This window comes from Hyla sarda, chromosome 5 (genome assembly GCF_029499605.1).
Source record: "Hyla sarda isolate aHylSar1 chromosome 5, aHylSar1.hap1, whole genome shotgun sequence".
Classification (NCBI taxonomy): domain Eukaryota; kingdom Metazoa; phylum Chordata; class Amphibia; order Anura; family Hylidae; genus Hyla; species Hyla sarda.
The window spans coordinates 21,431,948-21,569,447 of record NC_079193.1 but is presented as its reverse complement, the minus strand read 5'-3'; the positions used below and the strand labels follow the sequence as shown (position 1 = coordinate 21,569,447).

Genomic DNA, 137,500 nt, shown 5'->3' with positions numbered 1-137,500 from the left:
GCACCAGTCGATTAAAAAAAAAAAAGTTTTCCACCGGAGTACCCCTTTAAGAAACTGATTACAAACTCTGAACCAGATGGTATCGGATACCTGCAGTCTTATATAAGCTATAACCAGACAGTCACCGACCATTGCTGGAAATGTGGTAAAGAACAGGGCACGCCATCACATATTTGGTGGAATAGTCCACCTACCCATGCTTTCTGGAGTATAGGGACTGCTATCAGGACTACATTTTTGGGGATCACTCTTGCAGTCCATTGTTCCCCGCCTCATCTTTACTCTGATTTCTTTTAATAGCAGCCAGGTCAGTCATTTCCAGTCACATCAAGCCACCCACCATTGGTTTAGGAAGGTCTAGTTTTGCAACAGCTGGAGGCACTTTGGTTGGAAAACACCGCCAGGTCATGTGATGGGAGAGCCGGAAGAGTACAAACTGTCCGTGCACCCTACCACCCTACTCACCCTCCGTTGTGCTGATGGAGATATAAAAGAGTACAGTGCTCCGCTTGAATGGAGCAACTTCCACAAGTATTCTTAAAGGGGTACTCCACTGCTGGGAGCTCGTGACCTCATAGCCCCGCTCCCTCATGATGTCAAGACCCGCCCCCTCAATGCAAGTCTATGGGAGGGGGCGTGGCGGCTGTCACGCCCCCTCCCATAGACTTGCATTTAGGGGGCAGGGCTTGGCATCATAATGGGGGCAGGGCTATGACATCACGAGCTCCCGGCGCTGGCTCCGACGTTCGGAAAAGAGTTTGTTCCAAACGCTGGGCGTTTTAACGTTGAAAGAAGCGGATTCTTCACACCAATTACCTGGCATGATTATTTTCAATAGATCCTGTATACTTACTGAGCTGATAAAGGCCAGACCGTTCGGAAGAATCTCAATATCTTCAGAGCCATATTCTGCAAAAGAAGTCGGAATAAAGGGAATCAGTTCTGTATTATTTTAGTACTATACAGTGTTTTACCAGGCATTCCCACGCAATTTAAGGTTAAAGCGGTATTTTTTTTTATGTGACTATGCTACAGGGGCTGTAAAGTTAGTGTCGTTCATAATATAGTGTCTGTACCTGTGTGTGACGCTTTTCTTACAATTCTTCTGGGATTTTCACTTCAATATTTATTTTTACCAGCATACAAAATGACTGTTGTCTCAGATTTTTTCCCAGCTTGCAATGTGGCCGAGACTTGACATCACTAGTCAGCTGATGACAGGGAGCCTGTCTGCTTCAATGGGTGGAGCGATCGCTTGGTGGGAGAGAGATCAATCTGCAACAGCTGTAGGCACCCTGATTTGAATGGATGCAGCTCATTTATGTTTCAGTGGGAGGGGTGGCTGATGTGCGGGAGGGAGGAAAATGGAATTGTGGGATTTGTAGTCAAAAAAAGAAAAGTCAAACAGGAAATACCAGTTCACAAAAAGCTAGCCACAGTGTTATGGTAATCTCACAGCATAGCCATTTATCCCCAAAACAAGCGCAGATCCTTCCTAAGCATGTCCATTACTGCCAGGTACGTACTAAAATCACCTTATGGTGGAGAACCCCTTTAACAGTATATAAAAATAAGTGTCATCTCAGCTTTTCCCAGGTTACAGTGCGGCCGAGACATTACATCACTAGTCAAATGTTGTATTGGACAGTGTCAGCTTCAATGGGTGGAGAAACTGCTGGGGAATTGTAGCTTCAAGCAACACGTTCTCTCTGATCTGCTAATGATCTCACCCTAAAATCTACTATAATCCGAACCTCTCACTCCCGTCTCCAAGACGTCACTCGTGCTGCACCAGTTCTCTGGAATGCTATCCCTCGACCCCTCAGACTCAACCACAGTTTAAAAGAGTTACTCCGCTCCCCAGCATCCAGAACATTGAGTTCCTGAACATTGTGTGCGGGCTTCTGTGTTCACGCCCGCCCCCTTGTGACGTCACGCCCCGTCATGTGATGTCACGTCCCGCCCCCTCAATGCAAGTCTATGGGAGGGGGCGTGACGTCCGTCACGCCCCCTCCCATAGACTTGCATTGAGGGGACGTGACGTCACGAGGGGGCGGGCGTGAACACGGAAGCCCGCACACAACGTTCAGGAACTCAATGTTCTGGACACTGGGGAGCGGTGTAACCCTTTAAACGTGGCCTAAAAACATATCTCTTCAAGTAGGCCTATAACATCCCCTAATTGGCTTCCACTACTATCACTTTGCCCCTTTTCAGACATCTGGGTCCTATAGATATCCAAAGCTTCATATTTGACAGTCTTCCCCTATTCTCTATGCAGTTAGAACTTTAGCGATTGGCTAGCGACCGGTTCACTCTCCTGTATGTTACCCTTATTATTTATATAGTGTGCCTGGACCATTGTATTAACATATCCCTTTTGCCTCCTGTCTCAACCCCATTCCCTCACTCCTCCTGTTTGAATAATTAGTGTGTAATATTGTTATGTCTGATACTTGTCTTTATTTGTATCCCATTATTGTAAAGCGCTGCGGAATCTGTTGGCGCTATATAAAATTATTATTAAAATTATTATTATGGTAGGCAGCCCAGGTGTGCTTCAATGGGTAAGGTGGCTGATGTGCGGGAGGGAGAAAAGTGACCTCACACTTACAAACAAGGGATCATGGGACTTGTAGTTAGAGGGAGGGAACTCCAACAGGAAATAGCCATGTTACAAGAAAATAGAAACAGCTTTATGGGAGACTCAGGACACAGCCATTTAGCCCCAAGACAAGTACTGATTTTTCTTAAAGGGGTACTACCGTGCTGACAACTTTAGATAGGGGATAAGTTGCCTGATCACGTGGGGTCCCGCTGCTGGGGACCCCCGCGATCTCGCATGCAGCACCCCGCTCTCATCAGGCCCCGGGGCGAACATCCGCTCCGGGTCTGATGACGGGGCCGGTGATCGTGACGTCACAGCTCCGCCCCCGTGTGACGTCACGCTCCGCCCCGCAATGCAAGTCTATGGCAGGGGGCGAGACTTACATTGAGGGGCGGAGTGTGACGTCATGCCGTGATCGGCAGTCATCAGACCCGGAGCGGATGTTCCGCTCCGGGGCCAGATGAGAGCGGGGTGCTGCGTGCGAGATCGCGGGGGTCCCCAGCGGCGGGACCCCGTGCGATCATGCAACTTATCCCCTATCCTTTAGATAGAGGATGAGTTGTCAGCACGGTAGTACCCCTTTAAGCATGTCCATTACTGCCTGACAGGTAAGTACTAAAATCACCTTAATGGATAACCCCTTTAATTCTCAAGGTGAACCTCCTGACTAAATAATCAGCAAGTATAAAATCTAGCAGCATCTGTTTAATATATAGTACAACTTATAGGCTTGTTTTTGTGAAAACCGTTAACAAGTAGGTCAGCAGCAGAGAATTCCTACTACGACTTCTGTAACTTGAGGCTGAGACGGTGAACATATTACCATGGGAAAAAAGGCCTAGTATCTAATAATATAAATAGACAATTAGAATGTAAGATCGGTCAACCGCAGCTTGTTGGCAGTTTCTAGCCGGCAAAAATTAATTTTCTTTCATAAAAAAAAAAAAAATATATATATATAGTATATATACTAAAAATGAGTGAAAACTAAAAAAAAAGGCAAAGAAGAAATTTTACAAACATTCTGGATTTTACATGTGTCGATTATATAGACAATATTAAAAAGTGGGAACCTCAATCAATCACATTTTATGACACGTCCCGGTGACTTATAGGGGTATGGTTTATTTGTTTATTAACTTTTTTTTTAATTGTTTTATCATTTTTACTCTACAGATTTCTCCTTTAACTGGGGCTGCAGAATACAATCCTATTGATGTTAAAATCAAGGCTGTTATGGGTCTAGTTAGACCCTTAGACCCAGCAGTTGTTCAGACGCCCATCTAATGACACAGCCCTACTACTGTACACACACAGGGCCGGAGCTAACAGGAGGTCTCTGCCTTAGGGCAACAAGGTGGGATGGGAAAAAAATCTGAATGTCCAGACACCAGACATTTGCAGCATGAGGGTGTCCTTAGGTGCTTTCCTAGCTGGATGTCTAAAACCACCTCCCTCCCTGTCAAGGACACAAAGGCGGGGAGGCTGAAGGAAGGGGAGGGGGTGCTGGCTGGGGAACAGAGCAAAAGAAACGGGGGCAGTCAGAGCAGAAGAGAAACCGGACATGGGGACCACCAGAGCCAACCGGACATGGGGACCACCAGAGCCAACCGGACGTGGGGACCACCAGAGCCAACCGGACGTGGGGACCACCAGAGCCAACCGGACATGGGGACCACCAGAGCCAACCGGACATGGGGACCACCAGAGCCAACCGGACATGGGGACCACCAGAGCCAACCGGACATGGGGACCACCAAAATACACCTTCAACTTTGAAGACAAAAATCCTTGCATCGGCCTTGTATACACATCGCTCATTCATGCACTATATATATATATATATATATATATATATATATATATATATATATACACACACACACACAAAATACAGGACAACCAACCTCAGGGTACCCGATCCTCCAGCCCTGCAGAATGGCGACCATATAAACACGCATGGACAAGCGAGCAAATAATGCAAAACCCAAAGAGTTTAAGGGGAATAAATTCAGCTTTGCTACATCTGTATTTGGCTTTATATATTATTTAACACACATTTCTCGCCTTCATAGGTCAATGTCAGTTTCTCCAGACACTTACCGATCCCTTTCAGGAGCTGGCAATTCGGAAGGTCCACCTGTTCTATCTCTCTGAATATGTTGGTTCGATGGCTATAAAAAAAAATAATAATAATAAGGGAAAATCATTGTAAAACATATTCAGATGTTACTTTACATTCACCTTTATATATTTTTTTTACCCCATTCTGGGAGTTGTAGTTTTGCAACAGCTGGAGGCACACTGGTTGGGAAACACTGCTTTACATACAAGCAGGAAACCCTTGTACAATGTCATCATTTTTATTATTTTGTTTTTTGTCAGGACTTAAAACAACACATTCCAGAAGAAGAAGACAGATAGCGGTGAGAAAACTAAACTCTATGCGCCCTGCAGAACAATGGTGCAGCAGCCAATTAGTGACAACACAGCGGGGTGACCCCTGGTGCTGATCTAGGATCATTTAGTAATTTGTCGCTTTGCGCTCTGTTGATCTGTTGCCAAGACGGAGATTATATAACTGGTATTGAGCCAACACGGAGCCGTTCACACAACAACCTAATAACATCAGTCTAAAGATACACCTTGATGTCAGCAGACAAGTGTATGGGGACAGTGTTTCCCATTAGGGTGCCTCCAGCTGTTGCAAAACTACAACTCTGGGCATGCTGGGAATTTTAGTTTTGCAACAGCTGGAGGCACACTGGTTGGGGAAACACTGATTTACACAGTATATGAGGGCCCCAGACAGTGTTTTCCAATCAGGGTGCCTCCAGCTGTTGCAAAACTACAATTCCCAGCATGCCCGGACAGCCTTAGGCTGTCCGGGCATGCTGGGAGTTGTAGTTTTGCAACAGCTGGAGGCACACTGCTTGGGGAAACACTGGCTTACGCAGTATATGAGGGCCCTAGGCAGTGTTTTCCAATCAGGGTGACTCCAGCTGTTGCAAACCTACAACTCCCGGCATGCCCGGACAGCCTTTGGTTGTCCGGGCATGCTGGTGGTTGTAGTTTTGCAACAGCTGGAGACACACTGGTTGGTGAAAGACTGGTTTATGCAGTATAAAAGGGCCCCAGACAGTGTTTTCCAATCAGGGTGCCTCCAGCTGTTGCAAAACTACAACTCACAGCATGACCGGACAGCCTTTGACTGTCCGGGCATGCTCGGAGTTGTAGTTTTGCAACAGCAGAAAGCACAATGGTTGGGTAAACACTGGTTTACGCAGTATACGAGGGCCCCAGACAGTGTTTTCCAATCAGAGTGCCTGCAGCTGTTGCAAAACTACAATTCCCAGCATGCCCGGACAGACTTTGCTGTCCGGGCATGCTGGGAGTTGTAGTTTTGCAACAGCAGAAGGCACATTGGTTGGGTAAACACTGGTTTACGCAGTATACAAGGGGCCCAGACAGTGTTTTCCAATCAGGGTGCCTCCAGCTGTTGCAAAACTGCAACTCCCAGCATGCCTGGACAGCCTTTGGTTGTCCAGGCATGCTGGTAGTTGTAGTTTTGCATCAGCTGAATGCACACTGGTTGGGGAAACACTTCTCTACACAGTATACGAGGGCCCCATCAATTCTCACTTCCTTTGTTTGCTCTGTTTGGAAGATTTTTTTATACTCTGCACATTCCAGCCTCGAGAAGAAAAAATAATAAATGTCCTGATCTGCGAAAGACATTATGATCCCAGTGCGGATTTCCAGCAGGAACGTTCCATCCTTTGATCGTTGATGCAGAATGGTAACAATAGCCTCCTCCAGAAGAAGTTTCTCCCCCCCCAAAAAATAAAAAAAATATATAAAAAAAACTACAAAAAAAATTATTTAGGGATCAAGACATAGGGCGTCTCCATTGGGCGGGCACCAGGTAATCTTTGGCAAATCGTGACCCTTGAGCTTCCGGAGTCAGATTAAAAATGAAAAAGGTGGGGCAAGTTGCAGGATGACTGTGGAACTACAAGTCTCAGCCTTCCCTGTAAACCAGGATGCAAAGCTCGGACCTCCGAAAAGGCTCATGATCTGGTCTGTGGGTCTTTAACACTTGGTGAACTACAAGCCCCAGCCAGGATATCTAAATCAGCTTGCAGCAAGGATCTACACCGGTGCCTGTCAGAGCATGCTGAGAGTTGTAGTTTTAGCGACATGTAGCAAGCCACAGGTGAAAGACACACTATATGACATTCTGTGGGGAGAGGACTACAATGCCCAGCCTTCCTTGTAAACCAATGCACAGAGGTTGGAAGGCCAATTCTATGCTTTCTGTCCATTGATGAAGTTAGGACAAAATTATACATATAGTGGTACACATCATCCACAGCATGCTGAGACTTGTAGTTATACTATAGAACATGGACCTGGCTGTTGAGAAACTACAACTCCCAGCAACCCTAACCTTGCAAAGTAAACAAAGCCATAGGCTTTGCCTGTAACATTCTAGCAGGAAAGTATAAGACAGGAAGAGTGGTCTTCAAATACGGCCTCCCCAGCTGTTGCCAAACTACAACTAGTGGAAATCCGGCAATATCTGGAGCTACAAAGCCACAATGGAGATAAACAAGGGTGGGGACAGAAGACACAGAACCCATCATCTCAACCATATCCTGAAATGGACATACTAAGGCAATGTTTCCCAACCAGGGTGCCTCCAGCTGTTGCAAAACTACATCTCCCAGCATGCCCGGACAGCCGGCTGTCCGGGCATGCTGGGAAGTGTAGTTTTGCAACAGCTGGAGGCACCCTGGTTGGGAAAACACTGGTTTATGCAGTATACGAAGGCCCCAGACAGTGTTTGATAATCAGGGTGCCTCCAGCTGTTGCAAAACTACAACTCCCAGCATGGCCAGACAGCCTTTGGCTGTCCGGGCATGCTTGGAGTTGTAGTTTTCCAACAACTTCAGACACACTTGTTGGGAAAACACTGGTTTATGCAGTATACGAGGGCCCCAGACAGTTTTACATCTTGCTCCATGCTGGGAGTTGTAGTTTTTTCAACAGCTGGAGACACACTGGTTTATGCAGTATACGAGGGTCCCAGACAGTTTTATATCTTGCCCCATGCTGGGAGTTGTAGTTTTGCAACAGCTGGAGACACACTGGTTGGGGAAACACTGGTTTATGCAGTATACGAGGGTCCCAGACAGTTTTACATCTTGCTCCATGCTGGGAGTTGTAGTTTTTTCAACAGCTGGAGACACACTGGTTTATGCAGTATACGAGGGTCCCAGACAGTTTTATATCTTGCCCCATGCTGGGAGTTGTAGTTTTGCAACAGCTGGTGGCACCCTGGTTGGGAAACACTGTACTAAAGGACTGTTCCAAAAGTCTTCTCTACTATGGGGCATTCCATAAAAAGCTGTAGAGAAACATAGTGGGGTGGGAGATGAACTACAACATCCAGCTTACCCTGCTAAGAAGAGAGTTGGAACTGCTGGTTCGTTAATTGGTTAATGAATTGGTTGTTTGTTGTATTGACAAATAAGATGAGTAAATAACAAACAAAGAACAACACAGAGATACAATGTATCACATCAGGAGCCAACACTTCCCTGTAACTGTAACTAAAGTTTGCAAAGTTATTTCTTCAGCTACAATGAATGCAAAAGTGACTACTTACCTGAACTGCACCAGCCTGTCCCCCAGAGCAGCCAGGACCACCCCAATAATAGTGAGTTTGAGCAGGGCCCCCATGTCTGTAGAGCCCTCTGTTCCAGGTTCCTGTGCTGGACTGTGGAGCAGATGAGGAGGAGCAACAAGTGGTGAACCCTGTGCAAACAGAGACAGACTGGGTGCAGTGGCCAGCTGGCTGTGAACTGCGCATGCGCAACTCAAAACAAACTCTGATGCAGTGTTTCCCCAACCAGTGTGCCTCCAGCTGTTGCAAAACAACAAACCCCAACCCCCCCACCTCCACCCTAGCATGCCCTTATCCAACACTGAGACTATGTGCTTTAAGTTCCCCCCCCCTAATACTCCAAATAAGTGTTTCCCAACCAAGGTGCCTCCAGCTGTTGCAAAACTACAGCTCCCAGCATGCACTTATCCCACACTGAGACTTAACTATGGTGCTGAAGTTTTCTCCTAATACTCTAAAGCAGTGTTTCCCAACCAGGATGTCTCCAGCTGTTGCAAAACTACAACTCCCAGCATGCCTGTCCGAGCATGCTGGGATTTGTAGTTTTGCAACAGCTTTAGGCACCCTGGTTGGGAAACACTGCTCCAGCTGAACTACAACTCCCAGCATGCCTGGACACGGAGACTAAACTGTGGCAGGTGCCTAAAGTTTTCTACCTATACTCTATAGCAGTGTTTCTCAACCAGGGTTCCTCCAGCTGTTGGAAAACTACAAATCCCAGCATGCACTTATGCCACACTGAGAGTTAACCATGGTGCTGAAGTTTTCTCCTAATACTCTAAAGCAGTGTTCTCCAACCAGGGTGCCTCCAGCTGTTGCAAAACTACAACTCCCAGCATGCCTGTCCGAGCATGCTGGGATTTGTAGTTTTGTAACAGCTGGAGGCACCCTGGTTGGGAAACACTGCTCCAGCTAAACTACAACTCCCAGCATGCCCGGACACGGAGACTAAACTGTGGCAGGTGCCTAAAGTTTTCTACCTATACTCTATAGCAGTGTTTCTCAACCAGGGTGCCTCTAGCTGTTGGAAAACTACAAATCCCAGCATGCACTTATGCCACACTGAGAGTTAACCATGGTGCTGAAGTTTTCTCCTAATACTCTAAAGCAGTGTTTTCCAACAAGGGTGCCTCCAGCTGTTGCAAAACTACAACTCCTAGAATGCCCGGACAGCCTTTGGCTGTCCGGGCATGCTGAGAGTTGTAGTTTTCCAACAGCTGGAGGCACCCTGGTTGGGAAACACTGCTTTTAAATAAAACTGGAAAGAGTACCTAAGGTAATACAGTGTGCAAATGATGTGGAAATCCTAAAATGTTATGGAATCCTCTGAATTATGAGATGGTCATAGAACAGTGGTGGGGCATGAGGAGAAGCAGGCCCCCTTATGGGGGATATAAAAAGTGTAAAATAAAAAATATTAAATAGTTTTTGGAATTATATAATCCCCCCCCCCCTACTAATAAAAAAAAAATGAAACCACCCTTCTTTTCCAATTTACACCCACCCCCTCCAAAAAAAAATTACTATAATAAAAAAATTGATATTAAATAGTAAAATATTTGCTCTTTAGAAATAAACACAATAAACATATTTGGTATTGGGTGGAATATTAAAATATAATGTTTATGATCCCGCACCGTGAATGGCGTAAATATATATTAAAAAAAAAAAAAGGCCAAAAATGCTGCTCTGATCATATATCAGATAAAAAAAAATAACAAAAAGCTATCAAAAAGTCCCAACAAAGGTACCGATAAAAAAACGATTAAATCTCTAGAAACAGGGGGAAAAAAAGTTATTGGGGTTAGAAAAGGGCAATTTTAAGCATAATGATTTTGTCACATAAATGTTTGCCTTTTTTTTATTTTATTTTTTTAATAGTACTATAAAAAAAAAAAAAAAATAAATTGGGTGTCATTTTAATCACATTGGCCCAGATTTATCAAACTGTGTGAGAGAAAAAGTGGAGAGATTTTCCCACAACAACCAATCACCCCCCAAAATGAGCAAAATTGCAGTTTTCTTTCAAATTCCCCCCACCCACCAAAATTTTATGGTTAAATGGAAAGTGTCATTACAAAAAAACAAAAACGAAAAAAAAACTAATATGCGTCTGTGGATGGGGAAAAAAAAGCAGCGATGGCTCTTAAAATTGGTGTCCTCAAGGGGTTATTAATAAAAAATAAAAATAATAATAATTATAGATGAGTGAATTTTTGAACAATTTGATTCGGCCGATTCTCCGAATTTTTCAAAAACATTTAATTCGATCAAAATAAATTAGCGGCAAATTTTTATTTGTAATGTATTTTAACAATCTCTATTTTTTATGTAGTACTACTACTCCCAGCATGGAACAGACTGCTCCATGATGTGAGTAGTACTGCCTGTGCTAATAGACAGATCACAGCAGGTATGACTCCTGACACCCGCTGCGATCGTCCTGTATAATGTATAGATGCGGGCGGCTTTTTCACATCTCTGCAACCAGAGAAGAGCTGCATCTATTCATTATACAAGATGAATGCAGCGGGTGTCAGGAGTGACACCCACTGTGATCTTTCCTTACCTGCAGTTACTACTGTTCCCAACATGGAGCACACTCTGCTCCATGCTAGGAGCTGTAGTACCTGCATTAATAAACAGATCATAGAGCAGCGGATGTCAAGAGTGACACCCGCTGTGATCTGTCCTCAACTGCAGGTACTACTGCTCCCAACCTGGAGCACACTCTGCTCCATGCTGGGAGCTGTAGTACCTGCATTAATAGACAGATCGCAGCGGGTGTCACTTCTGACACCTGTTGTGATCTGTCTATTAATGCAGGTACTACAGATCCTAGCAGGGAGCAGAGTGTGCTCCATGTTGGGAACAGTAGTAACTGCAGGTAAGGAAAGATCACAGGGGGTCACTCCTGACACCCGATGCGATCATCTTGTATAATGTATAGATCCGAGGGGGCCGGACGCTCTTCTCTGGTCCCACTGTAGTATGAGTATATGCCGTATATATACCTATTATTCATATTTCCCGCAGAGAGCTGTGATTGGTTGGAACCATCTGGCCAATCACAGCTCTACGGGAAATATGAATAAGTTATGTTAATAGTGCACTTAGTGACACCCACTGCGATTTGTCTATTAATACAGATACTACAGCTCCCAGCATGGAGCAGAGTGTGTCCAGAATGTCCCTGTTTCCATGTTGGAAGTAGTAGTACCTACAGTTAAGGACAGATCACAGTGGGTGTCACTCCTGACATGCACTGCGATCGTCCTATCTATTGCAGAGATGCGAGAAAGCCGCCCGCATCTATACATTATACAGGACAATTGCAGCAAGTGTCACTAATGAAGAAATTAATTATTTTGAATCGATTCGAAGTTCAGATTTGGTCCGAATTTTTCATGAAATTCAGAACAGAGGGCCGTGTTGATTAAAGGGGTACTCCGGAGGACAAAAAAAAAAGTTTTCAAATCACCTGGTGCCAGAAAGTTACACCGATTTGTGAAGTGGTGTAGTTCTTTCCAGTCTGACCAAAATGCTCTCTGCCGACACCTCTGTCCGTGTCAGAAACTGTCCAAAGTAGGAGGAAATCCCCATAGCAAACCTCTCCTGCTCCAGACAGTTTCTGACATGGACAGAGGTGTCAGCAGAGAGCACTGTGGTATGACAGAAAGGAACTACACAACTTCCTCTGGAGCATATAGCAGCTGATAAGTACTGGAAGGATTAAGATTTGTATATAGAAGTAATTTACAAATCTGTATAACTTTCTGGCACCAGTTGATTTGAAAAAAATGTTTTTCCTCCGGAGTACCCCATAAAAAGTCATTGATACTTGAAGCCATGTGAAATGCTGTTGAAAGCCAATGGCTTACTGGTGTAGACTTTTTGAGGTGTTTGAGTCCTAATTTACTTATTTAGAAAAGTCCTGTTTTACGAATTAGATACCACTGCAAAGTGAAAAAAGAAAAAGTGTTCAGGTAAGTCATTTTGTGAAAATTGACTAAAGCTGAAAAGTCTAAAAATTATATATAACAGAGCATCTGGGAACTTTTTACAAAAAAGTTAAATAAAAAAAGTTCTAAATATTTTGATTAATTCTCCCCCAATGTCTGTGTGGATAGTTGGGTTAAAGGGGTACTCCAGGGAGCGAAAACCATAGTCCGTCCCTTCCCTCTCATCAACCTATTTAATTGTCTAAATATCATTCATTAGCTTTATAGTGCAGTTTCTCCTCTTTGGTTGTCACTTACATGTATGAAGTAAGGGAATTACATCATCCAGCCATCCACTTTGTCTCTGTCCAATTTCCTCTCTGAAAGCAGCCCCCACCCTGCTAAAAGACACAGATCATGTGGTTTCTGTCCTGCTCTGATACGTCATGCTCTCTTTAGTGCGGAGAACAGAGAGGTATATGCAGCCTCAGCCAATCAGACACTGAACCTCTCTGCTGCTGCTCAGAGCAGGAGGGTGGGGGCTGGCAGAGCAGAGCTGCAATGATTGCTGGGAGATGTAGGCAAGAGGAGGGAAGTATAGGAATGAATATCAAGCATTCAGAGAAGAGAACAGGGGCCACAGGAGCCATGTATATTAGACAGGATGGCTTACAGGGAACATTTCTAGGTAGCGTGGTGGCTTTGGAGCTTTTTTTTTTTTTAAAACATTTATACTTCTCTGGAGTACTCCTTTAAGTCTGGATTCCCACCAGTGTTTGTCTTCTCCGTCTGCTCTCCATTCATCTGAACAATTCTGGCAACAGAGAAATTAAAACAAACTGATCCCATTGATTTTAATGGTTCAGCTTTTGTATCAGTTTGTATCTGTTTAGTCTGTTGTATGTTTCTTTCTCTTTGTTGTTTGATTATTGGTCTCCAAACTGTGGAACTCCAGATGTTGCCAAACTACAACTCCCAGCATGCCCGGACAGCCAACAGAATGACTGTTGTCTCTGACTTTCCCCAGCTTAATGTGCAGCCCAAGACAATATATCACAAGTCAGGCGCTGAAAGGGGGCTCGGCTGCTTCGTCTGTTGTGTGGGAAGCCAGCCCCCTGATGACGTTACCGGCCCACATTATGTGTCAGATGATGTTGGGAAAGTCATGTGATCAAAAAGAGCTCCATTGAATGGAGCAACTGATGTGTGGGAGGGAAATAAGTCCCCTCCCACCTTGAAAAAAAAGGATCCTGGGGGTTGTAGTCTGAGGGAGGGTACAGAAACAGGAAGTAGCCAGTTCCCAAAAACAAGCCCGAATCATGATGGGGGACACAGGACACAGCCATTTACCACCAACACAAGCACAGATCCTCAGTTTGTCTTACATGCTGTTTTGAGACTTTTCATTGCGACTTTTGCTTTAGAAGGTTTATCTAAAAGAACATACCAAGTCATGATTTCATTTGATATCATGCAATGGTCAGGAATTCATCATAGGCGACTTTTCGGTTTGTCGTGTCTTTTTGTCGCAACTGCGCTAAATTAGGCACAAATCTACACCAACCCTCACTTGGCTGACAAAACTGACTGCAAACAGCATTATCCCACATTTTGTCACACGGGATAAAAAAGTCTCACAAAAAGTTGCAGAGGGGCACCATACAAAGTGGAGTACTGAAGTAAGAAATGTGATCAGCACCAGATTTATCACTTGTCCTGCACCATGTAAAACATCTGGGGGAGATTTATCAAAACCTGTCCAGAGAAAAGTTGCTGAGTTGCTCATAGCAACCAATCAGATCGCTTCTTTCATTTTTAACAAGGCCTCTGAAAAATGAAAGCAGCGATCTGATTGGTTGCTATGGGCAACTCAGCAACTTTTCCTCTGCACAGGTTTTGCTAAATCTCCCCCCACTGCTTCCACCACATGAATTAATGGGGTAAAAAAGACGTTCACCTACACCACTCTTGATGAATACCCCCCCTTTAAGTTGAATAATCCCTTTAAGTTTCCATAGGGGAGACTATAGCTGGAGCAAGGGGCTATGGAGGACTTCAGCCTGGGAAGGATTAGTGACCAGCATATACGGGTGAAACTCGAAAAACTAGAATATCGTGGCAAAGTTCATTTCTTTCAGTAATGCAACTTAAAAGGTGAAACTAATATATCCGAGAGACTCATTACATGCAGAGCAAGATAGATCAAGCCGGGATTTATCATAATTGTGGTGATTATGGATTACAGCTCATGAAAACCCCAAATCCACAGTACAGTGACCCCCCGACCTACGATGGCCCCGACATACGATCATTTCAACATACGATGCTTTTGTATGTCGGGGCCATCGCATAAACGGCTATCCGGCAGCGCAGACTGCTTCAGCTGCCCCCGGATAGCCGTTTACGGTGCCCGTGTGGTCCGCTGACGATCACTTACCTGTCCTCGGGGCTCCGGCGCGTCCTCTTCGGGATCCCCTGCATCGTCGTCATCACGTCGCTGCGCACGCCGTCCCCTCATCCAATAGGAGCGGCGTGCGTAGCGACGTGATGGCGGCGACGGAGAGCGAGGATACTGGGGAAGCAGAGGCCTTGCCGGAGCGTCGGGGACACCCCGGGAACGCGGCGACAGCGATGGAGGGCGACATCCAGGGCAGCGGTGACGAGCGGCGGGGATAGGTGAGTATAACCTCCAATACCAGTGGTCTTCAACCTGCGGACCTCCAGATGTTGCAAAACTACAACTCCCAGCATGCCCAGACAGCCGTTGGCTGTCCAGGCATGCTGGGTGTTGTAGTTCTGCAACATCTGGAGGTCCGCAGGTTGTAGACCACTGTCCTATACTTTACATTGCACGGATCCCTCAACAAACGATGGTCCATTTGGAACGGATTACCATCGTATGTTGAGGCACCACTGTATATTATACGATTTGCGGAGCCATGTCGTCTGCTGGTGTTGGTTCGCTGCGCTTCATTAAAGGGGTACTCCGCTGGAAAACATTTTCAGTTAAATCAACTGGTGTCAGACTTACCTTCCAGTACTTATCAGCTGCTGTATACTACAGAGGAAGTTCTTTTCTTTTTTAATTTCCTTTCTATCCGACCACAGTGCTCTCTGCTGACACCTGCTATCCATTTTAGGAACAGCACCACTGAGCTATTGGGAAGGTTTCACTTTCACTTCAGACGCGGCGGTCAACTTTGATCGCCGCGTCTGAAGGATTAATACCAGGCATCTCCGCGATCGGTCCGGTATTAGCCGCGGGTCCCGGCCGTTGATGGCCGCTGGGACCAACCCGATACGACATGGGAGCCGGTGCACATAAATATACGTCCTGTGTTGTTAAGGAGTTAAAAAAAAATGTTTTCCAGTGGAGTCCCCCTTTAAGTCCCGGGTCAAAGCATCCGTCTACCAGGAGATTTTGGAGCGCTTCATGTTTCCTTTCATTTTAAGTTGCATTAATGAAATTCTATGGACTTTTGCACGATATTAACATTTTAAAAATTTCACCTGTAGTAGGAGGTTGGCCAAGTCCAAAGTGAGATACTTTAATACAGTGTTTCCCAACCAGGGTGCCTCCAGATGTTGCAAAACTACAACTCCCAGCATGCCTGGACAGCCTTTGTTTTCTATCAATACCTATTGATGTTGTGTTCTTAGGATAGGTCATCAATGTATAATCGGTGGAGGTCCAATCCCTGGTACAGATCAGAACTGATCAGAACCATGAGCTCCTAAATGTTCTTCTGGTCCGATGTGCACAAGCAGCTCAGCACCATATACCGTATTTTTCGCCCTATAGGACGCTCCCGCATATAAGATGCACCCAATTTTAAATGAGGAAAATCTAGAATACAATGTAAAGTATAGGTCACAGTAATCTTCAACCAGCGGACCTCCAGATGTTGCAAAACTACAACTCCAAGCATGCCCGGACAGCCGTTGGCTGTCCGGGCATGCTGGAAGTTGTAGTTTTGCAACATCTGGAGGTCCGCAGGTTGAAGACCACTGGTATAGGAGGTAATACTCACGTGTCCACGCCGCTCCGGACCCGTCACCGCTCGTTACCGCTAGAGATGAGCGAACTTACAGTAAATTCGATTCGTCACGAACTTCTCGGCTCGGCAGTTGATGGCTTATCCTGCATAAATTAGTTCAGCTTTCAGGTGCTCTGGTGGGCTGGAAAAGGTGGATACAGTCCTAGGAGACTCTTTCCTAGGAGACTCTTTCCTAGGAATGTATCCACCTTTTCCAGCCCTCCGGAGCACCTGAAGGCTGAACTAATTTACGCAGGATAAGTCATCAACTGCCGAGCCGAGAAGTTTGTGACGAATCGAATTTACTGTAAGTTCGCTCATCTCTAGTTACCGCTGCCCTGGATGTCGCCCTCCATCGCTGTCGCCGCGTCCCCGGGGTGTCCCCGTCACTCCGGAACGTCTCTGCTGCCGGGAATCCTCGCTCTCCGTCACCGCCATCATGACGTGATGGCAACGAAGGAGAGCGCCGGCCATGCAGGGGATCCCGGCACGGAGCAGACACCGAGGAGGCAGGTAAGGTCCCTTTCGTTTCAGAGGCGGCGGTCAGCTTTGATCGCCGCGTCTGAAGGGTTAATACAGGGCATCACCGCGATCGGTGATGTTCTGTATTAGCCGCGGGTCCCGGCCGTTGATGGCAGCAGGGACCGCCGCGATAGGTGTGTATTCGCCGTATAAGATGCACCAACTCCCCCCCCCCCTTGAGGAAGAAAAAGTGCGTCTTATATGGCGAAAAATACGGTATATGTATACTGCTAGAATATACCTATAGGGGTTGGAGAGGTGGCATTTACACCAGAAGGACCCTCTGTCTCATATGAAAACACCAGTACAGTGATCCCTCAAGTTACAATATTAATCGGTTCCAGGACGACCATTGTATGTTGAAACCATTGTATGTTGAGACCATAACTCTATGGAAACCTGGTAATTGGTTCTGAAGCCACAAAATGTCATCCAAAAATAGGAAAAAGTGAAAATTAGAGAAAAATAAGTAGATAACTAATAACTAACAGATAAAGCAAATCCTTCCATATAAAAGTAATAAAGATCTGCTGGGAGCTGTAACTCTTTTTATTATAAAAATGAAAAACAAATCTGATACAAAACATAAAACAAAAACAAGCTCAACCAGCTATAACAAACATAACATAAATAAAATTACAAAAACAAAATCTGCCTAACCGGCCAGCCCAAATTTACTAAAATATACTTTTACTTTTTTCCTCATACCAAAAGACAAAAAACACACACAAACACTCATTCCAAAAAAAAAAAAGAACATAAAAATAGCCCAACTTGGCTTAAAAAAATTATAAAACATAAAATAAAGCACGACTTGGCTATAAAACAAAAGAAAAGGAACATAAAAGTAGCACAACTTGGCTGTAACTCAAAAATTACCCTTACCCAGGGAAAAAAAAAAAAAAAAAAAAAAAAAAAAAAAATTATTTTATAATATTTCGGCACAACTTGCTACTAAATAACACTCTGCCTCCCAGCCAGAGATCCACCGGTGAAAGAAGGGCAGGGAAAAACAGCGCGGAGACGCGGCCGGAGAGAGGGCCCAAAGAGCCCAGCCCCACGCACCGCCCCCGCACGGCCGCAAGGCCCGCGAAGCACGCCCAGCACGGCAAGAAGCCGAGGACGGCCAGAGAGGACCCGCGCACGGCCCAGAAACCGGCGAGCGCCGGACCCAAAAAGAGCAAGCCAGAAGCAAAGAAGAGGACAACACCGCCGAAAAGCGAGACCGCGAAGCCGGAGGCGAGGAGAGCAGAGACACCAGAGGGGAGCAGCCCCCCCAAGGAGGAAAAAATTAAATATAAAATTTTATACACAAACATGTATTTAACATGCATATACGCAAGCATACACATACACACATATATATATATATATATACATACACATGTATATACACATAAACGCACACATATATATACACATAAACACATATGACACCACTTAACTACTGACCCGACTGCCACTATACACTATATAATATAAAATAATATAAAACAATATAAATACAAAACACAATATATACAAAAATCACTGAAAATACACAAAAATATACTACAGAAAATAACGGAAAGCACCTACACTAAAACTGTCCCCTCACCCACACCACCCCTCCTGTACATGGGTCAGAGTCCATACCGTCCATACCGTTCTCAAAGTCCAGTCCTTCACTGACCCATGTCAGGACCCCAAAACACCACAAAACCACCACCCACAAATACACCCTCCCCACCTAACACTCCTCCCAACCAACTTATATACAAACTTATACATTCTGAACCACCACCCCTTTTAGGCCCAAGTTTGGTTGCCTGTAAGCCCTTCATACCATGTCCACTAAAAACAAAACAAAAAGCTAATGTGTACATGCATCAGCCCACCACCAGGGAGAAGGATGGCAGACCTGATACATAAATCATTTTATACTCTTTCCCTAACTCCCCCTACAATTCTCCCTAATTCTATCCCTACAAGAAATCTGACCCTGCCCTCACCCTATCTCTACCCCTATAACAACCCCTAACCAAAAATAAAAGGTACTCTACCCAAAAGGTTTAGTACCTAGGGCACATGAAATGAGAAACCTCTCCACAGGAGAGAAGCCCTACTGGTACCAAGACTGCCATACTCCAAAGACCTGATCTTCCCGAGGTCACCAGTGATGTTCCTACATACCTCCACCTCGGAGAGGATTTTCTGTTGGGTCGACACTAAGCACCGTGCGTTCCACGTGTAGTACCTAACCACTAAACTGACTAAGAATAAAGTGCCCCGATCTCGGCCACCCAGGTTCCTGAATGCCCCATAAGCCCACTCCGGATAGGCAAGGCCGGCAAGTTGACTCCAGCCGATGGAAGCGCCCACCCTGTTATAGACCCCTATGTTAAAGGGACAATGAAGCAGGAAGTGGTCCATGCTTTCCAGCGTGTCCCCGCACTCTTCTCGGGGACATCCCCGGTCATCAGAGTTCCTGTACTTCAGGTTGTCCTTTACACATAGCTTCCCCTGAAAGCAGCGCCAGGCCAAGTCCCAAAACTTCTGGGGGATCCTTTTCATGTTTAAAAGATACAACCCCACCCTCAGATCCCGACCTGGGCAGTCCCTGAGCGCCAGAGGCTTCTGGAAGTGGGTCAACAGAACCCGTTTGTCAAGGAACTGCCTTGACTGGGTCCTGATCTCCCACACTCCCAGACCCCACCGACGTATCGCCTTCAGAGTCGGGGTAGCGTAAGCCGGAAGATATCCATGTGGTGTACGGAGGTCCTTCACTTGCCCTCCTGTCTCCCATTCCTGGAAGAAAGGCCGAAACCACTCCTTGCAGGAGAGTACCCACGGAGGAGCCCTCTCTTTCCAGAGGTTTGCAATGTTGGCTTTCAAGAAGGTGTTCGTTAAGAACACCACGGGGTTTACCATAGATAAACCCCCTAGTCTCCTCGTGCGGTACGTAACCTCCCTCTTGACTAGGTTCAACCTGTTCCCCCATAACAGTTGGAAAAACAGGCTGTAGACCCTAGTGTAGTAAGCCTCTGGTAAGATACATACACTGCCCAGATAGATAAACAAGGGGAGCAGGTACGATTTGATCAGGTGTACCCTTTCCCTGAGGGTCATAGACCAACCCTTCCACTGGTTCACCCTCTGAGTGGCATCCTGGAGCTTACCATCCCAGTTTTTGGTGGGATAATCATCCTGGCCGAATGTGATGCCCAGAATTTTTGCTGACTCTTGGAGCCCTGGAAGGGTGTCAGGGAGATCAAACGTGGGATCTCCCCCTCCCAGCCAGAGACTTTCACACTTATCCCGGTTGATCTTGGACCCGGATGCCTCCGAGTAGCGGTCCACCTCTGACATCACCACATCGACCTCCTCCCGTGAGGAGACGAAAATAGTGACATCATCAGCGTACGCCACCACTCTCTGGGCGAAATCCGGCTCCGCCAGAGTCATCCCGACTCCCGCCAACGGCCCACAATCTACCCTCCGGACGAAGGGATCGATTGCGAACACGTATAACAGCGGGCTCAAAGGACAACCCTGACGGACCCCGGACCCCACCTCAAAAGAGCGGCCAGACCAACCGTTCACCAGCGGGAAACTCTCTGCCCCTGCATATAAGGTGACAAGCCAATTCACAAAAGTACTCGGTAAGCCATATCTCAGGAGGACGGACCAGAGGTACTCGTGGTTCACCCGATCAAATGCTTTGGCCTGATCCAAGGACAGCATGTACCCCTTCCAGAGACCCGCACTACTCCGCTCCACTGCCTCCCTGACACTGAGGACAGCACTTAAGGTGCTTCGGCCCGGAACAGAGCAGTGCTGGGCCCCCGAAAGGAGCCGGGGTGCAAACTTCACCAACCGATTAAACAGTATCTTGGCCAGAAGCTTCCTGTCCGTATTGAGAAGAGCTATGGGCCTCCAATTCTCAATCCGGCTAGGATCTTTACCCTTTGACAGAAGAATCAGGGCTGACCTCCTCATTGACTTTGGTAGAGTGCCCGAGGAGAGACACTCATTGAATACCTCAGTCAAGAGGGGAGCTAAAGACTCCTTAAAGGTCCTGTACCACTCGGATGTTAAGCCATCCGGACCTGGTGACTTCTTGGGGGCAAGCCCCTCGATCGCCAGTCTCACTTCCTCTTCCCTGATTTCTTCTGCCAAAACATCAAGAGAGGGGTCTACCCCTGGCTCAGGAATAGTTTCAGCCAGGAAAGCCGACATCCCGTCTCGATTTAGATCCTTCCTTCCCAAGAGGTGCGAGTAGAAGGATCTGACGACCTCCAGGATCCCTGATCTGGACCGATTCAGAGATCCCGTACTATCAATCAGTCCTGAGACCACTTTACTACTCACTGACATCTTACAGTTCTTGTAAGGGTCGGGCGAGCGGTACCTCCCGTAATCCCTCTCAAAAACCAAAGATGCGTGCCTATCGTACTGACACCTCATCAGCAAGGATTTCACTCTGGAGATATCCTCCCGGCTACCTCCAGTCGAGACAAGGAGCTCGAGTTTCCTCCTCAGACCCCGATACAGGCGGTACCTATTCAGGGACCTGAGGCTCGAGAGCTGGCGGAAAAACCCCGCAACCCGCTTCTTGAATATCTCCCACCACTCTGACTTACTACTACAAAAGTCCAGTAAAGGTACCTGACTCTGAAGAAAGTCCTCAAAGGACTGTCTTATCTCCGCTTCCTCCAGGAGGGACGAATTCAGCTTCCAATAACCTTTACCCATCCGGGGGGTCTCTGAAACATTCAAGGAAAACAAAATCATACAGTGATCGGAGAATTCCACCTCAACCACGGACACTGCGGAAGAGACGGCTTCCTCCTTTAAATAAAACCTGTCTATCCTAGACCTGCAGCTACCTCGATGATAGGTGAAACCCACGTGGCCTGAGGGGCTCCGGATGTGGGCATCCTCTAGGCGAGCTTCCCTAACTATATTATTGAGGGCCACGCTATCGTAAGCCAGCGGACCATTGGAACCTCTCCTATCTTGGGACCTCGTGACATTATTGAAGTCCCCTCCAAAAATCACTTGCCGGCTAGTAAAAAGGAAGGGCTTAATCCTCATAAAGAGATCTTTGCGGCCCCACTTGGTTTGTGGGGCGTAGATGTTAATGAGCCGGAGCTCTTGCCCCTTCATGAGGACATCTAAGATCAGGCACCTCCCCATTTCTAACTCAATAACCCGTCGGCATTCAACCGGAGCGGTAAAAAGGACCGCCACCCCACTATACGGCTCAGCCGCAAGAGACCAGTGGGAGGGCCCGCGCCTCCACTCTCTTCTGGCTTTTACCAGGGAGGCTAGATCTGACAACCTGGTCTCTTGCAGATACAAAATGTCGGCTTCAACACGGCCGAGAAAATCAAAGGCTGCGAATCTAGCCGTATCCGACTTTATGCTGGCACAGTTAATGGATGCCAGCGTCAATGGGGTGAGTGCCGCCATCATGGGTGATTAAGTTAGACGGCCTCACCTTTATTTCTTCTTCCCCTTCTTCTTCGTGCCCTCATCCCCAGAAGAAGAAGAAAGGGCAGGACCACTTTTAACCCTTTTTTTGGATTCGCTCTGATCCATATGGTCCCCGTCTCCGTCCGACCCCGGTCTAGCCCTGCCCTCCGAGGAAGGTGCCTCAACAGGACAGGGCCCAGTTCCCCCCAGAGGCTCTCTCTCCCTAGGCACCCCGCCCTCACCTTCCCCCTCCAAGGAGGGGGAGGAGATGTTATCAAGGACGAGGTACCGGTTTGACAGGTCAACCAGAGGGGGGGCAGTCAGGCTTCCGCTTTGGACCCGGCCCGCAGTACGAGGGAGAGAGGGCTTGGACCTCTTCTTTCTCCCTTTCCTTTTGCCCTTGTCTTTCTTTTTGGCCTTCTCTACACTCTCCTCATCCACACTTTCATAGTGGGAGGAATCGGAAGAGTCGGCCATATTGCCTTCCTCTTCGCCCAGTCTCCTGACCTCCTCATCCAGCACGTCCTCCTCCAGGGCTTCAGTCATTTCAGGGCCAGCTTCAGGAGCAGGGGCCGGAGCTACCCCCGTCACTTGGGCACTCTCCTGCTCCCTACTCCTCCTCCGATTTTCCTCCCGCCTTAGTTTGGCGGGGCCCTTCTTCCTCACTAGCCCTGGTGCGCCCCCATCCCTGCTCGTACCCTCTCCAGCCGAGGCAACCTCACAGCTCTCCCCAGCCGGAGCGGCCGCCGCACGGGCGAAGGCGCTAGGACAACGGCTGAAAGGGTGCCCGAGGGCACCACACAGATGGCAGCGGATCTGCCTACAGGATGCGGCCAGATGACCCACCCCACCACACAAAGCACAGACCTGTACAGTACAGGCTGCGCTAAAATGGGTGGGGCTACCGCACCTGTGACAGACCTTAGGCTGCCCCTGGTAGAAGACCTGGATCCTGTCACGTCCAAGGAAGGCGGCTGACGGAATGTGGGCAACCGTACTCCCTGAACGCCTGAGTTTGACGGAAAACGTCCAGGCCCCGGACCAGATCCCGTGCTCATCAATGTTTTTCTTGGGCATGTCCGTCACATCCCCATACCGACCGAGCCAGGTCATGATGTCGTAACAAGAAAGTGACTCGTTACGGGTCAAAACGGTCACCTTCTTGACCGAGTTCTGACGGGAAATTGCCTTTACGGCAAAATCCCGCCAGCCGGGCTCGTTCTTCGCCACCTCGTAGTTTGACCAGAAGAGTTCGAGACCCTCTGGCCGAACGAAGCTGACGTCAAACTCGGACGTACCGTAGGGGTGGATCAGGGCAAAGATGTCACTCGCCCTGAATTCCATCTGGAGGAGGAGCTCAACCACTTTAGCGCGAGGTGGGCATGCATCCTCACCCCTCCAAATCAGACGGACCACATTCCTGCGGTTATTGTCCTGCCCGGTTGTCGGGAGGGACCAGACCACCTCCCCATTCTGCTCTCGGAAAGCCCCCAAACCGTGCCTCTCTATCCAGAAAGACAGGTCGACCTCACCCCTTCCCTCTACCTGGATCGACCTGTCTCCCCTACGCAGAGCCTCCAGGAGGCGCTGTTGCAAGTAACCCCCGGGGATGGACGGAGACGGGGACCCCCCTGGACCCCCGGCAGCGACATTAGCATAGCTCCTAGGAGCAGTCACTGCCGGGGGGGCAGCCGGGCCAGACCCAGACCCAGAACCACCATTCACACCACCACTCACATCATCCTTTTTTCCATCCATACCACTACTCCCACCAACATTCACTCCACTGACACTCCTCTCATCCACAACACTACTACACTCAGCATTCTCACTCATACCCTGCCTGACTGATTCTGGGCTGGCTGGGAATTGTAGTACCGCTGGCTTAACTACAGACTTTTTTTCTGGCTTGACTGCTGCTGACGATGGCTCCTCCTTCTGAATGGACACCGATCTTGGCACCGGGACACTCCCCCCCCTCACAGGGGAGTGCCCCGCAGTGCCCACAGAACAAACTGTACTCGGGGGACCGCCCCCCGAGCACACGGACTCAACGCTCTCTGGCGCCCGGACACTCCCCCCCCTCACAGGGGAGTGCCCCGCGGCGCCAGTAGTGCCCACAGTACTCGGGGAACCGCCCCCCGAGCACACGGCAGCGTAACTCTCCTCTGGCACTTGGACACGCCCCCTGCCACCCTGGGGCGGTTCTGCAGTGCCAGAGCTGCCCGGCATGAGCCCATCCTGCCCTTCCCTACCGACAGGATGGGTGGGCTTCACAACTATTGCGCCCTTAGCCGTTGCTGACGCCTTACTGTACTCCCCGTGCTGGCCCCGCTCCACCTCAGGAACGGGGTCTGGCAGTTTGGGGGAGCCCGCAGCCTGAACCAGCTTTGCAGCTGGCCCAGACTGCTGGAAGGGGACAAATACATATTGTACCGTCTCCTTTGTCTTCCTTTTCTTGGACCTCTGCTTTACCACCACATCTTCACACTCCTCGTCCCCAAAGGTGAAATTCTGGAGGTGGGCTGGGGACTCCTGCATCACAATTGCCCTCAGCAGACCCCCAGCCTCACCCTCCACGTCATCCTCCTCACTCTCGCTTGGCGGAAGTGCCACCTGTCCAGCCTCAATGTAGCTGTCCTGGGTCTGGGTGTCACCTGGAGTAGCTACAACTCCCACACTTTCCTCCATCTTCTCCTCTTCACCACCATCCTCACTATCTTCACCGCCACTACTCTCCCCATCATCCACCTCCACCTTACCTGGGGATTTCGTGGCGGCAAACCGATCGCTGTTGATCAGCTTCTCCTTGAAGAGACCGCTCCCCTCCAGTATCTCCGCTCTCCTCGCCTCCAGCTTCACAATCTCGCCCTTCAGCGATGTTATCCTCTTCTTCAGTTCTGGCTTGCTCTTTCTGGATCCTGTACTCATCAGACTCTGGGTCGCACGCAGATCCTCTCTGGCCATCCTCAGCTCCTTGCCGCGCTGCTCGTACTCCGCAAACCTTGCGGCCATGCGGGAGCAGTACGTGGAACTGGACTCGCCGGGCCCACTCTCCGACCACATCTCCACACTGCTTTTCCGTGCCTTTCTTCCACCAGTGGATCTCTGGCTGGCACCCGTAGCCTGGGTAGCAGAGCCTGCATTGCTGCAGACTCTGCCCGATCTTCTCCCGGCCGGAACAATGGCTGTCGAAGTTTTCACTCCACTTCCCGCCAGCCTGGAACGGGGAGTGGAGCCACGAGGCTCCATTGCAGGAGCTTCTTCCCCAGGAATCTGCCACAAACCTGGGGAAAGCTTGTTGGAAAACTCTGCTTGGCTCTGCTCTGCTGGAAGTCTCAGGAGACACACCCGCACACACCCTGCTGGGAGCTGTAACTCTTTTATTATAAAAATGCAAAACAAATCAGATACAAAACATTAAACAAAAACAAGCTTAACCAGCTATAACAAACATAACATAAATAAAATTGCAAAAACAAATTCTGCCTAACCGGCCAGCCCAAATTTACTAAAATACACTTTTACTTTTTTCACATACCAAAAAACTAAATATCACACTCAAACACGCATTCCAAAAAGAACATAAAAATAGCCCAACTTGGCTTATAAAAATATATAAAACATAAAATAAGCACGACTTGGCTATAAAACAAAAGAAAAGGAACATAAAGGTAGCACAACTTGGCTGTAACTCAAAAATGACCCTTACCCAGGGAAAAAAAAAAAAAAAAAAAAAAAAAAAAAAAAAAAAATATTTCAGCACAACTTGCTAATAAATAACACTCTGCCTCACAGCCAGAGATCCACCGGTGAAAGAAGGGCAGGGAAAAGCAGCGCGGAGACGCGGCCGGAGAGAGGGCCCAAAGAGCCCAGCCCCACGCACCGCCCCCGCACGGCCGCAAGGCCCGCGAAGCACGCCCAGCACGGCAAGGAGCCGAGGACGGCCAGAGAGGATCTGCGCGCGGCCCAGAAACCGGCGAGAGCCGGACCCAAAAAGAGCAAGCCACAACCGAAGAAAAGGACAACACCGCCGAAAAGCGAGACCGCGAAGCCGGAGGCGAGGAGAACAGAGACACCGGAGGGGAGCAGCCCCCCCAAGGAGGAAAAAATAAAATATAAAATTTTATACACAAACATGTATACATGCATATACGCAAGCATACACATACATACATATATATATATATATACATACACATGTATATACACATAAACGCACACATATACATACTGTCACGATGCCGGCTGGCAGGAGGTGGATCCTCTGTGCCAGAGAGGGATGGCGAGGACCGTGCTAGTGGACCGGTTCTAAGTCACTACTGGAGCGCTCCGGGGAGGACTGTCACGATGCCGGCTGGCAGGAGGTGGATCCTCTGTGCCAGAGAGGGATGGCGAGGACCGTGCTAGTGGACCGGTTCTAAGTTACTACTGGTTTTCACCAGAGCCCGCCGCAAAGCGGGATGGTCTTGCTGCGGCGGTAGTGACCAGGTCGTATCCACTAGCAACGGCTCAACCTCTCTGACTGCTGAAGATAGGCGAGGTACAAGGGAGTAGGCAGAAGCAAGGTCGGACGTAGCAGAAGGTCGGGGGCAGGCGGCAAGGATCGTAGTCAGGGGCAACGGCAGGAGGTCAGGAACACGGGCTAGGAACAAACAAGGGAACGCTTTCACTAGGCACAAGTGCAACAAGATCCGGCAAGGGAGTGCAGGGGAAGTGAGGTGATATAGGGAAGTGCACAGGTGGAAACTAATTAAGCTAATTAGGAAGATTGGACCAGGCACCATCATAGGTGCACTGGCCCTTTAAATCGCAGAGACCCGGCGCGCGCGCGCCCTAGGGAGCGGGGCCGCGCGCGCCGGGACAGGACCGACGGAGAGCGAGTCAGGTACGGGGACCGGGGTGCGCATCGCGAGCGGGCGCCACCCGCATCGCGAATCGCATCCCGGCTGGAGGCGGTACCGCAGTGCACCCGGTCAGGAGATCTGACCGGGGCGCTGCAGCAACGAGGATGAGGCGAGCGCTCCGGGGAGGAACGGGGACCCGGAGCGCTCGGCGTAACAGTACCCCCCCCCTTGGGTCTCCCCCTCTTCTTGGGTCCAAAGAACCTGAGGAACAAAAACTCAACTCTTTCGTGAAGAGGTCCGATGCACATTAGGAGGGGTTCCGTGCGGTAACGCACGGCACAGTCCAAACTTTCATTGTTAACACAATTGCTGTAGAGGGGTCTGGCGAGACTGGTCACAGGGACGTTGAACCTGTTGATAAGAGAGGCCAAAAAAAAATTTCCTGCAGATCCGGAATCCAAGAAGGCCATAGTAGAGAAGGAGAAGGTAGAGGCAGATATCCGCACAGGCACAGTAAGGCGTGGAGAAGCAGAGTTGACATCAAGAACTGTCTCACCTTTGTGCGGAGTCAGCGTACGTCTTTCCAGGCGGGGAGGACGGATAGGACAATCCTTCAGGAAGTGTTCGGTACTGGCATAGTACAGGCAAAGATTCTCCATGCGGCGTCGTGACCTCTCTTGAGGTGTCAAGCGAGACCGGTCAACTTGCATAGCCTCCACGGCGGGAGGCACAGGAACGGTTTGCAGAGGACCAGAGGAGAGAGGAGCCGGGGAGAAAAAACGCCTTGTGCGAACAAAGTCCATATCCAGGCGGAGCTCCAGACGCCATCCGGAAAAACGCATGTCAATGCGAGTGGCAAGATGAATGAGTTCATGTAGGTTAGCAGGAGTTTCTCGTGCGGCCAGAACATCTTTAATGTTGCTGGATAGGCCTTTTTTAAAGGTCGCGCAGAGAGCCTCACTATTCCAGGACAACTCGGAAGCAAGAGCACGGAACTGAATGGCGTATTCGCCAACGGAAGAAACACCCTGGGCCAGGTTCAGCAGGGCAGTCTTGGCAGAAGAGGCTCGGGCAGGCTCCTCGAAGACACCACGGGCCTCAGCGAAGAAGGACTGGACTGTGGCTGTGGCAGGATCATTGCGGTCCCAGAGTGGTGTGGCCCCAGACAAGGCCTTTCCAGAAAGGAGACCACGGCAGAGTCCAGAGTCCTCATCAAATTTGTCCGGCAGGGACAAGCAGGGGTTAGGAGCGGCCGGTTGCTGCGGAGGAGTTGCAGGAGCCGGCGGAGGAGATGGTTGTTGTAGCTGCTGTGTCTGTGGCAGCAGCTGCTGTATCTGTGACTGAAGTTGCAGTGTCACGGTGGTCAAGTATGCCAGCTGGTGATTTCGCTGGGCAATCCGTTGGGCTTGCTGGGCAATCTGTTGGGCTTGCTGGGCAATCACCGTGGTGAGGTCGGCGACAACTGGCAGAGGAACTTCAGCGGGATCCATGGCCGGATCTACTGTCACGATGCCGGCTGGCAGGAGGTGGATCCTCTGTGCCAGAGAGGGATGGCGAGGACCGTGCTAGTGGACCGGTTCTAAGTCACTACTGGAGCGCTCCGGGGAGGACTGTCACGATGCCGGCTGGCAGGAGGTGGATCCTCTGTGCCAGAGAGGGATGGCGAGGACCGTGCTAGTGGACCGGTTCTAAGTTACTACTGGTTTTCACCAGAGCCCGCCGCAAAGCGGGATGGTCTTGCTGCGGCGGTAGTGACCAGGTCGTATCCACTAGCAACGGCTCAACCTCTCTGACTGCTGAAGATAGGCGAGGTACAAGGGAGTAGGCAGAAGCAAGGTCGGACGTAGCAGAAGGTCGGGGGCAGGCGGCAAGGATCGTAGTCAGGGGCAACGGCAGGAGGTCAGGAACACGGGCTAGGAACAAACAAGGGAACGCTTTCACTAGGCACAAGTGCAACAAGATCCGGCAAGGGAGTGCAGGGGAAGTGAGGTGATATAGGGAAGTGCACAGGTGGAAACTAATTAAGCTAATTAGGAAGATTGGACCAGGCACCATCATAGGTGCACTGGCCCTTTAAATCGCAGAGACCCGGCGCGCGCGCGCCCTAGGGAGCGGGGCCGCGCGCGCCGGGACAGGACCGACGGAGAGCGAGTCAGGTACGGGGACCGGGGTGCGCATCGCGAGCGGGCGCCACCCGCATCGCGAATCGCATCCCGGCTGGAGGCGGTACCGCAGTGCACCCGGTCAGGAGATCTGACCGGGGCGCTGCAGCAACGAGGATGAGGCGAGCGCTCCGGGGAGGAACGGGGACCCGGAGCGCTCGGCGTAACACATACACATAAACACATATGACACTACTTAACTACTGGCCCGACTGCACTATACACTATATAATATAAAACAATATAAATACAAAACCCAATATATACAAAACACAATACAAAACTTACTGAAAATACACAAAAATATACTACAGAAAACAACGGAAAACACCTACACTAAAACTGTCCCCTCACCCACACCACCCCTCCTGTACATGGGTCAGAGTCCACTACCGTCCATACAGTTCACAAAGTCCAGTCCTTAACTGACCCATGTCAGGACCCCAAAACACCACAAAACCACCACCCACAAATACACCCTCCCCACCTAACACTCCTCCCAACCAACTTATATACAAACTTATACATTCTGAACCACCACCCCCTTTAGGCCCAAGTTTGGTTGCCTGTAAGCCCTTCATACCATGTCTACTAAACACAAAACAAAAAGCTAATGTGTACATGCATCAGCCCACCACCAGGGAGAAGGATGGCAGACCTGATACATAAATCATTTTATACTCTTTCCCTAACTCCCCCTACAATTCTCCCTTATTCTATCCCTACAATAAATCTGACCCTGCCCTCACCCTATCTCTACCCCTATAACACTGCCCCTAACCAAAAATAAAAGGTACTCTACCCAAAAGGTTTAGTACCTAGGGCACATGAAATGAGAAACCTCTCCACAGGAGAGATGCCCTACTGGTACCAAGACTGCCATACTCCAAAGACCTGATCTTCCCGAGGTCACCGGTGATGTTCCTACAGACCTCCACCTCGGAGAGGATTTTCTGTTGGGTCGACACTAAGCACCGTGCGTTCCACGTGTAGTACCTCACCACTAAACTGACTAAAAATAAAGTGCCCCGATCTCGGCCACCCAGGTTCCTGAATGCCCCATAAGCCCACTCCGGATAGGCAAGGCCGGCAAGTTGACTCCAGCCGATGGAAGCGCCCACCCTGTTATAGACCCCTATGTTAAAGGGACAATGAAGCAGAAAGTGGTCCATGCTTTCCAGCGTGTCCCCGCACTCTTCTCGGGGACATCCCCGGTCATCAGAGTTCCTGTACTTCAGGTTGTCCTTTACACATAGCTTCCCCTGAAAGCAGCGCCAGGCCAAGTCCCAAAACTTCTGGGGGATCCTTTTCATGTTTAAAAGATACAACCCCACCCTCAGATCCCGACCTGGGCAGTCCCTGAGCGCCAGAGGCTTCTGGAAGTGGGTCAACAGAACCCGTTTGTCAAGGAACTGCCTTGACTGGGTCCTGATCTCCCACACTCCCAGACCCCACCGACGTATCGCCTTCAGAGTCGGGGTAGCGTAAGCCGGAAGATATCCATGGGGCGTACGGAGGTCCTTCACTTGCCCTCCTGTCTCCCATTCCTGGAAGAAAGGCCGAAACCACTCCCTGCAGGAGAGTACCCACGGAGGAGCCCTCTCTGACCAGAGGTTCGAGATGTTAGCTTTCAAGAAGGTGTTCGTTAAGAACACCACAGGGTTTACCATAGATAAACCCCCTAGTCTCCTCGTGCGGTACGTAACCTCCCTCTTGACTAGGTTCAACCTGTTCCCCCATAACAGTTGAAAAAACAGGCTGTAGACCCTAGTGTAGTAAGCCTCTGGTAAGATACATACACTGCCTAGATAGATAAACAAGGGGAGCAGGTACGATTTGGTCAGGTGTACCCTTTCCCTGAGGGTCATAGACCAACCCTTCCACTGGTTCACCCTCTGAGTGGCATCCTGGAGCTTACCGTCCCAGTTTTTGGTGGGATAATCATCCTGGCCGAATGTGATGCCCAGAATTTTTGCTGAATCTTGGAGCCCTGGAAGGGTGTCCGGGAGATCAAACGTGGGATCTCCCCCTCCCAGCCAGAGACTTTCACACTTATCCCGGTTGATCTTGGACCCGGATGCCTCCGAGTAGCGGTCCACCTCTGACATCACCACATCGACCTCCTCCCGTGAGGAGACAAAAATAGTGACATCATCAGCGTACGCCACCACTCTCTGGGCGACATCCGGCTCCGCCAGAGTCATCCCGACTCCCGCCAACGGCCCACAATCTACCCTCCGGACGAAGGGATCGATTGCGAACACGTATAACAGCGGGCTCAAAGGACAACCCTGACGGACTCCGGACCCCACCTCAAAAGAGCGGCCAGACCAACCGTTCACCAGCGGGAAACTCTCTGCCCCTGCATATAAGGTGACAAGCCAATTCACAAAAGTACTCGGTAAGCCATATCTCAGGAGGACGGACCAGAGGTACTCGTGGTTCACCCGATCAAATGCTTTGGCCTGATCCAAGGACAGCATGTACCCCTTCCAGAGACCCGCACTACTCCGCTCCACTGCCTCCCTGACACTGAGGACCGCACTTAAGGTGCTTCGGCCCGGAACAGAGCAGTGCTGGGCCCCCGAAAGGAGCCGGGGTGCAAACTTCACCAACCGATTAAACAGTATCTTGGCCAGAAGCTTCCTGTCCGTATTGAGAAGAGCTATGGGCCTCCAATTCTCAATCCGGCTAGGATCTTTACCCTTTGACAGAAGAATCAGGGCTGACCTCCTCATTGACTTTGGTAGAGTGCCCGAGGAGAGACACTCATTGAATACCTCAGTCAAGAGGGGAGCTAAAGACTCCTTAAAGGTCCTGTACCACTCGGATGTTAAGCCATCCGGGCCTGGCGACTTCTTGGGGGCGAGCCCCTCGATCGCCAGTCTCACTTCCTCTTCCCTGATTTCTTCTGCCAAAACATCAAGAGAGGGGTCTACCCCTGGCTCAGGAATAGTTTCAGCCAGGAAAGCCGACATCCCGTCTCGATTTAGATCCTTCCTTCCCAAGAGGTGCGAGTAGAAGGATCTGACGACCTCCAGGATCCCTGATCTGGACCGATTCAGAGATCCCGTACTATCAATCAGTCCTGAGACCACTTTACTACTCACTGACATCTTACAGTTCTTGTAAGGGTCGGGCGAGCGGTACCTCCCGTAATCCCTCTCAAAAACCAAAGATGCGTGCCTATCGTACTGACACCCCATCAGCAAGGATTTCACTCTGGAGATATCCTCCCGGCTACCTCCAGTCGAGACAAGGAGCTCGAGTTTCCTCCTCAGACCCCGATACAGGCGGTACCTATTCAGGGACCTGAGGCTCGAGAGCTGGCGGAAGAACCCCGCAACCCGCTTCTTGAATATCTCCCACCACTCTGACTTACTACTACAAAAGTCCAGTAAAGGTACCTGACTCTGAAGAAAGTCCTCAAAGGACTGTCTTATTTCCGCTTCCTCCAGGAGGGACGAATTCAGCTTCCAATAACCTTTACCCATCCGGGGGGTCTCTGAAACATTCAAGGAAAACAAAATCATACAGTGATCGGAGAATTCCACCTCAACCACGGACACTGCGGAAGAGACGGCTTCCTCCTTTAAATAAAACCTGTCTATCCTAGACCTGCAGCTACCTCGATGATAGGTGAAACCCACGTGGCCTGAGGGGCTCCGGATGTGGGCGTCCTCTAGGCGAGCTTCCCTAACTATATTATTGAGGGCCACGCTATCGTAAGCCAGCGGACCATTGGAACCTCTCCTATCTTGGGACCTCGTGACATTATTGAAGTCCCCTCCAAAAATCACTTGCCGGCTAGTAAAAAGGAAGGGCTTAATCCTCATAAAGAGATCTTTGCGGCCCCACTTGGTTTGTGGGGCGTAGATGTTAATGAGCCGGAGCTCTTGCCCCTTCATGAGGACATCTAAGATCAGGCACCTCCCCATTTCTAACTCAATAACCCGTCGGCATTCAACCGGAGCGGTAAAAAGGACCGCCACCCCACTATACGGCTCAGCCGCAAGAGACCAGTGGGAGGGCCCGCGCCTCCACTCTCTTCTGGCTTTTACCAGGGAGGCTAGATCTGACAACCTGGTCTCTTGCAGATACAAAATGTCGGCTTCAACACGGCCGAGAAAATCAAAGGCTGCGAATCTAGCCGTATCCGACTTTATGCTGGCACAGTTAATGGATGCCAGCGTCAATGGGGTGAGTGCCGCCATCATGGGTGATTAAGTTAGACGGCCTCACCTTTATTTCTTCTTCCCCTTCTTCTTCGTGCCCTCATCCCCAGAAGAAGAAGAAAGGGCAGGACCACTTTTAACCCTTTTTTTGGATTCGCTCTGATCCATATGGTCCCCGTCTCCGTCCGACCCCGGTCTAGCCCTGCCCTCCGAGGAAGGTGCCTCAACAGGACAGGGCCCAGTTCCCCCCAGAGGCTCTCTCTCCCTAGGCACCCCGCCCTCACCTTCCCCCTCCAAGGAGGGGGAGGAGATGTTATCAAGGACGAGGTACCGGTTTGACAGGTCAACCAGAGGGGGGGCAGTCAGGCTTCCGCTTTGGACCCGGCCCGCAGTACGAGGGAGAGAGGGCTTGGACCTCTTCTTTCTCCCTTTCCTTTTGCCCTTGTCTTTCTTTTTGGCCTTCTCTACACTCTCCTCATCCACACTTTCATAGTGGGAGGAATCGGAAGAGTCGGCCATATTGCCTTCCTCTTCGCCCAGTCTCCTGACCTCCTCATCCAGCACGTCCTCCTCCAGGGCTTCAGTCATTTCAGGGCCAGCTTCAGGAGCAGGGGCCGGAGCTACCCCCGTCACTTGGGCACTCTCCTGCTCCCTACTCCTCCTCCGATTTTCCTCCCGCCTTAGTTTGGCGGGGCCCTTCTTCCTCACTAGCCCTGGTGCGCCCCCATCCCTGCTCGTACCCTCTCCAGCCGAGGCAACCTCACAGCTCTCCCCAGCCGGAGCGGCCGCCGCACGGGCGAAGGCGCTAGGACAACGGCTGAAAGGGTGCCCGAGGGCACCACACAGATGGCAGCGGATCTGCCTACAGGATGCGGCCAGATGACCCACCCCACCACACAAAGCACAGACCTGTACAGTACAGGCTGCGCTAAAATGGGTGGGGCTACCGCACCTGTGACAGACCTTAGGCTGCCCCTGGTAGAAGACCTGGATCCTGTCACGTCCAAGGAAGGCGGCTGACGGAATGTGGGCAACCGTACTCCCTGAACGCCTGAGTTTGACGGAAAACGTCCAGGCCCCGGACCAGATCCCGTGCTCATCAATGTTTTTCTTGGGCATGTCCGTCACATCCCCATACCGACCGAGCCAGGTCATGATGTCGTAACAAGAAAGTGACTCGTTACGGGTCAAAACGGTCACCTTCTTGACCGAGTTCTGACGGGAAATTGCCTTTACGGCAAAATCCCGCCAGCCGGGCTCGTTCTTCGCCACCTCGTAGTTTGACCAGAAGAGTTCGAGACCCTCTGGCCGAACGAAGCTGACGTCAAACTCGGACGTACCGTAGGGGTGGATCAGGGCAAAGATGTCACTCGCCCTGAATTCCATCTGGAGGAGGAGCTCAACCACTTTAGCGCGAGGTGGGCATGCATCCTCACCCCTCCAAATCAGACGGACCACATTCCTGCGGTTATTGTCCTGCCCGGTTGTCGGGAGGGACCAGACCACCTCCCCATTCTGCTCTCGGAAAGCCCCCAAACCGTGCCTCTCTATCCAGAAAGACAGGTCGACCTCACCCCTTCCCTCTACCTGGATCGACCTGTCTCCCCTACGCAGAGCCTCCAGGAGGCGCTGTTGCAAGTAACCCCCGGGGATGGACGGAGACGGGGACCCCCCTGGACCCCCGGCAGCGACATTAGCATAGCTCCTAGGAGCAGTCACTGCCGGGGGGGCAGCCGGGCCAGACCCAGACCCAGAACCACCATTCACACCACCACTCACATCATCCTTTTTTCCATCCATACCACTACTCCCACCAACATTCACTCCACTGACACTCCTCTCATCCACAACACTACTACACTCAGCATTCTCACTCATACCCTGCCTGACTGATTCTGGGCTGGCTGGGAATTGTAGTACCGCTGGCTTAACTACAGACTTTTTTTCTGGCTTGACTGCTGCTGACGATGGCTCCTCCTTCTGAATGGACACCGATCTTGGCACCGGGACACTCCCCCCCCTCACAGGGGAGTGCCCCGCAGTGCCCACAGAACAAACTGTACTCGGGGGACCGCCCCCCGAGCACACGGACTCAACGCTCTCTGGCGCCCGGACACTCCCCCCCCTCACAGGGGAGTGCCCCGCGGCGCCAGTAGTGCCCACAGTACTCGGGGAACCGCCCCCCGAGCACACGGCAGCGTAACTCTCCTCTGGCACTTGGACACGCCCCCTGCCACCCTGGGGCGGTTCTGCAGTGCCAGAGCTGCCCGGCATGAGCCCATCCTGCCCTTCCCTACCGACAGGATGGGTGGGCTTCACAACTATTGCGCCCTTAGCCGTTGCTGACGCCTTACTGTACTCCCCGTGCTGGCCCCGCTCCACCTCAGGAACGGGGTCTGGCAGTTTGGGGGAGCCCGCAGCCTGAACCAGCTTTGCAGCTGGCCCAGACTGCTGGAAGGGGACAAATACATATTGTACCGTCTCCTTTGTCTTCCTTTTCTTGGACCTCTGCTTTACCACCACATCTTCACACTCCTCGTCCCCAAAGGTGAAATTCTGGAGGTGGGCTGGGGACTCCTGCATCACAATTGCCCTCAGCAGACCCCCAGCCTCACCCTCCACGTCATCCTCCTCACTCTCGCTTGGCGGAAGTGCCACCTGTCCAGCCTCAATGTAGCTGTCCTGGGTCTGGGTGTCACCTGGAGTAGCTACAACTCCCACACTTTCCTCCATCTTCTCCTCTTCACCACCATCCTCACTATCTTCACCGCCACTACTCTCCCCATCATCCACCTCCACCTTACCTGGGGATTTCGTGGCGGCAAACCGATCGCTGTTGATCAGCTTCTCCTTGAAGAGACCGCTCCCCTCCAGTATCTCCGCTCTCCTCGCCTCCAGCTTCACAATCTCGCCCTTCAGCGATGTTATCCTCTTCTTCAGTTCTGGCTTGCTCTTTCTGGATCCTGTACTCATCAGACTCTGGGTCGCACGCAGATCCTCTCTGGCCATCCTCAGCTCCTTGCCGCGCTGCTCGTACTCCGCAAACCTTGCGGCCATGCGGGAGCAGTACGTGGAACTGGACTCGCCGGGCCCACTCTCCGACCACATCTCCACACTGCTTTTCCGTGCCTTTCTTCCACCAGTGGATCTCTGGCTGGCACCCGTAGCCTGGGTAGCAGAGCCTGCATTGCTGCAGACTCTGCCCGATCTTCTCCCGGCCGGAACAATGGCTGTCGAAGTTTTCACTCCACTTCCCGCCAGCCTGGAACGGGGAGTGGAGCCACGAGGCTCCATTGCAGGAGCTTCTTCCCCAGGAATCTGCCACAAACCTGGGGAAAGCTTGTTGGAAAACTCTGCTTGGCTCTGCTCTGCTGGAAGTCTCAGGAGACACACCCGCACACACCCTGCTGGGAGCTGTAATCACTGTCTATGTAGAGGACAGGAGCTTCTTCAGGGTCCTGTACAGTACACGCAATGTCCTAAAAAAGTAACATGGAGCCGCCCTCACCTGGTGTCCAAAGGAGCAGCTAACCCTGGTACAGGTAAAGAGTACAGAACATGTAATACCACCCTGTACTGTAGGGGGCGCTACCAGACACCAGTCAGTGCATACACTTCAGTAATACAGATAAAGAGTACAGAACATGTAATACCTCTCTGTACTGTAGGGGGCGCTACCAGACACCAGTCAGTGCATACACTTCAGTAATACAGGGGTTCTACCAGTAAAATGCCCATTCTGATTGGTCGGTTCTTCCAGCCATTGACATGTTCACAGATCTGGACTGTCTGTAACATTGTATGTTGAGTCTGGTTTCAAGTTACAATGGTCCAGAAAAGACCATTGTATGTTGAAACTATTGTATGTTGAGGCCATTTTAAGTTAAAGGGGTAGTCCAGTGGTGAAAAACTTATCCACTATCCTAAGGATAGGGGCTAAGTTTGAGATCGTGGGGGGGTCTGACCGCTGGGGCCCCCTGCGATCTCTCTGTACGGGGGCCAGGCTCTCCTGCCAGATAGCGGGTATCAACCCCCGCACGAAGCGGCGGCCGACACGCCCCCTCAATACATCTCTATGGCAGAGCCGGAGATTGCCGAAGGCAGCGCTTCGGCTCTGCCATAGAGTTGTATTGAGGGGGCGTGTCGGCCGCCGCCTCGTGCGGAGGTCGACACGCCCCCTTCCCGCGGGCTGTCGGGGCTCCGTACAGGAGATCGCAGGGGGCCCCAGCGGTCGGACTCCCTGCAATATCAAACTTATCCCCTATCCTTGGGATAGGGGATAAGTTGTTCACCACTGGGTCACCACTGGACTACTCCTTTAAGGGAACACTGTATTATAAATGGGACATGATAGAAGGGGGCCATGTGGCAGACTTTGCATTGAGGCTCCAGGTTCCGCCTCTGCAGAGCATCACCTTCAGGAACATGTCCTCTCCTTGGCCCGCAGCTCACATGGACACCTGGAACAACCATCATGGATCCTGGTTCATCTAAAATTAGTTTTAATACAAGCAGCTGTGTATAAATAGTCAGGACAGCCATAGCCGGGTGATAGAGTTACCGGAGCTGCGTTACGTGTGCGACTCCAGCTTCTCATAGGTAGAGGACATGTTTACTTCCACACACTGATAGCAGACATGGACCCAGATGGAGGACAGAGATGTACCCGCACCCTGGCAAACCAGCGACTGAAGGAGAAGCTTCTCCAGGCTCTCCAAGCCAATGAGTATGCAACGGTGGGAAATGTACTGAACGAGGGGAAGATGGATGTGGACACCGTGTTTGAGGTGGAGGATGAAGGTCTGGTCCTGGCTTCCTACAAATCAGGTATGGAAAATACAAAAAGGTCAGTATGAGGGAAGAGAATGGCAAAAAGGGTGCCCTGGTGGCTCAGGGGTTAGCAGCACTGGGGTCCTAGGTTCAAATCCCACCAAGACATCTGCAGGGGGTCTGTACGTTATCCCACTGTTTTCGCTTCCTCCCACACCTGAAAACATTCCGATAGGTAAATTTCGATTACGTGCTCCACTGGGGACAGGGACCGAATGATGTAAAAGTTCTGTGGAATATGTTGGTGCTATATAAATAATTATTATTGTGTGGGCACTGGGTGAATATTGTGGCACACTGGTCTAAGGTATTTATGGTTCAGAGATAAAGCGGGGCATCATTTTACATTTTGGGCCTAAATGCAAAATCTGCTAAAGATCTGCAACCTGCCATGTGCCATTTATAATACCCCCACCTACCATGTGCCATTTATAATACTCCCACCTACCATGTGCCATTTATAATACCCCACCTACCATGTGCCATTTATAATACTCCCACCTACCATGTGCCATTTATAATACTCCCACCTACCATGTGCCATTTATAATACCCCACCTACCATGTGCCATTTATAATACTCCCACCTACCATGTGCCATTTATAATACTCCCACCTACCATGTGCCATTTATAATACCCCCACCTACCATGTGCCATTTATAATACTCCCACCTACCATGTGCCATTTATAATAACCCAACCTACCATGTGCCATTTATAATACCCCCACCTACCATGTGTCATTTATAATACTCCCACCTATAATGTGCCATTTATAATACCCCCACCTACCATGTGCCATTTATAATACTCCCACCTACCATGTGTCATTTATAATAACCCAACCTACCATGTGCCATTTATAATACCCCCACCTACCATGTGCCATTTATAATACTCCCACCTACCATGTGCCATTTATAATAACCCAACCTACCATGTGCCATTTATAATACCCCCACCTACCATGTGTCATTTATAATACTCCCACCTACCATGTGCCATTTATAATAACCCAACCTACCATGTGCCATAGATAATACCCCCGCCTACCATGTGCCATTTATAATACTCCCACCTACCATGTGTCATTTATAATACTCCCACCTACCATGTGCCATTTATAATACCCCCACCTACCATGTGCCATTTATAATACTCCCACCTACCATGTGCCATTTATAATACCCCCACCTACCATGTGCCATTTATAATACTCCTACCTACCATGTGTCATTTATAATACTCCTACCTACCATGTGTCATTTATAATACTCCTACCTACCATGTGCCATTTATACTACCCCCACCTACCATGTGCCATTTATAATAACTCAACCTACCATGTTCCATTTATAATACCCCCACCTACCATGTGCCATTTATAATACCCCCACCTACCATGTGCCATTTATAATACTCCCACCTACCATGTGCCATTTATAATACCCCCACCTACCATGTGCCATTTATAATACTCCCACCTACCATGTGCCATTTATAATACCCCCACCTACCATGTGCCATTTATAATACCCCCACCTACCATGTGCCATTTATAATACTCCCACCTACCATGTGCCATTTATAATACCCCCACCTACCATGTGCCATTTATAATACCCCACCTACCACGTGCCATTTATAATACCCCCACCTACCATGTGCCATTTATAATACCCCCACCTACCATGTGCCATTTATAATACTCCCACCTACCATGTGCCATTTATAATACCCCCACCTACCATGTGCCATTTATAATACCCCCACCTACCATGTGCCATTTATAATACCCCCACCTACCATGTGCCATTTATAATACCCCCACCTACCATGTGCCATTTATAATACCCCACCTACCATGTGCCATTTATAATACTCCCACCTACCATGTTCCATTTATAATACCCCCACCTACCATGTGTCATTTATAATACTCCTACCTACCATGTGCCATTTATAATACCCCCACCTACCATGTGCCATTTATAATACTCCCATCTACCATGTGTCATTTATAATACCCCACCTACCATGTGCCATTTATAATACTCCCACCTACCATGTGCCATTTATAATACTCCCACCTACCATGTGTCATTTATAATACTCCCACCTACCATGTGCCATTTATAATACCCCCACCTACCATGTGCCATTTATAATACCCCCACCTACCATGTGCCATTTATAATACCCCCACCTACCATTTGCCATTTATACTACCCACCGTTACCATATGCCATGTATATAATATCACCGCCTACCATGTGCCATTTATAATACTCCCACGTACCATGTAACATTTAAAATACCCCCACCTACTATGTGCCATTTATAATACCCCCACCTACCATATGCCATTTATAATACTCCCACCTACCATGTGCCATATATATAATACCACCATCTACCATGCGCCATATATAATTCCCCCACCTACCATGTGCCATTTATAATTCCCCCACCTACCATGTGCCATTTATAATACTCCCATCTACCATATACCATTTATAATACTCCCACCTACCATGTGCCATTTATAATACCCCACCTACCATGTGCCATTTATAATACCCCCACCTACCATGTGCCATTTATAATACTCCCACCTACCATGTGCCATTTATAATACCCCCACCTACCATGTGCCATTTATAATACCCCCACCTACCATGTGCCATTTATAATACCCCCACCTACCATGTGCCATTTATAATACTCCCATCTACCATATACCATTTATAATACTCCCACCTACCATGTGCCATTTATAATACCCCACCTACCATGTGCCATTTATAATACCCCACACCTACCATGTGCCATTTATAATTCCCCCACCTACCATGTGCCATTTATAATACTCCCATCTACCATGTGCCATTTATAATACTCCCACCTACCATGTGCCATTTATAATACCCCCACCTACCATGTGCCATTTATAATACTCCCACCTACCATGTGCCATTTATAATAACCCACACCTACCATGTGCCATTTATAATCCCCCCACCTACCATGTGCCATTTATAATTCCCCCACCTACCATGTGCCATTTATAATACTCCCATCTACCATATACCATTCATAATACTCCCACCTACTATATGCCATTTATTATAACCCAACCTACCATGTGCCATTTATAATACTCCCACCTACCATGTGCCATTTATAATACCCCCACCTACCATGTGCCATTTATAATACCCCCACCTACCATGTGCCATTTATAATTCCCTCACCAACGATGTGCCATTTATAATACTCCCATCTACCATATACCATTTATAATACTCCCACCTACCATGTGCCCTTTATAATACCCCCACCTACCATGTGCCATTTATAATACTCCCACCTACCATGTGCCATTTATAATACCCCCACCTACCATGTGTCATTTATAATACCCCCACCTACCATGTGCCATTTATAATACCCCCACCTACCATGTGCCATTTATAATACCCCCACCTACCATGTGCCATTTATAATACTCCCACCTACCATGTGCCATTTATAATACTCCCACCTACCATGTGCCATTTATAATACTCCCACCTACCATGTGCCATTTATAATACTCCCTCCTACCATGTGTCATTTATAATACCCCCACCTACCATGTGCCATTTATAATATCCCCACCTACCATGTGCCATTTATAATACCCCCCACCTACCATGTGCCATATATATAATACCCCCACCTACCATGTGCCATATATATAATACCACCGCCTACCATGTGCCATATATATAATACTACCACCATGTGCCATATTTGTACACTATGTGCTAAGTGTACACTCAAGACATTTTAAATATGATGCGAAGATGTTGCCTGTCAGAATGTTAACTCTTTGATCTGAACTAAATGTGACTTTAGAAGATGAGATAGAACTGTAGTGAGAAGATATAGGAGCAGATACATGGCGGAAATAACTTCACATGTACTTGTCATTTATCCATAGCAGAACGTGCTGGGTTTGGATACTGAGATACATGACCGGAACCTCCTCAGTGCTGCTGTCTATGTAACAGTAGAAAGCGTTACAGTCATGTGGCAAAGAAGCTCCTGAATGTTTTGTAACTCAATTTAAATTGGAATACATAAAATTCAACCATTATCTTTTGAAGTTTCTTAAAGGGGTACTCCACTGAAATATATTTTCTTTTAAATCAACTGGTGCCAGAAAGTTTAACAGAGTTGTATATTACTTCTACTTATCAGCTGCTGTAGAATACAGAGGAAGTTCTTTTCTTTTCAAATTTCTCTTCTGTCTGACCACAGTGCTCTCTGCTGACACCTCTGTCCATGTCAGGAACTGTCCAGAGTAGGAACAAATCCCCATAGAAAACCTATCCTGCTCTGGACAGTTTCTGACATGGACAGAGGTGTCAGCAGAGAGCACTGTGGTCAGACAGAAAAGAAATTCAAAAGAAAAAGAACTTCCTCCGTAGTATACAGCCACTAATAAGTACTGGAAGGATTAAGATTTTTAAATAGAAATAATTTGCAAATCTGTTTAACTTTCTAGCACCAGCTGCTAAAAAAAAAAATGTTTTCCAGCGGGGTACCCATTCAACTTTAACGTTTAAAGTTTCTATTTCTATCAGTCAGCAAGTCACTGTACATACATTACATTACTTATCCTGTACTGATCCTGAGTTATATCCTGTATTATACTCCAGAGCTGTACTCACTATTCTGCTGGTGGGGTCACTGTGTATATACATTACATTACTTATCCTGTACTGATCCTGAGTTATATCCTGTATTATACTCCAGAGCTGTACTCACTATTCTGCTGGTGAGGTCACTGTGTATATACATTACATTACTTATCCTGTACTGATCCTGAGTTATATCCTGTATTATACTCCAGAGCTGTACTCACTATTCTGCTGGTGGGGTCACTGTGTACATACATTACATTACTTATCCTGTACTGATCCTGAGTTATATCCTGTATTATACTCCAGAGCTGTGCTCACTATTCTGCTGGTGAGGTCACTGTGTACATACATTACATTACTTATCCTGTAGTGATCCTGAGTTATATCCTGTATTATACTCCAGAGCTGTACTCACTATTCTGCTGGTGACATCACTGTGTACATACATTACTTATCCTGTACTGATCCTGAGTTATATCCTGTATTATACTCCAGAGCTGTGCTCACTATTCTGCTGGTGAGGTCACTGTGCACATACATTACATTACTTATCCTGTACTGATCCTGAGTTATATCCTGTATTATACTCCAGAGCTGTACTCACTATTCTGCTGGTGAGGTCACTGTGTACATACATTACATTACTTATCCTGTACTGATCCTGAGTTATATCCTGCATTATACTCCAGAGCTGTACTCACTATTCTGCTGGTGGGGTCACTGTGTATATACATTACTTATCCTGTACTGATCCTGAGTTATATCCTGTAAATCTTTTATTAGAAAAATATAAATCATAACAAAACATAAACCAGCACAACTTTGCCATAACGGAAAACAACAACATGAAATAACATAAACCCAAACTTTACATTTAAATAAAGGAACAAAAATCCTGCCTAACCGGCCAGCCCAGCTTTCCTACTAGAACTAGAAATATTATAACTACACCTTTCATAGCCAAACAACACACTCATAAAAAACATAAAAATAGCACTATTTCGCTTTAACTCAAAACACCCAAAGTCGGTAAAAATCATACATAGAAAACACAACAAGCACTCACACTGCACACCATGTTTTTTTTTAAATAATAATATTAATAATAATAATAATAATAACACTATACCACACTCACACATGCACACATATATATCCATATATTAACTACATTTAACCAAGAAACCAAAAATAAATAAATAAATAAATTTAATTCAACTCAAAATACCCAAACTCGGGAAAATATCACAGAAAACACAATACACACATGCTTACACACATCTTTACTACATACTACATATATAAACCAAAGAAAATAAATCCACAACGGGATACTAAAGAAACATTACTACAAAAACAAAACTGGTTCGACTGCCATGTCTATCTCTACTATAAATACTATATACTTAAAAAAAAAAATATATATATATATATATACATTTTATAATAATATAACATGCATTATACATACTATATACATAACTAACTATATACACTACTATGTACAATACTATACACAAACTATATACACCTATAAATAAATAGAAAACACACCTACAAATATAAAAGAACATTCTACACTAAACTGACCCTTCACCCACACCACCCGCCCTCCTGTACATGGGTCAGAGTTTTTTCCATACAGTTCATAGTCCTCAATGTCCAGTCCACAACTGACCCATGCCAGGTCCACCAAAAGAAAAGACCACCACCACCCACAAATATACCCTCCCAACCTAGAACTCCTCCCAACCAACTTAACCATAACCAGCTTTAACATACATAAGCAAACAATACAACCCACTTTAGGCCCAAGTTCGGTGCCTGTAAGCCCTTCATAACCATAGCATCTGAAAACAAAACAAAAAGCTAGGGTGCACATGCATTAGCCCACCACCAGGAAGAAGGATGGCAATCCTGATACATACAAAATGTATATTCTTTCCCTAACTGCACCCTACCTCTCACCCTACCATTATCCCTAAAGATAAACTGACCCTACTATCATCCTAACCCTGTCCCTGCATCACTGTCCCTAACAAAAACAAGGGTACTCTGCCCAAAAGGTCTAGCTAGTACCTAGGGCACATCAAAAGAAAACCCTCTCCATAGGAGAGAAGCCCTACTGGTACCAAGACTGCCATACTCCAAAGACCTGATCTTCCCGAGGTCACCGGTGATGTTCCTACAGACCTCCACCTCGGAGAGGACTTTGCGCTGATTAGACACTAAACACTGTGCATTCCACGTGTAGTACCTAACCACTAAGCTGACTAAAAACAAAGTGCCCCGATCTCGGCCACCCAGGTTCCTGAATACCCCATAAGCCCACTCTGGATAGGTAAGGCCGGCAAGTTGACTCCAGCCGATGGAAGCGCCCACCCGGTTGTAGACCCTTATATTAAAGGGACAATGAAGCAGGAAATGGTCCATGCTTTCCAGCATGTCCCCGCACTCTTCTCGGGGACATCCCCGGTCATCAGATCTCCTGCACTTCAAATTGTCCCTCACATATAACTTCCCCTGAAAGCAGCGCCAGGCCAAGTCCCAAAACTTCTGGGGGATCCTTTACATATTTAAGAGATACAACCCCACCCTCAGATCCCGATCTGGGCAGTCCCTGAGCGCCAGAGGCTTCTGGAAGTGGGTCAACAGAACCCGTTTGTCAAGGAACTGCCTTGACTGGGTCCTGATCTCCCACACTCCCAGACCCCACCGACGTATCGCCTTCAGAGTCGGGGTAGCGTAAGCCGGAAGATGCCCATGGGGCGTACGGAGGTCCTTCACTTGCCCTCCTGTCTCCCATTCCTGGAAGAAAGGCCGAAACCATTCCCTGCAGGAGAGTACCCACGGAGGAGCCCTCTCTGACCAGAGGTTTGCGATGTTGGGTTTCAAGAAGGTGTTTGTTAAGAACACCACAGGGTTTACCATAGATAAACCCCCTAGTCTCCTTGTGCGGTACGTAACCTCTCTCTTGACTAGGTTCATCCTGTTCCCCCATAACAGTTGGAAAAACAGGCTGTAGATACTAGTATAGTAAGCCTCTGGCAAGATACATACACTGCCCAGATAGATAAACAAGGGGAGCAGGTACGATTTGATCAGGTGTACCCTTTCCCTGAGGGTCATAGACCAACCCTTCCACTGATCCACCCTATGAGTGGCATCCTGTAGCTTACCGTCCCAGTTTTTGGTGGGATAATCATCCTGGCCGAATGTGATGCCCAGAATTTTTGCTGAGTCTTGGGGCCCTGGGAGGGTGTCCGGGAGATCAAAAGTGGGATCTCCCCCTCCCAGCCAGAGACTTTCACACTTATCCCGGTTGATCTTAGACCCGGATGCCTCCGAGTAGTGTTCCACCTCCGACATCACCACATCGACCTCCTCTCTCGAGGACACGAAAATGGTGACATCATCAGCGTACGCCACCACTCTCTGGGCGACATCCAGCTCCGCCAGACTCATCCCGACTCCCGCCAACGGCCCACAATCTACCCTCCGGACGAAGGGATCGATTGCGAACACGTATAAAAGCGGGCTCAAAGGACAACCCTGACGGACTCCAGACCCCACCTCAAAAGAGCGGCCAGACCAACCGTTCACCAGCGGGAAACTCTCTGCCCCTGCATATAAGGTCTTAAGCCAATTAATAAAAGCACACGGTAAGCCATATCTCAGGAGGACGGACCAGAGGTACTTGTGGTTCACCCGATCAAATGCTTTGGCCTGATCCAGGGACAGCAAGTACCCCTTCCAGAGACCTGCACTACTCCGCTCCACTGCCTCCCGGACACCGAGAACAGCACTTAAGGTGCTTCGGCCTGGAACAGAGCAGTGCTGGGCCCCCGAAAGGAGCCGGGGTGCAAACTTCACCAGCCGATTAAACAGTATCTTGGCCAGAAGCTTCCTGTCCGTATTGAGAAGAGCTATGGGCCTCCAATTCTCAATACGGCTGGGATCTTTACCCTTTGAGAGAAGAATCAGGGCTGACCTCCTCATTGACTTCGGCAGAGTGCCCGAGGAGAGACACTCATTGAATACCTCAGTCAAGAGGGGAGCTAAAGACTCCTTAAAGGTCTTGTACCACTCGGATGTTAAGCCATCCGGACCTGGTGACTTCTTGGGGGCAAGCCCCTCAATCGCCAGTCTCACTTCCTCTTCCCTGATTTTTTCTGCCAAAACATCAAGAGAGGGGTCTACCCCTGGCTCAGGAATGGTTTCAGCCAGGAAAGCCGACATCCCGTCTCGATCTAGATCCTTCCTTCCCAAGAGGTGCGAGTAGAAGGATCTGACGACCTCCAAGATCCCTGATCTGGACCGATTCAGAGATCCCGTACTATCAATCAGTCCTGAAATGACTTTACTACTCACTGACATCTTACAGTTTCTGTAAGGGTCGGGCGAGCGGTACTTCCCGAAATCCCTCTCAAAAACCAAAGATGCACGCCTATCGTACTGACACCTCATCAGCAAGGACTTCACTCTGGAGATATCCTCCCGGCTACCTCCAGTCGAGACGAGAAGCTCGAGTTTCCTCCTCAGTCCCTGATACAGGCGATACCTATTCAGGGACCTGAGGCTCGAGAGCTGGCGGAAGAACCCCGCAACCCGCTTCTTGAACATCTCCCACCACTCTGACTTACTACTACATAGGCCCAGTAAAGGTACCTGACTCTGAAGAAAATCCTCAAAGGACTGTCTTACCTCCGCTTCCTCCAGGAGGGCCGAATTCAGCTTCCAATAACCTTTACCCATCCGAGGGGTCTCTGAAACATTCAGGGAAAACAAAATCATACAGTGATCGGAGAACTCCACCTCAACCACGGACACTGCAGAAGAGACAGCTTCCTCCTTCAAATAAAACCTGTCTATTCTAGACCTGCAGCTACCTCGATGATAGGTGAAACCCGCGTGGCCTGAGGGGCTCCGGATGTGGGCGTCCTCTAGGCGAGCTTCCCTAACTATACTATTGAGAGCTATGCTATCATAAGCCAACCGATCATTGGAGCCTCTCCTATCTTGGGATCTCGTGACAGTATTGAAATCCCCTCCAAAGATCACCTGTCGGCTTGTAAAAAGAAAGGGCTTAATCCTCATAAAGAGATCTTTTCGTCCCCACTTGGTTTGTGAGGCGTAGATGTTAATGAGCCGGAGCTCTTGCCCCTTCATGAGGACATCTAAGATCAGGCACCTCCCCATTTCTAACTCAATAACCCGTCTGCATTCAACAGGAGCGGTAAAAAGGACCGCCACCCCACTATACGGCTCAGCCGCAAGAGACCAGTGGGAGGGGCCACGCCTCCACTCTCTCCTGGCTTTTACCAGAGAGGCAAGATCTGACAACCTGGTCTCCTGCAGATACAAAATATCGGCTTCAACACGGCCGAGAAAATCAAAGGCTGCGAATCTAGCCGTATCAGACTTTATGCTGGCATAGTTAATAGATGCCAGCGTCAATGGGGTGAGTGCCGCCATCATGGGTGATTGAGTTAGATAGCCCTAACCCCCTCATTTCTGTTTTTTCTTTACCCCCTCATCCCCGGAAGAGGAGGCTTCTTTCTCTTTAAACCTTTTTTTGGACTCAGACTGGTCCATTTTTAAATCGCCATCTCCGCCTGGCTCTGGTTTGGCCCCATCCCCTGAGGAAATTGCCCCATGTGGACAGGGCCCAGTTCCCCCTGGAGGCTCCCCGACTTCAGGCACCCCATCCTTGACCCCCCCCCCTCCATGGAGGGGGAGGAGATGTCTTCAAGGACAGAGTACCGGTTAGACAGATCAATCAGAGGGGGGGGCAGGTAAGCTTCCGCTTGGGACCTGGTCCGTAGCACGGGGACTAGAGGGCTCTGACCTCTTCTTTCTCCCTTTACTGACCTTCTTTTTTGGCCTCTCTTCACCCTCCTCATCCACACTTTCACAGTGGGAGGAATCGGAAAGATCGGCCTTGCTGCCCTCTTCTTTACAGATTCTCCCCATTTCCTCATCCAGCACATTCTCCTCCAGGGCCTCAGCAGTTTCAGGACTAACCTCTGGAGCAGGGCCAGAAGCTACCCCTGCCACATGGGAACTCTCCAGTTCCCTGCTCCTTCTGCGATTAGCCTCCCGCCTCGGCGGGACTTTTCCTCTTCACTGACCCTGTTGCACCTTCACCCGCACTCGTGCCCTCCCCAGCTGAAGCAACATTACTGCTGTCTCCAGCCAAGGTGACCGTCGCATGGGCAAAGGCGCTAGGACAACGGCTGAAAGGGTGTCCTAAGACACCACACAGATGACACCTGATCTGCCTACAGGATGCGGCAAGATGACCTACCCCACCACACAGAGCACAGACCTGCACAGTACAGGCTGCGCTAAAGTGAGTGGGGCTGCCGCACCTGTGACAGACCTTGGGCTGCCCCTGGTAGAAAATTTGGATTCTGTCTCTCCCAAGAAAAGCAGCTGATGGGATGTGGGCAACAGTGCTCCCCGAACGCTTCAGTTTGACGGAAAACGTCCAGGCCCCAGACCAGATCCCATGTTCGTCATAGTTCTTTTTTGGCATGTCCGTCACATCACCATATCGGCTGAGCCAGGTCATGATATCATAGCAAGATAGTGACTCGTTACGTGTCAAAACGGTCACTTTCTTGGTCAAATTCTGACGGGATATCGCCTTTACGGCAAAATCCGCCAGCCGGGCTCGTTTTTCACCACCTCATAGTTCGACCAGAAGAGTTCAAGACCCTCCGGCCGAACAAAGCTGATGTCAAACTCAGAAGTAGCGTAGGGGTGGATCAGGGCAAAGATGTCACTTGCCCTGAATTCCATTTGGAGGAGGAGCTCAACCACCTTACCCCGTGGCGGACACACATCTTCGCCCCTCCACACTAAACGGACCACATTCCTACGGCCACTTTCCTTCCCGGATGTCGGGAGGGACCAGACCACCTCCCCATTATGTTCTCGGAATGCGCCTAAGCCATGTCTTTCTATCCAAAAAGACAGGTCAACCTCACCCCTCCCCTCTACATGGATTGACCTGTCTCCCCTACGTAGAGCCTCCAGTAGGCGCTGTTGCAAGTGACCACCAGAGCCAGACGGAGATGGGGATCCCCCTGATCCCCCGGCAGTGACGCTGGCATAGCTTCTGGGAGAAGCAGCCACTACCGGGGGGGCAGTCGAACCAGAACCTGATCCAGACCCCAAACCAGCACCCTTATTCTTAACAGAGGTGTCTGCCACCAATCCTCTCTCTGGCATTCCACTACCACCCCTCTCTTGCGCTCCACTACCACCCCTTTCTTGCGCTCCACTACCACCCCTTTCTTGCGCTCCACTTGCACCCCTCTCTTGCGCTCCACTACCACCCCTCTCTTGCACTCCACTTGCACCCCTCTCTTGCACTCCACTTGCACCCCTCTCTTGCACTCCACTTGCACCCCTCTCTTGCACCCCACAAGTTCCCCCCTCATCCACACTGCTACCACAACTCCACCCATGCACACTATAACTCACATTCTGAACATTACCATTTTTAGTCACATTTTTCCCTCACTTTCACTCTTGCCTACACTGTCCCTTGATGTATTAGAGGCCGGGCTGGCTTGGTCTATAGCTCCGTGTACAAGGGTTGCTGGCTTAAGGATCAGCGCTGCACAGCTCCTCCGTTCAGTCTTCTGGGGCACGGACACAGGCTCCGCCCCCTCGCACAGCGCCATAGATTTTGGCGGGAGCTGTCCCACCGGATGCACTCCCACCCCGCTTACTGCAGCTGACGGGCGCAGAACCTCCCCCTTCACAGGGGAGAGTCCCGACGCGCCAGAACTGGTACCAACTGTGTAACCTAGGGGACCGCCCTCTGAACCAACAAGGTCCGGCACCCGGACACTCCCCCCCCCTCACAGGGGAGTGCCCCGCAGTACCAGGAACTATACTGCCAGCTTCAATCGGGGGACCGCCCCCCAAATTGGTAAATCTGCCGCTATTTTCTGGTGCCTGGACACCCTCTCCCCTCACAGGAGGGTGCCCTTTTTTTTCTATAGCACCCGCGGCCATTTTGGGTGCACTACTGTATCCCCCATGCTGGCCCCGCTCCACTACAGAAACGGGGTCTGGCAGATTGGGGGACCCAGCACCCTGAACCGACTTTTCAGCCGACCCAGGCTACTGGAAGGGAGCAAAGACAAACTTCACTGCCTGTGTCTTCTTCCTCTTCTTGCCCTTCGCTTTTTTCTTCTCCTCTGGGCCCAAATCATCCCCGAAAGAAAATTTTTCTAGACTAGTGGGGGACTCCTGCATAACAATTGCCCGCAGGAGACCCCCATCTGCCAAGCCGCTGCAATCACTACAGTCACTGCCATCTCATCGTCCTCCTCACTCTCATCTTGGTGACTTTCTTTTTCTGCACCTCTGGAGACCCCCTTTTTGGGGAACCTCTCTTCATTTAGAATCTTCTCACTGAAGAAGCCGGCTCCAGCCACAATGTCCGCTCTCAGCTGAACAATCTCCTCCACCTCTTTCTTTAGTGCTCTCACCTTTGCAGTGAATGCTGCTCTCTTGCCCTTGGCTGCTGTATCCGCCTGGTAAGTTGCAAACTTTATGTCTTCTCTAAGACCACGAAGCTGTTTCCCAAGTTGCTCATATTGGGCCATCTTTGCCTGGATTCTTGAACCAAAAGTCTCCAGGGATTCCCTTGGCCCCTTGACCCCCCATTGCTGGGGTTCTGAGGAGCCTGAGGTAGAAGCCTTCACTCCACTCCTCTGCCTGGATGTGCTTCTTTTCCCAGAGGAACTTTTGCTGGAAGCCTTGCAGCTCCCAGCTGGGGATGGGGGAGGGGGCCCCACATGGCGATGGGCCCTGGTGGATCATCTCACCCCATCCTGGCTGCTGGCCGTCGAATTTTCCTTTGCACCCCCCGCCGGCCGGGTACGGGGAGTGCAAGATGAAGCCTCCTGGGGCTCCATAGCAGGAAAACCCTCTACCCAGGTATCTGCCACACACCTGGGGAGGGGCGGATGGAAATCACTGCTTCACTGGAAGAGTCTGGAAGTAACAGGAGCTCAGACACACCCAACCTCTCTCCAGAGCTGTACTCACTATTCTGCTGGTGAGGTCACTGTGTACATACATTACATTACTTATCCTGTACTGATCCTGAGTTATATCCTGTAGATCTTTTATTAAAATTTCAAACATAACAATAAAAAAATTACAAAACATAAACATATCATATCCGACAGAACATAATCAATATAACGATCATAAAACCATCACCATAGCATAAAATACAACACCGGTCCACCCCACACTCATTCCTGCACACAAACAAATATATACAATATTTACAAAAGACATATTCCTATAATACCCATTATACCCATACCATACTAATAAACTATATACACTAATATACACTAATACTAAATGTGAATTTCCTGGCCCAGTTGCAATACCAAAAACCCAATACCAGTAATATACCAAAAAAAATAACAACAACAACAATAATAATATATACAAAATAATAAAAACCAACACAAACAAAATAACACCACATTTTTTTTTTTTTTTTTTTTTTTTTTTTTGGGCCCTGAGCTGGTCCCGCATCCCATGCCCCCAGTACATGTTACCAGACGTCCATGAACCAGTCCAGGATTTTCTGTATATATAAAAGTCCCATACAAACCCCCTCCCCCCTTTTTAACCCACCACCCAACCTAAACTAAACCCAAACCCCAGGTGGCATCACACAATATATACAATATATACATTACATAAAATATACACAGACTAACAATATATACAATACATAAGTATACAAATAGACTACAACAATAAATACAATAACAAATACATATAACAATATAAGCCAAACAACAAACCCCTAAAGCTCAAGTTCAGCGCCTGCAAGCCCTATATTACCATAAACCAACTGCTCAAAACAAAAAGACTAATGTGCCAGCATCAGCCCACCACCAGGGGGAGACAACAGGCTAAGGCACTTTAAAGGCAGAGCCCCTCCATAGACGAGAGGCCCTGCCAGCACCCAGCCTCTCGTACTCCAGAGAACGCACCTTCACCAGGTCACTGAGAATGTTCCTAACCACCACATCCACAGGGAGGATTTTACGCTGCGTCGACACTAAACACCGTGCGTTCCACGTGTAGTACCTGACCACTGAGCTGACTAGGAATAAAGTGCACTGGTCCCAGCCTCCAAGGTTTCTGAATGCCCCATAGGCCCATTCCGCATAGGAGAGACTGGCCAGCCGAGGCCAACCAATGGAAGCGCCCACCCTGGTGTAAACCTCTGTGTTAAAGGGACAATGAAGCAGAAAATGCTCCATGCTTTCCAGCATGCCTCCACACTCTTCGCGGGGACATCCCCGGTCATCAGAGCTCCTGCACTTCAGATTGTCCCTCACACACAGTTTCCCATGGAAGCAGCGCCAAGTCAAGTCCCAAAACTTCAAGGGGATCCTGATAGAATTCAAAAGCTCTAAACCCACCTCCAGATCCCGACTTGGGCAGTCCTTGAGCGCCAATGGCCTCTGGAAATGAGAAGACAGGACCCTCTTGTCAAGGAATTTCCTCGACAGAGTCCTAATCTCCCCCATCCCCAGACCCCACCGACGAATAACCTTCAGAACCGGGGTAGCGTAAGCCGGGAGATGCCCGTGTGGTGTGCGAAGATCCTTCACTTGCCCTCCTGTCTCCCATTCCTGGAAGAAAGGCCGAAACCATCCCCTACAGGAGGATACCCACGGAGGAGCCCTCTCTGACCAGAGGTTTGCTATATTGGTCTTAAGAAAGGTATTCACTAGGAACACCACAGGGTTGACCATACACAACCCCCCTAGTCTCCTTGTACGGTAAGTAACCTCCCTCTTCACTAGGTTCAGTCTATTCCCCCATAACATCTGGAAGAACACACTGTAGGCCCGGGTCCAGAGAGGTTCTGGCAACATACATACACTGCCCAGATATATCAACAAAGGGAGCAGGAATGTTTTGATCAGGTTAACCCTTTCCCGGAGGGTCAAAGACCAACCCTTCCACTGATCCACCTTCTGAGCGGCGATCTTAAGCCTGCTGTCCCAGTTTTGTTTGGGGTAATCCCCTTGGCCAAATTCAATGCCGAGAACTTTTGCAGATTCCTGGGGCTCTGGAAGGGCGTCCGGGAGATCAAAACTAGGATCTCCCCCTCCCAGCCAGAGACTCTCACACTTATCCTGGTTGATCTTGGACCCGGATGCCTCCGAGTAGCGGTCCACCTCTGACATCACCCATCTGACCTCCTCTTGTGAGGAGACAAACACAGTGACATCATCAGCATATGCTACCGCCCTCAGAGCCGAATCCGGCACCGCCAGGTCCATTCTCACCCCCGCCAACGGTCCACAATCAATCCTCCTAAGGAAAGGATCAATTGCAAACACGTACAGCAAAGGGCTTAAAGGACAACCCTGACGGACACCAGACCCAACCTCAAAGGAGCGACCAATCCAACCATTCACAAGCGGGAAACTCTCTGCCCCTGCATACAAGGTCTTAAGCCAATCAACAAACCCCCCCGGCAGGCCATATCTCAGAAGAACAGACCAGAGGTACTCATGGTTAACCCGATCAAACGCTTTTGCCTGATCCAAGGACAGCAAGTACCCCTTCCAGTGGCCAGCCCTACCCTGCTCCACAGCCTCCCGGACACCGAGCACAGCACTAAATGTACTGCGGCCCGGAACAGAGCAATGCTGAGCCCCCGAAAGGAGCCGGGGTGCAAACTCCACCAGCCGGTTAAACAGCACTTTTGCCAGAATCTTTCTGTCCGCATTGAGAAGAGCTATGGGACGCCAATTCTCAATGTGGGACGGGTCTTTACCCTTTGACAAGATGATCAGCGCTGACCTCCTCATTGTCTTTGGCAGAGTGCCCGAGGATAGACACTCATTAAAAACCGCAGTCAAGAGGGGAACCAAAGTGTCCTTAAAGGTTTTGTAGAACTCAGATGTTAAGCCATCCGGACCGGGTGACTTCTTGAGGGCAAGCCCATCAATCGCCATCCTGACTTCCTCTTCCCGGATCATCTCTGTCAAAACGTCAAGAGAGGGGTCTACTCCTGGTTCAGGGATGGTTTCAGCCAAGAAAGCTGATACCTTATCTCGATCTAGATCCTTCCTTCCCAAGAGGTGCGAGTAGAAGGATCTGACGACCTCCAGGATCCCTGATCTGGACCTTTTCAAGGATCCCGTACTATCAATCAGTCCTGAGACTATTTTACTATTCACTGACATCTTGCAGTTTCTGTAAGGGTCGGGCGAGCGGTACTTCCCGTAATCCCTCTCAAAAACCAAAGATGCGTGTCTGTCGTACTGGCACTTCATCAGCAAGGACTTCACTCTGGAGATATCCTCTCGGCTACCTCCAGTCGAGACAAGGTTCTCAAGTTTCTTCCTCAGGCCCTGGTACAAACGGTACCTATTTAGGCTTCTGAGGCCCGAGAGCTGGCGGAAGAATCTCGCAACCCTTTCCTTGAAGATCTCCCACCACTCTGACTTACTGCTACAAAGGCCCAGCAATGGTACCTGGCTCTGAAGAAAATCCTCAAAGGAATGTCTTATCTCCGCTTCTTCCAAGAGAGACGAATTCAGCTTCCAATAGCCTCTGCCCATCCGGGGGGTCTCTGTGACATTCAGAGAAAACAAAATTAAACAGTGATCGGAGAACTCCACCTCAACAACAGATACTGCTGAAGAGACGGCTTCCTCCTTCAAATAAAACCTGTCTATCCTAGACCTACAACTACCCCTATGATAGGTGAATCCCGCGTGGCCTGGGGTGTACCGGATGTGGACATCCACCAGGCGAGCCTCACTTGCTATGCTATTAAGGGCGACGCTATCATAAGTCAGCTTGTCTCTGGAACCTCCCCTATCTTGGGGCCTCGTGACAGCATTGAAGTCCCCTCCAAAGACCACCTGCCGACTTGTAAAAGATAGGGCTTGATCCTCATAAAGAGACACTTCCGGTCCCACTTAGACTGTGGGCCGTAGATGTTAATAAGGCGAAGTTCTTGTCCCTTCATGAGGACATCTAAGATCAGGCACCTCCCCATTTCTAACTCGATAACCCGTCGGCATTCAACCGCTGAAGTAAAAAGGACCGCCACTCCGCTATACGGCTCGGCCCCAAGAGACCAGTAGGAGGGCCCATTCCTCCACTCTCTTTTAGCCTTGTAGATAGATGACATATCTGTTAGCCTGGTCTCCTGCAAAAATAAAATATCAGCATTAATATGGGCAAAAAAATCATAGGCCGCAAATCGAGCTGTATCTGACTTAATGCTGGCAACATTAATGGATGCCAGAGTCAACGGAGAGGGTGCCGCCATCGAGGGTGATTGAGTTAGACAGCTTTCTTTTTCCCACCATCCTTCCCATCCACCCCACCACCCTCCTCATCAGATGATGGTTTACCCCTTTTTAGTGAGATGGATGTGTCCATTTTCCCATTATATACATTTTCCTCGTCCCCTGACTCTGGGCCAGTCTCCCCCCCTGAAGACAAAGATTCCCCAGGGAGAGAGGACTCAGCGTCTCCTGTGAGCCCCACCGCAACATCCGGAACCTCCCCCCCCCGCCTCCTCCCCCTCCGAAGAGGAAATGTCGCGGAGGGCTCGGAACCGGTTGGAGAGACCAATCAGAGGGAGATCAGTTGTACCTTCCTTTGGCATCTGGCAGGTGGGAGAAGATATTACATCTCCTCTTTTTTTATTCCTCCGAGTACCCCGCTTTGTTTCTGCCCATCCCCCACTGTCCTCATCCGCGCTCTCACCATGGGAGGACAGTGAGGAGACGGCATCCCCCTCTTTGTGGATCCTCCCAATCTCCTCATCCAGTTCACTATCCCCCAGGGCCTCAGCAGTAAGACTGGCCGCAGGGACAGGATCAGGAGTCACCCCAGTTGGTTGATGCTCCTGTGAGTCCTGAATCTCCCTATCCCTTTGGCGCTTCTTGAGACGCCTCAGTTGGGCAGGCGTCTTCTGCTTACTTTTCTTCCCTGGCCCCTGCACCCCTTCATCCCCGACGGCCATCGCCCCAGCAGAATCCACTTCAAGGCTTACTCCCACCGGGGCAACAACCGCGTTGACAAAGGAACGAGGGCAGCGACTGAATGGGTGACCTAAGTCACCACACAGGTGACACCTAATCTCCGCACAAGATGCAGCGAGATGACCTATTTCCCCACACAGAGTGCACTTCTGCACAGTGCAATTGGCACTAAAATGTGTGGGGTCACCACATCTGTGACAGAGCTTCGGCTGACCCTGGTAGAAGATCTGGATACGATCTCTTCCGAGGAAGGTTGCAGATGGTATATGGGTAACTGTGTTTCCTGAACGCCTCAGTTTGACCATAAACGTCCAGGCCCCTGACCAGATGCCATATTCATCCCTGTTCTTTTTTGGGACCTCCACCACCTCTCCATACCGACCTAGCCACGTCATGATGTCAATACAAGAGAGTGATTCGTTACGGGTTAAAACGGTCACTTTCTTGACATTATTTTGGCGAGACACCGCCTGAATGGCAAAGTCTCGCCAGCCGGGTTCGTTCTTTATCAGCTCATAATTCGACCAGAAGAGCTCAAGCCCCTCCGGCCGAACAAAGCTGATATCAAACTCAGGGGTACCATAAGGATGTATTAAGGCGTAGATGTCAGCTGCCTTAAAGCCCAACTTCAGCAGAAGCTCAACAACTTTAGATCTTGGAGGACATGTATCACTGCCTCTCCATCTCAGCCGGACCACATTCCTACGGAGACCACCTGGCCCGGCTGTAGGGAGGGACCACACATTATCCCCCCCTCTTTCCTCTCGGAAGGCTGAAAGACCATGTCTCTCTATCCAGAAGGATAGATCAACCTCCCTACCCTCTACATTGATCGATCTCTCCCCTCTCCTTAAGGCCCCCAGGAGACGCTGCTGCAAACTGCTCTCCCCAGAGCCAGAGGACGAGGAAGGTGCCCCCCTCCCCCCAGCGGTGACATTTGCGTAGCTGCGTACCGGTGCTGCCACCGCTGGGGGTGCAACTGGACCAGGCCCTACATCCCCACCACTAATCTGCGCCCCTTCACCACCCTCCTCCACATAATCCATACCCAAACCATTGTCACATGTTTTAGCTAATGTGCCCCCCATACCTCCACCCGTGCTACAGCCCAAACCACCATTCAAAGCCCCAGACAGATTATTAACAGATACATTCACTCCTTCATTCACTTTTACATTAACTTTCTCACTCATACTGGCTGGACCGGTGTGTTCTGGTGCAGATTTTGTACCATCAGCATCACTGGGTACCAGAGCTGGAGCCACCACCACAGGACAGGTCACCGGTCCCTTATACAAGGACCGGGAAGCCTGCCTAGCCTGCTTATTAGCGGCCCCAGCCCTGTTTTTATTGGTACCCTCCGCCTCATCAGTACTGGAGTTTCCTGCTCCTGGGCGCCGCTGATCTGGATCAGCGGCGCCAATACAAAATAGGGGTTTAAGTCCAGTCTTTCTGGGAGGCGAAGACATCTTAGCCCCGGCAGCTCCTCCACGACGACACCGCTGCTCCAAAGGAACAGCAGTGCCAACGCTCAGAGCCACCGGAGCTCCCGCAGCCGACTCTGGCACAAAATCGCCCCCCCCTCCCGTTAGGGAGCAACCCAATGTGCCAGAGCCTTTACTGCCCATCGCTGGGCAAATATCACTGTCCGACCTCACAGCCGATACATTGTCTGCTCCACCACTGTTACTGCAAACAGCTATGGAGCTCACCGCCACACTAGACTCCATACTCTCCCCACTCTCCTGCACTGAGTCCACAGCAGAACTCAGGCTGGGCTGAGAAATGGGGTTCACACAGTGAGCTGACCCTGCGGCCAGTCCGGGGGGCTCAGGGAGGGGGGTATATACAAATGTTACCTGCTCCTGGAGCTTGGTCTTCTTTGACTTCTTCTTTTTCCTTCCCCCAGGTGCCTCCTCTGGTAACTCATGTCCAAACGTGAAGTCCTGGAGGCGACCTGGGGACTCCAGGAGCTGGATCTGGGCCATCAGCGCCCCTCCCTGGTGACTGGTGCTACTCTCATCCCCCGAACCGCCAGGGCCGCAGCCAGATGACATTGCCACTTGCCCTGCAGGGAGCCCACTGTATGGGGTGAGATGTTGCAGACCCCCGGGTGGATTTGGCTCAACATTATCGGCCTCCGCAACGTCTCCTTCCTCCTCCACCCGTGGCTGATGCCCCCTCAGCTTTCTTTGCTTCTCCCTCTCCTTTTCTGCAAAGCGATCTTCATTCTGAAGCTTTTCTTTAAATGGCCCGCTGTTCTCCAAAATAAAAGTTTTCCTTTTCTTTAGATTGCTGATGCTGGTTTTAAGCTGTTTAATCCTTGCTGACAGCTCAGCCTTCTGGTGTTTTGACGCAGTTTCCATTAAGGCTTTTGCCTCCTGTACCTCCTCCTGGAGCCTATACAAGCTGCTCCTTGCTTCTTTATATCCCTGAAGTATCTCTGCAACACGGGATCCATAGGTGGTTCCAGGCTCCTGGGCCCTGGGCATTGCCCAATCCTCCTCCACACCTCCATGGGCATTTGGCTTTGCTCCAGGAGGAGTATCACAGTCCATAGTACCTGTAGTACCTTTTGTTGGAGCAGCCTTGCGGCTACTCTTCGTCTCCATGGGCTCAGGAGGTGCTGGAGATACATCGCTGCATCTCCTGGCAGAACGCCTTAACCCAGAGACATCTGGTGCAGTTCCTGATGCTGGTCCCTCTGCAACTGGTCGCTGGCTCCCCCTGCCCCCCGCGGACCTACTTCGGGGGGCAGGTGTTGGGGTTCTCCGCTCCTCGCTCATACCAGGAAACGAACCCTCCTTCTGGGGAAAGGAAGGTCGCTCCTGGGAGAGAGGTGGATCACTCTCAAGGTCGAGCACACCAAACGCTCACAGGAAGCTCAAACAGGAAGATGCTCCCTCTAGTGGCCAGACTCCAGAGCTGTACTCACTACTCTGCTGGTGAGGTCACTGTGTACATACATTACATTACTTATCCTGTACTGATCCTGAGTTATATCCTGTATTATACTCCAGAGCTGTACTCACTATTCTGCTGGTGGGGTCACTGTGTACATACATTACTTATCCTGTACTGATCCTGTGTTGTTCCCCTGTATCTGCCCCATCAGCTAATATTACCCTTTCTGCTTCCTGTATTTCCTATATTTCAGTCTTCACTATATTTTTGTCATTCTCTTCATGTACTCAGATATTAGGAGAAATTTGGTGAGATTATTATTGATGAAAAATGTAATGAGCATGTCTGCCTCTGGCTCTGGTTGCCGTTCCAATGCCTACTGTGCTCAGTTGTAGCATTGCTCATTGTCTTGACGAGGGCTGGGCCAATCAGGAGGCATGGACTACGAGCCAATTGTATACTGCCTTGGCGTCCACATCCTCCTGAGGTGGGCTATAAATACCTTATTTTTCTATCTGCATGTTGGCTGTGATAGAGATATTATTTCCAGCACAAGCTTCTCATTCCTGTGTTTACTATTCTATTCTCCTGACATTTGACTTGTTCCCTAACTACCCCTTTGCTTAGTGATTTGGTACTTGTGTGAATTCTTGGTTCTGACTTTGCCTGCCTGACTTTGATTTGCTGTAATTGGCCGAGACCGACCAGCCAATTACAGCTCAGGCCAGGATATATTAAGTTACAGTGTAGTTTCATATTCCTTGCAGCTGGTCAGCTCCACTCCCCGTCCACCCACCCGCAACTACCAGCTGTTGCAACTACAACTCCCAGCATGTAACGGCTAGTGGGCGGGTGGGAGATCTGGAGCGGGGGGGTGTTGCGAGCGGCGAGGCAAAGATAGGGGGTGGTGAGGGGGACGTTACACACACAGGAGGAGAGCGGCCAGGGTGGGGGTGTTGGCAATAAACAGGGGGCGAGCTCCGCTCCAAGGCCACCCGCCCGCAACTATGTCATCATTGTTAGGGCATGCTGGGAGTTGTAGTCTTGCTACAGCTAGCGGGCGGGTGGCCGGGGAGCAGCTGGTGCCTCCAGCTGTTGCTAAACTACAACTTCCATGATGGGAGTTGTAGTTTAGGAACGGGGTATCTCCAGCTGTTGCTAAACTACAACATCCATGATGGGAGTTGTAGTTTAGACTTGGGCTGCCTCCATCTGTTGCTCAACTACAATTTCCATGATGGGAGTTGTAGTTTAGGAATTGGGTGCCTCCAGCTGTTGCTAAACTACAACTTCCATGATGGGAGTTGTTGTTTAGAAATGGGGTGCCTCCAGCTTTTGCTAAACTACAACTTTCATTATAGGAGTTGCAGTTTAGGAAAGAGGTGCCTCCAGCTGTTGCTAAACTACAACTCCCATGACAGGAGTTGTAGTGTAGAAACAGCGAGACTCCAGCTGTTGCCAAGTTACAACTTTCCTAGACAACTAAAGGCTGTCTGGAAATGATGGGGTTGTAGTTTAGCAACAGCTGGAGGCTCCCTGTTAGGAAACGCTGGTTTATGGGCATTTTCTTTAATGGAGGGCACTATAAATGTACTAGCCTATTTTTCATGGTTTCTTCTTATCATTTCAGATCCGTGTATGCAGACGACTTCTTCAGATTCAGTGGACTACGTCGTTGACCAGCGTTTTTTTTATTTAATATTAATAAAATGGCTAACGAGGGCTTGTGGGGGGTTGTAATAAAGGTTTTTAAAAAGTGTTGTGTTTTTTTTTGTTTTAAATTTACTTTATAGGCTTAGTAGTGGAAGCTGTCTTATAGATGGAATCCATTACTAAGCGAGGGCTTAATGCTAGCCAAAAAAACAGCTAGCTCTAACCCCCAATTATTACCCCAGTACCCACCGCCACAGGGTACCAATAGGCCTGGAGCATCAAAAATGGGGCTCCTGTACCTAGGCAGTAACAGGCTGGTGTTATTTATGCTGGGGAGGGCCAGTAACAATGGTCCTTGCCCACCCTGGTAATGTCAGGCTGTTGCTGTTTAGTTGGTATCTGGCTGAGAATGAAAAAAGGGGGAACCCCACACATTTTTTTTTTTTAATTGTTTAATTATTTATGCAAAAAACATGTGGGGGTTATTCCTATTTTCATTCTCAGCCAGATACCAACCCAACAGGAACAGCCTGATGTTACCAGTATGAGTGAGGACCATTGTTACTGGCCCTCCCCAGCCTAAATAATGCCAGCCTGTTACCTCCTAAGCCCAGGAGCGCCATTTTTTACCCTCCGGGCCTGTTGGTACCACCCCTGTGCCAGTGGGTACCTGGGTAAAAATTGGGGGTTAGTGCTAGCTGTTTTTGTGGCTAGCGCTAAGTCCTGGTTTAGTAATGGATTCTGAGTATAAGGCGGATTCCACAACTAAGCCTGTAAAGTAAATTCAGACAAAAAAAAACAACAACAATTTTTTTACATTTTTATTCCAAAAAACACTCACACACAAGCCCTTGTTAACCCTTTTATTAATATTAAACAAAAAAAAATACACCTCTGGGCATTTATGTAGTCCACCGAATCCGAAGAAGTCCTCTGCATAAACACATCTGAAATAATAAGGAAAAAACACAGAAAATTGGTTAGTACATTTATAGTGCCCTCCCTTAGGGTAAAAGCTCATAAACCAGCTTTTCTTAACAGGGAGCCTCCAGCTGTTGCTAAGCTACAACCCCATCATTTCCAGACAACCTTGGGCTGTCTGGGAAAGATATAAGTTGTAATTTAGCAACAACTGGAGTCTCGCTGTTTCTAAGCTACAACTCCCATTATGAAAAACTGACCCCTCTAATGGAAAAATAAAAAAGTTAGAGGGGTAAGAAGAGGACAATTTTAAACATGCTAATTTTCATATAAATACGGTAGTTATAGTTTTTGAAAAAAGCTAAACAAAATCAAACCTATATAATGGTGTTGTTTCCCAATATTGTCCCACAAATATTATTTTTTTTGTTTTGCCGTAGATCTTGTGGTGAAATTATTAATGTCATTACAAACTAAAATTGGTGGTGCAAAAAACAAGGCTTTATATGTAAGGTGGAAAATTGAAAGCAGGTGAGGAGAAAAAAACGAAAGTGCAAAAAATAGTCCTTGGGCTACATCTAGTATTGCAGCTCACTTTTGAGCTGCAATAACAAATATAGCATATAAGCAAGGGTGGTACTGTTTTTGGAAAACACTTTTTTCTTTTCTTTTTTTTCTTCTAATCTTGGACAACCCTGTTATTTCTCCTTCAGGTTACTGGCTGCCCAGTTACAAACTGGCCACCTCATGGGCAACGGGGCTGCACATCACTGTCGTGCTGGGACATCTGGAAAGCCTGCTGGTGCTTCTGGAACACAACGCTTCCATCAACAGCAGACCGAACGGAAAGACTCCACTACACCTCGCCTGTGAATTGGCCAGTCTGGAGTGCGTCAAAATCCTGATCTGCCATGGCGCAAAGGTCAACATCTTCTCCGTCAGTGGACACGCACCGTTACATTATTGTAAAACTAAGGAGTCTGTGAGTTGCGCCAAGGAGCTCATCTGGAACGGTAAGGGATCCATTATATGTTAGTCTGCTTGCTGTCAGTCAATGAGAACATCTTTATTTACATCCAGAGACTTAAAATCTGTTCTTCCCCTCCCCTACCCTCTTCTACAAGAGCAGGGTCCTCTAACCTCTTCTACAAGAGCAAGATCCTCTATCCTCTTCTACAAGAGCAGGGTCCTCTAACCTCTTCTACAAGAGCAAGATCCTCTATCCTCTTCTACAAGAGCAGGGTCCTCTAACCTCTTCTACAAGAGCAGGGTCCTCTAACCTCTTCTACAAGAGCAGGGTCCTCTAACCTCTTCTACAAGAGCAGGGTCCTCTAACCTCTTCTACAAGAGCAGGGTCCTCTAACCTCTTCTACAAGAGCAAGATCCTCTATCCTCTTCTACAAGAGCAGGGTCCTCTAACCTCTTCTACAAGAGCAGGGTCCTCTAACCTCTTCTACAAGAGCAGGGTCCTCTAACCTCTTCTACAAGATCAGGGTCCTCTAACCTCTTCTACAAGAGCAGGGTCCTCTAACCTCTTCTACAAGAGCAGGGTCCTCTAACCTCTTCTACAAGAGCAGGGTCCTCTAACCTCTTCTACAAGAGCAGGGTCCTCTAACCTCTTCTACAAGAGCAGGATCCTCTAACCTCTTCTACAAGAGCAGGGTCCTCTAACCTTTTCTACAAGAGCAGGATCCTCTAACCTCTTCTACAAGAGCAGGGTCCTCTAACCTCTTCTACAAGAGCAGGGTCCTCTAACCTCTTCTACAAGAGCAGGGTCCTCTAACCTCTTCTACAAGAGCAGGATCCTCTAACCTCTTCTACAAGAGCAGGGTCCTCTAACCTCTTCCACAAGAGCAGGGTCCTCTAACCTCTTCTACAAGAGCAGGGTCCTCTAACCTCTTCTACAAGAGCAGGGTCCTCTAACCTCTTCTACAAGAGCAGGGTCCTCTAACCTCTTCTACAAGAGCAGGATCCTCTAACCTCTTCTACAAGAGCAGGGTCCTCTAACCTCTTCTACAAGAGCAGGATCCTCTCACCTCTTCTACCAGAGCAGGATCCTCTAACCTCTTCTACAAGAGCAGGGTCCTCTAACCTCTTCCACAACAGCAGGGTCCTCTAACCTCTTCTACAAGAGCAGGGTCCTCTAACCTCTTCTACAAGAGCAGGATCCTCTAACCTCTTCTACAAGAGCAGGGTCCTCTAACCTCTTCTACAAGAGCAGGATCCTCTAACCTCTTCTACAAGAGCAGGGTCCTCTAACCTCTTCTACAAGAGCAGGGTCCTCTAACCTCTTCTACAAGAGCAGGATCCTCTAACCTCTTCTACAAGAGCAGGGTTCTCTAACCTTTTCCACAAGAGCAGGGTCCTCTAACCTCTTCTACAAGAGCAGGGTCCTCTAACCTCTTCTACAAGAGCAGGGTCCTCTAACCTCTTCTACAAGAGCAGGGTCCTCTAACCTCTTCTACAAGAGCAGGGTCCTCTAATCTCTTCTACAAGAGCAGGGTCCTCTAACCTCTTCTACAAGAGCAGGGTCCTCTAACCTCTTCCACAAGAGCAGTGTCCTCTAACCTCTTCCACAAGAGCAGGATCCTCTAACCTTGTCTACAAAAGCAGGGTCCTCTAACCTCTTCCACAAGAGCAGTGTCCTCTAACCTCTTCCACAAGAGCAGGATCCTCTAACCTTGTCTACAAAAGCAGGGTCCTCTAACCTCTTCCACAAGAGCAGGGTCCTCTAACCTTGTCTACAAGAGCAGGGTCCTCTAACCTTTTCTACAAGAGCAGGATCTTCTATCCTCTTCTACAAGAGCAGGATTCTCTATCCTCTTCTACAAGAGCAAGGTCCTCTAACCTCTTCTACAAGAGCAGGATTCTCTATCCTCTTCTACAAGAGCAGGATCCTCTAACCTCTTCTACAAGAGCAGGGTCCTCTAACCTCTTCTACAAGAGCAGGATCCTCTAACCTCTTCTACAAGAGCAGGGTCCTCTAACCTCTTCCACAAGAGCAGTGTCCTCTAACCTCTTCCACAAGAGCAGGATCCTTTAACCTTGTCTACAAAAGCAGGGTCCTCTAACCTCTTCCACAAGAGCGGGATCCTCTAACCTTGTCTACAAGAGCAGGGTCCTCTAACCTTTTCTACAAGAGCAGGATCCTCTATCCTCTTCTACAAGAGCAGGATTCTCTATCCTCTTCTACAAGAGCAAGGTCCTCTAACCTCTTCTACAAGAGCAGGATCCTCTCACCTCTTCTACAAGAGCAGGGTCCTCTAACCTCTTCCACAAGAGCAGGGTCCTCTAACCTCTTCTACAAGAGCAGGGTCCTCTAACCTCTTCTACAAGAGCAGGGTCCTCTAACCTCTTCTACAAGAGCAGGGTCCTCTAACCTCTTCTACAAGAGCAGGGTCCTCTAATCTCTTCTACAAGAGCAGGGTCCTCTAACCTCTTCTACAAGAGCAGGGTCCTCTAACCTCTTCCACAAGAGCAGTGTCCTCTAACCTCTTCCACAAGAACAGGATCCTCTAACCTTGTCTACAAAAGCAGGGTCCTCTAACCTCTTCCACAAGAGCAGTGTCCTCTAACCTCTTCCACAAGAGCAGGATCCTCTAACCTTGTCTACAAAAGCAGGGTCCTCTAACCTCTTCCACAAGAGCAGGGTCCTCTAACCTTGTCTACAAGAGCAGGGTCCTCTAACCTTTTCTACAAGAGCAGGATCTTCTATCCTCTTCTACAAGAGCAGGATTCTCTATCCTCTTCTACAAGAGCAAGGTCCTCTAACCTCTTCTACAAGAGCAGGATTCTCTATCCTCTTCTACAAGAGCAGGATCCTCTAACCTCTTCTACAAGAGCAGGGTCCTCTAACCTCTTCTACAAGAGCAGGATCCTCTAACCTCTTCTTCAAGAGCAGGGTCCTCTAACCTCTTCCACAAGAGCAGTGTCCTCTAACCTCTTCCACAAGAGCAGGATCCTTTAACCTTGTCTACAAGAGCAGGGTCCTCTAACCTCTTCCACAAGAGCGGGATCCTCTAACCTTGTCTACAAGAGCAGGGTCCTCTAACCTTTTCTACAAGAGCAGGATCCTCTATCCTCTTCTACAAGAGCAGGATTCTCTATCCTCTTCTACAAGAGCAAGGTCCTCTAACCTCTTCTACAAGAGCAGGATCCTCTCACCTCTTCTACAAGAGCAGGGTCCTCTAACCTCTTCCACAAGAGCAGGGTCCTCTAACCTCTTCTACAAAGCAGGGTCCTCTAACCTCTTCTACAAGAGCAGGGTCCTCTAACCTCTTCTACAAGAGCAGGGTCCTCTAACCTCTTCTACAAGAGCAGGATTCTCTAACCTCTTCTACAAGAGCAGGATCCTCTAACCTCTTCCACAAGAGCAGGGTCCTCTAACCTCTTCTACAAGAGCAGGGTCCTCTAACCTCTTCTACAAGAGCAGGGTCCTCTAACCTCTTCTACAAGAGCAGGGTCCTCTAACCTCTTCTACAAGAGCAGGATCCTCTAACCTCTTCTACAAGAGCAGGGTCCTCTAATCTCTTCTACAAGAGCAGGGTCCTCTAACCTCTTCTACAAGAGCAGGGTCCTCTAACCTCTTCCACAAGAGCAGTGTCCTCTAACCTCTTCCACAAGAGCAGGATCCTCTAACCTTGTCTACAAAAGCAGGGTCCTCTAACCTCTTCCACAAGAGCAGGGTCCTCTAACCTTGTCTACAAGAGCAGGGTCCTCTAACCTTTTCTACAAGAGCAGGATTCTCTATCCTCTTCTACAAGAGCAGGGTCCTCTTACCTCTTCTACAAGAGCAGGATTCTGTATCCTCTTCTACAAGAGCAGGATCCTCTAACCTCTTCCACAAGAGCAGGGTCCTCTAACCTCTTCTACAAGAGCAGGGTCCTCTAACCTCTTCTACAAGAGCAGGGTCCTCTAACCTCTTCTACAAGAGCAGGGTCCTCTAACCTCTTCTACAAGAGCAGGGTCCTCTAACCTCTTCTACAAGAGCAGGATCCTCTAACCTCTTCTACAAGAGCAGGGTCCTCTAATCTCTTCTACAAGAGCAGGGTCCTCTAACCTCTTCTACAAGAGCAGGGTCCTCTAACCTCTTCCACAAGAGCAGTGTCCTCTAACCTCTTCCACAAGAGCAGGATCCTCTAACCTTGTCTACAAAAGCAGGGTCCTCTAACCTCTTCCACAAGAGCAGGGTCCTCTAACCTTGTCTACAAGAGCAGGGTCCTCTAACCTTTTCTACAAGAGCAGGATTCTCTATCCTCTTCTACAAGAGCAGGGTCCTCTTACCTCTTCTACAAGAGCAGGATTCTCTATCCTCTTCTACAAGAGCAGGATTCTCTATCCTCTTCTACAAGAGCAGGATCCTCTAACCTCTTCTACAAGAGCAGGATCCTCTAACCTCTTCTACAAGAGCTGGGTCCTCTAACCTCTTCTACAAGAGCAGGGTCCTCTAACCTCTTCTACAAGAGCAGGGTCCTCTAACCTCTTCCACAAGAGCAGTGTCCTCTAACCTCTTCCACAAGAGCAGGATCCTCTAACCTTGTCTACAAAAGCAAGGTCCTCTAACCTCTTCTACAAGAGCAGGATCCTCTAACCTTGTCTACAAAAGCAGGGTCCTCTAACCTCTTCCACAAGAGCGGGATCCTCTATCCTCTTCTACAAGAGCAGGATTCTCTATCCTCTTCTACAAGAGCAAGGTCCTCTAACCTCTTCTACAAGACCAGGATTCTCTATCCTCTCCTACAAGAGCAGGATTCTCTATCCTCTTCTACAAGAGCAGGATCCTCTATCCTCTTCTACAAGAGTAGGGTCATCTAACCTCTTCTACAAGAGCAGGGTCCTCTATCCTCTTCTACAAGAGCAGGATCCTCTATCCTCTTCTACAAGAGCAGGGTCCTCTAACCTCTTCTACAAGAGCAGGGTCCTCTAACCTCTTCTACAAGAGCAGGATCCTCTAACCTTGTCTACAAGAGCAGGATCCTCTATCCTCTTCTACAAGAGCAGGATCCTCTATCCTCTTCCACAAGAGCAGGGTCATCTTTCCTCTTCTACAAGAGCAGGGTCCTCTAACCTCTTCTACAAGAGCAGGATCCTCTATCCTCTTCTACAAGAGCAGGGTCCTCTATCCTCTTCTACAAAAGTAGGGTCCTCTAACCTCTTCTACAAGAGCAGGGTCCTCTATCCTCTTTTACAAGAGCAGGATCCTCTATCCTCTTCTACAAGAGCAGGATCCTCTATCCTCTTCTACAAGAGCAGGGTCCTCTATCCTCTTCTTCAAGAGCAGGGTCCTCTATCCTCTTCTACAAGAGTAGGGTCCTCTAACCTCTTCTACAAGAGCAGGGTCCTCTATCCTCTTCTACAAGAGCAGGATCCTCTATCCTCTTCTACAAGAGCAGGATCCTCTATCCTCTTCTACAAGAGCAGGGTCCTCTATCCTCTTCTAAAAGAGCAGGGTCCTCTCTACTTTTCTTCTGCAGCAGAATTAGGTCTTTTTTCCTGATGAGGTCTGACTCAAGTCTCTCAGATCTACTTCTGTTGTGCAGATTTATGTCTAGGCAACATCTCCTTTGTCAGCACTTTCTGAGTATTCCAGTAGTCAGTAAAGTGTGATCATTGCCTGGTTTTGCTATTGGTAGGCATACCTACAACTAGGCCACGTGTCTTATACCTAGGTAAAATCCTGTCTTCAATCAAGTCACTGTTCCTGTTTATGTTCCTGTTTCTGCTGTGCTCAAGTTTCTTATCTCCAAGATGGTGTTTTTCCTCTACGCTGGAGAGGAGAAAGCTGAACGAGGATCACTCTCCGATACACTAATCTCTTAATTTGACCTCCTCCGGAGTTTGTTAGTGTTGCTTGGCTACCATGTCACAGGAGGTTTTCCTGCATACTCCCTTCAGGGTATCATGTGGCAGAACCAGAGTTGTGTGAGTAAAGAAAAGTCTACATATTGCACCACAGTAAACCAACCTGTGAAGATCCTGATTAGTAGTTTTAGTAACTTTAGATTGAGAACAAATTGAACTGTGGACATTCACATCTGCATTAGTCATTACATGAACACGTACTAGAAAGCAACTGAAACATTGCTACATTCAGTAACTGCAAAAGAGCCTCAATTAAAGGGACAGTGACCAAATATCCATTCTTCTGGCTTCAATGCTGAAACTTTCCAAGCTGTAGTAAAATAACTGTATTATATTGGATTTGCACAAGAAGTTCAGTAAAGTTGTTAAAGGGGTATTCCACTGGGCAGTGTTCAGAACATTAAGTCCGAACGCTGTGTACGCACTGTGGGGCTCGGACATGCCCCCTTGTGACGTCATGCCCCCTCCCATAGACTTGCATTGAGGGGGCGTTGTGTGGTGTCACGAGGGGGCGTGGCCGACCCCCACAGCGCACACACAGCATTCAAACTAAATATTTCAAATGCTGACCCTTTAATGTAAGCTGGGAACATTGGGTTAGTCACACCACCCTACCCCATGACATATCAGATAAAAGACTACAACTCTCAGCTAGCCTGCACTATTGTCTTTAGTTCTCAAACCTACCACAGTACTTGTAGTGGTGGTAATAGCAGAGCACTCTCCTTCCCAATAGTAGTAGCAGCAGTAATATGGTTTCCTCCTTTCCTCCCCTAATAGAAGAAGCATGGTCCTGTTAAGGCTGGCTGCTGATTAAGCCTTAAAATGTGAGTGACTGTCACTGTATACTGCTGAGTGTCGACACAAGAAATAAACACCAGACAAATTGTTGTTATATATCTCCTTCTCAGCATACTGGCTAAGGAGCTGTCCCAAGGAGTTCTGTGTATTATACGGAAGAACATTGGTTTTTACATTTGACCAAAAGGGGAGGTTAGATGTCACATCAAAATCATCATGTTATTTTTTGATTGGTTATTTGAGTATTGCGTCTGAATATATTAGCATATTAAGCATTCATTTCTTTCTTAGCCATAGGTCACTTATGTTGCCATTTCCCTATTCTACCAGAAAACTCCGGATGTATATGTCCTTCTGCACAGTCTATATTTCTTCAAATGTTTTGTCTCTAACTTCCAACTTCTTTTTTATCTTGCTTCTTTTGGCCTCGTCCCAAGGTCTTCATCTTTATCTCACAAGTAAATAGCAAGCTGATATGTCTGATAAGGAAAATAATGTTTTTCTGCAGCATATTAGCATATATATCTAATATATATATATATATATATATATATATATATCAGTAATCAAGATCATAATGGTCATCCTTATCAGTCCCACTACCATTCACCCTAGCAGTAATAGAGCAGGAACTCTCTTGGTCAGCCAAAAAATTATTATATTGTAAAATAATACATGAATGGGGTACTCCACTGACCAGCATTCGTAAGTAAATGTTCCAAACACTGTTTTCGCGCTGCGGAGGTCGACCACGCCCCTCGTGACATCATGGCCACGCCCCCTCCACAGCATGAAAACAGCGTTCAAAACATTTACTTATGAACGCTGGCCAGGGGAGTACCCCTTTAGGGTTAGTTCACAGATACGCAGATTTGATGCCCAGCATTTGATGCACAGGATTTTCTGCTGCAGAATTCAATGTAAACTAAATGACTGAGCACAGCTTCTAATCTGCAGTTACAAATCCTGCCCATCAAATCTGCGCTGGATCCTGTATGTGTGAACGCACCCTAAAAGAGAGAAAGGAGGGAGATGCATCCTTGGGGTACAAGGAAGGGAAGCTGTAGGGGGCAGAGAAGGACAATGGCCCAAATCTAAAGCTTACACCTAACATTTCAGGTTCCACTACATCCACAGCTTCCTCATTCATTCTCAACTGTTGATTTTAGGTGCAGATGTGAACCTACAAAGTAACAACGACGCCCAGGAGACCCCTCTCCACACAGCCGCCCGGATAGGACTTCCAGAACTTGTAGCCTTCTATGTTAACCATGGGGCAAAAGTGGATAGTGTGAATTCGTACTTGGAAACGCCTCTTGCCACTGCTGCCTATTGGGCATTCAATAGAAAGGAGCAGAAATACAGCACCAAGCACCATCTCATTTGTAGGATGCTGCTCGACTACAAAGCCAACGTCCACTCCCGAGATATCGACCGCAAGTCACCTCTCCACAAGGCGGCATGGAACTGTGACCATATCCTAATGCACATGTTGTTGGAAGCTGGCGCCGAAGCCACCTGTATGGATGATAATGGATGTGCCGCCCAGCAGTATGTCCTAAAAGTCACATCAGTCCGCGCCGCAGGTCAACCGGAAATCTGCTTCCAGCTACTACTAAACCATGGAGCAGCCAGGATTTACCCCCCACAGTTCCATAAGGTGAATCGTCTGTATCCATATTGGACATATTTATATATTTCTATCTTAGTCACTTTTTTTATGAAGGGGCATTCCACTGGCACTGGTTAACGAGGAGTCTCTGTTGGCATTGTCAACGAGGGTGGGCATTGTGCTTCTGCCACTTAATAAGGGGCATTCATCTGCGCTGAATGTGAGGGGAGTTTTGGGCTGGCACTGTTTATAAAAGGACATTCAGCTGTTTATAAAGGGGCATTCTGCTGGCACTGTTTATGGGTGGATGCTATGCTGGCACTGTTTATGAGTGGATGCTATGCTGGCACTGTTTATGTATTGATGCTATGCTGGCACTGTTTATGAGTGGATGCTATGCTGGCACTGTTTATGTATTGATGCTATGCTGGCACTGTTTATGTGTTGATGCTATGCTGGCACTGTTTATGTGTTGATGCTGTGCTGGCACTGTTTATGTGTTGATGCTATGCTGGCACTGTTTATGTGTTGATGCTATGCTGGCACTGTTTATGAGTGGATGCTATGCTGGCACTGTTTATGTGTTGATGCTATGCTGGCACTGTTTATGAGTGGATGCTATGCTGGCACTGTTTATGTCTTGATGCTATGCTGGCACGGTTTATGAGTGGATGCTATGCTGGCACTGTTTATGAGTTGATGCTATGCTGGCACTGTTTATGTATTGATGCTATGCTGGCACTGTTTATGAGTGGGTGCTATGCTGGCACTGTTTATGAGTGGATGCTATGCTGGCACTGTTTATGTATTGATGCTATGCTGGCACTGTTTATGAGTGGATGCTATGCTGGCACTGTTTATGTGTGGATGCTATGCTGGCACTGTTTATGAGTGGATGCTATGCTGGCACTGTTTATGTGTTGATGCTATGCTGGCACTGTTTATGAGTGGATGCTATGCTGGCACTGTTTATGAGTGGATGCTATGCTGGCACTGTTTATGTGTTGATGCTATGCTGGCACTGTTTATGTCTTGATGCTATGCTGGCACTGTTTATGAGTGGATGCTATGCTGGCACTGTTTATGAGTGGATGCTATACTGGCACTGTTTATGTGTTGATGCTATGCTGGCACGGTTTATGTGTTGATGCTATACTGGCACTGTTTATGAGTGGATGCTATGCTGGCACTAATTATGAGTGAATGCTATGTTGGCACTGTTTATGGGTGGATGCTATACTGGCACTGTTTATGAGTGGATGCTATGCTGGCACTAATTATGAGTGAATGCTATGTTGGCACTGTTTATGGGTGGATGCTATGCTGGCACTGTTTATGTCTTGATGCTGTGCTGGCACTGTTTATGAGTGGATGCTATGCTGGCACTGTTTATGAGTTGATGCTATGCTGGCACTGTTTATGAGTGGATGCTATGCTGGCACTGTTTATGTGTTGATGCTATGCTGGCACTGTTTATGAGTGGTTGCTATGCTGGCACTGTTTATGAGTGGATGCTATGCTGGCACTGTTTATGTGTTGATGCTATGCTGACACTATGAGTGGATGCTATGCTGACACTATTTATGAGTGGGCGCTATGCTGGCACTGTTTATGAGTGAATGCTATGCTGGCACTGTTTATGAGTGGATGCTATGCTGGCACTGTTTATGTGTTGATGCTATGCTGGCACTGTTTATGTGTTGATGCTATGGTGGCACTGTTTATGTCTTGATGCTATGCTGGCACTGTTTATGTGTTGATGCTGTGCTGGTACTCTTTATGTGTTGATGCTGTGCTGGTACTCTTTATGTGTTGATGCTGGCACTGTTTATGTGTTGATGCTATGCTGGCACTGTTTATATGTTGATGCTGGCATTGTTTATGAGTTGATGCAATGCTGGCACTGTTTATGTGTTGATGCTATGCTGGCACTGTTTATGTGTTGATGCTATGCTGGCACTGTTTATGTGTTGATGCTATGCTGGTACTGTTTATGGGTTGATGCTGTGCTGGCACTGTTTATGTGTTGATGATATGCTGGCACTGTTTATGTGTTGATGCTATGCTGGCACTGTTTATGTCTTGATGCTATGCTGGCACTGTTTATGTCTTGATGCTATGCTGGCACTGTTTATGTCTTGATGTATGCTGGCACTGTTTATGTGTTGATGCTATGCTGGTACTCTTTATGTGTTGATGCTGGCACTGTTTATGTGTTGATGCTATGCTGGCACTGTTTATGTCTTGATGCTATGCTGGCACTGTTTATGTGTTGATGCTGGCACTGTTTATGAGTGGATGCTATGCTGGCACTGTTTATGTCTTGATGCTATGCTGGCACTGTTTATGTCTTGATGCTATGCTGGCACTGTTTATGTCTTGATGCTATGCTGGCACTGTTTATGAGTTGATGCTATGCTGGCACTGTTTATGAGTGGATGCTATGCTGGCACTGTTTATGTGTTGATGCTATGCTGGCACTGTTTATGAGTGGTTGCTATGCTGGCACTGTTTATGAGTGGATGCTATGCTGGCACTGTTTATGTGTTGATGCTATGCTGACACTATGAGTGGATGCTATGCTGACACTATTCATGAGTGGGCGCTATGCTGGCACTGTTTATGAGTGAATGCTATGCTGGCACTGTTTATGAGTGGATGCTATGCTGGCACTGTTTATGTGTTGATGCTATGCTGGCACTGTTTATGTGTTGATGCTATGGTGGCACTGTTTATGTCTTGATGCTATGCTGGCACTGTTTATGTGTTGATGCTATGCTGGCACTGTTTATGTGTTGATGCTATGGTGGCACTGTTTATGTCTTGATGCTATGCTGGCACTGTTTATGTGTTGATGCTGTGCTGGTACTCTTTATGTGTTGATGCTGTGCTGGTACTCTTTATATGTTGATGCTGGCATTGTTTATGAGTTGATGCAATGCTGGCACTGTTTATGTGTTGATGCTATGCTGGCACTGTTTATGTGTTGATGCTATGCTGGCACTGTTTATGTGTTGATGCTATGCTGGTACTGTTTATGGGTTGATGCTGTGCTGGCACTGTTTATGTGTTGATGCTATGCTGGCACTGTTTATGTGTTGATGATATGCTGGCACTGTTTATGTGTTGATGCTATGCTGGCACTGTTTATGTCTTGATGCTATGCTGGCACTGTTTATGTCTTGATGCTATGCTGGCACTGTTTATGTCTTGATGTATGCTGGCACTGTTTATGTGTTGATGCTATGCTGGTACTCTTTATGTGTTGATGCTGGCACTGTTTATGTGTTGATGCTATGCTGGCACTGTTTATGTCTTGATGCTATGCTGGCACTGTTTATGAATTGATGCTATGCTGGCACTGTTTATGTGTTGATGCTATGCTGGCACTGTTTATGTCTTGATGCTATGCTGGCACTGTTTATGTGTTGATGCTATGCTGGCACTGTTTATGTCTTGATGCTATGCTGGCACGGTTTATGAGTGGATGCTATGCTGGCACTATTTATGTGTTGATGCTATGCTGGCACTGTTTATGTGTTGATGCTATGCTGGCACTGTTTAAGTGTTGATGCTATGCTGGCACTGTTTATGTGTTGATGCTATGCTGGCACTGTTTATGTGTTGATGCTATGCTGGCACTGTTTATGTATTAATGCTATGCTGACACTGTTTATGAGTGGATACTATGCTGACACTGTTTATGTCTTGATGCTATGCTGGCACTGTTTATGTCTTGATGCTATGCTGACACTGTTTATGAGTGGATGCTATGCTGACACTGTTTATGTCTTGATGCTATGCTGACACTGTTTATGAGTGGATGCTATGCTGGCACTGTTTATGAGTTGATGCTATGCTGGCACTGTTTATAAGTTGATGCTATGCTGACACTGTTTATGTCTTGATGCCATGCTGGCACTGTTTATGTGTTGATGCTATGCTGGCACTGTTTATGTGTTGATGCTATGCTGGCACTGTTTATGTGTTGATGCTATGCTGGTACTGTTTATGGGTTGATGCTGTGCTGGCACTGTTTATGTGTTGATGCTATGCTGGCACTGTTTATGTGTTGATGATATGCTGGCACTGTTTATGTGTTGATGCTATGCTGGCACTGTTTATGTCTTGATGCTATGCTGGCACTGTTTATGTCTTGATGCTATGCTGGCACTGTTTATGTCTTGATGTATGCTGGCACTGTTTATGTGTTGATGCTATGCTGGTACTCTTTATGTGTTGATGCTGGCACTGTTTATGTGTTGATGCTATGCTGGCACTGTTTATGTCTTGATGCTATGCTGGCACTGTTTATGAATTGATGCTATGCTGGCACTGTTTATGTGTTGATGCTATGCTGGCACTGTTTATGTCTTGATGCTATGCTGGCACTGTTTATGTGTTGATGCTATGCTGGCACTGTTTATGTCTTGATGCTATGCTGGCACGGTTTATGAGTGGATGCTATGCTGGCACTATTTATGTGTTGATGCTATGCTGGCACTGTTTATGTGTTGATGCTATGCTGGCACTGTTTAAGTGTTGATGCTATGCTGGCACTGTTTATGTGTTGATGCTATGCTGGCACTGTTTATGTGTTGATGCTATGCTGGCACTGTTTATGTATTAATGCTATGCTGACACTGTTTATGAGTGGATACTATGCTGACACTGTTTATGTCTTGATGCTATGCTGGCACTGTTTATGTCTTGATGCTATGCTGACACTGTTTATGAGTGGATGCTATGCTGACACTGTTTATGTCTTGATGCTATGCTGACACTGTTTATGAGTGGATGCTATGCTGGCACTGTTTATGAGTTGATGCTATGCTGGCACTGTTTATAAGTTGATGCTATGCTGACACTGTTTATGTCTTGATGCTATGCTGGCACTGTTTATGTGTTGATGCTATGCTGACACTGTTTATGAGTGGATGCTATGCTGGCACTGTTTATGAGCGGATGCTATGCTGGCACTGTTTATGAGTTGATGCTGTGCTGACACTGTTTATGTCTTGATGTTATGCTGGCACTGTTTATTAGTGTTGAGCGGCATAGGCCATATTCGAATTTGCGAATATTCGCGAATATATGGACGAATATTCGTCATATATTCGCGAATATTCGCGTTTTTTTCGCATATGCAAATATTCGCGTGTGCGAACAATTAACATATGCGAAAATTTGCATATACAAAACTTCGCATATGCGAAAAGTAGCATATGCACATTTTCGCATATGCGACAATTTGCACACCAGTCTCACACAGTAGTATTAGAGCCTTCTTTACACCACACAAGCTGGAAGCAGAGAGGGATGATCACTGTGATGTGTACTGTGAAAAAAAAAAAAAAAAAACAACATTCGTAATTACGAATATATAGTGATATATTCGCGAATTCGCGAATATGCGATATTCGCGAATAAAATTCGTATTGTGAATATTCGCGAGCAACACTACTGTTTATGTCTTGATGCTATGCTAGCACTGTTTATGTGTTGATGCTATGCTGGCACTGTTTATGAGTTGATGCTGTGCTGGCACTGTTTATCTCTTGATGCTATGCTGGCACTGTTTATGTCTTGATGGTATGCTGGCACTGTTAATGTCTTGATGCTGTGCTGGCACTGTTTATGTGTTGATGCTGTGCTGGCACTGTTTATGTCTTGATGCTATGCTGGCACTGTTTATGTCTTGATGCTATGCTGGCACTGTTTATGTCTTGATGCTATGCTGGCACTGTTTATGTGTTGATGCTATGCTGGCACTGTTTATGTGTTGATGTTATGCTGGCACTGTTTATGTGTTGATGCTATGCTGGCACTGTTTATGTGTTGATGCTATGCTGGCACTGTTTATCTCTTGATGCTATGCTGGCACTGTTTATGTCTTGATGCTATGCTGGCACTGTTTATGTCTTGATGGTATGCTGGCACTGTTTATGTCTTGATGCTATGCTGGCACTGTTTATGTCTTGATGCTGTGCTGGCACTGTTTATGTGTTGATGCTGTGCTGGCACTGTTTATGTCTTGATGCTATGCTGGCACTGTTTATGTCTTGATGCTATGCTGGCACTGTTTATGTGTTGATGCTATGCTGGCACTGTTTATGTCTTGATGCTATGCTGGCACTGTTTATGAGTTGATGCTATGCTGGCACTGTTTATGTGTTGATGCTATGCTGGCACTGTTTATGTCTTGATGCTATGCTGGCACTGTTTATGAGTTGATGCTATGCTGGCACGGTTTATGAGTGGATGCTATGCTGGCACTATTTATGTGTTGATGCTATGCTGGCACTGTTTAAGTGTTGATGCTATGCTGGCACTGTTTATGTGTTGATGCTATGCTGGCACTGTTTATGTATTGATGCTATGCTGGCACTGTTTATGTGTTGATGCTATGCTGGCACTGTTTATGTATTAATGCTATGCTGACACTGTTTATGTGTTGATGCTATGCTGGCACTGTTTATGTGTTGATGCTATGCTGACACTGTTTATGAGTGGATGCTATGCTGGCACTGTTTATGAGTGGATGCTATGCTGACACTGTTTATGAGTTGATGCTATGCTGGCACTGTTTATGAGTGGATGCTATGCTGGCACTGTTTATGAGTGGATGCTATGCTGACACTGTTTATGAGTTGATGCTATGCTGGCACTGTTTATGAGTGGATGCTATGCTGGCACTGTTTATGAGTTGATGCTGTGCTGACACTGTTTATGTCTTGATGTTATGCTGGCACTGTTTATTAGTGTTGAGCGGCATAGGCCATATTCGAGTTTGCGAATATTCGCGAATATATGGACGAATATTCGTCATATATTCGCGAATATTCGCGTTTTTTCGCATATGCAAATATTCGCGTGTGCGAACAATTAACATATGCGAAAATTTGCATATACAAAACTTCGCATATGCGAAAAGTAGCATATGCACATTTTCGCATATGCGACAATTTGCACACCAGTCTCACACAGTAGTATTAGAGCCTTCTTTACACCACACAAGCTGGAAGCAGAGAGGGATGATCACTGTGATGTGTACTGTGAAAAAAAAAAAAAAAACACAACATTCGTAATTACGAATATATAGTGATATATTCGCGAATATTCGCGAATTCGCGAATATGCGATATTCGCGAATAAAATTCGTATTGTGAATATTCGCGAGCAACACTACTGTTTATGTCTTGATGCTATGCTAGCACTGTTTATGAGTTGATGCTATGCTGGCACTGTTTATGTGTTGATGCTGTGCTGGCACTGTTTATGAGTTGATGCTGTGCTGGCACTGTTTATCTCTTGATGCTATGCTGGCACTGTTTATGTCTTGATGCTATGCTGGCACTGTTTATGTCTTGATGCTATGCTGGCACTGTTTATGTCTTGATGGTATGCTGGCACTGTTTATGTCTTGATGCTATGCTGGCACTGTTAATGTCTTGATGCTGTGCTGGCACTGTTTATGTGTTGATGCTGTGCTGGCACTGTTTATGTCTTGATGCTATGCTGGCACTGTTTATGTCTTGATGCTATGCTGGCACTGTTTATGTGTTGATGCTATGCTGGCACTGTTTATGAGTTGATGCTGTGCTGGCACTGTTTATCTCTTGATGCTATGCTGGCACTGTTTATGTCTTGATGCTATGCTGGCACTGTTTATTTCTTGATGCTATGCTGGCACTGTTTATGTCTTGATGGTATGCTGGCACTGTTTATGTCTTGATGCTATGCTGGCACTGTTTATGTGTTGATGCTATGCTGGCACGGTTTATGAGTGGATGCTATGCTGGCACGGTTTATGAGTTGATGCTATGCTGGCACTGTTTATGAGTGGATGCTATGCTGGCACTGTTTATCTCTTGATGCTATGCTGGCACTGTTTACGAGTTGATGCTATGCTGGCACTGTTTATGTGTGGATGCTATGCTGACACTGTTTATGTGTTGATGCTATGCTGGCACTGTTTATGCCTTGATGCTATGCTGGCACTGTTTATGTCTTGATGCTGTGCTGGCACTGTTTATGTCTTGATGCTATGCTGGCACTGTTTATGTCTTGATGCTATGCTGGCACTGTTTATGTCTTGATGCTATGCTGGCACTGTTTATTTCTTGATGCTATGCTGGCACTGTTTATGTCTTGATGCTATGCTGGCACTGTTTATGTCTTGATGCTATGCAGGCACTGTTTATGTCTTGATGCTATGCTGGCACTGTTTATGAGTTGATGCTGTGCTGGCACGGTTTATGAGTTGATGCTATGCTGGCACGGTTTATGAGTTGATGCTATGCTGGCACGGTTTATGAGTGGATGCTATGCTGGCACTGTTTATCTCTTGATGCTATGCTGGCACTGTTTATGTCTTGATGCTATGCTGGCACTGTTTATGTCTTGATGCTATGCTGGCACTGTTTATGTCTTGATGTTGTGCTGGCACTGTTTATGTCTTGATGCTATGCTGGCACTGTTTATGTCTTGATGCTATGCTGGCACTGTTTATGTCTTGATGCTATGCTGGCACTGTTTATGAGTTGATGCTGTGCTGGCACTGTTTATGTCTTGATGCTGTGCTGGCACGGTTTATGAGTTGATGCTATGCTGGCACGGTTTATGAGTGGATGCTATGCTGGCACTGTTTACGAGTTGATGCTATGCTGGCACTGTTTATGTCTTGATGCTATGCTGGCACTGTTTATGTCTTGATGCTATGCTGGCACTGTTTATGTGTTGATGCTATGCTGGCACTGTTTATGTCTTGATGCTATGCTGGCACTGTTTATGAGTTGATGCTATGCTGACACTGTTTATGTCTTGATGCTATGCTGACACTGTTTATGTGTTGATGCTATGCTGGCACTGTTTATGAGTGGATGCTATGCTGGCACTGTTTATGAGTTGATGCTATGCTGGCACTGTTTATGTCTTGATGCTATGCTGACACTGTTTATGTGTTGATGCTATGCTGACACTGTTTATGAGTGGATGCTATGCTGGCACTGTTTATGAGTGGATGCTATGCTGGCACTGTTTATGAGTTGATGCTGTGCTGACACTGTTTATGTCTTGATGTTATGCTGGCACTGTTTATTAGTGTTGAGCGGCATAGGCCATATTCGAATTTGCGAATATTCGCGAATATATGGACGAATATTCGTCATATATTCGCGAATATTCGCGTTTTTTTCGCATATGCAAATATTCGCGTGTGCGAACAATTAACATATGCGAAAATTTGCATATACAAAACTTCGCATATGCGAAAAGTAGCATATGCACATTTTCGCATATGCGACAATTTGCACACCAGTCTCACACAGTAGTATTAGAGCCTTCTTTACACCACACAAGCTGGAAGCAGAGAGGGATGATCACTGTGATGTGTACTGTGAAAAAAAAAAAAAAAAAACAACATTCGTAATTACGAATATATACTGATATATTCGCGAATATTCGCGAATTCGCGAATATGCGATATTCGCGAATAAAATTCGTATTGTGAATATTCGCGAGCAACACTACTGTTTATGTCTTGATGCTATGCTGGCACTGTTTATGTGTTGATGCTATGCTGGCACTGTTTATGTCTTGATGCTATGCTGGCACTGTTTATGAGTTGATGCTGTGCTGGCACCGTTTATGTCTTGATGCAATGCTGGCACTGTTTATGTCTTGATGCTATGCTGGCACTGTTTATGTCTTGATGGTATGCTGGCACTGTTTATGTCTTGATGCTATGCTGGCACTGTTAATGTCTTGATGCTGTGCTGGCACTGTTTATGTGTTGATGCTGTGCTGGCAATGTTTATGTCTTGATGCTATGCTGGCACTGTTTATGTCTTGATGCTATGCTGGCACTGTTTATGTCTTGATGGTATGCTGGCACTGTTTATGTCTTGATGCTATGCTGGCACTGTTTATGTCTTGATGCTATGCTGGCACTGTTTATGTGTTGATGCTATGCTGGCACTGTTTATGTCTTGATGCAATGCTGGCACTGTTTATGTCTTGATGCTATGCTGGCACTGTTTATGTCTTGATGGTATGCTGGCACTGTTTATGTCTTGATGCTATGCTGGCACTGTTTATGTCTTGATGCTATGCTGGCACTGTTTATGTGTTGATGCTATGCTGGCACTGTTTATCTCTTGATGCTATGCTGGCACTGTTTATGTCTTGATGCTATGCTGGCACTGTTTATGTCTTGATGCTATGCTGGCACTGTTTATGTCTTGATGGTATGCTGGCACTGTTTATGTGTTGATGCTATGCTGGCACTGTTTATGTCTTGATGCTATGCTGGCACTGTTTATGTCTTGATGCTGTGCTGGCACTGTTTATGTGTTGATGCTGTGCTGGCACTGTTTATGTCTTGATGCTATGCTGGCACTGTTTATGTCTTGATGCTATGCTGGCACTGTTTATGTGTTGATGCTATGCTGGCACTGTTTATGTGTTGATGCTATGCTGGCACTGTTTATGAGTTGATGCTGTGCTGGCACTGTTTATCTCTTGATGCTATGCTGGCACTGTTTATGTCTTGATGCCATGCTGGCACTGTTTATGTCTTGATGCTATGCTGGCACTGTTTATGTCTTGATGCTATGCTGGCACTGTTTATGTCTTGATGCTATGCTGGCTCTGTTTATGTGTTGATGCTATGCTGGCACGGTTTATGAGTGGATGCTATGCTGGCACGGTTTATGAGTTGATGCTATGCTGGCACTGTTTATGAGTGGATACTATGCTGGCACGGTTTATGAGTGGATGCTATGCTGGCACTGTTTATCTCTTGATGCTATGCTGGCACTGTTTACGAGTTGATGCTATGCTGGCACTGTTTATGTGTGGATGCTATGCTGGCACTGTTTATGTGTTGATGCTATGCTGGCACTGTTTATGTCTTGATGCTATGCTGGCACTGTTTATGTCTTGATGCTGTGCTGGCACTGTTTATGTCTTGATGCTATGCTGGCACTGTTTATGTCTTGATGCTATGCTGGCACTGTTTATGTCTTGATGCTATGCTGGCACTGTTTATGTCTTGATGCTATGCTGGCACTGTTTATGTCTTGATGCTATGCTGGCACTGTTTATGTCTTGATGCTATGCTGGCATTGTTTATGTCTTGATGCTATGCTGGCACTGTTTATGAGTTGATGCTGTGCTGGCACGGTTTATGAGTTGATGCTATGCTGGCACGGTTTATGAGTGGATGCTATGCTGGCACTGTTTATCTCTTGATGCTATGCTGGCACTGTTTATGTCTTGATGCTATGCTGGCACTGTTTATGTCTTGATGCTATGCTGGCACTGTTTATGTCTTGATGTTGTGCTGGCACTGTTTATGTCTTGATGCTATGCTGGCACTGTTTATGTCTTGATGCTATGCTGGCACTGTTTATGTCTTGATGCTATGCTGGCACTGTTTATGAGTTGATGCTGTGCTGGCACGGTTTATGAGTTGATGCTATGCTGGCACGGTTTATGAGTGGATGCTATGCTGGCACTGTTTACGAGTTGATGCTATGCTGGCACTGTTTATGTGTTGATGCTATGCTAGCACTGTTTATGTCTTGATGCTATGCTGGCACTGTTTATGTCTTGATGCTATGCTGGCACTGTTTATGTGTTGATGCTGTGCTGGCACTGTTTATGTCTTGATGCTATGCTGGCACTGTTTATGTCTTGATGCTATGCTGGCACTGTTTATGTCTTGATGCTATGCTGGCACTGTTTATGTGTTGATGCTATGCTGGCACGGTTTATGAGTGGATGCTATGCTGGCACGGTTTATGAGTTGATGCTATGCTGGCACGGTTTATGAGTGGATGCTATGCTGGCACTGTTTATCTCTTGATGCTATGCTGGCACTGTTTACGAGTTGATGCTATGCTGGCACTGTTTACGTGTGGATGCTATGCTGGCACTGTTTATGTGTTGATGCTATGCTGGCACTGTTTATGTCTTGATGCTATTCTGGCACTGTTTATGTCTTTATGCTGTGCTGGCACTGTTTATGTCTTGATGCTATGCTGGCACTGTTTATGTCTTGATGCTATGCTGGCACTGTTTATGTCTTGATGCTATGCTGGCACTGTTTATGTCTTGATGCTATGCTGGCACTGTTTATGTCTTGATGCTATGCTGGCACTGTTTATGTCTTGATGCTATGCTGGCACTGTTTATGTCTTGATGCTATGCTGGCACTGTTTATGAGTTGATGCTGTGCTGGCACGGTTTATGAGTTGATGCTATGCTGGCACGGTTTATGAGTGGATGCTATGCTGGCACTGTTTATCTCTTGATGCTATGCTGGCACTGTTTATGTCTTGATGTTGTGCTGGCACTGTTTATGTGTTGATGCTATGCTGGCACTGTTTATGTCTTGATGCTATGCTGGCACTGTTTATGAGTTGATGCTGTGCTGGCACTGTTTATGAGTTGATGCTATGCTGGCACTGTTTATGAGTTGATGCTGTGCTGGCACGGTTTATGAGTTGATGCTATGCTGGCACGGTTTATGAGTGGATGCTATGCTGGCACTGTTTATGTCTTGATGCTATGCTGGCACTGTTTATGTCTTGATGCTATGCTGGCACTGTTTATGTGTTGATGCTATGCTGGCACTGTTTATGTGTTGATGCTATGCTGGCACTGTTTATGTCTTGATGCTATGCTGGCACTGTTTATGTCTTGATGTTATGCTGGCACTGTTTATGTGTTGATGCTATGCTGGCACTGTTTATGTCTTGATGCTATGCTGGCACTGTTTATGTGTTGATGCTATGCTGGCACTGTTTATGTCTTGATGTATGCTGGCACTGTTTATGTCTTGATGTATGCTGGCACTCTTTATGTGTTGATGCTTGCACTGTTTATGTCTTGATGCTGGCACTGTTTATGAGTTGATGCTATGCTGGCACTGTTTATGAGTTGATGCTATGCTGGCACTGTTTATGTGTTGATGCTATGCTGGCACTGTTTATGAGTTGATGCTATGCTGGCACTGTTTATGTGTTGATGCTGTGCTGGCACTGTTTATGTGTTGATGCTATGCTGGCACTGTTTATGTGTTGATGCTATGCTGGCACTGTTTATGTGTTGATGCTGTGCTGGCACTGTTTATGAGTGGATGCTATGCTGGCACTGTTTATGTGTTGATGCTATGCTGGCACTGTTTATGTGTTGATGCTATGCTGGCACTGTTTATGAGTGGATGCTATGCTGGCACTGTTTATGAATTGATGCTATGCTGGCACTGTTTATGTGTTGATGCTGTACTGGCACTGTTTATGAGTGGATGCTATGCTGGCACTGTTTATGAGTGGATGCTATGCTGGCACTGTTTATGTCTTGATGCTATGCTGGCACTGTTTATGAGTTGATGCTATGCTGGCACTGTTTATGTGTTTATACTGTGCTGGCACTGTTTATGAGTGGATACTATGCTGGCACTGTTTATGAGTGGATGCTATGCTGGCACTGTTTTTGTCTTGATGCTATGCTGGCACTGTTTATGTCTTGATGCTATGCTGGCACTGTTTATGTCTTGATGCTATGCTGGCACTGTTTATGTCTTGATGCTATGCTGGCACTGTTTATGAGTGGTTGCTATGCTGGCACTGTTTATTTCTTGATGCTGGCACTGTTTATGTGTTGATGCTATGCTGGCACTGTTTATGAGTTGATGCTATGCTGGCACTGTTTATGTGTTGATACTGTGCTGGCACTGTTTATGATTGGATGCTATGCTGGCACTGTTTATGAGTGGATGCTATGCTGGCACTGTTTATGTCTTGATGCTATGCTGGCACTGTTTATGTCTTGATGCTATGCTGGCACTGTTTATGAGTGGATGCTATGCTGCCACTGTTTATGTGTTGATGCTATGCTGGCACTGTTTATGAGTTGATGCTGTGCTGGCACTGTTTATGAGTTGATGCTATGCTGGCACTGTTTATGAGTTGATGCTGTGCTGGCACGGTTTATGAGTTGATGCTATGCTGGCACGGTTTATGAGTGGATGCTATGCTGGCACTGTTTATGTCTTGATGCTATGCTGACACTGTTTATGTCTTGATGCTATGCTGGCACTGTTTATGTGTTGATGCTATGCTGGCACTGTTTATGTGTTGATGCTATGCTGGCACTGTTTATGTCTTGATGCTATGCTGGCACTGTTTATGTCTTGATGTTATGCTGGCACTGTTTATGTGTTGATGCTATGCTGGCACTGTTTATGTCTTGATGCTATGCTGGCACTGTTTATGTGTTGATGCTATGCTGGCACTGTTTATGTCTTGATGTATGCTGGCACTGTTTATGTCTTGATGTATGCTGGCACTGTTTATGTCTTGATGCTGGCACTGTTTATGAGTTGATGCTATGCTGGCACTGTTTATGAGTTGATGCTATGCTGGCACTGTTTATGTGTTGATGCTATGCTGGCACTGTTTATGAGTTGATGCTATGCTGGCACTGTTTATGTGTTGATGCTGTGCTGGCACTGTTTATGTGTTGATGCTATGCTGGCACTGTTTATGTGTTGATGCTGTCACGATTCGGCTTCCAGGTAGTGGATCCTCTGTGTCAGCGAGGGATTGGCGTGGACCGTGCTAGTGGACCGGTTCTAAGAGGCTACTGGTTTTCACCAGAGCCCGCCGCAAAGCGGGATGGTCTTGCTGCGGCAGTAGCAACCAGGTCGTATCCACTAGCAACGGCTCTACCTCGCTGACTGCTGAGAAGGCGTGGGACAGAAGGACTAGGCAGAGGCAAGGTCAGACGTAGCAGAAGGTCGGGGGCAGGCGGCAAGGTTCGTAGTCAGGATGGGTAGCAGAAGTTCAGGTACACAGGCTTTGGACACACTAAACGCTTTCACTGGCACAAGGCAACAAGATCCGGCAAGGGAGTGCAAGGGAGGAGACTAGATAAAGGCAGGGAGCAGGTGGGAGCCAATTAAGCTAATTGGGCCAGGCACCAATCATTGGTGCACTGGCCCTTTAAGTCTCAGAGAGCTGGCGCGCGCGCGCCCTAGAGAGCGGAGCCGCGCGCGCCAGCACATGACAGCAGGGGACCGGGACGGGTAAGTGACCTGGGATGCGATTCGCGAGCGGGCGCGTCCCGCTGTGCGAATCGCATCCCCAACGGCCAAAACAGTGCAGCGCTCCCGGTCAGCGGGACTGACCGGGGCGCTGCAGGGAGAAAGACGCCGTGAGCGCTCCGGGGAGGAGCGGGGACCCGGAGCGCTAGGCGTAACAGTACCCCCCCCCTTAGGTCTCCCCTTTTCTTTGACCGGCAACTGCCTCCCCTGGGATGAGGACACCGGGAAAGAATGGAGGGTTTCCTCAACGGCAGGCAGTACAGCAGGAGTGGGAATGGGGAGGGAGGGCAGAGGGCGAAGCCTGGCACGGGGCAGTGTGACACCAGGACGGGGGCCATGAGGAGGCACAGAGGTTTGCCTGACGGGACTGGGAGGGGGGGAGAGGCACTTCCTATGGCAGGCAGAGTCCCAGTTCTTTATCTCCCCGGTGGTCCAATCAAGGGTGGGGGAATGAAGCCGGAGCCATGGCAGACCGAGGAGGACCTCAGAGGTACAACTGGGGAGAATGAAGAACTCAATCCTTTCGTGGTGGGGTCCGATAGACATCAGGAGGGGTTCTGTGCGGTAACGCACGGTGCAGTCCAATCTGGCTCCGTTGACCGCGGAAATGTAGAGCGGTTTGGCGAGACGGGTCACCGGGATGCTGAATTTATTAACAAAGGACTCCAAAATAAAATTCCCGGAGGCACCAGAGTCCAAGCAGGCCAAGGCTGAGAGGGAGGAGTTGGCTGTAGGAGAAATCCGCACGGGCACCGTGAGACGTGGAGAAGAAGATTTAGAACCAAGAGATGCCACACCCACGTGAGCTGGGTGCGTGCGTGCGTTTCCCAGGCGTGGAGGACGGATAGGGCAATCCACCAAGAAATGCTCGGTACTGGCACAGTACAGACAGAGATTTTCTTCTCTACGGCGATTCCTCTCTTCCTGGGTCAGGCGAGACCGATCCACTTGCATGGCCTCCTCGGCGGGAGGCCCAGGCATAGACTGCAAAGGATGCTGTGGGAGAGGTGCCCAGAGATCTAAGTCTTTTTCCTGGCGGAGCTCTTGGTGTCGCTCAGAAAAACGCATGTCAATGCGGGTAGCCAAATGGATGAGTTCTTGGAGGTTGGCAGGAATCTCTCGTGCGGCCAGCACATCCTTGATGCGACTGGATAGGCCTTTTTTAAAGGTCGCGCAGAGAGCCTCATTATTCCAGGATAGTTCAGATGCAAAAGTACGGAATTGTATGGCGTACTCGCCAACGGAAGAATTACCCTGGACCAGGTTCAGCAGGGCAGTCTCAGCAGAAGAGGCTCGGGCAGGTTCCTCAAAGACACTTCGGACTTCAGCAAAGAAGGACTGGACTGTGGCTGTGGCAGGATCATTGCGGTCCCAGAGCGGTGTGGCCCAAGACAAGGCCTTTCCTGAAAGAAGGCTTACTACGAACGCCACCTTAGACCGTTCTGTAGGAAACAAGTCTGACAACATCTCCATATGCAGGGAACACTGAGACAAAAATCCACGGCAGAGTCTGGAGTCCCCATCAAATTTGTCCGGCAGGGACAAGCGGAGGTTAGGAGCGGCCACTCGCTGCGGAGGAGGTGCAGGAGCTGGCGGAGGAGATGGTTGCTGCTGTAGCAGGGGCAGAATTTGCTGTAACATGGCGGTCAACTGCGACAGCTGCTGTCCTTGTTGGGCAATCTGCTGCGATTGCTGAGCGACCACCGTGGGAAGATCAGCGAGACTTGGCAGCGGCACCTCAGCGGGATCCATGGCCGGATCTACTGTCACGATTCGGCTTCCAGGTAGTGGATCCTCTGTGTCAGCGAGGGATTGGCGTGGACCGTGCTAGTGGACCGGTTCTAAGAGGCTACTGGTTTTCACCAGAGCCCGCCGCAAAGCGGGATGGTCTTGCTGCGGCAGTAGCAACCAGGTCGTATCCACTAGCAACGGCTCTACCTCGCTGACTGCTGAGAAGGCGTGGGACAGAAGGACTAGGCAGAGGCAAGGTCAGACGTAGCAGAAGGTCGGGGGCAGGCGGCAAGGTTCGTAGTCAGGATGGGTAGCAGAAGTTCAGGTACACAGGCTTTGGACACACTAAACGCTTTCACTGGCACAAGGCAACAAGATCCGGCAAGGGAGTGCAAGGGAGGAGACTAGATAAAGGCAGGGAGCAGGTGGGAGCCAATTAAGCTAATTGGGCCAGGCACCAATCATTGGTGCACTGGCCCTTTAAGTCTCAGAGAGCTGGCGCGCGCGCGCCCTAGAGAGCGGAGCCGCGCGCGCCAGCACATGACAGCAGGGGACCGGGACGGGTAAGTGACCTGGGATGCGATTCGCGAGCGGGCGCGTCCCGCTGTGCGAATCGCATCCCCAACGGCCAAAACAGTGCAGCGCTCCCGGTCAGCGGGACTGACCGGGGCGCTGCAGGGAGAAAGACGCCGTGAGCGCTCCGGGGAGGAGCGGGGACCCGGAGCGCTAGGCGTAACAGATGCTATGCTGGCACTGTTTATGTGTTGATGCTGTGCTGGCACTGTTTATGAGTGGATGCTATGCTGGCACTGTTTATGTGTTGATGCTATGCTGGCACTGTTTATGTGTTGATGCTATGCTGGCACTGTTTATGAGTGGATGCTATGCTGGCACTGTTTATGAGTTGATGCTATGCTGGCACTGTTTATGTGTTGATGCTGTACTGGCACTGTTTATGAGTGGATGCTATGCTGGCACTGTTTATGAGTGGATGCTATGCTGGCACTGTTTATGAGTTGATGCTATGCTGGCACTGTTTATGTCTTGATGCTATGCTGGCACTGTTTATGAGTTGATGCTATGCTGGCACTGTTTATGTGTTTATACTGTGCTGGCACTGTTTATGAGTGGATACTATGCTGGCACTGTTTATGAGTGGATGCTATGCTGGCACTGTTTATGTCTTGATGCTATGCTGGCACTGTTTATGTCTTGATGCTATGCTGGCACTGTTTATGTCTTGATGCTATGCTGGCACTGTTTATGTCTTGATGCTATGCTGGCACTGTTTATGAGTGGTTGCTATGCTGGCACTGTTTATTTCTTGATGCTGGCACTGTTTATGTGTTGATGCTATGCTGGCACTGTTTATGAGTTGATGCTATGCTGGCACTGTTTATGTGTTGATGCTATGCTGGCACTGTTTATGATTGGATGCTATGCTGGCACTGTTTATGAGTGGATGCTATGCTGGCACTGTTTATGTCTTGATGCTATGCTGGCACTGTTTATGTCTTGATGCTATGCTGGCACTGTTTATGTCTTGATGTATGCTGGTACTGTTTATGTGTTGATGCTATGCTGGCACTGTTTATGAGTTGATGCTATGCTGGCACTGTTTATGAGTGGATGCTGTGCTGGCACTGTTTATGTCTTGATGCTATGCTGGCACTGTTTATGAGTGGATGCTATGCTGGCACTGTTTATGTGTTGATGCTATGCTGGCACTGTTTATGAGTGAATGCTATGCTGGCACTGTTTATGAGTGGATGCTATGCTGGCACTGTTTATGTCTTGATGCTATGCTGGCACTGTTTATGAGTGGATGCTATGCTGGCACTGTTTATGTCTTGATGCTGTGCTGGCACTGTTTATGTCTTGATGCTATGCTGGCACTGTTTATGTCTTGATGCTATGCTGGCACTGTTTATGTGTTGATGCTATGCTGGCACTGTTTATGTCTTGATGCTGGCACTGTAGATGGAGACTCTGAATACGTTATTAAAAAGACGTGACCTGAATTTATATATTTGCTTTACCCTCCGTCACATGGAACCCTCTTTGTTGGGGTACAGCTGTAACATCATGTCAGAGCTGGTGCCGGTTGGGGGGGTCTCTGGATACTGATGGAAATGTATTCTTGGATATTTTCTGAAGTGACACAATTTTGATGTATTGTATACTGACCCTGAGGGAAATCTTTAGGTCTTACAGGGATGTCACTCACATCCAAGAGCCATCGAAGTCATGGTCAACGCCTATGAACACATAAAGGCGACATGTAAATGGACCAATGCTATTCCAGAGGACGAATTGGAGGTAACGAGAATGGATGAGCTCTGTATGTATTGTATATATGGATTTACACAGGTAGTAGGGATGAATCTGTACACAGTGAGCGCTCTCTAGTGGTGGCTCCTCAAATGACAGTGTGCATGAGAGGGCACTCTGCCGATACTGTATATGGGGGAGTATTTTACAGGATAACATGAGGATTTACCTAGAAAATGTTGGCTCTTTTATTTCTACCTGCAGTTCAGCACATGGATTCGCCTGATTATGTGAATTGGTTTATCAATAGAGGATTGTGACTCCAGTAGACCAATATAATTACTATAATTTACACTAGAAATAGCCTAGCATTCTATGTGTGACTCATGGGGAGTCAAACAATGGGGCAAATTTATTCAGAAGTAAATTTAGATGCATTTTGCATTAAAGGGGTACTCCGAACCGAACACATCTTATCCCCTATCCAAAGGACCCATAGACTTGCATTGAGGGGGCGGAGTCGTGACATCACGATACTCCGTCCCCATGGTTGGGAGACATAACACTGAGAGCCTTCAGGGCTTCCTGCAGTGCTTACAGGTGGGTGCTGCATGCTAGATTGCGGGGGTCCCCAGTGGTGGGACTCCCGCGATCAGACATCTTTTCCCCCATCCTTTGGATAGGGGATAAGATGTTTTGGGGCCGGAGTACCCCTTTAAGACCGGTGTATAAAAATTTCAACTCCAGACTGATACATTGTACATAGCTAGTCCTGCTCTCAGCTGAGAAGTGATACAATTGTATCCAGTCTAGACAATGCTCTGTGAGCTAAACATCCTGGACTCCAGACTGATACATTGTACATAGCTAGTCCTGCTCTCAGCTGAGAAGTGATACAGTTGTATCCAGTCTAGACAATGCTCTGTGAGCTAAACATCCTGGAACCCAGACTGATACATTGTACATAGCTAGTCCTGCTCTCAGCTGAGAAGTGATACAATTGTATCCAGTCTAGACAATGCTCTGTGAGCTAAACATCCTGGACTCCAGACTGATACATTGTACAAAGCTAGTTCTGCTCTCAGCTGAGAAGTGATACAATTATATCCAGTCTAGACAATGCTCTGTGAGCTAAACATCCTGGACTCCAGACTGATACATACATAGCTAGTCCTGCTCTCAGCTGAGAAGTGATACAATTGTATCCAGTCTAGACAATGCTCTGTGAGCTAAACATCCTGGACTCCAGACTGATACATTGTACATAGCTAGTCCTGCTCTCAGCTGAGAAGTGATACAATTGTATCCAGTCTAGACAATGCTCTGTGAGCTAAACATCCTGGACTCCAGACTGATACATTGTACATAGCTAGTCCTGCTCTCAGCTGAGAAGTGATACAATTGTATCCAGTCTAGACAATGCTCTGTGAGCTAAACACCCTGGACCCCAGACTGATACATTGTACATAGCTAGTCCTGCTCTCAGCTGAGAAGTGGAGACAATTGTATCCAGTCTAGACAATGCTCTGTGAGCTACACATCCTGGACTCCAGACTGATGCATTGTACATAGCTAGTCCTGCTCTCAGCTGAGAAGTGATACAATTGTATCCAGTCTAGACAATGCTCTGTGAGCTAAACACCCTGGACCCCAGACTGATACATTGTACATAGCTAGTCCTGCTCTCAGCTGAGAAGTGATACAATTGTATCCAGTCTAGACAATGCTCTGTAAGCTAAACAGCCTGGAATCCATAATGATACATTGTACATAGCTAGTCCTGCTCTCAGCTGAGAAGTGATACAATTGTATCCAGTCTAGACAATGCTCTGTGAGGTTATTAGCGTGGATTGTAGACTAATAGATCTGCTGCACTGATACATTGTAGCAAACTATCAGGGCAGAAGAGAAATTTCTGCTGCTGATGTGTCTAGCTTCACTGGATACAAGTGAAACAAATTCTCAGCTGTAAAAAGCATTCGGACTGAACATGTCCACAGATTCCGGCTGCTCTCAAGAACGTTTAAATTCACTGACAGCAAGCAGTGGTCCCATTGTTTTTTCTGGATTCTACATGTATATTGTGCCGGCTGCATGGATCACAGAGCAGGAAATGATTGATGTCACCCAGGGTCACATGATGCCTGCGGCCTCTGTACATCTGGTGCCAGGTATAGCGGGCATCATTAAAAGTCTTCTCCATTATGTCCTAGTCTCAGTACCACCCTGACCCTTGTGTTTTCCAGAGACACCGCGCCTTCTATGAATCCCTGTTTGAGGTTTGCAGTAACTCCCCGAGGTCCCTCATGCACCTGGCCCGGTGTGCCATCCGTGCCATCTTACGCAGGAGGTGCCACCGTGTCATCCCTCAGCTGCCTCTGCCGAACATCCTGAAGAAATATCTCCTGCTGGAGCCACAGGGAAGACTATATTAAAGAAGAACTCCGGGAATTATTATTATAATTATTATTATTATTTAGCTTTTATAATGCAGCAAAGGCTATTATTAGAGAATAATGTAGAGGTTCTTGTGTACGCCTTATGCTTATCTGTTTTAGCTGCTGTGGCAGGTATGAGATTTGACTATAATCATAAGTGAGGAATTTTATGAAGATTTGAAGTCTTCCAGTTATGTTTCATTTTTACTACATTTTTATGTACCTTTTTGTATTTCATTTTTATAAAAAAAAAAATTTGCTGTAATTTTCCAAAATTGCTGTAAATATTATGCATTTTTATTGTGATTTATGCAATCACAGTAAAATAGTGCACTTTTCCTGCAATTTCGGAAAAAATGCTGCCAAATGCAAAGTCTCAGGGGAGGTAAATAACTACTATATATATACACACACATACTAGGATTTTCCATCCAGGGTGCCCCCAGCTGTTGCAAACCTACAACTCCCAGAATGACCAGACAGCCTTTGGCGATAAATAAAGACATTAAAATTTGGCTGACTACTTAAAGGGGTATTCCGGGAAAATGCTTTTTTCTTTATATCAACTGGCTCCAGAAAGTTAAACAAATTTGTAAATTACTTCTATTAAAAAATCTTAATCCTTTCAATAATTATCAGCTGCTGAAGTTGAGTTGTTTATTTCTGTCTGGCAACAGTGCTCTCTACTGACATCTCTGCTTGTCTCGGGAACTGCACAGAGTAGAAGAGGTTTGCTATGGGGATCTCCCATATTATCTTTATTCTGTAGGTCCATACGATGACAACAATACCCAACGTATATAGGTTTTTGTTTAATTTTACTACTTGAAATAAAAAATAAAAAAAAGTATAAAAATGAATATGCATAAAATTGAATGTTTTTCTGATCCTTATAACTTTTTTTTATTTTTCCATATACAGGGATATATGAGGGTCATTTTTTGCGCCGTGATCTTTAGTTTTTTTTTTTATCACTACCAATTTTTGTTTGCATGGGACTTTTTGATCACTTTTTATGAATTTTTTTCTGATAGATCAAGTGACCAAATATCAGCAATTCTGTTTTTTTTTTTTTTTTTTTTACGTATACTCCATTGACTGTGCGGATTAATTAACATTATATTTTAATAGTTTGGACATTTACTCATGTGGCGATACCATCTAGGTTTATGTTCATTTTTCTTACATTATTTTATATATTTTTTTAAATGAAAAAAGGTGGTGATTTGAACTTTTTTTTTTGGAAAAGGGCTTAAAGGGGTACTCCCGTGGAAAACTTTTTTAAAGTTAAACAGATTTGTCACTTCAATTAAAAAATCTTAATCCTTCCAGTACTTTTTAGGGGCAGTATACTAAAGAGAAATCCAAAAAAGAAATGCATTTCCTCTGATGTCATGACCAAAGTGCTCTCTTCTGACCTCTGCTGTCCATTTTAGGAACTGTCCAGAGCAGGAAAAATCCCCCTAGCAAACATATGCTGCTCTGGACAGTTCCTAAATTGGACAGCAGAGATCAGCAGAGAGCACTGTGGTCGTGACATCAGAGGAAATGCATTTCTTTTTTTGATTTCTCCTTAAAATACAGCCCCTAAAAAGTACTGGAAGGATTAAAAAATGTTAATAGAAATGATTTACAAATCTGTTTAACTTTCTGGCACCAGTTGATTTAAAAAAAAAAAAAAAGTTTTCCACAGGAGTACCCCTTTAACCACATTTATTAACTTTTTTTTCCCCATGTTATTCACAATTTTTAGTCCCCATTGGAGATTATAACCTGTGATCTTTGGATTGCATACATTGTATGAGGCTGTTCTATAGCACAGCATTGATCAGTGTTATTGGCGCTTCATTAGTGCAGGCTGCTGAGGAGTGTTATTGGACAATGAGGAGGATGTCCCCTCAGCTGATCAGGACCCCACGATTTCGTTGCGGTGGTCCTGATCAACCCACTAAACTAGCTGGGAGGAGGTTGTTCCTGTTGTAGGTGCCGCTATCAACTTTCATAGTGGCGTCTTAAGGCTTTATGTCAGATATCGGCCAGCATTAGCCTCCTCATTGGTTAATGATGCTGAGCTACTTGGCACAGAAGCTCATGGGGGCCCCATGATCCTCTATTGCCCGGGGGCCCCATGATCCTTTATTGCCCGGGGGCTCCATGAGATGTCAGTCCACCCCTGGTTCTAGCTCTGAATCAAAGTGGCACTTGTTACATTGCATTACGTAATTAAAGATCATACTGGAGGACGAGACACAGCCTGTCATGGTGTGCATATAGGCAACCTGTGCGGCCACATAAGGGCCCCACAAACAGGATGGGGGAGGAGGGGGGGGGGGGGTATGAAAAATTATACTGCAGCTCTTATAAACCTGGTGCTATTACGTATGTATTTATTGTCACTATGTATATAGATGTATTATATTATAATGCTGGAATGAAGTGTCTAATCTGCTCTGTGTCCTCCTGTGTTATATTATTAGAGATGATACAATGAATCCATGATTATTTATATAATCCCATTATATATTTTGAATCCCATTATATATTTTGTATATGGCATTTTTACCAGTTTCCCCTCTGTATGCTACACACACACAGGAGAGGAAATCCTGCGCACACAGGAGAGGAAATCCTGCTCCCCTATATTTCTATAGGACACCATCAGAAGCAGCAGGACATTGTAGGGCAACACTCAGCAATGTGAGCTGTGAATCCAAGACTGGTGGCATCTAATCCTAAGTAAGCTCCTGTAGTCTCTTTGCAGTCTCTCTGTTTGCTTCTGGCTCTTTTCACTAACCTTTCCCCTTTTGCTTCTTCTTTTTTTTTCTTTCCATAGACTTGCATGGGCAGCATGTAACTGATTCCTCAGTAAATACTTGACAACACATTGTACAAGGGCAAAAACACTGCATAGCGCCCCTGGTGATGAGGAAGAAAGAGAGTGGTAAAAAAAAAGGTAGATGGGGATGGAGAGATAGGAGAATGAAAAGAGGAAATAAGTGTGCAAGTGGGAGAGCAATACTGGAATAAGCAATATTTCAGGGAATCACGAAATTCCAGCCAGTAATGGAAAAGTTTGATAAATTAATCCGGAGTCCCTTTCAATGAAGCAGCAAGGGTCCTCCATCCTCATAAACTTCTTGATTTTGTGAAATGACATGGATATTGATGGAGAAGCATTCTGTTTTTACAGGGCCAGTAGACCTTTTGGCCCTATATATTTTGACTGTTAATGTCACATAACGTAGGGCAGGGAAAATTGTGCCTTAAGCTTCCCCAGAACCCCTTTCCCTGCCTTAATACTTAATTCCCCAACTGGGCACCAATTGCTCCACTAGACTAAAGTGCACGGGCGAGATGAGCCAAAACAAACAGAACTGTACTCAGGTCGGGGATACAGGTCAGGATACAAAAGGTTAACAAGCTATAACAAACAGACAGGGAACCTGTTCAACCTGGATACTAAACAATGGCAGGGATACAAAGTAGTAACAGATATATATCAGGGAAACATAGCAGAAGGTATATAGCGTACTGACTAACAGTTTCAAGCCAAGACAATAAACAGCAGGTATGAGGATGTCACAGACTACAGAATAGCATGCAATGTCAGGCTGCTGCTTCCAAAGCCGGCAGGATATTGTCTTGTATAAAAAGAGGCATGGACTCGAGGGGCAGGGACATAATACTCCCCCTTTATAAAGCATTGGTACGGCCTCACCTGGAATATGCTGTTCAGTTTTGGTCGCCTGTTCATAAAAGGGACACTGCGGAGTTGGAAAGGGTGCAGAGACGCGCGACTAAACTAATATGGGGAATGGAACATCTTAGCTATGAGGAGCGATTAAAGGAGTTACAATTGTTTAGTCTTGAGAAGAGACGTTTAAGGGGGAATATGATAAATGTATGTAAGTATATAAATGGCCCATACAAAAAATATGGAGAAAAACTGTTCCAGGTTAAACCCCCCCAAAGGACGAGGGGGCACTCCCTCCGTCTGGAGAAGAAAAGGTTTAGTCTAAAGGGGCGGCACGCCTTCTTTACCGTGAGGACTGTGAATTTATGGAACGGTCTACCTCAGGAACTGGTCACAGCAGGAACAATTAACAGCTTTAAAGCAGGATTAGATACATTCCTGGAACAAAATAACATTAATGCTTATGCAGAATTATAAAACTACATCCCTTTCCCTTATCCCCTTCCATCCTTCCCTTCAATCCCCTGGTTGGACTTGATGGACGTATGTCTTTTTTCAACCATACTAACTATGTAACTAAACAAGATAACAGGGAATATATTGTGGCAAAAATAAACAGCAATGAAGGGAGTGGACAGGACAGGACAAGAACACTATATACATCAGAATTGACAGGTACTGGATCACAAGACTAAACACAAAAAGCAGAGAGCATAAGCACCAAGATGAACAGGTCTGAATACGGATCAAGAAACGAGTTCAGGTTACAGAGACTAAATACAAGAACAAAGTCAGTCTCCAGGTCTGATTCGCTTCCTTTATTTGCCTCAGTAATTGATCTTCTGCTTCTTCCATTATGTTTGGTGGCTTATAACCCCTATCAGGATTTTTTAATTTTTATCTCCATATATTTCTACCCTTAACGACTCCACATTATCGTTTCCCCATCCCCCCCCCCCCCCCCCGTATATCCTCCAGCAGTGCGGCCTTCAGACTGGACTTTACATAAAGGCAGACTCCTCCCCCTTTCCCTTTTGTCCGATCCTTCCTGAATAGACTATAACCCTGTATGTTGACCACCCAGTCACAGCCATCGTCCAGCCAAATCTCTGTTATACCCGCTATGTCATAATCCTCCTCAGACATCAACCACTCCAGTTCATCAGTTTTATGGGTTAGTCAACATGCAATTCAATGGTGTATGTTTTTTCTTCCTATGAAGCCTATCCCTATTAACTATTCTAACACCTCCCTCTGCTCCACCCCCAGGTACATTACTAAGTCCCCCCTCTCTATCTACACTATCTTCCCCCTCTGTGTTGTAGGTTCCCTCCCCCCCAGTCCCTAGTTTAAACACTCCTCCACCCTTCTAGCCATCTTCTCCCCCCAAGCACAGCTCCCCCCTCCCCATTGAGGTGCAGCCCGTCCCTACGGTAGAGCTGGTAACCGAGAGCGAAGTCAGCCCAGTTCTCCATGAACCCAAACCCCTTCTTCCTACACCAGCTTCTGATCCACTTGTTTACCTCCCTAATCTCCCGCTGCCTCTCTGGTGTGGCTCTTGGTACAGGTAATATTTCAGAAATTATTACCTTTGAGGTCCTTGCCTTAAGCTTGCGGCTTAAGTCCCTGAAATCATTTTTTAGGACACTCCACCTACCTCTTACATTGTCATTGGTGCCAATATGTACCATGACCGCTGGGTCCTCTCCAGCCCCACCCAGCAACCTGTCAACCCGATTTGCGATGTGCCGAACTCGAGCGCCAGGAAGACTACACACTGTTAGTCGATCCCGGTCTTTGTGACACATCTACCTGCCTGTCCCCCTAATATTTGAGTCCCCCACTATAAGTACCTGTCTGGCCTGCACTCCTCCCTCCCTCCTTACTGGAGCAGACCCCCCCCCCCCCCCCCTGGCAGAGGCAGAGGCAGAGTCCTGCTGCAGTACCGCTAGCTCTGAAATGGCATCCCCCTCATCTGCCAAAAGGGCAAACTTGTTGGGGTGTGCCAGATCAGGACTAGCCTCCCTGACACTTTTCCCTCTACCCCATTTTCTAACTGTAACTCAGCTAACTGCATGACGATCCTGCACCTCCGTCCCACTATACTCCCCCACCTCTACTCCCGAGAGTGCCTGCTCAGTGAGCAGGAGACTCCTCTCCAAGTTGTCAATGCGTCTCAGTGTTGCCAGTTGCTCCTCTAGGTCCAGGATCTGGGCTTCCAAATGAACAACACGCACAACAATATGCACCCTCAAACTGCTGTTCAAGGATTGCATACATTGTGCAAGATGTACACTGGACTGCATCTTCCAACATGGAGGCCATCTAGTTATGGGGATTTCACAAAGTTACACTCACAGTGATCTCAAACTCCTGCTTTTAAACTCTCTGTTTTACAACTCTCTTTCAACTGCCTCTCTTCTAAAGCTACACTCAGACAGAGCATGCTCAGAACTGAGTCCCAAACTAAGATTAAAGCATCTGTGACCAATCTACCCCTCCCCTTAGAGGCAGAGTAGAGAAAAAAAAAGTGAAAATGCTGTTTAACCCCTTAAGGACATAGTGTTTTTGCACTTTTGTTTTTTCCCCCTTACCTTTTAAAAATCATAACCCTTTCAATTTTGCACCTAAAAATCCATATGATGGCTTATTTTTTGTGCCACCAATTCTACTTTGTAATGACATCAGTCATTTTACGCAAAATCTGAAAAAAATCATTGTGCGACAAAATGGAAGAAAAAACGCCATTTAGTAAATTTTGGGGGCTTCTGTTTCTGCGCAGTACATTTTTCATTAAAAATAACACCTAATCTTTATTCTGTAGGTCCATACGGTTAAAATGATACCCTATTTATATAGGTTTGATTTTTTATTACTTTGAAAAAATATCATAACTACATGCAGAAAAATGTATATGTTTAAAATGGTCCTTTTCTGACCCCTATAACTTTTTTTATTGTTTCATGTACTGTATGAGGGCTCATTTTTTGCACCGTGATCTGAAGTTTTTATCGGTACCATTTTTGTTTTGATCTTTTTGATTGCTTTTTATAAATTATTTTATGTTATAAAAAGTGACCAAAAATACGCTATTTTGGACTTTGGAATTTTTTTGCGCGTACGCCATTGACCATGCAGTTTAATTAAAGATATATTTTTATAGTTCGGACATTTACGCACGCGACAATACCATATATGTTTATTTTCATTTTTATTTACACAGTTTTTTTTATAGGAAAAGGGGGGTGATTCAAACTTTTATTAGGGAAGGGGTAAAATGAATTTTTTTGTGCATACGCCATTGACCGTGCAGTATAATTAATGATATATTTTTATAGTTCGGACCTTTACGCATTCAAACTTTTAATAGGGAAGGGGTTAAATGATCTTTATTCACTTTTTTTTTTGCAATGTTATAGCTCCCATAGGGGGCTATAACACCGCATACACTGATCTTTTACACAGATCACTGCAAAGCCATAGCTTTGCATTGATCAGTGTTATCGGCGGTTGAATGCTCAATACTGGATTTCCGGCTTGCAGCAATCAATCGCCGTTCGGACGTGCAGGAGGCAGGTAAGGCAACTTCCTGCTGCGTCCTAGCTGATCGGGACATCGCGATTTAGTCGCGATGTCCCGATCAGCCCGACTGAGCTGTCGGGATACTTTAACCTTCACTTTTAGACGCGGCGATCAACTTTGATCGCCACGTCTACAGAGTTAAAGCCGGACATCTGCCGGAACGGTGATGTCCGGCATTAGCCACGGGTCCTGGCTGCTGATAGCAGCCAGGACCGTGCGGGTATGATGTGAGCTCAGCTCCTGAGCTCGCTTCATAACCCTCCCGTGCCGCAGCGCCGTATAAACCCGGCTTCTGCGGCAAGGGGTCAAAATTTTATCAGTGATCCCTCTATGTGCAAATCTTAGTACTCACACAAGTCACTCCAACTCCACAGATTCACTCCGCACAGCAGATATCTCCTGTTCTACAGTTCTGGATAACATCCTCTTTAGTTTCCATGACCACAATGCAGCTCATAGGCCTCCAGCAGCATGGTCAACATAGCCCCTCCTCCAATGGTTACCACTGGCCAATCCAGGGGAAATGAAGGGGTGGATCATGCCCACGGGCAGTGTTAGAAAGATCATTCAAGGGTGGATTCATTGTCCTGGGTGTTGTGACACCCCCCTCACTCAAAAAGCTCCCACCTATTGCAGCTCCAGTCTTCGCCTCAGTGTGGGAATAAAGACAGTGGTGGATCGTGGCGGTCCCATGGGCAATGCACTTCCAAGTAGGTTTGTTATTAGCATGAGGACATTAAAACGATAGTGTTTCAAAAGGCCCAGTCTTATGGCGCCAACCACCCGTAATACAGTCAGTTAGATGCGTAAATATAATTTACATACAAATTTGATGTATTCTGAATACTTGATCCAAATATTTCCATTTCATTTCCATGATCTATAAAGGGGGGGGGACACACATCCTTGGTAGGTTTTTATTGGTAGCTGCTGTATGCTCCAGAGGAAGTTGTGTAGTTCTTCCCAGTCTGACCCCAGTGCTCTCTGCTGACACCTCTGTCCGTGTCAGGAACTGTCCAGAGCAGGAGAGGTTTGGTATAGGGATTTGCTCCTACTTTGAACAGGACAGAGGTGGCAGCACAGAGCAGTGTGGTCAGACTGGAAAGAATTAAACAACTTCCTGTAGAGCATACAGCAGCTGATAAGTACAGGAAGGATTAAGATTTTTATTAGAAGTAATTTACAAATCTGCATAACTTTCTGGTACCAGTTGATTTGAAAACATTTGTTTTCCACCGGAGTACCCCTTTAAGCATTTAGATTGCGAAGAGGTCCTAGATTAACTATTACCCTTTTAGACTAGTGGAAGTGTGATGCTCCTCTTATTCCATAGGCTGCAGAAGAAATATGTCCCTCAGGCTAGGGCAAAGTTCGTACGTGCCAGGTGGTTCCTGAAGAACCTTGCAAATATAGGATTGGTCCCAAGCGACCTGCCGTGGGCCCCGACAACTAACTTCTCACTGCTCCACATGTTCAGTAGAGGATTGATAGGGATTAAATAATGTTTTATTGGGAAACAGCTCCCCTTACCAGAATATTCTCAATACTAACCAAATGGATAATGCTAGTTAGGAGGAAACACCATCTGTGTGGGTTAAAGGGGGACTCCGCCCCAAGAAATCTTATCCCCTATCCAAAGGATAAGGGATAACATGTCTAATCGCAGGATTCCCACCGCTGGGGACCCCGCGATCTCGACTGCGACACCCCAGACATCCTGTGCACTTAGCGAACTTCGGTCCGTGCCGGATGACTTGCAATGCGGGGCGGAGGCTCGTGACGTCAGGGCCACGCCCTGCTTGTGACATCATGGCCACGCCCCCTCAATGCAAGTCTATGGGAGGGGGCGTAACGGCTGTCACGCCCCCTCCCATAGACTTGCATTGAGGGGCGTGGCAATGACATCACGAGTGGGACGCGGCCATGACGTCACGAGCCACCGGCGCTGCACCCAATGCTCTAAACAAAGGCTGGGTGCAGCAAGGAGATCTTGGGGGGTCGCCACTGCGGGACCTCCGTGATCAGACATCTTATCCTCTATCCATCGGATAGGGGATAAAATGTCTAGGGGCAGAGTACCCCTTTAAGTCTGGGTTCACACCAGTTTTTGTCTTCTCCACCTGTCTTCCTTTTGTCTGATCTGTTCTGGCATTAAATAAAAATGAACTGATTCTATTAATTTGGATGGGCCAGGTTTTGTATCAGTTCATGTCAGTTTTCATCTGTTTAGTTTGTTGTCCTATTTTTTCCATTCATTGTCCATTTCTTGAAGAAAAGATGAATCCAGCGCAGACCTCGTGCGATTCAAAGCTTTATTCCGAAACCAACAAGAACAGGATAAAAAGTGATGCGTTTCAGCCAGGTAACCTAGCCTTACTCATACTGATAAAAACTGGGATCCAATGGTCTTAAGTTGGTGGAAAACCAATCATGCTGCAAACAGGTGCACCTGAACAAGCTGGGGTCACATGTCCAGAAGGTCCACCTCTCATTTCTTCGATTACACCTGTCCGAGCACGGACACTTGGCGTTTGAGGGGTGAGCTGATGAACTCTGCTATTTCATTGTCCATTTCTTGAATGCAAAAATAAAATAAAAAAAATTGTGCATGCCACGGCTCACATGGACACCTGGGAGAACCATCATGGATCCTTGTTGAATAACCGGTCATGGTTCAGTGTCATCTAAAATTAGCTCCTCCAAAGTTTGCAAGCAGCTGTGTATAAATAGTCAGGACAGCCATAGCCGGGTGATAGAGTTACCGGAGCTGCGTTACGTGTGCGACTCCAGCTTCTCATAGGTAGAGGACATGTTTACTTCCACACACTGATAGCAGACATGGACCCAGATGGAGGACAGAGATGTACCCGCACCCTGGCAAACCAGCGACTGAAGGAGAAGCTTCTCCAGGCTCTCCAAGCCAATGAGTATGCAACGGTGGAAAATATACTGAACGAGGGGAAGATGGATGTGGACACCGTGTTTGAGGTGGAGGATGAAGGTCTGGTCCTGGCTTCCTACAAATCAGGTATGTAAAATACAAAAAGGTCTGTATGAGGGAAGAGGATGGCAAAGATGTGATACCAGGCCAATGTCATGGCACATTGTCCGAAGGGACAAAATTTAAGCTTCTGGGCCAAAATGCAAAATTTATATATATATAATACTACCCCCTACCATGTGCCATATATAATACTACCCCCTACCATGTGCCATATATAATACTACCCCCTACCATGTGCCATATATAATACCTCCACCTACCATGTGCCATATATAATACCCCCACCTACCATGTGCCATATATAATACCCCCACCTACCATGTGCCATATATAATACCCCCACCTACCATGTGCCATATATAATACCCCCACCTACCATGTGCCATATATAATACCCCCACCTACCATGTGCCATATATAATACCCCCACCTACCATGTGCCATATATAATACCCCCACCTACCATGTGTCATTTATAATCTTTCATAGCTTTTCTGTGGCAGAGGGGTATTCTCAGGTACCAGGGTGCACGAACACCTGTACCGTTGGGATTTATTGTGTTTAGGATGACTAGGCAGAGGTGAAATGTATTACAGAACACCGGCCATTCCTAATCTCCTTCCTACTGGAGCACTGCCCGGGTTGCATCTCCTTATACTTCTAGGAAAGCCAAGTTCCCATGCAACAAATTTATAATTTGACACCATTAAGATCTTCCCTACCATAATGTATAGCTTTAATCTGAACTACTGGCCACTTTATTAGGTAAAACTGTTCAACTGTTTGTTGGTTGCCGGTGGTCGTTGAGTCATACTGCACTCAGCCAATCACCGGCCGCAACGAAGTCCCGACTCGGCCGGCGATAGGCTGAGTGGCAGTGTGACTTTTTACCCCGGCAGCAGGTGCCGGGGATCAAAATTTCACACTGCCCGTGTGAATGTACCCTAAAAACACTACACCTACACAAAATAAAAAGTAAAACACTACATATACACATACCCCCTACACACTCCTCCACCCCCCACCCCCCAAATAAAATAAAAAACTTCCTGTACGGCACTGTTTCATAAAACAGAGACTCCAGCTGTTGAAAAACAACAACTCCCAGTATTGCCGTACAGCCACTGACTGTCCAGGCATGCTGGGAGTTTTGCAACAGCTGGAGACACCCTGTTTGGGAAACACTGCCGTGGGTTATTTTTGTGGCGGATTCAAATCCCCAATTTAGGCCTCAAATGCTCAAAGCGCTCTCTCGCTTTGGAGCCCTGTCATATTTCAAGGAAACAGTTTAGGGCCACATATGGGGTATCTCCGTACTCGGGAGAAATTGCACTACAAATTTTGGGGGGCTTTTTCTCATTTTAACCCTGAAAAGGTAAAGTTGGGGTCTACACCAGCATGAGAGTGTAAAAAAAAATATTTTTACACTAACATGCTGGTGTTGCCCTTTACTTTTTATTTTCACAAGAGGTTAAAGGAAAAAAAGACCCCCAAAATTTGTAACACAATTTCTCCTGAGTACAGAAATACCCCATATGTGGGCGTGAAATGCTCTGCGGGCGCACAACAAGGCTCAGGAGTGAGAGCGCACCATGTACCTTTGAGGTCTAAATTGGTGATTTGCACAGGGGTGGCTGATTTTACAGCGGTTCTGACATAAACGCAAAAAAAGAAATATCCAGATGTACCCCATTTTGGAAACTACACCCCTCATGGAATGTAAGAATGGGTATAGTGAGCCTTAACACCCCACAGGTGTTCGACAAATTTTCGTTAAAGTTGGATGTGAAAATGAATTTTTTTTTATTTTTTTACTAAAATGCTGGTGTTACCCTACATTTTTAATTTTCACAAGGGAGAATAGGAGAAAAGCCCCCCAAAATGTGAAGCCCCATTTCTTCTGAGTAAGAAAATACCCCATATGTGGATGTAAATTGCTCTGCGGGCGAACTACAACGCTCAGAAGAGAAGGAGCGCCATTGGGATTTTGGTGACCGAAACTGAAGGCCATGTGTGTTTACAAAGCCCCCATAGTGCCAGAACAGTGGACCCCCCCCCCCCCCCCACATGTGACCCCATTTTGGAAACTACACCCCTCATGTTATGTAATAAGAGGTACAGTGGCCTTTACACCCCACAGGTGTCTGACAGATTTTTGGAACAGTGGTCCGTGAAAATGAAAAATTGTATCTTTCATTGGCACAGCCCACTGTTCCAAAGATATGTCAAATGCCAGTGGGGTGTAAATGCTCACTGCACCCCTTATTAAATTGTTTGATGGGTGTAGTTTCCAAAATGGGGTCGGTCACATGTGGGAGGTGGGGGGGGGTCCACTGTTCTGGCACCACAGGGGGCTTTATAAATGCACATGGCCCCTGACTTCCATTCCAAACTAATTCTCTTATCAAATGCTCAATGGCGCTCCTTCTCTTCTGAGCATTGAAGTTCGCCCACAGAGCATTTTACATCCACATATGGGGTATTTCCATACTCAGAAGAAATGGGGTTATACATTTTGGGAGGCTTTTTCATTTGTAAAAATGAAAAACTTGAGGTAACATCAGCATTTTAGTGAAAAAAATCTAATTTTTCATTTTCCTGTCCAACTTTAATGGAAATTAGTCAAACACCTGTGGGATGTTAAGACTCATTGTACCCCTTGTTACGTTCCTTGAGGGGTGTAGTTTCCAAAATAGTATGCCATGTGTTTTTTTTTTTTTTTTTTTTTGCTGTTCTGGCACCATAGGGGCTTCCTAAATGCGACATGCCCCCCAAAAACCATTTCAGCAAAATTTGCTTTCCAAATGCCAAATGTGACTTCTTCTCTTCTGAGCATTGTAGTGCGCCAGCAGAGCACTTGACATCCACGCATGGGGTATTTCCATACTCAGAAGAGATGGTGTTACAAATTTTGGGTGGCATTTTCTCCTATAACTTCTTGCAAAACTGTAACATTTGGGGGAAAACCAGCATTTTAGTGAAAAAAAAATTCATTTACACATCTGACTTTAACGAAAAGTTGTCAAACAGCTGTGGGGTGCTAAGGCTCACTGTACCCCTTGTTACGTTCCTTGAGGGGTGTAGTTTCCAAAATAGTAAGCCATGTTTTTTTGTTTTTTAATTTTTTTTGCTGTTCTGGCACCATAAAAACTTACTCTCCAAAATCCCATTGTCGCTCCTTCCCTTCTGAGCCTTGTAGTGCACCCACAGAGAACTTGACATCCACCTATGAGGTATTTCCTTACTCGAAAGAAATTGGGTTACAAATTTTGGGGGCTTTTTCTCCTTTTATCCCTTGTAAAATTTCAAAAGCTGGGTCTAAACGAACATGAGAGTGTAAAAAATGACGATTTAGAATTTCCTCCTTCATTTTGCTGCTATTCCTATGAAACACCTAAAGGGTTAACACACTTTCTGAATGTCATTTTGAATACTTTGGGGGGTGTAGTTTTTATATTGGGGTAATTTATGTGTATTTCAAAAATGAACTGGTCCCAAAAAAATTCTGATGTTGAAAACTTTGTGAAAAATTGGAAAATTGCTGCTGAACTTTGAAGCCCTCTGATGTCTTCCAAAAGTGAAAACATGTCAACTTTATGATGCAGATATAAAGTTGATATATTGTATACAGGGGTGTACCTAGAGCATTTGGCACCCGGGGTGGACCCTTTGTTTGGCATACACACACACACACACACACACGCACCCCCCCTTAATTACACCCCCTCCCTCCCCTCCCCCCAGGAGCGGACTGACAACACTCGGGGCCTCCGGACCAAAAAAAAAGCAAGGGCCCCCCTGCTAGGCTCTGCAGCTCATCAATCTTCTGCCACGCTCCTATTCCACCCAAATCCCACAATAAACTTAAATGTATATATGTAAGAAACACTTTAACGTAGGTAAATTTCTATGACCAATAATACTGGTATACAAGGAGTAAATATATACCACCACACAATATCTGGATAATACCGCCATACTGTACTGAATAATACCACTATACACAAACCAGTATACTTAAAAGAATCTGTATACAATATAAGTGATTATATACAGGACCATATGGCGGTAGATATCAGCTGTACACAGGATGTATATACCATATAAGCGATTACAGTTACATTTTGGGACTCACAATTACGTATTTTCTGATCAGCGGCATCCTCTTTTCTTCTCCGTCCGGATAAGACCGCCCTGTGGATCTCTTAACATCTGCAGGAAAAACATATATTCAGTGCCCTCCCCTCCTCTACACAATCTTCCCATCTATAGGCCCACAAACTGTAATAATGCCCTCCTTGGTGTCCTGCACAGTAAAAGGGCTGGTAGGTAGGTAGCCAGGTAACCCCCTCTTTCCCATAGGTATATGCAGAGTTACACCCCTTCCCCTCTTTCCCATAGGTATATGCAGAGTTACACCCCCCTCTCTTTCCCATAGGTATATGCAGACTTACACCCCCCTCTCTTTCCCATAGGTATATGCAGAGCTATGCTACACCCCCCCTCTTTCCCATAGGTATATGCAGAGTTACACCCCCCTCTTTCCCATAGGTATATGCAGAGCTAAACCCCCCACCCCCTCTTCCCCATAGGTATATGCAGAGCTACACCCCCCCCCCTCTTTCCGATAGGCATATGCAGAGCTACACCCCCCCCCCCCCCCCCTCTTTCCCATAGGTATATCTAGGGCTGGGCGGTATACCGGTTCATACCGAATACCAAATTTTTTTGGCTGCACGATATGAATTTTCCCCCATACCGCAATACCGGTTGGGCCCCTCCCCCTCCGGAATGTATTATCAGCCTAGCACAGCGCTGTCCCCACATCGGGGAACTAATCCTATGTTACCCGCCAGCACTGTTCTGCTCCCCCCAATTAATGATCAGCCCAGCTGGGTACTGCTCACATATGTCAAGCACTGCCCTCCTCCTCTTTGTTGGGGGCCGCCGGGCGCTGGAACTCTATACTGTACGCCAGTGGTCTCCAACCTGCAGACCTCCAGATGTTGCAAAACTACAACTCCCAGCATATCCGAGCAGCCGGTGATGGAAGTCTCTTTACGCCAGTGGTCTCGAACCTGCAGACCTCCAGTTGTTGCAAAACTACAACTCCCGTTGGCTGTCCGGGCATGCTGGGAGTTGTAGTTTTGCAACAGCTGGAGGTCCGCAGGTTTGAGACCACTGCTGTACGCTGTATACCTATGCCCGGGCTGCAAAAGATACAGAAAATAAACTTAACTCACCCACGTTGGCCGCACGTTGGGGACGGGAACGCCGGACAGCCATCAGCCTATCACTGGCCGGAGCGATGCCCCGCCCCTGCCAGTGATCGGCTGAGCCCACTGTCATGGGAGTTGTAGTTTTGCAACAACTGGAGGTCCGCAGGTTGGAGACCACTGGCGTACAGGGAGTTCCATCGCCGGCGGCCCCCAACAAAGAGGAGGGGGGCAGTGCTTGACATATGTGAGTAGTACCCCGCTGGGCTGATCCTTAATTGGGGGGAGCAGAACAGTGCTGGCGGGTCACATGATTTGGGGGGGGAGCCGAACAGTGCGTGGGTCACATGATAGGGGTGGGGGGGGGGGGCAGAACAGCGCTGGCGGGTCACATGATTTTGGGGGGGGGAATACCGTTATATACCGTGGAACCGCCGTAAGTTACAAAAATACCGTGATACACATATATGGTAATACCGCCCAGCCCTAGGTATATGCAGAGCACCCCCCTCCCCCCCTTCCCTATAGGTAAATGCAGAGCACCCCCCCTCCCCTATAGGTAAATGCAGAGCACCCCCCCTCTCCCCCCCCCCCTTCCCTTTAGGTAAATGCAGAGCACCCCCCCCCCCTCTCCCCTATAGGTAAATGCAGAGCACCCCCCTCTCCCCCCCTTCCTTTTAGGTAAATGCAGAGCACCCCCCCTCTCCCCCCTTCCCTATAGGTAAATGCAGAGCACCCCAAACCCTCTCCCCCCCCCTTCCCTACATGTCATCATGTCCGTATGGAGGAACTGTGTGATGTCATCATGTCCATATGGAGGAACTATGTGATGTCATCATGTCCATATGGAGGAACTGTGTGATGTCATCATGTCCATATGGAGAAACTGTGTGATGTCATCGTGTCCAGTGGAGGGCAATCTCTCAGGAAGGTGTACTGTACCTTGTAGAAATATGATGCAAGGTCTATCGGGTTGAGCTGCAATAACAGATACAGCATGTGACCAAAAGTCATGCTGTTTTTGAAAAAAGCTGATACTTTTTTGGAATTTTGGATAACCCCTTAAAAAGTTTTATTTCTATATTAGGTTACTGGCTGCCCAGTTTTAAACTGGCCACCTCGTGGGCAACGGGGCTGCACATCACTGTTATGCTGGGACATCTGGAAAGCCTGCTGGTGCTTCTGGAGCACAACGCTTCCATCAACAGCAGACCGAACGGAAAGACTCCACTACACCTCGCCTGTGAATTGGCCAATCTGGAGTGCGTCAAGGTCCTTATCGGCCATGGCGCCAAGGTCAACATCTTCTCCGTCAGTGGACACGCACCATTACATTATTGTAAAACCAAGGAGTCTGTGAGGTGCGCCAAGGAGCTCATCTGGAACGGTAAGAGATCCATTATATGTTAGTCTGTATCCTTGTTTACATCCAGAGACTGAAAATCTGTACAGTCCTAATATTTGTAACAGTTGAGTGTCATGACCGGGGGTGGACAGGGAGAGGGAGCCCTAAGCTGTCCCTAGAAACACTCTCCCTGCCTACTTGCCTATCCGCCCTAAACGGCAGATCGACAACTTGGTGCCGGTCCCTTCCTGCGCTAAAGTGCAATGGGCGTAAAAAGGTGCACAATTAATACAGTACATAGTCGGGACAGGTCAGAAACATAACGGGAATACAATCAAATATCCAGATAAACCAGGCAGTATATAAATATACAAACAGGGCAGATTAAAGCGTACTAACATACAGTTCAGAAACCGAAATCGAGATAAATGGCAGATACGAATGAATTAAAAAGACTAGATATGGGATAAAGAAAATAAACAATGAAAATTCACTGGGGATCAAGTTCCAAATAGCCCAATTAGACATGAGGATCAAATAGGGTACATGGAGGAAATGGAAACCATTGATGAAACACACCAAGATTTAAATGAAACAATGGAAAATATCCCACATCAAGAACTAGATAACACTTCCATACCAGATATGGTAATACAACACCCACCAGTTATACCTCTTACTCCACAGGTACAGATTATTAGAAACAAACTGAATAATACTACAAACATTAGATTAGATAGGGAGGATAGTTTCAATATATCCACCACTAATAGGTTTTCACCAATTATCTCTCAAAACCATGGGACACAATCACCTAAAACAAAAGAAAAAGCAAATAGTTACAAAAGTACAACTCAGACATCCATTAGACCAAAGCATGACAGAAACAACAAAACGGACACCAATAGAATAAGAATAAATCAGGATTTTTTTTTACCGAAGGCCAAAAAAATCTGTAAGAGAGGCAGAAGAGGAGGGAAACGCACCCAAAAAACAAAGAGAATAATACATGACAGTAAAAATTAACCGGAGCAAAAAATATATAATTTGAGTAATTACACATTAAAATCAGGAGAGGAAAAACTGTTACAAAGGTCTCAAATTTGCCCCAACTAACAGTTTTAATAAATTTGACGCCTATATTGATGTGAAAAAATGTATGCGTAACTTAACACTAAAAAAGTATTTTCTAAAAAATCCTATAACTACAACCACAAATACTGACCGCCCCATCATTTATATTTAATCATACCCAATTAAAGAAAAGGTCTAAGTTTTTCCCATACAAAGGATACTCAGAGGCATTCCACACCATCGAAAATATGATCACTAAAGACTTCCATAAAATAAAAATCAATGGGAAACACCAAAAAACGAATCTAACAAAGGAAGAAAATAAGGCAATAAAAAATCTACAGGCTAATAATGATATGGCAATAAGACCGGCGGACAAAGGGGAAAGCATTGTTATAATTATCTAGGAGACACAAAAACCTACGAAAAACTAAAAGGGGACCCTTTAGTAGTCTTTCAGAAGGAATTAAACATTCCGATAGACAAAGGAGTGGAAGAAGGAATCCTAAATGAAAGAGAAATTAACTTTATTAAGATTGAACATTCAAAAACAGCAATGTTTTACCAAATTCCCAAAATGCACAAATCCTTAAAAACCCTCTGGAAGTCCCATTATTTCTGGGTTTGATTGTCACATTTCAAACTTATTTAAATATGTGGATGAACAATTGCAGCCATGTGTAGCAGAATTACCGGCGTATTTAAAGGACAACACGCATATTTTACAATTATTAGAAAAATTTGTTTGGAAGTTGGAAGGAGAATTATTTTATTGGGAAATTAGACGTGACTTCGCTATACACTGAGAAAGAATATCACAAAGGCAAATTTTTTTTTAAAACAAAATAGAAACCTCCCAGACGCACAAGTGCACTTTATAGGGGATGTTATTTTTTACATTTTAACCCATAATTATTTTAAGTATGTAAATCAATTTTACTTGCAGAAGTGGGGTACTGCGATGGGGACCAGATTCGCACCTAGCTATTCTAATCTGTACGTAGGCCACTGGGAGGAAGATTACATATTCCCAGGTGGTCTGCTAGGTGCGGGTCTGGTCCTCTGGAAACGCTTCATTGATGATGTAATTTTTATCTGGGAGGGAAGTGAAACTGTTTTAAAACAATTTTTAATGGATATTAATAAAAATGACTTTTATCAATCACTTTTTAGACTTAAATGTCACTATAGAGGAAGGAAAAATAATAACCACTACGTATCATAAATGCACTGACAGCAATAGTTTTATACCTAAAGACAGCAGTCATTTACCCCAATGGTTGGAAAACATACCGAAAAGTCATTTTTTTACGCCTCTGACGTAAGTGATTGGATGTGAAAAACTATTATAAAGAAGCAGAGGAATTACAAACAAAATTCAGGAATAAAGGATATGAGGATGTCAATTTGAAAATCACTGCAGACGAAGTAAAAGGAAATTGACAGAAAACAAATATAAACAAATAAGGTAAAAAATAAATAAATATATATATATATATATATATATATATATATATATGTGCAATCTCCACCACAGCACAAATAATCAGAGGTCCAGGATCAAGTGGAAAGGCTTCCAAGTTTATTCACACCATAAATGTGATAGCGGTGCAACGTTTCGGCAAACTGCCTTTGTCAAGCATTATATATATATAATCAAACAATGTTGATATATTGCAAACACCTATTATCACCACCTACTCAAAGCACAGTTTCCTTTTTATAAAACATTGGGGTATAATCCAAAATAATAAAACTATAGGGGAGTTATTACCTACAGTCCCCAAGTTCATTTAAAAAAAATGCCCCAATATTGGTAATAAGATAGCGCCTACTGTAAAAAAAAAAAAAATCCAAACATAAAAAAGAAAAAAACATAAGAAAAATCTATATCTAACCACTCAAGCTGTTTTTTTTCCCATGTAGACAATGTTAAAGCATGCGGCACCACACAAAACAAAACCCCCACTTTTGACATCATAGACACGGAAGGTTCGACTGCAGGGGAAAAAAAAAGACCATATTAATTGTAAAAGCAAGGGTGTAATATATGGAATAAAATGTCCCTGCAAAATTTTTTATGTAGGACGAACAAAGAGGATGCTATATAAAAGAATAGGGGAACACACATATATATATATATATATATATATATATATATATATATATATACACATATATATAATATAGGGTGAAAATTCGTGGGACATCCCCTATCCAAGCATTTTAAAGAAAAACATCAGTCATCAGCCTCAAGACTAGCATTTTTTGGAATAGAAAAAGTCATTCCCCACTGGAGGGGAGGAAACTACATTAAAGGGGTACTCCGCTGCTCGGCGTTTAGAACAAAATGTTCCGAATGCTTAGAGCCGGCGCCGGGAGCTCGTGATGTCATAGCCCTGCCCCCTCATGAAGTCACACCCCACCCCCTCAATGCTAGTCTATGGGAGGGGGCGTGACGGCTGTCACGTCCCCTCCCATAGACTTGCATTGAGGGGGTGGGGCGTGACATCATGAGGGGCGGGGCTATGAGATCATGAGCTCCTGGCACCGGCTCTAAGCGTACGGAACATTTTGTTCTAATCGCTGAGTAGCGGAGTACCCCTTTAACCAAATGTCAAAGGTGGAAGGAAAATGGATATGTCAACAAAATTCCCTTGCTTCACATGGATTAAACATTGACTTTGAGATTTTTTCCTTTATCTCAGTGAAAACTTATTTCAACAATAGAAATATTCTTGCGCATCCTAAAAGAATAGATAGCCACATCTGACCAGTGAATATACAAAAAATATACATAAATAAACAAACTGGCGTGTTCTTACTAATGCAGGTAGCATGATAAAAACACCCCATATAAAGCCTTGGAAAGGACAGGAGGAACAGAAAGCGATCTCCCTGATGAAGGAGGCCATATTTGCCTTTGAAACGCATTGGAAGCCTTTCTGACCCTTCAGGTTCACGTTAGTGGCGTCACTGGAACCAAACACACGGACTTCAGCGGGAAAGGTTTAGGTCGAGATGCCGCCGGCCGGGGCTGTCTCCCAAACCTCCCCAAACTCGGAACTATCAAGCATTACCTGTAAGAACAGCGCTATATCCACATCATCTGGAGGGCAGTAGGAAAAGGAGTACATCAGTACAGAGCCTTATTGGGTGAGATTCTCAAGATTGAAACTCTGAACACTAGTACAGAACATCGCATCTTCATAGTAAGTTGTATTATATACAAGTTCTCAAAGTCCCTATTTTTGCGCTTTGAATACACTATTTATACAAATTTCAACCTTTGTATGGTAAATAGGGAACCATATATTTCTCTCATAGCAGCAAATAGGGCATCTACTACCTTGAAAAGCGCTGTGTAGCTCTATATATTATTTAGATATGGAATAAGTATACAGCAAACACCAGGAGATGCAGGGGATGAACAGATGAACTGAATGTCAAACACTAAACAGGTCAGGAAACATAAAACGCTGTTCACACTGAACACAGAACAAAGAACACACTAGACTCCCCACTCCAAACATGGAGGAACATCAATACCAAAGCCAAACAGACTCCTAGCCAGCGGGCACACTCCACCATGTGATTAGGATACAGGCCTTGAAGGAAACAGAAATATAATACACGGAACACTGGACTGAGAACCGGATGAGTCTAAATAGACTCCAGAGAAAACTTCAAAAGCCAAACTCTAAGACATGGAAGAAAACAGGTCAGGATACAAAACAGGAAAATACAGAACCAAACTCCATAACATGGAGGAATACGGGTCAGGACTCTAAACAGGAATACTAAATACTGAGCATAGGAGAAAGCACAAGACTAACAGTGTGAATACAGATGAAGATAGCATGGTTAAAGCAGAACAGACATACATAATACTAAAAACCGACAGATGTACTTAGAACAAAGCAGATTAAAATCTATATCATAACAGGAATGTAACCATGGTTAAAAATCAGACAGATAGACATAGCAAAGATGGTATCATTAAACAGTCATAGTAAAACTAATCACCAGCCCAGAGTACCAGCAGAGCTCGGGTTTTAAAATCATACCCAAGCTGTCATAGGCTGAGAGCATTAACTCTTCCAACCCAAGGAAGAATTGGCACAGAAACTGTTCAGACATAAAAACAAAAGTCTGAACAGGACCTAAAAAGAGAAAAAGCAAAAACACAGAAATGGACATTACACTGAGAGTTTGTTACAATTAATGGCAGTCTAGACAATCCTCTATGAGATGAAAAGCCAGGACTCCAGTCATATACATGTTACCTACACTGATACATTGTAACCATCTATCAGCACAGAAGAGAGATTTGTGCCACCAATGTGTTTAGCTCTCAAAGGATTGTTCAGACTGAGGGTGGATAACATTTCATAGAGTATATATGCCCATTATTGCAGTCATGAATTGTGAAGTTTCTTTTTCTTTTTCTCCAGCAATAGGGTCCTCCCTTCTTAACTTCAGCAACAGGGTCCTCTCCGCTTTTCTTTATCAGCAGCAGGGCTCTGTCCCTTTTTCAGCAGCAGTACGTTCCTCGTTTCATCATCATCCTCGGCAGCAGCAGGTCAATTTCCTTTCCTTATGAGTAGATGTAGCAGGGTTACCACTTTTATCCAGCAGTAGTAGTAGCAGCAGGGTCTGGCTATCCCTTGATAGTAATAACAGCAGGGTCTTTTGTTTCCTTCATCAGTATTGGTATCAGCAGAGTGCGACAGAGAGGGCAAAGGAGGTAAAAGACCCAAATCTAGAGGTTATACACAACATTTCTGTTGATTTTAGGTGCAGATGTGAACCTGCAGAGTAACAACGACGCCCAGGAGACCCCTCTCCACACAGCCGCCCGGATAGGACTTCCAGAACATGTAGCCTTCTATGTCACCCATGGGGCAATAGTGGATAGTGTGAACTCAACCTTGGAAACGCCTCTTGCCACTGCTGCCTATTGGTCATTAAATAGTAAGGAGCAGAAATACAGCACCAAGCACCATCTCATCTGCAGGATGCTGATCGACTACAAAGCCAACGTCCGCTCCCGAGATATCGACCGCAAGTCACCTCTCCACAAGGCGGCATGGAACTGTGACCATATCCTAATGCACATGTTGTTGGAAGCTGGCGCCGAAGCCACCTGTATGGATGATAATGGATGTGCCGCCCAGCAGTATGTCCTAAGAGTCACATCAGTCCGCGCCGCAGGTCAACCGGAAATCTGCTTCCAGCTACTACTAAACCATGGAGCAGCCAGGATTTACCCCCCACAGTTCCATAAGGTGAATCATCTTTATGCATATTCCATCTTCATACATCTTTATCTCAATCAACAACTTTACTTTTTAGATCAATTTCTCTGTGTTTTCAATATCTCTGATTGCTGTCAATGAAATTGACCATTTACTGTGTACTTACAGTAGGTGGTCATCTGTTCTGGTTATGTGATGCACACTCAGGACCTGGCTGTAGCATTCGTGTGATCACATGACCAAAACAGATTTTCATGCTCTTATTCACTGATAACAATCAAATATGTTGAAAATCACAAGGAGTTTAAAGGGATTGTCACATCTGCCTTCATCAGGTCTGCACAGAGTGGAGACTCCTCTCTCTTCCTGCTTTCAGCAGGGAGGGCTTTTGCTCCTTGCCACTCAGACACACTAGTTCTGTGCAAGTTACTAGCACTTTGCATGACTCACTGACAAAGTACAGCTTGCACAAAAGCATTCTGCTGGTACTGTTTATAAGGAGCATTCTGCTGGCACTGTTTATAAGAAGCATTCTACTGTCACTGTATATTGGGGGCACTCTGCTGGCACTGTTTATCAAGGGGCATTTTGCTGGCACTGTTTATGATGAGCATTCTGTTGGCATTGTTTATAAGGGGCATCCTGATGGCACTGTGTATGGGGGGTTATTCTTACAATTATTTTATGGGAATGTTACTTGACAAATCCTCCAGGTTTATGTACGGCTGCACCATCATGTCAGAGCCGGGGGCAGTTTTATGGTCTTCAAATCACACACACACATACTTGCAAAATGTTTTCCATATTTTTGTATATATTTTGATGTACACTGACCCTATTTGTAACTCTTCAGGTCTTACAGGAATGTCACTCATATCCAAGAGCCATTGAAGTCATGGTCAATGCTTATGAACATATAAATGCGACATTCAAATGGACTCAAGCCATTCCAGAAGAGGAACTGGAGGTAATAAAAATTAGAATGAATGAAGCCTTTACATATTGATTTACATAGGTTGTCAGTAATTTTAAGCAGTCATTGTAACCAAAATCTAATTACTAGATATATAAAAATGGAAGTGATATATTACACTCTGCCCACTTATAACTAACACATATGACATGACTCTGGGTAAGAACTTACAAGACACAGCACAAGATATATGATCTACTTTACTCTCAATTTGAAGGGAAATGAAAATAGTTTCCTTGTGGGAATATCACTTATATCAATTAGATAGTGAAGGGATAATCAATAGACTTAGCTATATGCATCATACAACTGCACTGATATGTATAAAACATGCCATATTCTCTGCAGAAGAAGGAGCAGTGATTCATATGCTTAATTTTACAATCCCAACCTGGATATAAGTTCAAAATATCTATTCACTAAATTAATTGACACAACATCCACATGTTAAAATATGTCTTATTCAAATAAGAAGCCTTTTGTATCTTACCAAGATCATGTGAGAAATAACTTCCTTACATGGGAAAGCTGGGTCGCCATTGTCTTGTTACCAAGCATTCAGCCAGAATGGCAGCATTGTGGAAGATTTCACCTACACCCAAAGTGGAGACAAGGAGGGCGCTGTCTTTGAAAGAAAAAAGGCCTGTTTTTTTTTATTCCTGGAATACCCATTTAATGTCAAAGTTCAAACTTGGAATCTTACTATGCCCCCATGCCTTTCAGATACCAGGACTGAATAACACACTTAATTTGAAAATAATCTATACAAGGTGAATTGTATAACTGCAGTGTGGATAAAAAATTATACATATGTGTAATGTAACCAACAATATTTCATAATGTAAATGACAATAACATATGTCCTAATGGATTTTTTTTTATATTCTGAAATAAGTCTGATTATTTCAGAATAACAAACATATTTTACTGTCTCCCTCCCTTTATCTTCAGACATCATGTGGTGGGATTGATCCATGCACCTCAGTTCAGAGAGACTGCATGCTAACACTCCCCCTCATCTTCCCTATCATCCATCGTAAATATTGAGTTGCATTCTTTTCTCAGTACTCAGAGAAGGACACAGTGGGGAGAAAATACACATTGAAAATATTGTAAAACCATTGGGGGGCGTAGCTTGCTATGCTGGTGTGAGGACGTGTGTTGGAGGAGCTCCGGTCCTGCACCCCTGAATCTGAGAAGACCTTGCACTCTGTTTATGGGGCACAGCCGAAAAAAGTCCAGGAAGGGGACCCTGACCCGTCCAGCTTCCCCCCAGCGAGACTTGTCTGGTTATTTCACCCGCTCCTGGCCGTGCCACAGCTCCTCGTTGCCCCCAGCCAAAATGGCGGCTTCCTCCTCTGATGAGCCTCTTCCTGCTGTGCAGCCGGCAGGCGGGCTGCACTCTCCACTGGATAGTCACCGACCACTCCTAATGGCCTCCGGTCAGCTGCCAGAGGTCTCCGGATCCTCGCTGCCTCCCTCCCTGCTGCGAACCACGGGTCCCGCTGTACTGCAGCCTCCCGCCGACTCCTCTGACGGGCTATGTGCTGCAGATGCCGGGATCGCCCCCTCTCCGCTGTCAGCGCACGCAGCGCAGGATCGCGCTGCTGCCGAAGCTCCACTTCGCTGCTGCACTCCTGAGGTGAGCCGCTTACCATTAGCACACTGTGCCTCTTCCCCTCTGAAGCCTCCGGCACCCGCTGTTCCTGCCAGCCCTGCATCTCCTCCTGCCCCTGCCTCTGCGTCACCAGGGGATAATCACTGGCACAGCCGGCCTCCATGTGCCTTAGTCTCTGGGCCCCCTGACGCCTTCCCTGAGGGGCCTGTACTGTGCCACCTGCTCTCATCCTCTGAGTGGCCCCCTGCTCATGTACATTGCCCCTCACCTGTGATGACTTTTTATGCGGTACCCTCGCCCAATCCTGCAGCACCAGTGGTCCTGGCACTCCCCTCACCTCAGTGGTCCTCTGGCACCTCCTGGGGCCCCCCCAGCCACTGTCCCCCCTAACCTGAAGCAGGGGGATGCCCTGAGTTGGAGTCTCATGTACTTCTGGACCCCCCACTGAGCCTAAGGAGCACTCCACCTGTTTTTCATCCCTCCCCATCTGTCTCACCGCCACCACCTCCCTTCCAGACAGAGCCACCCTGTGCTGCCTCTTCGGTTGGAGAGATGAACCGTCCAATCACTCTTGCGGACTTACGTTCCTTGTTGACTTCATTACCTACCAGAGAGTATTTCTCATCTATGGCTAAACAAATGGTGGCTGAATGCAAACAAGAATTTGCTCAACTCCATTCAGAAGTGTCTACCTTGTCATCTAGAGTGGACACAGTTGTTTCTGCTCAAGATTCATCTGCTGCCTTGCTTCATGCTCTACAGGAAATGGTGCAGAAACACAGTAACCAGCTGTTCATCTTACAACATTTGGACGATGTGGAGAACCGCAATAGGCGCAACAATATCCGCCTTCGCGCCCTCCCTGAAACAGTGGGACCTGATGACCTGTATCCTGCTTTGCTGTCAATTTTCAATGACCTGCTGGAGCGACCTGCAGATGCCCATATCGAATTTGATAGGGCCCATAGAGCCCTTCGTCCTCCTCATCCTGATGATCGCCACCCCCGGGAAGTTATCTGCCTGGTCCATTTCTATGCCATTAAAGAGGACATTCTCCGTGCTGCCCGCACTCGCCGCCGGATTCTCTTCAAGGATGTTGAGGTGCAACTCTACCCTGACCTGTCCCGCCATACTTTGGCTCAGCGTGCAGCCCTCCGGCCGCTGTTGGAAGTACTTAGAGAAAAGGGCCTCATTTACCACTGGGGCTTTCCGTTCGCCCTCATGGTGTGGAAGGATGGCAAGACTTCTACTCTTCGCTCCCCAGATGATCTCCCTGGACTCTTATGGGACTTGTACTTGACATCAGTCACCTTGCCTGACTGGCCCATGCTTGCCCCCTTGCTCCCAAGCGGCCCATTCACCAGTCTCCCCAGAATTCCCCTAAACAGGCCCGTTCTGGACTTCCACCGCGGGGTCCCCACCGCCAGAGGTTGATTACGTGCTGGGAAACTGTCCCCTCTTCCTCCCAAGCTGGGCCTTCCTCTGCTACCTGATTGTTGTAATGTTATACTGATGATTGCTGTTTTCATTTTTTGTTTTGCAGATTTTCCCTGACTCCTGCTGGTTTATTAAGTGTTTCTTTCATGTGCCTCTTCTTCCTTCTCCCTTGCCTTATGCCCTATTTTACATTCTACTTTTTCCTTTCGCTTCATTGTCTCTAATGAATGGTCTCCTCCTCATCATGCATGTTTCTATAGCTTCTCGTGGGGTGTAGCCCCTGGACTCTCCTCTGCTTGCTTGCTTCTACTTCCCCCCCTTAGGGTGGTTACTCCATCGGGTTCTTTACCCGGTGTCTGTCTCCTTGGTCATTGACCGCTTCTTGGTTAGTCTGAGCTGCAGGGGTGTATCTGCTGCTTTCTCTGTGTTTCTCCCCTTTCATCTCTTCTTCTCCTTTCAGCTTTTTTGTGGTCTTTTTTTCTCCCTTTCTGCTGGTTTCTTCCCTTCTATCTCTCTCTTTCTTTTTTCTACCCTTTTTTTTGTCCTCTCTCCCCTTTCCTACTCCCCTTCCTCTTTCTTTGGCACCCGGCTGGTGTGAACTACTCGGCATCCTCCTCCTATGGCGGGGCTCCACATAGCCTCCTTCAATGTGAAAGGATTTAACTCCCCTGTGAAGCGAACACAGATCCTGCACCATCTCCACAGGCGTAAAGTCCACATCGCTTGCTTTCAGTAAACCCACTTCAAGGTTGGTTATACCCCTGCCCTTAAGAATAGACACTACCCGATATGGTTCTGCGTTAATAATCCAGACGGGGGTTGCTATCGCTATCCATAAAACCCTTGTCCACCAGGTTCTAAATCTTTATTTGCACTCACGTGCCCGTCATATAGTTTTATCCCTTTCCCTGGGGGGTTCCACACTCACTGTAGTTAATGCTTATGCTCCCACTCAAGGTCAGGTGGACTTCCTGGTCGACCTTGTCGACTCTGTCTTGTCCGTGGTCTCGGGGACTGTGGTCCTATGTGGGGATCTCAATTTTACTCTGGACCCTACCCTGGACAATTCCACGGGTCACTCTGGTATATCTTATGCTGCTATTAAACGTGTGAAGAGGGCCCTAGCTCTCCTGCAGCTGTCTGATGCTTGGCGGCTCCAGCACCCCTCAGACAAAGATTACATTTTTTTCTCTCCCCCACATGGGTCGTACAGTCGACTGGACTACATCCTGGTACAACATAGTGCCTTGCCATGGGTCGCGTCCACGTCCATTGGCAATATTTTGTGGTCTGACCATGCCCCAATTTTTTGCACTCTCCATCTTCCATCACAGACTCGCTCTGCCTGGTCGTGGAGACTAAATGAATCCCTGCTCCTGGACCCGTTATGTCTAGCGGATCTGACCGCGACTGTGTCCTCCTTTCTAGTTGACCACCGGTCTGACTCCAAGGCCCCTTACTATCAATGGGAAGCCCTCAAGTGTGTCCTTCGGGGGGATCTCATTAAGCATGGCTCCCGCCTGAAAAAGGGCCGGGCCCAGGCTCTCCGTGACGCTCTACACCGGGTCTCCTGTGTGGAATTGTCCCATAAAAACTCCCTCTCCCTCTCAGTTCTTCGTGAATTGCAGCTTGCTAGGCTCGAGGTTAAGCGCTTGCTAGAAGAATCTTGGGGTTGCTGGCTCCAAATGGGTCGCAGTAGGTTCTACGAGTACGGGAACAAGAGTGGTCGCATGCTGGTCAGGGCGCTACGCACCCGTCTGGCCCAAACCCATATCCCCTGTATTCACTCTTGCGCTGGCTCAGTAGTCCATTCAACCCCGGATATCGTTTCCACTTTCCTCACCTTTTTCTCTGATCTATACAATCTACCTTCTCCTTCCTCCCCTTCCTCGCCCCCACCCTCACCCTTCCCTACCATTCCCCCGGATGCCTTGGAGAGGCTCCTCTGAGGAGGAATTAGCCCTAGTCATTAAAGACCTCCCGAGTAGGAAGAGCACTGGCCCTGATGGGTATACGGCCAAGTTTTACAAGTTTTACAAAACCCTCATTGACTCCCTGTCCCCGCTCATGCTCCGAGCCTACAATTCTATCTCTCCCTCCACTCCCATCCCGGCCCCCTCCATGTTAGCCCATATAGTGGTCCTGCCCAAGCCGGGTAAAGACCCCCAATTGTGTGGGAGCTACAGCCCTATTTCCCTTTTAAACGTAGACCTAAAAATCTATTCTAAATTACTGGCAGTCCGCCTTAATCCCATCCTTCCTTCCCTGATACATCTTGATCAGGTGGGTTTTGTGCCCGGGAGGGAAGCCAGAGATAATACCATTAAGACTATTGATCTTATCCACTATGCTAATACTGCTAAGTTACCCTTGATGGTGCTTTCTCTTGATGCCGAGAAGGCGTTTGATCGAATCTCCTGGCCCTCCCTGGCGCAAACCTTACAACACGCTGGCCTTGGCCCCAACTTTGTAGCTAAGGTCTTAGCCCTATATGACTCTCCATCTGCCCGCTTAAAAATTAATGGTTCCCTGTCAGATCCCTTTCCTATTCGTAATGGTACCCGTCAGGGGTGCCCCCTTTCCCGTCTGCTGTACGTCCTGGTGATGGAGCATCTTTTGGCTGCAATAAGAGCAGATCCCGATATCTGGGGGGTCACTGTCTGTGACACTGAATACAAATGCTCTGCTATTGCTGATGATCTTTTAGTCTACCTTACAGACCCTGTGGTATCGCTGCCAAATCTCATGGCCCGACTTCGGGATTTTGGCACTTGGTCTAACTTCAAAATTAATTATTCTAAATCTGAGGCACTCGGTGTCTCCTTACTGGGACGTGCAGTGGAATCCTTGCGTTTGGCCTTTCCCTTTACCTGGCCTCCTCAGGGCATCACTTACTTAGGCACCAGGATGCCCTCTGACCTCTCTCAACTGTTCTCCTTCAACTTTTCTCCCTTGTTGGCACAGTTTCGTGCGGACTTGACTTCCTGGGATAGACGGGAGTTCTGTTGGTTTGGTCGGATGAGTATCCTGAAAATAAACCTTCTGCCCCGCCTATTATATATCCTGCAGAACATCCCCATCCTCCTCCCTTCCTCCTTCTGGCAACTTGTACAGCTTTGCTTCGGGTTGTTTGTCTGGTCATCGACACGGCCCCGATTGAATCGCCTTCTCCTTTCTAGGCCAAAATTGTCTGGGGAGCGGGTCTACCTGACTGCCGATTATACTATTTAGCATGTGCGCATGATCGTGTCCTTGACTGGTCACACAACCCTTGCTCCAAACTGTGGGTTCGCCTGGCCCGAGACATTTGCCCCAAAGCCCTGGCCACCCTGCCTTGGACCTGGTCCCCGACTCACTCCCCTTGCCCTACTTCTTACTCCACCCGTCATACTCTTGCCTCCTTACACTCTGCAGGAACGGGTGGTTGTCTAATTAACCGTCAGGGTCCCCTTCTCCCAGCGACCGACCACCCAGATTTCCCGCCAGAGGCTTCCTCTGCGGGTCCCTTTCTTGCTGCTTCCAGCTTAAGTCCTTGGACACCCTGATGACGGAGAGGACGTCCTCACGTCGGGCCCCATTTGCTTACCTTCAGTTGCGCCATTTTTACTCCTCTCTTCCGACGTCTTTGGGGTTGCACCGCGCTCTATCACCATTCGAACGTCTATGCATTGCCTCCTCGTACCCTAGGTGCTCCATCTCTATTTTGTATGACTTGTTGCTGTCCTCTAAATCCCTGTCCCTCCCGGCATATTGTCGTGCGTGGGAAAAAGAGCTGGGAAAAACATTCACTCCAGAAGACTGGGCGAGATGTTTCTACCTCACCCACAAGTCGGAAATTGCTACCAAAGCTCGGGAAACATGCTACAAAATCATGTCTCGCTTGTACCGGGTGCTGGCGACTCTTCACTGCTGGTATCCTTCAGTTCCGGAGGCTTGTTGGGGCGGTGCGGAACTGCTGTGGGTACGATGACGCATATATGGTGGGATTGCCCTGCGCTTGCTTCTTTTTGGCGTTCGGTTTTGCATGTCATCCAAGAGGTGTCCAGAGTTCATATCCCTTCTACTCCTGAAGCGGTTTTGCTTTTTATGTTTCCCAAGGCGCAAGCTCGTTATAAATGGTCCTTGGCACGACATTTGCTTCAGGCGGCAAAAACGGTAATTCCTTGGAGGTGGAAGTCTGCGGACCCTCCTTCCTTGGAGGAATGGTTTGCAGAGGTTGCACATGTCCAGCACATGGAGGCACTCATGTCTATCCTCCCGGTGGACACAGTCCGCACGGAAACCACCTGGCTCCCCTGGTCGCAGTTCTGCTCCTCTGATAGATACCGGTCCCTGTCATAATTCCTGCGGGTTAGTATGGTTGTATTACTCCTCCAAGGTTTCCCCCTCTTGCTCTAGTGGCTTCCCACCAGCCGGGGTCCCTCTCTATGACCTCTTACTATTGCCCCTCCTTTCTTTTTCTCCTTCTGCTCTCCTTTTCCTATTCTTTGCCGTGTTCTTTCTTTTTGTTTTCTGACTCTCATGGCAAGGTGTAAATTTATTTTTGCATTTTTTGATATACTGTAGCGGCCCTTCACATGACTGCTATATAGTTGGCTCTCCTTTACTATACCGGGTTTGTTTATTATCCCTGTTGTCCGTTTACGTCGTTCTTACACAGTTTTCATTGCCTTCTCCTTATATTCCATACCATATGTAGTGTTATACGCTGCTCTGATTTGGTGTCAATGGTTTTGTCCTATCAGGTCCTCCCTAGGCTCTTGGACCATTGTTTGTTTGCATTTTCCATGTATACCTTGATTGTGTATTGTTTTCTCTGTATTTATCAATAAAAAAAAAATTGAATGTGAAAATATTGTAAAACCATTGTGAACCTTACATGACCGTGGTTTAGAAGACATCCAAAATGTCTGTCGACTGACAAAGTAGAGTCATGATTTTGATTATCCAGCATCTGGTAAATTTTTGACTCTATAAAAGCCCTGACAAGGTAGTATTGATAAATCTGTACGCAGTGAGCGCTTCCTAGTGGTGGCTTCTCAAATAGCGCTGTATATGAGAGACGATACTGTATATGGGGGAGCATTTTTCAGAATTTATCTAGAATTTGCTGAATCCTTCCTTTCTTTCTGCCACAGATTAGCCTGCACATCAGCACATGGATTAACCCCATCATGTGCAGCTAACCACACATTTTCTTAAGTGGGTGGAGTTTAGCTAGAGAGGGAGGAGCCTCTGATAACCCATATATATTCTATAATTAACAGCAGAAATAACCTAGCCTTCTACATGTGGCACATAGAAAGTCAAATATATGCCAAATTTAGGTGCATTTTGCATTAGGACTGGTGTATAACATGCAAATCTTAATATGAACCCCAATTAAGGTTTGTATTTTCACCATTTTCAGGACTTTTGCCATTATTAGTGAATGAAAATACTCTTGGTCAGAGTCAGAAGCAGTCTAGAAAATGCTCTGTGAGCTAAACAGCCAGGACTCCAGACTGATACATTGAACATAGCTAGTCCTGCTCTCAGCTGAGAAGTGATACAATTGTATCCAGTCTAGACAATGCTCTGTGAGCTAAACATTCTGGACCCCAGACTGATATATTGTACATAGCTAGTCCTGCTCTCAGCTGAGAAGTGATACAATTGTACTCAGTCTAGACAATGCTCTGTGAGCTAAACATCCCGGACTCCAGACTGATACATTATACATAGCTAGTCCTGCTCTCAGCTGAGAAGTGATACAATTGTATCCAGTCTAGAAAATGCTCTGTGAGCTAAACAGCCAGGACTCCAGACTGATACATTGTACATAACTAGTCCTGCTCTCAGCTGAGAAGTGATGCAATTGTATCCAGTCTAGACAATGCTCTGTGAGCTAAACATCCTGGACTCCAGACGGATACATTGTACATAACTAGTCCTTCTCTCAGCTGAGAAGTGATGCAATTGTATCCAGTCTAGACAATGCTCTGTAAGCTAAACATCCCGGACTCCAGACTGATACATTGTACATAACTAGTCCTGCTCTCAGCTGAGAAGTGATGCAACTGTATCCAGTCTAGACAATGCTCTGTGAGCTAAACAGCCTGGACTCCAGACTGATACATTGTACATAGCTAGTCCTGCTCTCCGCTGAGAAGTGATACAGTTGTATCCAGTCTAGACAATACTCTGTGAGATAAACATCCTGAACTCCAGACTGATACATTGTACATAACTAGTCCTGCTCTCAGCTGAGAAGTGATATAATTATATCCAGTCTAGACAATGCTCTGTGAGCTAAACAGCCTGGACCCATATGGAAAGCTGAGTGACAACTACTAAATACACATTAAACAATTCAAAAAATTACAGGGAGCCAACAAAGATAGGGATAGAGAGCCTCACCAAGAATACTGAAACAAAAGTGTATCAATTATAGAGCAGAAAAAAATAGAACATGAATTTCTACTATGACTGCAATTCACAATTATTGACACTAGGTGGTGCTCATTGCACCTGCATAGAATTTGTAATTTGTCATTCTAGTATTGCTAAATTGTATGTTGTTATATTGTGAATATACGTATTTCTGTGTGTACTGTATTATATCATTGCTTCATGTGATGCAACAATTTTAGCTCCTTATATTATCATATCTTTCTAGGAGACTTTTTAAAATATTTTTAGCATTTGATGCTTTTACTGTATTTTTTTTCCATCGCCATTTTAAATTCGTAGACATAGAAGTAGTAGATTGCAAAAGGTTTATTGCTCAGTATTGGCACTAATGGGTGGAGATTGTTAGATCTTCATGCATCCCCCACAGGGTTAATATTTCTATAGCTGTACAGTGGTCCCTCAACATACGATGATAATTAGAGATGAGCGAATTTACAGTAAATTCGATTCGTCACGAACTTCTCGGCTCAGCAGTTGATGACTTATCCTGCATAAATTAGTTCAGCCTTCAGGTGCTCCGGTGGGCTGGAAAAGGTGGATACATTCCTAAGAAAGAGTCTCCTAGGACTGTATCCACCTTTTCCAGCCCACCGGAGCACCGGAAAGCTGAACTAATTTATGCAGGAAAAATCATCAACTGCCGAGCCGAGAAGTTCGTGACGAATCGAATTTACTGTAAGTTCGCTCATCTCTAATGGTAATCCGTTCCAAATGGACCATCGTTTGTTGAAACCATCGTATGTTGAGGGATCCATGCAATGTAAAGTATAGGACAGTGGTCTACAACCTGCGGACCTCCAGATGTTGCAAAACTACAACACCCAGCATGCCCGGACAGCCGTTGGCTGTCCGGGCATGCTGGGAGTTGTAGTTTTGCAACATCTGGAGGTCCGCAGGTTGTAGACCACTGGTATAGGAAGTTGTACTCACGTGTCCCCGCCGCTCCGGACCGTCACCACTCGTCACGCTGCCCTGGATGTCGCCGTCCATCGCTGTCGCCGCGTCCCCGGGGTGTCCCCGACGCTCCGGCAAGGCCTCTGCTTCCCCGGCATCCTCGCTCTCTGTCGCCGCCATCACGTCGCTACGTACGCCGCTCCTATTGGATGACGGGACGACGTGCGCAGCGACGTGATGACGACGATGGAGAGCGCCGACGATCCAGGGGATCCCGAAGAGGAGGCGCCGGAGCCCCGAGGACAGGTAAGTGATCGTCAGCGGACCACACGGGGCACCGTAAATGGCTATCCGGTGGTAGCTGAAGCAGTCTGCCCTGCTGGATAGCCGTTTACGCGATGGCCCCGACATACAAAAGCATCGTAAGTTGAAATGATCGTATGTCGGGGCCATCGTAGGTCGGGGGGGGTCACTGTATATGTGTATAAAACCAAATCTCATTTCTAACATGCTTTGTGTTTCAATTCAATTTGCAAGATCTCTGCTGACTGTGAACTGAAAATATTTTGTTTACATCCAGATAGTGAAGACCAAATAGTTCTCTGAGCTGAGAGTTTGTTACAATAGCATCCAGTCTAGACTTTAGTACATTTTTACCTGCACTGATACATTGTAGCAAACTATCAGGACAGGGGAGAGAGAGTTTTGCTGCTGATGTGTTTAGCAAATATTGAGACAAATATTGGGTGTGAAGAGGTCCACAGATTCTGGATGGACACAAGAACATTTAAAGGGGTACTCCGCTGGAAAACATTTTGTTTTAAATCAACTGGTGCCAGAAAGTTAAACAGATTTGTAAATTACTTCTATTTAAAAATCTTAATCCTTCCCAGTACGTATCAGCTGCTGTATGCTCCAGAGGAAGTTGTGTAGTTCTTTTCAGTCTGACCACAGTGCTCTCTGCTGACACCTCTGTCCGTGTCAGGGACTGTCCAGAGTAGGAGCAAATACCCATAGCAAATCTCTCCTGATCTGGACAGTTCCTGATACGGACAGCAGAGAACAATATGGTCAGACTGAAAGGAAATCTAAAAAGAAAAGAACTTCCTGTGGAGCATACAGCAGCTGATGAGTACTGGAAGGATTAAGATTTTTTAAATAGAAGTAATTTACAAATCTGTTTAGCTTTCTGGAACAAATTGATTTAAAGGGGTACTACCGTGCTGACAACTTATCCCCTATCTAGCGGCGGGACCCTGCGCGATCCCGCACGCAACACCCGGCTGACCCCGCGCGATCAGGCAACTTATCCCCTATCCTTTAGATAGGGGATAAGTTGTCAGCACGGTAGTACCCCTTTAAAAGGGTACTCCGGTGAAAACTTTTTTTTTTAAATCATCTGGTGCCAGAGAGTTAAACAGATTTGTAAATTACTTCTATTAAAAAATCTTTATCCTTCCAGTACTTATTAGTGGCTGTATATTACGGAGAAAGTTCCTTTCTTTTTGGATTTTTTTTTATTCTGCCCACAGTGCTCTCTGATGACACCTCTGTCCGTATCGGGAACTGTTCAGAGCAGCATAGGTTTGCTATGAAGATTTGTTCCTGCTCTGGACAGTTCCTGATACGGACAGAGGTGTCAGCAGAGAGCACTGTGGACAAGGAAAAAAAAATATGAAATCCAAAAAGAAAATAGCTTTCTCTGTATAATAGAGCAGCTAATAAGTACTGGAAAGATAAAGATTTTTTAATAGAAGTAATTTACAAATCTGTTTAACTGTCTGGCACCAGTTGATTACAAAAAAATAATTTTTTCCACCGGAGTACCCCTTTAAAGAAAAATGTTTTCCAGTGGAGTACCCCTTTAAATTCACTGACAGCAAGCAGTGGCTCCATAATCTCTTCTGAATTCTACATGTATATTGTGTCGGTTGTACAGGTCACAGAGCAGGAAATGATTGGTGTCAGCCAGGGTCACATGACAACTTGATGCCTGCTGTGTCAGCTGCCCGGGGTGACCTTGTCCCAGGTATAGCGGGCATTAGAGATGAGCGAACTTACAGTAAATTTGATTCGTCACGAACTTCTCGGCTCGGCAGTTGATGACTTTTCCTGCATCAATGAGTTCAGATTTCAGGTGCTCCGGTGGGCTGGAAAAGGTGGATACAGTCCTAGGAGACTCTTTCCTAGGACTGTATCCAACTTTTCCAGCCCACCGGAGCACCTGAAATCTGAACTCATTCATGCAGGATAAGTCATCAACTGCTGAGCTGAGAAGTTCGTGACGAATCGAATTTACTGTAAGTTCGCTCATCTCTAGCGGGCATCATTAAAAGTCTTCTCCATTATGTCCTAGTCTCAGTACCACCCTGACCCTTGTGTTTTCCAGAGACACCGCACCTTCTATGAATCCCTGTTTGAGGTTTGCAGTAACTCCCCGAGGTCCCTCATGCACCTGGCCCGGTGTGCCATCCGTGCCATCTTACGCAGGAGGTGCCACCGTGTCATCCCTCACCTGCCTCTGCCGAACATCCTGAAGAAATATCTCCTGCTGGAGCCACAGGGAAGACTATATTAAAGAAGAACTCCGGGAATTTTCTTTAGAACATAATGCAGTGTTTTTCCGACCAGGGTGCCTCCAGCTGTTGCAAAACTACAACTCCCAGCATGCCCGGACAGCCTTTGGCTGTCCGGGCATGCTGGGAGTTGTAGTTTTGCAACAGCTGGAGGCACTCTGGTTGGGAAACGCTGACATAATGTGCAGGTTCTTGTGCAGCCTTGTGCTTACCTTTTTTTAGCTGATGTGGCAGGTATGGATTTTCAGCCATTACACAGTGGAATTCCATCACTAAAACGATTTCCTAATGCTGCCTACATTTCCCATAAATCCTCTGGACTTGCAGAGAGAAGAAGAAGTTGGCGCCTGGTGATCACTTGGTGACCCATTTACCTGCATAGACTCCAGCAGCTGAAACTTATAAGTGGGTTGGTGTCAGTTCACACTACATGCAGTTTTAATGTGTTTTCTTATTCAAAGAGAAATACTGCCGTAACACAAAAGTGATTTGACCTACAATCACAACTTAGGTGTTTTAGAAAGATTTGAAGGTTGGGTTCAAATTTAGCATTTTTACCAAATTTGTGTAACTTTTTACCTCATTGTTATCATGTTTGTCCTGTGATTTCCCAAAATTTCTGTTATATAATGTAATTTTAATGCAATTTTAGAAAAATCTCATAAAAAGCATAAGAAAAGAAAAAGCATAAGAAAAAATAGCAGAAGCAGTATACAGATAGAGCTGGAGGGGAGGTGTATAACTACTATATAGGCTGATCCCATAGAGATAGCAGTGGTATACAGATAGAGCTGGCGGGGAAGTGTATAGCTACTATATATCCTTCCTGATCCCATAGAGATAGCAGCAGCAGTATAGAGATGGAGCTGGAGGGGAGGTGTATAACTACTGTGTATCCTGATTCCATGGAGATAGCAGCAGTAGTATACAGATAGAGCTGGGAGAGGAGCTGCACGACTACTATATACTCAGATCCCATTGAGACAGCAGCAGCAGTATACAGATAGAGCTCTAGATCCAGTGTACAATTGCTATATATCCTGATCCTATAGCGATAGCAGCAGCGGTATACAGATAGAGCTGGAGGGGAGAGGTCTGGGAGAGAATAGAAGGGATCTAATTGTTAATTATGTCATCCTGTAGTTCACAGGAAGTCAGCTGATTCCTGACTGTTCACTTACTTTGACACATTAACCTCTTAAGGACCGGGGGGGTTTCCGTTTTTGCATTTTCGTTTTTTGCTCCTTGCCTTTAAAAAATCATAACTCTTTCAATTTTGCACCTAAAAATCCATATGATTGCATATTTTTTGCGCCACCAATTCTACTTTGTAATTTTGGCCAAAAATCTATGGTGAAACGGAAAAAAAAATCATTGTGCGACAAAATTGGAAAAAAAAACGCCGTTTTGTAACTTTTGGGGGCTTCCGTTTCCATTTTTGCATTGATAGGACTTATTGATCGCTTTTTATTCATTTTTAAATGATATAAAAAGTGACCAAAAATGCACTATTTTGAACTTTGGAATTTTTTGGCGCGCACGCCATTGACCGAGCGGTTTAATTAATGATATATTTTTATAATTCGGACATTTCCGCACGCGGTGATACCATATATGTTTATTTTTATTTTTATTTACACTGTGTTTTTTTTTTTATGAGAAAAGGGGGGTGATTCAAACTTTTAATAGGGGAGGAGTTAAATGATCTTTATTCACTTTTTTTTTCAATTTTTTTTTGCAGTGTTATAGGTCCCATAGGGACCTATAACACTGCACACACTGATCTCATATACTGATCATTATCATCCCATAGGGACCTATAACACTGCACACACTGATCTCATATACTGATCATTATCATCCCATAGGGACCTATAACACTGCACACACTGATCTCATATACTGATCATTATCATCCCATAGGGACCTATAACACTGCGTACGCTGATCTTTATCATTGATCACTGGTTTCTCATAGGAAACCAGTGATCGATGATTCTGCCGCATGACTGCTCATGCCTGGATCTCAGTGATCGGACAGCGAGGAGGCAGGTAGGGGCCCTCCCGCTGTCCTGTAAGCTGTTCGGGATGCCGAGATTTCGCCGCGGCTATCCCGAACAGCCCACTGAGCTAGCCGGCAGTTTTTACTTTCACTTTTAGCCGTGTGGCTCAGCTCTGAGCGCGCGGCTAAGGGGTTAATAGCGCCCGACGCCGCGATCGGCGCTGCGCGCTATTAGCAGCGGGTCCCGGCTTCTCTATGACGCCGGGCCGGCCGTGATATGATGCTGGGTTACCGTGTAACCCCGCGTTATATCACGGGAGCAGGACCAAGGACATACCGGTACGTCCTTGGTCCTTAAGGGGTTAAACACATTGTGATCATCTGTGGATCCGGCTGGTGATCACATGACCCAGTTACAGTAATGAACCACGTGGATACAGCTTTGCTGGAATGGAACAGGGGGCACTGTGGGAGTGCTTCTTTAACTTCATGTACTGCTCTAGCTCTGAGGCAAAGCTGCACTTGTTGCATTGTATTCTGGGAATTGTAGTTCATACTGGAGGAAGAGGCTGTCAGCGCCGCTCAAGTCTCGGTCTCTAAAGATGCGAGAGAAGATTATCAGTAGACTGGAGGCTGGTGTGTACCTGTGCAACCAGTGCAGTGGCACAAGGGCCCTACAGGCCGGACGGGGGGCCCATTGTTACCTTGGAAGACAAATCCTACTGCAGCCTTAATGTCACAGCAAACCTGGCGCTATTACTTATGTATTTATTGTCAATATGTATATAGATATATTATTATAATGCTGGAATAAAGTGTATAATCTGCTGTGTGTCCTCCTGTATTATATTATCAGAGATATTACAATGAATCCATTGTGCCACACGGCAGGGCCTTGAGGAAGCTGGCAGCACAGTGCCCACGATGTGTAGTTAAAGCGTACCTATCATATCACAGAAAACAAATAAAAAGTCATATGTTACTCAGTACCTCATCCTAATCATGTACTTATAGCTTTTATGTGTCTAGCTTCTGTATTTCTTTTAAAATCAGCTTATATCAGATCACACAGAATTTCATTGCCCCGCCCCCTCAATGCAAGTCTATGGGAGGGGGCGTGACGGCTGACACAATTATTGTGTCCTATGACTATTATATATGTCCCATGAGTGGTACCATTATAGAGTCATGGCCATAAATGTTGGCACCCGTGAAATTTTTTACGAAAATGAAGTATTTCTCACAGAAAAGGATTGCAGTAACATATGTTTTGCTATACACATGTTTATTCCCTTTGTGTGTATTGGAACTAAACAAAAAAAGTGAGGGGAAAAAAGGCAAATTGGACATAATGTCACCAAACTCCAAAAATGGGCTGGACAAAATTATTGGCACCGATAACTTAAAATAAGTCACTTCCTATAACCATCAATAAGCTTCTTACACCTCTCAGCCGGAATGTTGGACCACTCTTCCTTTACAAACTGCTCCAGGTCTCTTATTGGAAGGCGCCTTTTCCCAACAGCAATTTTAAGATCTCTCCACAGGTGATCAATGGGATTTAGATCTGGACTCATTGCTGCCACTTCAGAACTCTCCAGCGCTTTGTTGCCATCCATATCTGGGGCTTTTTGACGTATGTTTGGGGTCATTGTCCTGCTGGAAGACCCAAGATCTTGGATGTAAACCCAGCTTTCTGACACTGGGCTGTACAGTGCGACCCAAAATCCATTGGTAATCCTCAGATTTCATGATGTCTTGTACACATTCAAGGCCCCCAGTGCCAGAGGCAGCAAAACAACCCAAAACATCACTGACCTCCACCATATTTCACTGTAGGTACTGTGTTCTTTTCTTTGTAGGCCTCATTCTGTTTTTGGTAAACAGTAGAATGATGAGCTTTACCAAAAAGCTCTATCCTGGTCTCATCTGTCCACAAGACGTTTTCCCAGAAGGATTTTGGTTACTCAAGTTCATTTTGGTAAAATATAGTCTTGTTTTTTTTTATGTCTCTGTGTCAGCAGTGGGGTCCTCCTGGGTCTCCTCCATAGTTGGGTCCTCCTGGGTCTCCTCCATAGTGGGGTCCTCCTGGGTCTCCTCCATAGTGGGGTCCTCCGAGGTCTCCTCCATAGTGGGGTCCTCCTGGGTCTCCTCCATAGTGTTTCATTTCATTTAAATGTCGACAGATAGTTCGCGCTGACACTGATGCTCCCTGAGCCTGCAGGACAGCTTGAACATCTTTGGAACTTGTTTGGGGCTGCTTATCCACCATCCAGACTATCCTGCGTTGACACCTTTCATCAATTTATCTCTTCCGTCCACGCCCAGGGAGATTAGCGACAGTGCCATGGGTTGCAAACTTCTTGATAATGTTGGACTAAGGCAAATCTAGATCTCTGGAGATGGACTTGTAATCTTGAGATTGTTGATATTTTTCCACAATTTTGGTTTTCAAGTCCTCTGACAGTTCTCTTCTCCTCTTTCTGTTGTCCATGCTTAGTGTGGCACACAGACACACAATGCAAAGACTAAGTGAACTTCTCTCCTTTTTATCTGCTTTCAGATGTGATTTGTATATTGCCCACACCTGTTACTTGCCCCAGGTGAGTTTAAAGGAGCATCACATGCTTGAAACAATCTTATTTTTCCACAATTTTGAAAGGTGCCAATAATTGTGTCCAGTCCATTTTTGGAGTTTGGTGACATTATGTCCAATTTCCTTTTTTTCCCTCACTTTTTTTGTTTAGTTCCAATACACACAAAGGGAATAAACATGTGTATAGCAAAACATGTGTTACTGCAATCCTTTTCTGTGAGAAATACTTCATTTTCTAGAAAAATTTCAGGGGCGCCAACATTTACGGCCATGACTGTATATACTATAGCTAGCTGTATTTTTTGTATACTATGGCTGATACTCTTATAAATAATCTACAGATTATACTATTACACATGGATCTATCCAGACTGCAGATGATGTCATCTGAGGTTCAAGTAATAAGGAGAGGAAGGGGTCATCTGACTGTCCTGGGCCGTTGGTGCACAACATATAATCCTCAACCCAGCACTGATAAATCTCTGTATATATATCCTGATCCCATTTAAATAGCAGAAGCAGTATACAGATAGAGCTGGAGGGGAGCTGTATAACTAATATAATGCCTGATCCCATAGAGATAGCAGTGGTATACAGATAGAGCTGGTGGGGAAGTGTATAACTACTATATATCCTTCCTGATCCCATTGAGATAGCAGCAGCAGTATAGAGATAGAGCTGGAGGGGAGGTGTATAACTACTATATATACGGATTCCATGGAGATAGCAGCAGTAGTATACAGATAGAGCTGGAGGGGAGGTGTATAACTACTATATATCCTGATTCCATGGAGATAGCAGCAGTATAGAGATAGAGCTGGAGGGGAGGTGTATAACTACTATATATCCTGATCCTATAGAGATAACAGCAGTATACAGATAGAGCTGAAGGGGAGGTGTATAGCTACTATATATCCTGATCCTATAGAGATAACAGCAGTATACAGATAGAGCTGGAGGGGAGGTGTATAACTACTATATATCCTGATTCCATGGAGATAGCAGCAGTATAGAGATAGAGCTGGAGGGGAGGTGTATAACTACTCTATATCCTGATTCCATGGAGATAGCAGCAGTAGTATACAGAGAGAGCTGGAGGGGAGGTGTATAACTACTATGTATCCTGATTCCATGGAGATAGCAGTAGTATACAGATAGAGCGGGGAGAGGAGATGCACAACTACTATATACTCAGATCCCATTGAGGCAGCAGCAGCAGACACCATCCGGACTATCCTGAGTAGTTCCCAGTAATTTAGTGTAGAGGAGATCAGACACCAGCTCTGTGTACATCTGTGCTCAGCGTGAACCCTTTCTTCCTGTGACGCTGATCACAGCTCTTTTGTTATATAATATGTTTTTGTTTGTTTTGTAAGACAGATTAATCTTTATTTCTCCAGAAGTGAAGTCCGAGCCAAGCATCACAACCACCGAGCGGCCTTCAACAAACATTGCATTATATCAACGCCAACCATAGAGACCGTAATCCTATCTGACAGGGGCCTCAGGGCCCAGAGAATTCCCAGAATGAGATTGTATCCTGCCATAGATGCCCCCTGGTGGCTGGGCAGAAATGCCTTATCATGGTAGAATAATATTCATATAGATGCTCTAGTCCAGTGGTCTCCAAACTGTGGACCTCCAGATGTTGTAAAACTACAACTCCCAGCATGCCCGGACAGCCAACGGCTGTCCGGGCATGCTGGGAGTTGTAGTTTTGCAACATCTGCAGTCCACTCTGTAAGGTTATTGTGCTGGAATTCTCCAAGTAATAGTTTTTCCATGATTTTGGCAGAGAGGAAAAGGCTATACAAGGGCCTCTCCGCAATACACTAATCTCTTGATTGACATCTGGTCGGTGTCAGTGTGTGGCCCCTCATACATGACACAAAGTTGATAGAGAACACTCCAAGCACTTCTCCTGACTTGTTCTTGTGATTGGTTGGGGTCTTTTTCTCCGGTATACCCCTTTTAAGGTAGCGTCACATGTAACTTATCTGCTATGAGTTTCCCGCAGCTGAATTTCCGCAGCGGAAATTCCAGAAGTGGATTTTGTTGTTACCCATTGAAGTTGGAATTATGCAGCTGAAAAGGGAATTTCAGCTGCAAGGAACCCTCAGCGGATATGTTACATGTGACACTACCCTTAAAGGGGTACCCCGATGTAAAAAAAAAAAAAATTTAATCTACTGGTGCCAGAAAGTTATGCAGATTTGTAAATTACTTCTATATAGAAATCTTAATCCTTCTAGTACTTATCAGCTGCTGTATGCTCCAGAGGAAGTTGTGTGGTTCTTTCCAGTCTAACCACAGTGCTCTCTGCTGCCACCTCTGTCCATGTCAGGAACTGTCCAGAAAAGGAGCAAATCCCTATAGCAAACCTCTCCTGCTCTGGACAGTTTCCGACATGGACAGAGGTGTCAGCAGAGAGC

At 46.8% G+C, this 137,500-nt stretch overlaps 3 protein-coding genes across 4 annotated transcripts in view; 2 read left to right on the top strand and 1 right to left on the bottom strand.

The window, feature by feature from the left end:
- LOC130272938 (serum paraoxonase/arylesterase 2-like) overlaps positions 1-8,439 on the bottom strand; it is a 40,412-nt gene extending 31,973 nt beyond the window's left edge. The window contains exons 1-3 of the mRNA XM_056518977.1: positions 8,280-8,439; positions 4,712-4,782; positions 854-909 (exon numbers count right to left, since the gene is read on the bottom strand). Of these exons, the coding sequence (XP_056374952.1) occupies positions 854-909; positions 4,712-4,782; positions 8,280-8,353 (201 nt within the window). The 5' untranslated portion in view covers positions 8,354-8,439. The remainder of the gene's footprint in view (positions 1-853; positions 910-4,711; positions 4,783-8,279) is intronic.
- Positions 8,440-37,747: 29,308 nt separating this feature from the next.
- LOC130272936 (ankyrin repeat and SOCS box protein 4-like) lies at positions 37,748-93,936 on the top strand. 2 transcript variants are annotated; one of them, XM_056518972.1, is made up of 5 exons: positions 37,748-38,265; positions 63,234-63,533; positions 71,352-71,842; positions 90,843-90,956; positions 93,155-93,936. In XM_056518972.1, the coding sequence occupies exons 1-5, from the start codon at positions 38,076-38,078 to the stop codon at positions 93,341-93,343; spliced, it is 1,284 nt and encodes a 427-aa protein (XP_056374947.1). In that variant the 5' UTR covers positions 37,748-38,075; the 3' UTR covers positions 93,344-93,936. The 2 variants fall into 2 exon arrangements, with proteins under 2 accessions (XP_056374947.1, XP_056374948.1); XM_056518973.1 differs by lacking the exon at positions 90,843-90,956.
- A 9,058-nt stretch (positions 93,937-102,994) lies between these two features.
- On the top strand, positions 102,995-130,472 carry LOC130272502 (ankyrin repeat and SOCS box protein 4-like). Its single transcript, XM_056518350.1, has 5 exons — positions 102,995-103,650; positions 109,930-110,229; positions 116,059-116,549; positions 117,373-117,486; positions 130,284-130,472. The coding sequence occupies exons 1-5, from the start codon at positions 103,461-103,463 to the stop codon at positions 130,470-130,472; spliced, it is 1,284 nt and encodes a 427-aa protein (XP_056374325.1). The 5' UTR covers positions 102,995-103,460.
- Positions 130,473-137,500: the final 7,028 nt, after the last annotated feature.

Coding starts and splice junctions, on each gene's coding strand:
- LOC130272936 (XM_056518972.1), top strand. CDS start 38,076: ATGGACCCAGATGGAGGACAGAGATGTACCCGCACCCTGGCAAACCAG. Junction 63,534..71,351: donor CAAGGAGCTCATCTGGAACG/GTAAGGGATCCA, acceptor TGTTGATTTTAG/GTGCAGATGTGAACCTACAA. Junction 71,843..90,842: donor ACCCCCCACAGTTCCATAAG/GTGAATCGTCTG, acceptor GGAAATCTTTAG/GTCTTACAGGGATGTCACTC.
- LOC130272502 (XM_056518350.1), top strand. CDS start 103,461: ATGGACCCAGATGGAGGACAGAGATGTACCCGCACCCTGGCAAACCAG. Junction 103,651..109,929: donor CCTGGCTTCCTACAAATCAG/GTATGTAAAATA, acceptor TTTCTATATTAG/GTTACTGGCTGCCCAGTTTT. Junction 117,487..130,283: donor TTCCAGAAGAGGAACTGGAG/GTAATAAAAATT, acceptor TGTGTTTTCCAG/AGACACCGCACCTTCTATGA.